Here is a 122,705-nt window from a genome sequence, read left to right as displayed (position 1 = left end):
CAGCCCTAGCCCCTCCTGCTGTGGGTATGAGGTTTGAGGAGAGGGTGTCTTTGAAATGCCAGCTCCCCCCCCCCCTCGCCCCTGCAGAGACTACCAGAGTTTCAGGAGAAAGTCAAGCCCATGTCACCCAACTGCTCAGACCGGTGCGGCCCGCACTGGAGGAGTGAGTGGTGATTCCCGGCACACCCTTGGCACCCTCAGAGGGCACCTCGTCCTCCCGGCACTGGATCATTCTTTGCCAATGGGGCGAATGCTTCTCTCCCTAGCCGGCCTTTGGGAGCCTCTTGTTACAGCCTTTATTCTAGGACCCTATCCCTGAGTGCATGAGAATAAAGAACCTGGTGGCATTAGCCTGGGGCCTGTGGTGTGAGTTTTGGGGGGCAGGGGGAGTCACAAGAGGGATTTCAGGTAGCAAAGAGGGAAGAGGGCGCTATAGCCAGCATGGATTGGTCCTGGGGGGAGAGAGGTGTCTCCCAGCCTCTGAGCTCTGAGATACTCCAGAGGGAAAGCCTGCATCTGGTCACATTTGTCTCTAAGATGTGGGGTTCAACCCACCCAGCTTCTTGGCCTAACACAGGGGCTCTCAACTTTGGAATCCTGTGGGAGCTTTAAAAGCTACAGATGTGCCCTGGCTGGTTTGGCTCAGTGGTTAGAGCATCGGCCCGGGGACTGAAGGGTCCCGGGTTCGATTCCAGCCAAGGGCACGTACCTCGGTTGCAGGCTTGATCCCTGGCCCTGAGGCGCATGTGGGAGGCAGCCAATGGGTGTGTCTCTCTCACACTGATGTTTCTCTCTCTCCCTTCCACTCTCTCTGAAAAAAATGGAAAAAATATCCTCAGATGAGGATTTAAAAAAATTAAAAGCTACAGACGCCCATGTTCCACACCCAGAGTTTCCCATCTGTCTGGGGTGAAGCCTGGGCCTTCAAAACTCCCCCAGATGACTTCAATATACCGCTGGAGCCAAGAACCCCCGACTTACTGGATTTGTGACCGAGCAAGTGACCTCCGTGCCTCATCTGTAAAATGGGACTTGAGAGATCTCACAGGGGTGCTGAGTTGCTAACCATGTATTGAGGTTGGTTGTGACGCAGATATCTGGAAGGGCTTTGCATGGCTCTCATCTAGACAACATTCCTGCGCGATAAGAGGGCCTCTTACATAATGAGCAAGAACACAAGCTCTGCAGTCAGAGCGCCTGGGTGTGAACCTGGCATAATTTATCAGCTGTGTGTTCTTGCGTACATCACCCAACCTCTCTGTTCTCCAGGTTTCTTCCCCTCTAATGTGGGGCAATAACGGTACTTACCACCCAGGGTGGTTGTGGTTACTGTGAGGATTAAACAAGGAATCCTGTCTCCGGGGAAATTTGGCATGTCCGGAGACATTTTTGGTTGAGAGAGAGAGAGCTGGCAAGAATGCTACTGGCGCTTAGTGCGTAGAGGTTGGGGATCCTGCTGAACATGCTACAGTGTGAACACTGCGGAACAATGATTCAGCCCGCCCTCACTGTGTAACCCTGAAATAAAGGCCTCAGCAAGCGCCTGGCACATAGTGCAGGCTCAGTACTCTCACCGACACTGGTTCTCTGCCTCTACATCACAAACGGTGGCCTGACCCAAGGCATGTACCCTGACACCAGGAGCTGAGCCTGGCCGTCTTGGGACAGTGCTCACTCGGGTGCCGGGTCCTACGCTGACAGCTTTACATGTCCTCTCCCACGACCCCTCAACAACCTATGAGGTGTTCTGCTGTAGTTAGTGCCATTCTAGAAGAAGAAACTGAGGTGCAGGGAGGTTCACATGTCACCAAGGTAGAAAGTGACTGTACTTAAATGTAGGTCTGTCTGCTCTTAAGGTACAGAACAGTGGCAGTGTTCAGGCTGCCATTTTTCAGAAAAAGTAGGGTGTGCGTGCTGGTTTATATATAAACTATCTATGGGAAATAAAGTGAACTGGCAGTAATGGTTGTCTCACCCTGGCGCTGTGGCTCAGTTGCCTGAGCGTCATCCCACGCACCGAGGTCACCAGTTGGATTCCTCATGGGGGGGGGGGAGGCAACTGATCAATGTCTCTCAATGTTTTTTTCTCTCTCCCCCTTCCTCTCCTTCTCGAAAGTCAATAAAAACATTTAAACAACAAAAACAACATCATTGTCTCTGGGGAGAACTGGGAACCTGGGAGGGAAACATTTCACCGTGTGTTTGGAATCATGTGAATATATTAACCATTCAAAATATGAATAAAGTTGAAATGAAAGAGACTTTTCTTAACTACCAGCGTTTCCCTAGGTTGCCTGGATTTAAGAGTCCCTGGAGTTAAAAATACAGAATCAGACACACCCAGGGGAGGGGCCCTGGGCTTCCGTACCTGCATTTTATGAGCCAATCTGGTGATTCTTGAGTTCAGGTAAGTTAAGGAAAGAAAACAGAAGACTGCAGTCAGAGGAATGATTCCAGCAGGATCCCAGGTCTCTGTAGAAGTGGGGAGGTGGAGCTCTTAGGAGGATGCATGGAAGGTGCCTTGGTCTTCTCTCAGGAGCAGTGGAAGGTATCAAATAGGGGCCCCTGGCCTGTCCTAATTGTCCTACTTGGTCCAGGCCATCCAGGGTGGGCCCTGGTACAAGTGGTGCAGGATGAAGGCAAGAAGCTGCCATAGGAAAAAGGACAGCTCCCGGCCCCCTCCTCAGCCCTCAAAGCTGCTGTTGGCCAAGTTCAAGTCTGCACAGGACAAGAACTTAAGGCTACACTTTCCCCCAACCAATTTTCACTTTAGCCAGAGGACTTTGGGCTACTCAAGTAGCATAGATGAAGCTAGCCTGGTGTGAGACAAGAGGGAGCAGTAGGGACTGTGGCAAACATGTCCTGAGGAAGAGGGTGGCTACAACTCAGCTCCTGCTCACTGTTGCTCTACAAGAGGGTGGGCCCAGTACTACTGCTGGATCTGCCTATTTCTTAAGCAAAGCCAGACTCTGTGCATGTGAATGCCCAGGCTCTGGGCCAGACTTCCCTGGTTCGAATTCTGGCCAATTACTTAACCTCTTGGGGCATCAGTTTTGTCATCCGCAAAATGGAGACAAATATTGCTGCCAAAACGCACAACTTGATTGTAACAACGACAAAATATCAGAGAAACCAGACTGAGGCAACATCTACAAACCACAGATCTGGACACTTCAAAAACATCAATGTCACAAGGACAAAGAGGCTGTTCCAACTCAGTGCAACGCCCTGATCCTGGATTGGAAAAACCACTGCCAGAAAGGACATGATTGAGACAAGAAGAAAAGCGAACACGAATGTTCTATTAGATAGTATTGTACCAACGTCAGATTTCCTGAATTGTGGTTATGTAAAATGTCTTTGGTTTTTGGAGGAAGTATTGAAGCATGAAGGGTCATGATATCCACAACTAATGCATAGGGCTCAGTGGCAAAAACACTGTTCATTCACGGTTTTTGTATTTGTGAATCTGTCTCCTTGCTGAGGTCAATAAGGAAACCCTCTGCCTTGTTTCAGCTCTCAGACTGTAAACAAGTATCCTTTCCACGGTCTACTTAGTGCCACATTTTTCATGTATTGTGCTTTTTGTTGATTTCGCCGCTTAAAAAGGTTCTCAAGCGCAGTGCTGAAGGTTGTACCCGAGGCGCAGGAAGGCTGTGATGTGCAGAGCGGAGAAAATGCCTGTCAGGCAGGTAAGCTTCATTCAGGCATGAGCGATATAGTTCTGTGGATCCTGGGTTCAATGCCCATAAATCAACTATATTAAATAAGGTGTCTTTAAATAGAAACATACATAAAACAAGGGTATGTACTGATCTGTTGACAGAAATATTGTGACCAGAGGCTTGCAGGAACCTAACCCCCTATTTCCCATAGGAGAGATGGTTCGGTGTCCACTCATTCAAGCATTCACAGTGATTTTATAGAACAGAACCGCCGCGAATGACAAGAATGAACTGTATATATAGGGTGTCCCCTAAAAAAGGTATACACAAACTTTGAATAATTATAAAGGCAGTATTTATTAAAATACACTTCATTTTCAAAATTGAGCTATCAGCTGTTAAAGTGTGTATTTTTGGGGGGGGACACCCTGTATATTTCAGCAGTTCCTGTTCATGCAACTTTTTTGTAGGTTTGAAATTTCAAAATGTTGGAAAAACAATCTACTTAGAGACTCACCTGATTGGGGCACCAGGACAAATAATACCAGGCAGCCCAGACCCAACAAACAGAGACACGAGAGGCATCCCTTACGAGTATATTTATGTGCTCACACTCACGCGCACACACTCGACGCTGACAGGGAGGGGGTCAAGACAGAAAGGACAGGAAGCATCCAGATGGCACTGGCATGGGCGAGGAGGAGGGACAAAGGGAGCATTTGTCCCGGCTCTGGCTCCCATTGGCGGCCTCCTAATGGGAGGTGAACCTAGAGCTGGAAGAACAGGAGGTGCTTATTCTCTTAAGAGGAAAGTTTCAAAGTGCAGTAATTTCTCCTTAAAAAAGAGCTTCTTCCCTCCACTTCTGTCCCCTGGCGAAAGCCCACACCCTGTGCAGGCTGTCCTGAGGCTGGGGCAGGACAAGCTTGTAGGGAAGGGTGTAAGGCCAAAGCTGGGAGGTGCCTGGGCCCAGGAGGGCTTAGGCGTAGTGGCTGCCGGGTGTCAGGGGGTGGTCTCCTCTGTGGTCCAGCTGGTCCTGCAAGCGGGCGAACTCAGCCAGCTCGTTGAGCTCCTGGAACTGTCGGTCCGTCTTATGGCTGACCAGGGAGCGGTAGAAGTGGACAGCAAAGACGATGAAGACCAGGCCAAAGGGGACCATGATGGTGGTAGAGGCGATGGCGGCGGCCTGGCCTGGGGTGATGCCGCCCGTGCTGACGTTGGAGACCACGCCGGGGGCCGGGGGCTTGCTGGTGGGCCGCGGCTGGCCCGGCTGCTTCTTGAGGGGCAAGAACTTGACCCAGCAGAGCAGCACGACCTCGGCCAGGAAAAGCAGCGTGCCGATGACAGTGGAGAAAGCCCAGGCCAGCTCGATGTGGCGATGCATGCGCTCATGGGGCGACTCCTTGACCGAGTTGAGGTTGTGCACGTTGCTCACCGCCTCAATGTTGGGCAGGATGCAGGTGCTAATCATGAGCGCAAACAAGTGCACGGCTACCAGCACCGTCGTGCAGGCACTGAAGGCGATGAGCAGCCCTGGCGGGTAGTCATGGTCGGCGTCCAGCTGCACCTCCACCATTGCCACCTGGGGATAAGCAGAGGGGGACTGAGCACCAGGATAGTCATGACTCACAGGCTTTCTTCCTGTCAAACTCTGTGACCCTGGGCAAGTCCCCTGGCCTCTCTGAGCCTCAGTTTCCACATCTGTATAATGGAGAGCATAAGACCCATCCACTTGGGACTGAGAAGCTGCAGAAAGTACTGGTTTAGCAAGTAGGCTTGGAGCCCAGGCTGCCTGGATTTGAATCTAGTTCTACTACTCAATAGCTACATGCCCTTGGGCAAGTCCCTGAACCTCTCTGAGCCTCCACTTTCTTACTTGTAAAATAGGAACATCCTATTAATTCATAGGATTATTTTAACAATTAAATGAGAGCTCCTGGCACGTGGCAAACACCTCCCAAATGGCAACCACTGCTCTTACCACCCAGCCAGGTATTGAAAACCTCTCACCACACAAGTGGTTAGAAAGGTTTTATGTGTATCTTACTATGATAAAAATTTTGCATTAAAGAAAAAGCAACCACCTGCCACCCTCCCTGGTGGCCCACATTCCCGTTCTCAAGCAGGCTGGTGAGGATGGAGACGAAGGCCCTCCCAGGTTATGCCCAGGCCCCTTCTCAGAATATAGTGCGCCAGCCCACAAGGAACTGCAGGAGGCTTCCCAGAAGAGATGGGCTCTAGCCGGATGCAGTGGGACATCCTGGGGCCATCTACTACTCCCCAGGCCCCAGCTCTGGGCTCAGTGCCCCAAGGCTGACGCACTGGCTGCTCCCCAGTTCCTGGAGACCTATGAATCCAGGGTCACCAGGGGCATGCTCTGGGCCCGCCACCCGCTGCTTCTCACTTGGGCCTTGCAAATCACCCCCATGTGAAGGAGCCAGCTCATCAGATCTGGGCAGGGAGCAACAGGCAGTGGGCACACTGCCAGGGCCCGCCTGCCGGGCCTGGAGCAGTGAGCACCAATGGCAATACCATTAGGGACAGTGACCCTTTGTGAAGTGACCACTACGTGTGTGCCAGGCTCAGACAGCAGGAATTCTAATGCTGAAATATGTTCACCAGCCCCACGTCACCCTGTCCTGACCTCCTTACTCCTGGGGATGGTGGTGGGCTCCTTCCTTCCCCACCAGCTCTCCCTCTATTTGTAATGCCTGGTCCAGTTAGCTTTCATTTCTTGTTCCTCTGAACCCTTCCCATGGCCTGGAGAGGCAGTGTGGGCCAGTGGTCAGAGGCATGGGCTCTGAAGCCAAGCAGCCTGGCTTTGAGCCCTGACCCCTCTGCCTTTTATTAGGCTGGGGCTCTGGCAGGATCCTCCAAGTTTCTGGGCCTCAGTTTAGAAACGTCATTCCCAAACCCATGGTCTCTATGTGAAATCCTCTAAGGTTTCTCTCCTCCGGCTGGGGACCACACAATCTAGAGTTGACTTGGGGTCTGACACTTTTGAGAATCTGGTGATTCTCAGGCCCAGGTTTATAGTCATAGGGCTTTTCAGACAAATTCAACGGGATTCACGGACCTTTACTCTGTAATTCCCATAACAGAGGATGGTATGAACTGTTCAGCCCAGGAGTTTACAAAATGTTTCAAGTTCACATAAAGTTGGAGCAGCACTATTAGGGCTTTGGGTGTTTTTAAGGCCACTGGTGGCCTAATGTCAACCCCAAGATTTTAGTACATGTGGTTGAGGGATATGGGGCATCAGGGCAGCCCACCAAGACGTGGCAAATTAAAGGCCACTTCTGGAGGCTCCATGGTCTCTGTCCCTAGGGTTGCCCACATAGAAAGAGGGGGTCACGCACCCTCCAGCAGGGGGTGCCTCCTGCCACCCCCAGCACTTCCTGTTTCGGCCTGCTGCCCCGGAACCTGAAACCAGAGAAGGGACAAGAGCTCACTGCTTGGCTGCCCCAGGTCCACTGGCTACTTACTCACTCACTGGAAATGTCCAGACCCATCAGGCCCTGAGCTGGACACTGGGAGCATATTGGGGGAGGGGCAGCATACACGGGTCACGCTCCCTTACCTGGTGTCTCCCCCTCTCTATAGCCGTTAAGAGTGAACTGGCTCCTTCACTCACCCTTAGAACAATAGCTGGCGTATAATGAGCTTAATAAAATGTCAATGGTTATTAGCAACATCATTACTCGTCTTTTATAAACGAAGGAATGGAGGCTCAGAAGGTGAGGTCAGAGGCCCAAGGATTACGCTACAGTTGAGGGAGGGATCTGAACTCAGGTCCTCTTGTCTCTAAGCACGTGGAAAAGGCGTAACAGGAGCATTTCCCTCCACGAGTATGCTGCTACAGACTGAATGTCTGTTCCATCCCCTCTAAACCCAGAAGTTGCAGCCCAACCCCACAGTGGGATGGTGTTAGGAGGTGGGGCGTTTGGGAGGTGACTGGGTCACGAAGGTGAAGCCCCCACAATGGGATTAGTGCCCTTATACGAGTGGCTTTGGAGATCCCCTCGCCTCCCACCAGGTGAGGACACAGTGAGATGGTGTCCATGAGCCACGAAGTCGGCCTTTACCAGACAGAGAAGCTACAGGTGCCTTGATCTTGGACTTACAGCCTCCAGAGCTGCGGGGAATAAATGGCTGCTGTTTACAAGCCACCCAGCCTGTGGTATTCTGTTATAACAGCCCAGAAGGACTAAGACAGTCGCAGAGGAGATTAAATGAGGTCTTGACGTGTAAATGTTTAACACAGGGCAGGCCCACAGGAGGTGTTCAATAAATCTTAGTTATAAAGAAAAACACAGGGTGTGAAGTGGAAGAGAAATAGCCCTTGGACGCCCTCAGCTCAGGCTGCAGAGAGCTAAACCCACATACCCATGTTCTACTCCTTGGGGTGAAAGAGGGGCTGGACCCCCACTCTGGGCCTTACTTACCCCAGCTACAATCTCTGGGCACAAGGAGAAAGGTGTCCCAAACCACCACATGACCACGTCAACAGGACAGAGACCACCCTTTGCACACCATTTGTCACAACCACAGGCCTCAGGGCCAGATGCAGCTGTTGGGACACACCTGGCCTAGGGACACCAGAACTGGCTGGCCCTCCCCCAGCTCTTGGGCCAGGGAGAGGCTGGGTGGCTCAGTCTGGGCCCTCGGAGGAAGAGGGGGGGGCCCGAGGCCCTGCTCCGGAAGAAACTCCATCACCCTCACTGGACCCTACAATTCCTGGAACTTTGACCACGCAGGCTGGCTGCATGTACCGTTCCCACATTGGGGATCAAGTTCCGTGCCATGGGGCTTTGTAAAGGAACGGTTGGCACAAATCATGGATCCTGATGAAAACTGTTCACAGGAATGAAACAACTGCAACACTTGGGAAATCTCCCAACATGAAGGGAGTGTAAAATCACTGGGGCCTCACCAACCTGACAGGCGACTCCCTGGGGCCCCGCTGATTGCGGGAGAGGTAGATCAGATTGCAAGCAGCTTCACAGAATAAATATAGCTGGAGCACTGGGCCCGTTAAACCAAAATAAACAGCTCCCATCCAGTCAAGGGCCTATTTGAACCTGGCCACAGGGGTTCAGCCCCACCTCACAGTGGTCCATGGGTTCCCCATACATGGGACACTGGGATGCCAATTTTTAAGCATGAGCCAAGAGGGTCATATGGTTCTGAGAGATAGGGCCTGCTTGGCTTTGCCAGGGTCTGCCCACTATGCCTGAATGCCAACCACCTCTCCTCACTCCTACTGGGCTCCACAGAGACCCTGGCCACCTGGCGCCTGGAAGTCCAGGCCCTTCTGAGGCAGCCCTCCTATGCCTGGTCCAACCCAGTGCCCACAGCTGGAAGACAGGACTCTTCTTTCCCAAGCCTGGGCTCCTCTTGCTCACTTTGAAGAGGGTGGGTGGCTGCAGCCTGGAACAGGACAGCCGCCAAGCCGCAGTCACCCAGGGTCACCCAGAGCTGTCTGAGCCTGCAGGTCCCACCTCAGATGCAAACCATCTATTAAGAGAGGGCTGAGGTGCAGGCCAGCAGTTTACAAACTCTTTTGACCACTAATTCCAGCACTCCAAATGTTTCTATAAATAGATGCACACACATCTATAACAGAAACGAAAGTTCCACCAAACAATACTAATCCTTAAAAGCACGAAGAAGGTCAATTCTTACAACACAGGATGCACGCTGCTACTTTCTATTTCTTTCCACTCGTATTCCATTAAAAAAAACCTGCAGGTTGCAACTCACTAAATTTATGTCGTAAACCTGCAGATTAGGGGAGGTGAAGGAGAGAAGAGGCCTAGACTTTATCTTCATCTGGCTAATTCCGACTCTTCGGGTTTTACCTTCCAAGTCACCCCCATTCCATGGTCCCCCATGGAGGGCAGAGCCATTCATTCATTCATTCATTCATTCATGGAAAATGTTCACTGAGAATCTATTATGTGCCTGGAGGGTCGCGTGGCTCTGCTGAAGGAAAAGCAGAAGATAGCCAAGTCCCCACCCAAGGGAGGAAGGCTGGCACTGAACATTCAGGCCAGTAAGTATTTTCAGGATGTACTAAGTGTCCTTCATCAGTGCAACTCTACCACCACACTTGACTGAGCATGTTCTGAAGATGTAATGACAAACCACGTTTCCTCCAGTCCACTCTGTGTTCCTCCAGCATCCAGCACTGGGCCTGGCCCTCTAAACAGAGGTAAGACCTGACCTTCAGGTATTTTAACCCAGGGCCTCTAAAGTGTCTGACAGACAAGCCTATGTGACCCCACTGGAATTCAGGAGACCGTATCAGAATTTCTAATGAACTTCTCATTTAGCTCATTCCTTTCAAATTTTCAATATTGTACTTTTATGTATGTTTTATCAGAACGCATTTCATACATAAGGTATAACACACATACATATATGTGTACATTTTTCGATATATAAGCATTCAAATATTGAGGCTAGTACTAACAATATTTGAGAGAAGTGTGCACCTAAAAGTTTGGAGACCATCATTGAGACCAGGGGCTGGCAAACTGTGGCCTACAATGTTTGTAAATAAAGTTTTATTGGCACACGGCCACGCCTACTTATTTACATACCAGTTAAGCTAAAATGGCCAAATTCAGTAGGTACCACTGAGATAGCATGGCCTACAAAGCCAAAAATATTTACTACCTGGCCCTTTACAGAAAAAGTTGGCCGATTCCTGGGTTAAACCAATGTTCCCAAAGAGGCCTGTCCAATCATAGTCCCAGGAGGTTCTCCTCTGAAAAAAAGTCTGTTCCTATTAGGTTGAGACATCCCTTCTGGGGAGCATATTAAAGGCCCCTGGAAGTCCCATCAGAGAGAAACCAGCTGGCTTTGGTTTAAACTTTCTCAGTTTTATGTCTCCAAGCCCCTTCCACCTCTGCACTGATTGCCACAGTGCCCCCTTGGAAAACCCTGGAGTCCTTCACCAGCCCAGGACCCTGGAACCAGAAGAGCTCAAACCAGATGCGGCCTGAAAATTCCAGAAATGTGCCACAGGCACTTATAAACTTTTACAAAAGGCTTCTTTCTCAGCTAAGCGTGGAGCATTGTCCCCTTGGGGCATTCAGCAAAACTCCATTTATACATAGCCCGGAGTACAGAACTGGACATCTGGGAGACTTCAAAGGCCCAGTTTGTCAGCCAGCTACAGGGGATGTAGAAAGGCTGTAGTTGAGTAGAAAAGGCTCCAAGTCAGAGCAGAGTTTGAATTTTACTAGCTGGGTGATCATAACCTCTATGAGCCTTAGTTTTCCTATCTATAGTACAGACATTTAAAGCTGTTCTGAGGGTTAAATAAGACCAAAAGAAAAACACAGCGCATGCCTGCTGTTCAACAAATAGCAACATCAACATTATTCTAGCATTCATCTTGTAACTCCTCTGCTCCCAAACCGTCCATGGCTCCCCATTGCCTGTACAAGAGTTCAAGCTCTCTAAATAGCCATTCTAGGCCCTGCATTGTCTTACCTGGACAGATTCATCTTTCTCTACTACTTCCTACATACCCTCAACTCCAGCCTTGCCCTGGGACCCTATAAATCTCATTTTTGTAACTGTTTCCAACACTTTCTCTGATCAGAGGGCTCTTCCTGGAGCTCTAACTCTACCGCCCTCAAGGTTTAGCTGGCTTCTCCTTCCAAATCGGTTAACCCTTATAAAAGCAGTCCCAACACCAGGCCAGGTATATCCTTAGTGCTTGCAAATACGGATGCTCCTCAACTTACAACAGGGTTACATCCCAATAAACCAATTGTAAGTTGAAAATATCACAAGTAAAAAATGCACTTAATACACCTAACCTATCGAACATCATAGCTTAGACTAGCCTACCCTACACCTGCTCAGAACACTTACCTTGGCCTACGGTTGGGCAAAAATCAATGCATACAAAGCCTATTTTATAATAAAGTGTTGAACACCACATGTAACTTATTATGTGTATCGGTTTTGCACCATCATAAAGTCAAAAAATCCATGAGAACCACTTTAAGTTGGGGACTGTCTGTACTAATTCAATGACTCCTCACCCCCAAATCCCATGATGTTGCTACTACTATTACCCCCAGTTTACAGATGAGTAAACTGAGGCCTAGAGACATTAAGTGACTTCCCCAGGATCTCACAGTTGTAAGTGGAACAGCTGGGATTTGAACCCAAGATGCCTGGCTCCAGAGTCCCTGTACTTACTTTGTTCGACCATACACGAGTCTCCCACCACTGTGATGCTTCCTCTCCTACAGTAATGGGGCTACATCACGGATGCAGGGTTCTGCAGCTTATCAGCCAGATGACCTCAGGCAAGCCTGGGTTCTCTAGTTTGTGTGAAGATCACAAGAGATGGTACAATTACAACACTTAGCACAAGGCCAGGCCTCTTGCAAGAGCCCAACCAACAACAGCAGCGATCACTATTAGTAACGAGCACTATGAGAAGTAAGAGTAATTTCTTCCTCATCTCCATGCCCCCTGGATTCTGAACATGTCACAGAGGCTCAATAATGTCTTATGATTTGAGTCTTCCCTTCCAACTCATTTTCACAGAAATTCCAAGCAACTTCTGAACCTGCTCTGGAACCTGGGAACAAAGGGTGCTGGCGGGCAGAGAACTTGAGGAGGCAGATAATCCAAAAATAATTGATCCCAGGTCCTGGAAAGCATTTTGTTTACCACAGCAGGCTGACCTTCCCAATTATCTTCTGCTTAGGCTAACGTTACAGCCTGCTTTCCCCAGCAAACCAAGATTGCCACATGTGCTCACCACAATCCTTTAGGTGACAGGGTCAGGCCAAGGCTGGCAGCCTTGCGCTGAGAGGTAAACTGAGGCAAGGATGGACTGAATCATAGCCCTCGAGGGTACCTTTGGCTTAAGAGCCACCTGCAGGATGCTGATCATGTGCTACATCCAAGGCCCCTTGTTCAGAGCCTGGATGCTGAGCCCAGACAAGGCCTGTTCTTTCTAGAAATGCCATCTGGAGAGGGAATCTCGTCTGCAGACTAGAGGGTCCAGCTAAGGTGTACATCACATCCTCAGATCCTGAGAATTCCTCATGGGCCCAACTGGGCCTTGTAATGAATCCTCAGACAAGTCCCTGGGAGAGGATATGTGCTCCCTCGGTACACACAAGAAAACTGGCCCCATAAAGCTGCTTGTCTGAGGTCCCACGGCCTATCTTCCCAGCACACGAGGACACTTGGGCAGGCCCTTCCACCCGTGGGGAGGGCGGGTGTCAGGGGTCTCTCTCAATCTCCTCCAGGCTCATGGGAGACCCTCAATCTCACCTGTTAACTCTTCTATCCCTGGAGATCAAAGGTCTCATTAACTCTTCTGGTTTTCCAGGTCTCTAGGAAGGAAGCCCTGGGGGGGGCAGGAAGTTGATAGTGCTGACTCACAGGACAAGGGAGAGTAGTCCAGGAAATTCACTCACTCTGTTTCCATGGTGCTAGGCTGTGTGGCACCCCTTTCCCTCAGAGACTCACTCACAAGGTTGGGTGTCGTTGGTGGGGGTGGGGCGCAGGCAGACTTGCCCTGAGTCCCTCTCCCCATCCCAATCCCATCTCTGCCATAGATTTCCAGGCACCTGGAAAAGGTACCCTCTTGTAACTGCTTCCCCAGAACGGAGGCTGTCATGGGATTCAGCCCTTCCCTGCTGGCAGAACTTTTGGGGATTCCATCTGCAGAGTCAGATTTACCACCCCGACGGGAAAATAAAGGTCCCCCAGAGACAGTCTGGGGGAGCCAAGGCCCACCCAATGCTACTGGCTGACCCTGCTTCCTGACTTCCCCCGCACTGTTTTTAGCAAGAGGAAGAGGGAGGTGACATTTGTTTAGAAGGCCTGCTTCTGTGAGCGGAAGAAAGGATTAGAGAAGGCAGGAGTGTCACCCATTGATCCTCACTTTTCCTGAAGTGGGAAGGGGCCTGGGCAACTGTGAATTTATGACCCCAAGAAAAGGGGAACAGGAATCTCACCATCTTCAGAGCACTGCTGTGAAAAGCTGACAATCACTGGTATCACCTCCCTTCCCCCAAACTGTAAAATTTTATTTTGCTTAAAAAAATTTTTTTTCTGGCTCTGGCCCAGTAGCTCAGTTGGTTAGAGCATAGTCCCAATATGCCAAGGCTGCAGGTTCAACCTCTGGTCAGGGCACATACAAGAGGTAACCAATGAATGCATAAGTGAGTGGAACAAAATCGATGCCTCTCTCTCTCTCTCTAAAATCAGTAAAAAAAACAACTTCAAAAAACACACACAATTTTCCTGCTCTAATTCTCTAAGAGCCTGGTCCTAACATGTCCCTGGCTGGGCACCGATCAGAGCTCCATACACGCAAATGACAAAAGTGCCCAGGAGAGTTCTGTACGTCCGGATGCCAGCCGACCTGGGTTCAATTCCCACTGCAGCAGACTAGATGCATGGCCTTGGGAAGTCCCATGACAGAGTCACCTCACAGAGTGGTTACGGAGTTAGTGTGGAAGACAGGGAACCCCACACAATGCCCCGTACAGAGTGAGCCCTTGGTAAATGTCAGCTCTTCTTAGAGATTCTTCAGGCAAAGGCACAGACTGGTTGGCCTCTTAGGAACTGGGGCTGATAAAAAAGAATTTCATCACATCAGCCTAAACTAAAAACTAGAGTGCCACTCCCTCATCCACACACTTTCTCTCTAATCTCCCTCCTCCCTCAATTTAATTCTTAAAGTCAGAGAAACTACATCGCTTCTCGGCCCTTTGGCGAAAATCAAGGGATGTCAGAGAAACGTCGGAGCGGCGCCTTCATGTAGGGATTTAGACATCAAGGCCCAGAGAGGGATACTATCTGAGATCGCACACAGGCAGCAAGCGACGGAGCTCAGAGAGCTCTTCCCACTCCCAATCACCCGGCCTTGGCACTGGGGCCCACTGTGTTCTGGGTTGGTTCAGGGCTTCTGAAAAGTTCAGGCTTCACCGTCCCGGGCCCCACTTTGTTTTGCAGATAGAACACAGGGAGAGAACCAGACACACTCCCTTCCCAAGAAAACACAAAGGGTGTAGCCGCTGCTCCCTGGGGGCTAAGGGCTGAGCTCACTCTCGGACCAGCAGCAGTGTGCTCTGGGCTACAGACCTGGCCCGGGGAGTGTGGAGGGCAGCAGACCCCATGCAAGCAGGCAGGTGGTGGAGAAATAAATTATGTGGCCCGGGGAGTGTGCAGGGCAGCAGACCCCATGCAAGCAGGCAGGTGATGGAGAAATAAATTATGTAGTGCCCTGCCCCTGGGAGACTCCAAGACCATGGCATCCCCCAGGGCCATGCTCTGCCCAACCGGCAGCCTCACCTACTCCACGCCCGTCTCGCCCCAGCTCGGGCCCTGCACCGGCAGAGGGAACTCTGCCTCCCTCCTAAGTCCAGCGAGAGCCCCTTTCGGCGGGAACGGTCCCCACCCCCGTCCCCCACGCTCAGTGACTCAGTGAGCAAGTTGCCGGGGAAGAAACGGAGGGTGGCGAGTGATTGTCAAACCCCCCGGGGATGAGAGGCTGTCGGAAAACGCGGGTGTCAGGAAATCCCCTCTACTGGGCGATAAGGGAACGTGGCCAATCCCTCCGGCCCGGGCTGGAAGGGGGCGGGAGGGCCAGCTCGGGGCTTCGTCTCACCCTCCCCACCTCCCGACGCCCGGTGCCCTTCCCGGCCCGGGACAGCGGAGGGACGGCGGGCTACGGACCCGCTCCGAGGGCCCTGGCCGCCCAAAGTTTGCCCATGTGCCGGCGCCCCCGCCCCCCAACCCTGGACCTCCGTAGGTCACCCCCAATCGCTCACGTGAGGTGTCACCTGTGGCCCACCGCCCCTCACGGCCACGGCCGCCTTCTCCCCGCTCCGCCCCTCCCCCCGCCCGCCTGGCCCGCGCGGCCCGCGGCCCCGTGCGCCCCGTCGGGGCTGCGGGCGGCAGCGGCCGGGCCAGGAGAGGGGGCAGGGCGGGGCGGGGCGGCCCGAGCTCACCATGGCGAAGCCGGAGAGCAGAGCCGAGGTCCGGCTGGAGGCTTTGAGCTTGGCGCGGCTCAGGTAGAGCTTCCGCCAGGACAGCGCCTGCATCGAGTGCTCGTTGAGGCTCATCACCTCCGAGTAACTCTGGCCGATCCAGTCCGGGTAGGTGACGGCGGGCGGCGCCGACGGCGACCCTGGGGGCTCCCCGTCCCCGCTGCGGCGGCCGCTCCGGTGGCTGCCGCTGGCGGTGCTGCAGCCGCCGAGGGGAAGCTCGGGACTGTTGTTGCTCGGGGGCGGGGCGGGCTCCGGATGCATGGAGCACGCTGCTGAGGCGCGGGCCGGCCCGGGCGCCGGCGCCGGCGGAGGCAGCGGCCCCCGCTCCCCGCCGCACCTCCGCCTCCGCCTCCGCCTGAGGCGACCGCCGCCCGTCCCTCGCGCGGGCCTGGCCGCCGAGGACGCCGGGGAGGTCGCGGAGCCGCCGCCGCCGCCGCTCGCAGGGGGAGCAGCGCCGCCAGCAACACCGCGGGCGGCAGCGACGCAGCCTGCGCGCGAGCCAGCGTCCCGGATCCCCCCGGCCCGGACCCTCGGCGCGCGCCGCGATTGGCCGCCGCCCGGGGTGATTTGCATGCGCCACGCCCACCCCTGACACCCCGCCCGGGACGGGGGGCGGTGCCGGTGCGAGTCATGTGACTCGTCCCCTCCGACGGCACCGCCCACAGTCCCCGGCGCGACGCTGCTGGCGTCCTCGCGTCTTCCTGGAAGTGCGGGGGGCCTCGGGCCCCGGCCGCGCTCCGGGCTGCGGCGCCTCCCGCCTCCTCCGCTGCTCCGATGGCCCTTCTCCAGGACTTCGGCCCCTTTGGTCGGGTCCCCTGAGGTCACCCCTGGCGGTTCCTGAGGCCCGTTTCCCCCTTGGCACGTGGCAGCTCCAGGTCTGCAGGGAAAAGCGGGCTGCGACCTCGAGCTCATTCATTCTGCACATAGTGAGCGGCTACCCGGCGCCAGCGCGCCTCTAGGCTTCCAGTGGGGGTGGGGTGAGGACCATGCGGACAGGATGCCCTGCCCTCCTGGAGCTTTCATTCTAGCTGGGGCGACATACCAAGAAGTAAATGATCATAGTTTAGAAGGTGATAAATGAGTAGAAAAAGTAAAGCAGGCCCGGCTGGTGTGGCTTCGTGCATGAGCATCAACCTCGGATCCAGGAGATCGAGGTTCTATTCGTGCTCAGGGCGCATGCGCAGGTTTCGGCTCGCCCCCAGGTGGGGGGCGTGCAGGAGGCAGCCGATCAATGACTCTCATCACTGGTGTTTCTATCTCTCTCCCTCTCCGTTACTCTTGTTTATATTATTTATAAAGACATTATAAGTAAATAAATGAATAAGTAAGTAAGTAAGTAAATAAATAAATAAAAATAAAGTGAATGAAAACATTTTTTTTAAAAAGTGTAGGACAGACGGGAATGAGTGAAGCTAACTAGCTCATCATGAGCCCAGAGTCAAATCCTAAGCCTGTGGCATTCCAGGTCAGCTGTGTGAAATGTAACCGTTGTCACCACTAGAGAGCGCCCCTCCACTCACCCACTTCATGGGATAAAGTTGAAGCACCCCCTCCCTCCCAAAAACGTCTATGGGATTTCCCCCCCAGAGGCCTTTCTCTGTTTTTAGGAACACTAGAGTAGAGAACGTGGACCGTGAAATCTCACCCCGATGGACTTGTTTCTCTGGTGGCCTTTGTACTTGTTACTCCCTCCACTTACCGTCTGTGTTTCCGTTCCAATGTCACCTCCAAAGAGAGACCTTCCCCATTTCATGTTCTGTCACCTCACCTGCTGCTTTATTTCCTTTATAGCTCTGATGGCTACAGTATCTGAAATCACCTAGTTTACATATTCACCAGTTTGGCCGTGCCCCCGCTCCCCTACAGATGAGTGTCCTGAGAGCAAAGTTCATGTCTATTCAAATTTTGCTACCACCCCAGGGCCTTTCACAGGGTCTGGCACACCGCAGACTCCCCGTAGCAAATGTTTAATGAGTAAAATAATAAAATGTTCTTGGTTCGAAGAAACCTCCAGCCCAGAATTGGGTGCACACAACATTTGGAGGCTGATGGGGCTTGAGGGAGGCCAGCAGGTCTAGAAGGGGAAGAGGCTGGAAGCTGGGAGGAGAGATTTGCTGATTAAGGAAAGCAAAAGGATCTTGGGAGGAGTGGCAGGAGGGGGCCAGGTTTCCTTTCTCAGGCTCCTATGTCATGCCCATCCCCCCTCCTAATTCACCGGGGTTTGAATCCTATCATCCGCACTGAGAAAATTAATAATAATAAAATTGCTATCCAGACTTGAGGTGCAGTTGTCTGAACAACCTGTTTCCCACCCTAGGGTCTTAGAGTCCTGAGAAACCTGTGTGGTTAGTAGCTTTTCCCCACCCTGTTAGACCCAGGTGGGACCATGAATGCCTGTTTAACAGATGGAGAAACTGAGATCTCAGAGAGAAAGCACTTATGAAAGGACACCAAAGAGCCAGCGAAAAATCATAATTGGAATCCAGGATGCCCATCCCCACAGTTCCTCCAAGAACCCCCTGTGACTCCCCCTAGTGGCCAGGGACATGTGCTCTCAGCCTTTTGGGGTTTATACCCAAAGAGACCAAATAGAAATTTTCAGTCAACTCTGTGCATGAGGGTGTAAAGATCCAACTGAAAGGGCTGTTGCAACCAGCTCGACCACTTTGACCAATGGGTATAGCCCAGGGCTGGTCAGAGATGGCATGACCATCCTTGGCAGGTAGCAAGCTCACCATCACATAGGGTGAAAGAAGTAGTTAACACTTAGGTAGTACTAACCAATGGCAGGAGCTATGCTAAGCCCTTTATTATTAAATAATTTATATATATAGTATAAAATATAATATATTTAAATATATTTAATAAGAATACCCACCTTCCATTCTTTTTGTTCTTCCACTTATTTTTTATTTATGCAATTCCTTGGTTGATTCCTTTTTTTTATAAGAATAATTTTATTTTTTTTAGAGAGAGAGTAAGGGAGAGGGAGAGAGAAACATCGATGTGATCAGCTGCCCCCTGCGCGACCCCACTGGGGATCTAGCCCAAAACCCATGCCTGGAATCGAACCAACAACCGCATGATGCATGTGACAGAACCCAGCCAACTGAGCCACACTGGACAGGGCTCAATGGTTGATTCTTGTATGTGCCCTGACTGGGGATCAAACCCGAAACCTTGATGTATGGGCACAACGCTCTAACCAACTAAGCTACTCATCCAGGGCTAAATAGAAGTATATATTAATTTTATATCCATGTTCTATATTAAATTATACTATTGTTTATTATTATTTTATTGTATTAAGTATATTACATTGAACTTGGAAATTCCTTACAACAGCCCATGGTATTACTGTCACCATATTATAGATGAGAAAACTGGACAGAGAGCCAGTAAATAGTAGTACGGGACATTAAACTCATCCAGATTTCGGCGCTTAACCACCACCAAAGTCACCTCTGCCACTTCATCAGAACCTCCAGAGGTTTTTGTTAAAATGCAAGTTACTAAAACCCACCCAAGCTGTTTATTTTTAGCAAGGTCTTGGGATAAAGTTTGAGAACCGAACTAGATGAGCTTGAATTTTAACTGCTTTTTGCCTTTTACAGTGATTAAGGTTGGCTGTCCCCTTGGCCACTCAGCTGCAGTGTGACCTTAACCTCTGTGAGCTCCAATCCTTTAAGCAAAGATGAAGATCTTACAAATATCTATTCATGGACCCTGAATTTGGACACCCAGTCACCCACCCCCAGGCAGATGTTTAGGAGGGTAAATCTGATGCCCGAGTGAAGAGGAACCACCCCTACCCCCCACTCCCCACTCCCACCCCTTCCTGCCCAGATAAGGCCTCAAAGAAATCATCACTTCCACTTCAGTTCAAAAAGAGAGCATTTTGCCAGAGCCCATCATTAATCGCTTGACTTGCCTGGGTTTACTCCCTTCCCCCATCCACGCCTCCCCTCTGACTTCTCTGAGTCTTGAATTCCCTAAATTAACAATAATAATTTTAAGCATGTCCCTTTATAGAACAAAACTCCCCAGTTCCTGGGCTCCTCAGGCTCACGCTTGCCCCTGGTCAGAGGCCATTGCTGGGTCTCTGGCTTTGTGCCTGTGCCTTTTATGGTTAGTGCGTGTTGTGTCCTGGCTAAGATATCTTTGCCAACCTGAAGGTCATGAAGATATTCACCTAAGTTTTAAAACTTTAAAACATAGATTTAAAAAAACAACTGTGGAGTTTTTGCTTGTATGTTCAGGTGTATGATCCCATCAACTGATTTTTGAATGAGGTAGGTTTCCCCATTGAAATGCATGGACGGTTTTGTCAAAAAGGAGGTGACTCAGTGCACAATGAATTTGGAAAACTTAGCACCAATAAAAAAGCATGTAACTTTTCTAAAAACTAAAATAAAATGTAGTGATTTTGTTTCTGGACTCTATTCTAGTCCTTTGCTCTATTTGTCTGTTCTCCTGCCAATGTACATTATCTTGATTACTCCAGCTTTAAAATAAGTCTTGAAGTCGAGTAGATTAAGTCATTGCATCTTTAAAGGGGTGGGGTGTCAGCAGAATTAAAATATCTTCCTGGAAGATCTAATCCTCCATTCGAGAAACAGGACCACTGGGTCACACCGTAGAGACTGAGCACCTGAGATCAGGGAGGGCTGTTGTGGGTTGGTGTCCCCCAAAAGATACGTTTAAGTCCTAACTCCCAGCACCTCAGAATGTGATCTTATTTGGAGACAGGGTCTTTAGAGTTCCCCAAGTTCAAATGAGGTCATTACGGCGAGCCCCAATCTGATATGACTAAGTGCTTATAAAAAGGGGAAATTTGGACACACAGACCTGCCCAGAGCGAAGACGGAGGAGGTGGCCATCGACAAGCCGAGGAATGCCTGCGGCTGCCAGAAGCTGGACGCGAGGCCTGCAACAGATGCTTTCATGGAGCCTAAAGAGGGAACGGGGTCCTGCTGATACCTGGATGTCAGACTTCTGGCCTCCAGGACTGTGGGACAGTGAATGTCTGGTGTTCTCGGCCACCCAGTTTGTGGCAGCCCGGGAGACTGACCCGAGTGTCCTGGAGAGTCGAGGTGGGATCTTCAGCCAGCCAAGGAAGCTGGGTTCTGCTGGGTTACTCAGGGCCTGTAAGTGTGTTCCGGATGTCAACAGAGATTAGACAAGGGCACGGACTTTGGAACTAGGCCCACCCTGACCCAAACCCCAGCTTTGTCCCTTTATAAGCGTGCCACTTTGGGCCAGCAACCCAACCTCTCTGAGCCCCACCTGCGAAATGGGAATAGTAGTGGGACTTGGCAGAAGGGGTTGTTAGGAGTGTCCCAGGAAAGGACGTTTGTCTGGCCGTTAGCACAACGCTCAGTACATGGTGAGTCCTGGTTTCCCTCTTGTGGAAACGATCCGTACGCAGCGAAGGCTCAGTGACAGTCCTGGGCTTGGAAGGGCAGGAGGAGGAGCTGCTTCTAGTACCCGGGAAGGACGGAGTCACCCGATGGAAGCTGGCCCCGCAGTGGGCCTGTCTGGGAGAAGTGGACACACAGGAAACTGGCTGCTGCTGGAGATACTGCCCAAGGAGAGAGGGGGGGAGATACCCCGCTTCTCCCTTCTTCCCGCCCCCAGGCTCCTGTCACCGCCCCCCCTAGTGGGTCTATGCAGGAAGCTAGTTGACTGGCAGCCTGCAGGGCTGGGCCTCCCCCTGATACAGAGCAAAGCAGAGGGCGGGCTCTGGGGGCAAACAAGGCCAGGCCCAACCCTGGGGAGCAGGGCTACGTTGAATCCCTCTGAGCCTCGGATTCCCCACCTGGAAAATGGGCCTATGGTATACAGGGCATCTGCTCACGAAAGGCCGAGCGCAAAGCCAACTGGCCCGCGCTGGCAGGTGGGAGGGAGCAGCCTGCACCGGTGAGTGAGGGGCCGGCGGCCGGTTGCTGCTCAGAGGATGAGCGGAGGGGGGAAGGCCTGGGAATACACTCGAGGCACAGGAGCAGGGCTGCCGCTGGTGATATTTTTATCTCGGAGACCTGCCCATCTGTCCTCTCTCTGCTCTGAGCTGGTGACTCCGTCAGTCTCCTTTTAGAAACCCTGAGTCAGAGCTGACCACACCGGAGCTCGGGGCAGTTGGGAATTTGGTCTTCGGGCTCCTTCCAAAGGATTTCAAATCCGCTGGATTTTTATTTAGTGTCTCTGCCTTCAACCGCTGCCAAACTTTCCTCTCTTCCTCCATCCCGGGGCTGAGCTGTCTCCAGACTCTCTCTTTGTATAATTAAAAAGAAAAATAGAACAGCCGATGTTGCCAAACATGTATTTAAAGTGACACCCTGGGTCCAGGGACTGCAAAATAAAAACGTTTAAGGTTTAGATTAAAAGTCTCCGTGCTCAGCTGTCTCCTGACCCTGGGCCGCCTTTAATCCGTTGCCCTGGTTTGTAAAAAGCCTTTTAACTGAGGGCATTTATTTTGCCGAGAACTGTTCCAGCTCAAATCACACAAAAATGCCCAGGCTCCTAGGAACAGCCTGGCAAGTGCAATGCAGTTCTATGAAGCCCCTGGGGAGGTGGGGAAATTGGGGTGCTGATCACCCTAAGAGCCACCCCTGAGACCTTGCTTTCCTTCACCCTGCCCTTCCGCTATCACACCTACTCCATCAGAAAACCCTGTCGACTATAGCCCTTAACATTTTCTTAAAATCTGTGCTCTTGTCTCCAGCATCATCTATCATCTTCCACCTTCTGCAGGTCACCATCATCAATTGCCCAGAAAAAAACCTGCTCCTGGCGTCTCTGCTTCTACCCCTTTATATATATATATCCCTTTATATATATACATATATATTCTACCCCTTTATATATATATATATTTTTTTTTATTATTATTATTCTTTTTAATTAAAAAAAATAATTTTCAGAGAGAGGAAGGGAGGAGAGGGAGATAGAAACGTCAATGGTAAGAGAGAGTCATTGATCAGCTGCCTCCTGCACGTCCCCTACTGGGGATGGAACCTGCAGCCTGGGCATGTGTCCTGACCAGGAATTGAACAGCAATCTCCTGGATCCTAGGTCGATGCTCAACCTCTGAGCCAGACCAGCCGGGCAAGGTGACCACACTGTTTAAAGCCCTCCAACAGCTTTGCATCTGAGTTAGAATAAAACCCAAGCTCCTTGCCTGCGATGGGAAGGCCTCATCTGATCTAGCTCCTTTCTCTCTCTCCTGCACATTCCCCACTCCCCTCAGCTTACTTACACTGGAGCTACTTAATCCTCCCTGTTCTTCCCACCGGCCAAGTCCTCAAGGACTCTTCACATGCTGTTCCCACGGTCCAAATGCTGTTCCCCCAGATCTTCACATGGCTGCTTCTCCCCTTCACTTAGCTCAGTGTCACCTTCTCAGAGAGGCCTTTCCCTGATGAATCCATCTCACCCACCACTCCCTGCTGCCTCTCAAATCACCACGGTTTCCTTAATGTCAACCTAAGCCCTTCACTTCACCTGTTTATTTGCTTTTTAAATGTATTTGCTTACTTAGTGTCTCTTTCCCCCACTGGAATGTGAACAAATGAGAGAACCCCTTCCTTGCTTTGTCCACAGCTGCACCCCCAGTGACTGGTGCACAGCAGACCCCTGTTAAATGCTGGTTGAATGGATGAACGGACAGGGGACTGTCTGGACCTTCGGTTTGGTCTCTGGGCTTCAGTGTCCAGGATTCAGGCCCGGGGTGGAGGCCGGTCAGAGAGGGAGCAGAGCGCGACACTTAATGAGCACTTCCTCTGCGCCAGGCCCTGCGCTGGTCCTTCCTTCATGAAGCTCAGCAGTCACTGAGCACCAGCTGTGTGCCAGGCCTGGCGCCAGTTCCTAATTCAACTCAAGGAGCACTTACTGAGTGCCTGCTGAATGCTAGGTAACGCACACTTGTTAAGCAGCTACTGGATGCCAGCTGTCTCGAATCAGCGCCTGTGTACACAGTAGTTCAATAAACGCCTGAAGGAGCGAACGCCCTCGCGGAACCCCCAGTCTTCCTTCTAAAATGGCCTGTAAATAAATAACTCTGGCACACCACGGTATGGACATAAGGTGGGTGTGTTCGGAGCGTGGAAGGGCCCTTATCACCTGGTGCTGCCAGGTGCCTTTCCCAGGGCCTTATCGCCGCACCTGTGACCAGCTCTCCGAAGGGCAGGTCAGCTTGCCCCTCGCTCACCCGCCCGTGCGTCCCCGGGGCACCCAGGAAGGCCTGGCCTGTAGCACCTGTTCCGCCGGTGCCTGTCGTCTGATTCCTGCCGCTTCTCTTCCTGGCGGTTGTTTGCCATCCCTACGCCAGGCAGGAGGGCAGCAGGCTGGTGCCAATCCTGGCGCCTTCCACAGGCCGCCCACCTTGGCCTTTGGCCTGCCTTTTCCAGCTGAAAAAGGACTTGATTCTCCCTCCTTGGTCCAGCCCTTTGCCTGGGCTTCTTGTAGAAATTCAGACAATGCCTAGAAATTGTTAAAGCCTTGCCCGGCCAGCGTGGCTCAGCAGTTGGGCATCAATTTATGATCTGGGAGATTTCGGTTCGATTCCTGGTCGGGCACAAGCCCGGGTCGCAGGCTTGGGCCCAGGTGGGAAGCGTGCGGGAGGCAGCCGATCAATGACTCTCATCATTGATGTTTCTCTCTCTCTCTCCCTCTCCCCTCCTCCCCGTGACATCATTAAAGATGTATTTTAAAAAAAAAGAAATTGTTAAAGCCTCAGATCCTTACCAGAGTCACAAGGCTCCGCCTGATCTGACACTTCCTTCCAGCCTTCCTTCCTCCTCCTGCTTCTATTTTAAATCTTGGTGAAATATACACATTTACCATTTCAACCATTTTAAAGTGAACCATTCAGCAGCATTAAGTACCTTCACATTGTTGGGTGACCATCCCCACCATCCTTCCCTTTCTTAATAATAATAATAGAAAATTCACTCCTTTGCTCCTTTGCTCTTTTAAGATCTTATTTTTAATCAGTTCATTTAGAACATTTATAAAGATAACTTTAAAAATATACCGATTATTTTGGTAAGAAATGGCTAACACTGTGAGCAACGTGTAAAAATAAAGAAGAATATTATGCAGTTCTAAGTTTTGAAAATAGGAAACAAGCATGTAAATGATTTTTAAAAAGTAATATATTATCATCACCATGCATTTAAGAAGCAAAACTTTGCCACCTTCATAGCAGCTTCATGCACCCTAACCGAAAGGTAGAGACAACCCAAATGTCCATGAGCAGATGAACGGAATAACTAAGGTGCCACATGCCTGCCGTGGGTGATCATTCAGTCCTAAGAGAGAGGGGAATTCTGACACGGGCTGCAATATGCGTGAACCCTGAAGGCATGATGCGAACCGAAACTGACCAGACACCACAGGACCAGTAACGGTGCGGTTCCACTTACTTGACGTACGTATGGAGTCAAATTTAGAGCTACAGAAAGTGGGATGGCGGTTGCCAGCGGCTGGGTGGAGGGAGCCTCTTGGGGAGGTATTGTTTGGGCCTGTTATGGGCTGAATGTTTGTGTTCTCTCCAAGCTCATGTGTTGAGGCCCTAGACCCCAATGTGATGATATTTAGAGGTAAAACCTTGGGGAGGTGATTGTTTAGATTAGGCCAGGTGGGTGGGACCCTCATGATGAGATTAGCGCCCTCGTAAGAAGAGGTAAATAACTTGACTCACCTTCTTTCCCTGCCTCTGTCCCCCTGTTCCTCACTTTAAAAAAATATATATGTTTTTATTGAGTTTTAGGGAGAGAAAGGTAGAAACATCCATCAGCTGCCTCCTGCACGCCCCCTGCTAGGGTTCGAGCCTGCAACCCGGACTTGGGCCCTGACCGCGAATGGAGCTGGTGACCTCTGGGTGCATGGGAACCATGCTCAGTCCACTGAGCCACACCGGCCAGGCGGGTTCCTCAGTCTTGCATCCCCACCCAGTAAAGTGCCACCTCACAAACTTCTGACTCAGACTCTGCTTTCTGAGCAACCCAAGGAAGACATACACTGTGCCCCGTCCGCTCTCCTGTTGGTGAAGGTTGGGGTTGCTTCAAGGTTGCTGAGATTGCACGCGGGGCGGCCGGGGTAACACCCACGCTCCGCTTCCGTGGGCACTCGGGTCTGTTTCTGAAGGATGTTCCTAGCAGGGGAACTGCTGGGTCATACGCCGCACGCTCCTTCAGCTGCACCAGGTACGGCCTGATTGATTCCCCCAGTGCCGATTTTTCCAGTTTATTTCACCCTAACCCCTGCCCTCAGCTCAGGGCACTCATTCGGGCCTTCTTTCAGTTCCTTTAGCACGTGTGCGCCTTCCCACTCACCCCATCATGAGGCTTCTGCATCTGCACTTTTTTCTGCTGAGAACACTCTCCCCACGCTCAGCCCGGCTAAGGCCTCCTCTTTCCCCAGAGCCCAGCGAGCTCAGGGCCTCGCTCCCTGACTTCCTCCGCAGCCCCAGACCAGGGCACCTCCTCCCCCTGCCCCTGTTATGTACCCCAGGGCCCCATACACCTCCCTGTCCCGACACACTTATTAGTAGCAATGTCTCGCCGATCTGTGCACCTATTGGAACGAGGTCTGTTAACTGCGCTGAGTGTCACTGGCCTAAGAGCAGTGACCTCCACGTTTGTTCAAGTTCACTGCCGAATCTCCGGCACCCAACACCGTGCCTGGCACAGAGCAGGCAGTTGATATTATTATTCTAACAGATATCCTGTGTTCTTGCTCATATTCGAGTTCCGTGTGCAATTTTTCCAGCGTGTTTGAACATGAATTAGCATCCCCCGGGAGCCAAGATCCTGCCAATGTAAATAAACAGTGTCTTTCCTTGAGGAACTCACAGATAAAGGTCAACAAACATGATTGAGCTGGCTGGACCCCAACATGTTTTAAGTGCTTAGCAACTGTTGAATTGACTCACAAGTTACCTCTAGTCTGAGTATTACCATAATGAGCAATGATGGGTATTGTTTATTGAGCACTTATTATGTGCCTGGCACTCTAACTGTGCTATATATACATTGACCATCTCATCCTATCCTCACATCCTGCCAGAGAGGTACTATTATTACATCCATTTTACAGATTAAGAAACTGAGCCTTAAGAATATGAAATCATTTGTTCCAAATCACGCAACTAATAGACAGCGCAGACGGGATTTCTCAGCCAGGGCTCCTGACCCCCTATCATGGTGCGAGTTTTCTCCCGCCCCAGTTACACTGCTTTCAGATTCCAGAGGCTGAGCTCTTAGTCACGATGGTAAATTAATGATATCTACCATTCTGGGGCACTTACTGGGTACTAATCATGTTGCATCCATCCATTCATTTATTCAACGAATATCTACTGAGAACCTACCACATGCCACGCTGAGTTTGAGGGACTGGGGACAGAGTGGTGAACAAAACAGACCAAATACCCATTTTGCGGAGTTAATATCCTAGTGCGATGAGACAAAAAATGAAATGACAGAGAAAATGAAAACAAAAATGGGAACTAGGGAGTGGGAAGACTGGGGTTTCCATGATCTCACGTGTCCTACCAACGAGCTACTGTTTTCCCCTTTGTTGATGAGATTCAGAGGTGAAGCGGCCTCCTCACGGGCACACAGCTCCTAGGCTGAGAAGTCAGGACCTCTGCCAGGACCCCCGTCCCATCCTGCCAGTCACTCTCTGTTGTGTGCCTACTGTGGGCCTAGTATTGTGGGAACAAAAGGAACATCAAACGTTTTTCCTAGAGGCTAAGATCTGACGGGCAGGTAAGTGGGCCCAGGTGAGTAGAAGGCTCATTCCGCCGGATGGAAGCATCCAGGCTGTGCCCGGGACAGACATTGAGCGCAATCGCCTATGGGAAGTGCTGAGGCTGGAGCCCAGGTGGGCAGATGGATTCCAGAGGCCAAGGGAGCAGAAGACTCAGCCTGCCTATGCCCTGGGGCAGTTGGTGGCTCACAGGCCCACCCGCCCCGCTCCGCCCCGAGGCCAGCTCCGTGCCCCGCCCCCTTCCGCCCTGGTCTCCAGCCCTCCAGGACATCAAGGGGGGAGAAAGTGGCTAGTGACCAAGTGCTAAGCTCCGGCCCCGCCCTGGGGAAAGCCATAGCACATGCAAATAGAGGCCTCCCCGCCTCCACCCGGCATCAACTGCTTGAGGGGCCTCCCAGATGGGGGGGGGTGTGTGCCTGGGGCCCCGACAGCTGGTCCCTTTGGCCCCAGGTGGCCCAGGACTCAGTTTCCGCCCAGCAGATAGCTTAAACCTGGAGGCAGTCTGGAACCCAGGGGAGGAGAGCCTGGGCTCTGGAGCTACAAAAGTGTTGAGCACCACCTCCCTCAGGCAGGCCACCTAGTTCTTTGCATTTCAAGAGGGTTTCTTAGAACATTTCAGAGAGGAACACTTTGAGGTTTCGTTGGTCAAGCTGAAAGTAGACATACCTTGGAGTTTGAGAAATTCACTCATTCAACAAACATTTGATGAGTATATTAGGCCCTAGGGGCTGAGGAGAGACAGTGAGCAAGACCAAGGTCTGGGATGGAAACCCGGACCCTTCAGTCCACAGGCCGGCGCACTAACCACTGAGCAAACCAGCTGGGATTGGCTAGGGCCAGACACATGCTTTTAGAGTAGGTGCTGGCACTGTGCTAGGTAGGAGACAGAGCAACGCACAAGACAGGCAGGGGCCCTGCCCCCCCAGGGCTCACAGCCCTAATCCACAACTAGTTAGGGTTATGAAGTCCCGGAGGTTGACTTCATTTTAATGAAGACGCATCATTTACCCACCTCCACGTTATAGAACATTGGCTCATTCGGTCCCCATACAACCCTTACATGGTTGGTAATAGGACGCCCATTTTACAGATGGGACAACCGAGACTGGGTGACTGGTCTGAGGTCACACAGCTTGCGATGTTTGGGAGTTTAAATGTGGCTTTATGTAAATGCCTCTGTTCTAGCCGTTCCTTTTACATGAGATAATGCATGTAAAAGCTTTTTTGTAATAGAGCCATGTAAACACGAGGACTGAAATTAATAAAATTTTCAGTCCGCAGCATTTGGGGAGCCCAGGAAGGGGCAATAATGAAAGTCAAAAGGCCCAAGGGCCTCTCTTAAAATTCCCCCGCATCTATTCTGGTTCCCTCGCTGGGGCACCTCCAGATATTATCTTCTGCCAAGTCGAGAGTTTGTTTCTCAGAAGTTGCAAGGCGTGGGAGTTTGAAAAAAATCAGCACCAACAACTACAAAAACCCCCGAAGCAGCCTGAACACAAAGAGTCTGAATTTTGAACAAAGGGCAGGGTGAGACCCAAAAGTAAATGCTGACACATCCTCTCTCCAGCTGTGAACCGGGGGTCTGAGGCTGCGGCAAAGGTCATCCGTCTCCACATCTTGGGGCAGGAAATGCAATTCAATCCTCTCGGTGACTGATGGCTCTGCAAGATTAATGGAATCGTCCCCAACCCTAGACTGTGTTCTGACAGCACAAAAAGCGAATCAAACCTCTCTCACCCCCTCTCCTCTTACTAAGCAAGGTCAGCTGATTCCTTATTTTAAAAGTTCAAAACTATTCTCCCGGGAATTCGTCCCCAGGTGTCCTTTCGCAGGGCGACACCCTGCCTTCTGGGGCGAGATTCTAAGGTGGCCCTTGAAGATCTGGGGATCGTTCTAGGCTTTTCCTCTGACCCTACTTCATCTCGCAAAATGAAAATTAATGTAAAGGGCATGAGGGTCCCTGAAGGGGTTAACTGACGGCCCTTCTGCCCGGCCCTTGGGGATTGGCAGCCAATGACCACGTAGCATGATGAAGTAATTCTTGGATTTTGATTTCCATTGGTTCACACACTTGCCCATCAAGCCAAAGATGCAAGTTTTGAAAGTGTCTTTGAACTTTTATGACTGCCTTCCTGGCCTTAACCCCTTACTAAGCTCACCTGTTATTTTCAAGTTTCCTCCCAGCGCTCACACAGGAAGAGAGATCAGCAAATGCAGAGCCCTAGACAGAAACTTCAGTCCTCCCCAGACGGCCCGCGCCGTGTGAGCCTGCTCTGTCCCACCCTGTGCTTCAGCCTACAAGGGACCGGGAAGGGAAAAACAAAGGTCTTTGGGAACTCCGGTCATTTGAACAGAAAGTGTGGTCTGTTGTTCCCCAAAGTATTTTTTTTTTAATTGCAAAAGTAATACAAGATAGGGCAAAACCCTAAAGTTTGGCAAAGCCAGGTACTGGATGCACAGGTCCTTGCTATATATATTTTTTGTTATACTTATTTTCTATCCCTTTCTGTAGGTTTGAACTATTTGATAAATTTAAAAGGGCACAATGGTTGTTTAAAATGCACATAATATTTTAGTCTATATAACCCCTTCAAAGATGTTCCCCTTTCCTCAGAAATGATCAGTGGTTTGCTGTTCCGTTTGAGTTTTTCTTTTTTTTTTTCTTTTTTAATATTTATACATTACCTAGATGTCGTTTGTTTTAATATAAATGGGATCATTTATATTGAAAGGTATTCTGACTTATGTTTTGTTTCTTTTTTAATCCTGGCCCAAGGACATGCTTTTATTGATTACAGAGAGAGGAAGGGAGAGGAAGGGAGGGAGGGGGAGAGAGAGAGAGAAACATGGATCGGCTGCCTCCTGTACACACCCTAACATGGGATTGAACATGCAACCGAGGCATGTTCCCTGACTGGGAATCGAACCTGAGACCTTTCCATGCACTCCGAGGAGGCACCAACCAACCCAGCCACACCTGCCAGGGCTTTTCTCCACTTTTTGACTATATCTTCCTAAAGAAAATTCGCTGCATAGAAAATATCTGTAGATATAGATATATCCCTTTGCTGAATATGAGTGGTCAGCACAGTGAAGTATTAGCATACTGCGCCTGGTTTTGTTCTAACGCTGCGAGGCCATTCCGTATCACTATGTAGAGCTACAGTATTCTCTTTAATGATTTAATAACATTTCATTGGGCACGCCAATGGTCCAGGAATGATTTAATCAGTTCCCCAACTTTTAGATCCTTCTCGATCTTTTTCTGCCTCCGACAGGGCTGCAATGGATTGCATCTTTGTGTGAGTCTCTCCGTGGGAAATACAGCAGGAAGTGGTTACTGGATCCGGAGGCTTCCTGCCCCATCACCACTTACCTGTCCTTGAAAAGTTTGTCAGATCCGGGCAGGTGGGACAACCTTGGGTCTAACTGGCATTGCCAGGTGCCTGCAGTGCCATGCTCTGGCAGGCACTCAGAGGGAGTGGTTAAGGGCTAGCACTGTACTTTCACATTTGTACCCGATGGCCCCTTCTGGGAAACGTTTGCAGATATCCCGGGCCCCTCCCCCCACCTCATCATTACAATACTTCATTATCTTCATTCATTCCACCCGTTATTTCCAGAAGGTTCACATGGGGACCCAGTTCCAAAGCTGACTGTGAGGTAGCCTGGTAGGTGAGTTATGACAAATTCTGGAAAACACTCGGTTCCACGGCCCAATAAGGTAGACACTAGTTACATATAACGATTTACATTTAATTACAATTAAATAAAATCGAACGTCCGGTTCCTTAATCCCACTACTCACGTTTCAAGTGCTCAGTAGCCACGCGTGGCTACAGACTCTGGTACTCCTGTATTAGTGCAGAAGTAAACATTTCCAAGGTGCCCCAGGGACAGCCCTGCAGGGGGGCATGGTGGTAAAGCCCGTGGGCTCTGGATTCCTACAAGCCCTGGGTTCAAATCCCGTCTTTGCTATTTCCCAGCTGTAAAATGTGGGCAAGTAGCCCGACCTCTCTTTGAGCCTCAGCTATAAAAGAGGGGGCATTGCAGACCCTCCCCAGAACTCCGATGAGTATTCGGAGATAGCAAAGGTGAGTGGCTTTGCTCGACGAAGATACAGTAAGCTCTTAAAAACCCCAGCGCTATTGAAACTATATGTACCTATGACGACAGCTTCCATTCCTAACAGTTTGAAAATCCTGAATTCTGAGGGTCCCACCCAGGTACCAGCCCACCCTAACTCCCTCCCCTGGGAAACTGCGGGTCCCCTCCGGGCCCGGCCTGAGTGCGTCCACGATCCCAGCTGGTTCCTCTGCACGCCCTGTCTTCAAGCACAGCGCTGCTCAATCAACCTTTGATGAATGAAGAAATGAATGAATGGGGCCAACGCAGGGTCTGACTAGGCCTTTTGTGAGAAGGAACGGGAGGGTCTGGGAAGTCATTATGATATGTTTCAAATACAACTGGCCTGGTCTTTTTTTTTCCCCCTGCAAGAAAAAAGTACCTCTTTTGGAGAATTACCTTAATCTCTCTCTCACCTACTGCCCAGTCCTCTGGGACAATTAGCCAACACCGGGAGCTCCAGGGTCTTGGCCCTTCCCCCTTTGCCCCAAAATAACCTCCTCCCCCACTTTGAGCAAATGCCTGGAATTCTTTCAACAGGACAAAGCCTTTCATCTGCCAATTACTGATAAAGGGAAAATGCAAATATCGCTGGGGAAGGTGATCCATCAAGGGCTCAGCATTTATTGAGTGACCACTTAGGACCAGGCTGCAGGGTAGGTTTTCTGGGGAAGTCAGAGGGGAACCCCCCCACCCCAGCTGGCCCAGGCTTCCCTCCAGTCTTCAGTTTCCTCACACTTTGTAAAGGGAGGGGATTACATTAGGTGACTACTCTACCCTTTCCCACTCTGACAGGCCAGGAACTCATCTGAGTGACATATGGACTTAAGTGTTTTACCTTAAGTTGCCTATCATTGGATCTTTTCCTGACACTAGATTTTGGGGACCACAAGGGGGGACGGGAGAGAAGGGTCTTTAGGAGAAAAGAGAGAATTAAGATCAAGCCTTCTACTTCAGTTTGCCTTTATCCCACTTAACTCACTTTCCCCGACCCTCCAGGCCATGCGTCCTCCTTTGAACATATTTCATCATGTGGCAGCAGTAAAGATGGTCAGTATCTGATGGTCAGTATGTGATGTCCGAGGCCCCGGTTTGAGCCCCAGCAACCCCACGAAGAAGCTGTGTGATCTTGGATGAGTGGCTTTGCCTTCCTGAGTCGAAAAAATAAGGCTATTTCCCTTAAAGCGTTCTTGTGAGTGAGAAGGAAATAGAAGGGTCCCTGGCCACTAAGTCAAGGTGAAACAATTTTTTGATGTTTGCCAGCTAGTGGAATTGGATTAAAACAAATGTCTCAGTAGTCCTTGGCGGAGGTGGGGGGAGAATACAGAAAGATAGGACAGGAAACCTTAAGGTGAGCGAGGGGGAAGCTGTCTCTCAGGGTGACCAATAGGAGCTGATTGTTCACATCCGATCTCTGGTGGCGAAGCCACTTCCTCTCCACAGGTCTGTCTGATTGCTGTGTTGACACAGGGATGACAGGAGGGCAGGGCAATCATCCAGAATCATAACTTCTCCGAGCCTCAGTTTCCCTATCTACAAAATGACCAGCTCCAACCATCACACAAGGTTAATGGCAGAAAAGATATAATATTATCTTTTTATATTATAAAAATATATAAGTATTATATTACACTTTTTACAGCGCCTGCTATGAGCATCTATAATGTCCCTTTATTTATTTCCCAGCCCCATGTCATCTGATTGTGATCTTTACCCCCAAGATCAGGCCTAGTTGGCCTAGAGGAATGCTTAGGGCCAGCTTCTCTCAGGACCAAAGTCGACCTGACTGTTCATCTAGGATTCCAGTTTTGGGGGTGGTCTCAGCGAACCAGGTATGCGCACAGGGAAGCACACCCAGACCTAATGCTACTCCATATATGCATAGAGGGTGCCCATACCTCGGCCAAGAAGCCCTATAGGATTAATCAGCGGGTGCCCAGAGCTCCCCGCGTCCCACCCCAGGGCGCCTTGCAGCTTTCCGCAGACTTTTCTCTTACAAATGGCCAATAAAGGCTTACCCTCTGCCTGTTTGCCAGCTGTGTTAGGAGGCGCCAGATCCAGTTCTCTCGGTATTTTCACTCCTGAGCCTCTATTTCCTCCTGTTGGCCAGCGCAGGGACCTTTAAAAACAATACCCACCAACTTCAGTTCCAGGGCTCATCGCCTAGCAAAGCAACGGGCTCCACAGACGCAGGCAGAATGAATGAATGAAAGGCAACATCTTCCGGTCAGCTCGGCGCTGAGCAGGCTCTGGTCCGGCTGTATTTCCTGTGCGTGTGTGTGTGTCTGTGTGTGTCTGTGCGCGCGCCCGCGCGCGCGTGTCTGTCCCTGTCTTTTGAGTCCGGGAGTTTAAAAGTTATGCAGTTCGTACAGGTACAGAGCTGCGCTAATTTCTTCCTGCGCCCCTAAATGCTTCCTCCTTAGGGTAGGTCCGCCTATAGGGGGTCTAGGAGGATGGTCCCTACCCAAAAAAGTGAAGATTTATAGCAGAAAAAAAAAAAAAAAATATATATATATATATATATATACACACATATATTAAAAATGTTTTGAATTTCGGTCGGCCCCGTAGGTAATAGGGCGCAGTGGCTGGCTGAAGCAAGAGGCAGAGGGGTAGGTAGCCCGTGGGCAAGGCGGGCAGGGGTTTGAGCTGGGGGGGTCCCCTTTTGGGGTGCCAAGCCCCAGGGGCTTTCACGCGGGCGAGCTCGGCTTGCATTTCCGCGCCTCCCGCTGAGGCCGGCCGTGCAAAGCTGCACCTCTCTCCCCACCCCACCCCCTCCTCCCCCGCGCCCCCTCCCCTCCCCGCCCCGCCATCTCCGGGATGCGCCCCGCGCCTGTAACCCGGCCCTCCAAAAGTCAGCTCTGCACACAACTCCCCGGCGGCGGCGGCGCCTGCGTGCAGAGGCGCACTCGTGACCCAACAACAAAACAGCGATGCCAGGGCGCTAACGGCGCCCGGTGCCGCCCGGGCGCGCTCCCCGCCCCGAGCCTCCTCGGGGCCGCCGCCCCCCGCCCCCCCGCGCGGTCCCGGGCGCAGGGCCACCCCCCAACCCTTAGCCGGGCCGCGGGCTCCGGGCGCGATCGGCAACAATGTTTACGTTCCGGGGATTATGACGTCGGCGCCTCCCCCCCCCCCAACTGCTGAAAATGGTTTCCTAGGACTTTGCAAACGGATCTGCTTAAGTGTTGGTGCAAAACTTTGTAGATCTCGGCTCTGGCTTGCGTCCTTTATTTATTTTCTGGCTCGTTTTCTTTGGTCTTCTCTCCTGTACCCCCTCGGCCAAAATGCAGGGGGCAGGAGTGTTGACAATTAATTGGTGAACTCTCCTAAAAAAATGGAGGCAGAGAAAGACTCTGGAAGAAGATTGGTGTGTAGCTTTTTTTTTTTTTTTTCCCTCTCCCCTTCTCCCCCCCCCATCTGTATCTGGTATCCGAGGATAGATCTATTTTTTTGTTGTTGTTGTTTCTCGCTGCCTTTTTTTTCTCTCCTTTTCTGTATTTTTGCAAGAGGACCGGGGGAAAAAAAAATAATAATAATAAATTGCATGCAAAAGGAAGCCAGCAGCTTACTCTTCCAGTCTCTTGTGAGGCTCAGAGTCGCAGACACTTCAGCGGCGAGGTGGGAGCGGGGGGGAAAGGCGTTGGAAGGGGAGCTGAGCGGGCTCGGGGTTCGCCCGGAATCTGGGGGGCTGCGGGGCCGGGCGCTCGGCGGCGGAGGGAGGAGGCAGAGGATGCGGGGAGTGGCGGGGGAGTCTCCTTAGGAAGTGAGTGTGCGCGCGCGCTCGTGGGGCGATGAGGCAGCTGCTGGTGCGTTTTGGGGTCTCGGATCGGAGCTTTGTGGCGGGCGGTCTGCCTCTCCCCCCCTACCCAAGCCCAGAGCGCGCCCCCCCCTTTCCTCCACCACCTCTTCTTCTGGCAGCCAAGGGCGGTCGGCGGGGGCGGCTGGGGTCTTCAGCCCTTTCATTTCAGCTTTCCAGCTTCCCCGGTAGGTCGGGGGCGGCTCCAGCCTTAGAAACGCCGCCGGCCCCCGGGGCTCCGGCTTCCCGGCCCTGGCGCCGCGGCCGCCGGGGCTGCTGTGAGCGCGGAGCCGGGCGGCGCGGCGGCTCCACCCGGGGCCTACAGATGCCCCGCCGGCCCGCGCGCCGAGCCCCCTTCGCGGGTTACATAACCGGGCTCCCGGCCGGGTGGGCAACACTCAGCCCCTCTCGGGGGTGGGGGGCAAGGGAGAGAGAACCTCCCCCCCCGCCAGGCGCCCCTCGCGTGGCCTCGGAAGATGCAGCAGGGGGGGATGGCCCCGCGCAGGGCGCAGCCGGGCGCTGCGGGTGCGGCCCCTCTCATCCCGATTTTCAGCATCTTTGGCACCGGCGCAAAGTTGCTCGGGTCGCAGGGGTGGGGTGCCGGGGGCGCGCGGCGTCTGCACCTGTTCGAGCCGGGCCCTGGGTCAGAGGCGACTCCCAGGCCCCCCCTCCCCCCAATAACGTCCCGGGCTCTCTGGCTTGGGTCCCCGCAGCGCCCGATCGACCGCCAGAGGTACGACGAGAACGAAGACGTGTCGGACGTGGAGGAGATCGTGAGCGCCCGCGGCTTCAGCCTGGAGGAGAAGCTGCGCAGCCAGCTGTACCAGGGCGACTTCGTGCTCGCCATGGAGGGCAAAGGTGAGGCGCGCGGCCGCCTCCGCGCCGCCCGCCGGGCGCACGTGGGGAGGGAGCTGCCGGTGCCTGGGTTCGTATTTCGCGCCCGCGTCCCCCATTCCAGGGGATCCGGTGACGAAACGAGGCCGAGCACTGGGGGTGGGGTGGGGTGGGGGGGCGGCGAGGGAGGAGGGCAGGCTGGAACCGGGGCCCGGCGTGGGCCTAGGCCCGGCCCGCGCCCACCGCCAGCCCCCAGGATGGGCAGAGCCAGGGGTCCGGCCGACAGAGGGACCTGGGGGCGCACGGACGGGCGGACGGAGGGAGGGAGGCAAGGCCGGTGCGCCGCGGGCTACCCCTCCCCGAGCCGGCCCAGCTCCTTGCGCGCTGCCCGGCTGGAGTCAGACAGCAGCGAGGGGCCCCCCCAAACCTGAAGCCTCCCTAACGCCGTGCGATTTCGGGCCCTGCCAGCTAGGAGCTGGCGCGGGGGGCGCCCAGGGATCCCCGAGTGACGGGCCTCCCTCAGGCCTGGGATCTGGGGAACCCATCACCTGGTGGGCTGCGCCCGCCTGGAGCAGGGCTCCCGTCAGCTCCAAGTCGTTGGTCCGGAGCCCCCCCTTAAGCCCGAGGCCTCTAGTCTTGCAGTCCTGACAGTTTGAAGAGGGGACTTGGGAGTAAAGGAGTCATTCCCGCCCCATCATGCTTAAGGCTGAGTTCCCTGTCCCCTGGCACTTCAAAGATGTGGGGCACCCCTCTGGGACACGGGGTTCCTTTCTGGGCCTGAGACCTTGGGAGCTCTGTCCCTCCTGAGGGCCTGTCACTTTAAAGCAGAAGTTGGGGAAGCCTCTAGGATTTTGGGGTGTGGCCCCAGCCTGGTACTGGGAAGGCATCTGGGGATGTTCTCTAGTCATTGGGGTGATGGGATGCTCTGGTTTGGGTCTGCGGCCTCCCCTGGTCCTGTGGACAGGGGGTTGGTATTTTGAAGATGCCCTTGCCCACCTAGGCATCTACCTCCCTTTACTCTCCGGGGTTTGTAAGCTCATCCCCCCAGATATTCGAGTTTCCTTTACATTCCTCCGTTTCCATTTTGTTTGTCACCCATCCCCCTTGGAAAACCCTTCCATCCTCAGCAAGCTGATAGCTGAGAAGCGCTCCCGCCCCCCAGGTTCTGCTTGAGTGGCTTGCCTGTGGGGTTAGCCTCCAGAGGAGACTGTCCAGGCTTTGCATTTTTGAAGTGTCTCTTTTGTGCCCACTGTTTCCTGGGGCGCCAGGCTTCCGTGGTAGGGGGCAGTTGTGGGGGGAGGGCAAAGAAAAGATTTCTTCCAGCCTGCCTGGTCTTTAAGAGCATCCTTTGCCCAGTCCTGGGGCCGTTCTCGGCTTCATTTAAATTTCCTTAGCACAAATGGGATTTTAATTCCTCTCCTTTCTTTGCTCCCCTTGGACTGAGGAGTTAGCGGATCCTACCCGGAAACAATATGCAAACTCTTACCTAGTGGCTCGGGAGGCATTCTCTGCCCAGGATCTCAGCTTTCTCATGCTCATTTGAGGAAGCTGAAGCCGGCTCTGGGGGTGGGCTTTGGGGGGGGGAGGAGGATGTTAGAGGGGCAAGGGTTCTAGCAAGGGAGATTCCTTAAATCTGCTGCCCAGGCTCCTTTCAAAGGAGCGGGCCCTGGGGTTTTGGTAGTTCATTCAGATCTGGCCTCAAAACTCGGGGGGAGGTGCTGAGAAACACAGGGTGCCCGTAGCCTCGATTCAAAATAGAAGCTTCTTAAACTTCTCTGCCTTTAAATCCTTAGGAATCCCCATTCACTGTGAGCCCCTGGGGATCTGAGCCGCTAAGGTCAGGGCTTTCCCCAGCTCCGGTTTTGTTCTCTCCCTGCCTGAGCTGAGCTGCCTGGGCCTCCTCCCCCTCCAAGCTGCCCGGGTGAACTGTTTCCCTGGGGCATGAGAGCTCTTCTGTCCCCCTTCCGACCGGCCAGGGAGGCCTTGCGCCCTCGTGGATTGCTTCCCTCACCTGAGGATTTGGGGAGGTGAGGGTTTATCTCAGCCCCCCCCCTCCAGAGTTAGGGTGAGGATTTTGGGGTCTGCATGAGACTAAGCCCCAGATGGAAAACTAGGCTGTGACTTTTCTTTGGGCCTCTCCGTGTCCCCTTGCACAGCCTTTGCCCGGGGCGGGGGGGGGGGGAGCATCTCTCTCGGTTACTCAGTTGGAGCAAGTATTGTGATGGCTGCCACAGAATTTCACTATTAAGACAACAAAGCTCTGCCCAGTTCCCCAGTTATTTTGGCACCAAATACACAGTTTCCAGGGAAACCGACTTTTCCCCCCCTCCCCTTCACCATACAGGATATTACAATAAGATCTTCCCTGATGCTCAGCTACAATGAGATCCCTCCTCCCAGCCTCCTCTCTGGGCCTTCAGATCCTCCCAGGTGGCATTCTTCAATTTTGCAGTCCCTTTACTCTCTGAGCTCAGCTTGGGATGCGTTTCTCTCTGTCCCTCTTTCTCAACTATCAACCAGCCGGGGCTCCCTTCTGTGTGGGGCTCTTTCACGAGTCTCCCTCCCCAACCCTCGCCAGCCTTGGGCTGTTCATTGACAAGTTCTGACCCGTGGGGCATGCCGGGAATGACTGAGTAGGCAGGGGAGCTGATAGTTGGCATGGCTTCTCTTGGGCTTTGCCTAATCCATTTGCCTGTCATTTTCCAGGGAGCTTTTTGCCCTCGAGCTGGAGCCTGCATCTCCTGTAACCCCTGCCCCTTCCTCCTTTCAGTTTTCTTCCCCTAACCAACCGATCGTGGTTCGTTTGCGCCTTCATGACTTCACCGGCTTGTTTTAATTCCAATATCCAAACAGATTTCAACTATGAGTACGTGCAGAGAGAAGCTCTCAGGGTTCCCCTGATCTTTCGAGAAAAAGATGGACTGGGAATTAAGTAAGTTGCTGAAACTGATGGCTTTCCCCCCGTCTCCCTCCCTGACACGGTTTATAGTGTGGGATGGATTTCTTATAGCCACTGCCCCACCTCTCATCACTGGGAAGGCCCTTTCTTCATCATCTGGGCGCTGTAGTGTCTTCTTGTTCAAAACATGACAAAGGGAAAAAAACTCACCCAAGATTGGTCTTTTTCAGAGAATCTGGGCAAAGAGGATATTAAACAGTGCTGAACCCCCCCCCCATCCATCCCAGTTAACCTGCGGTGACTTCCTAAAGAGACAGCGTCCCCCCAAATTAGGAAACTGATGCAGGGCCTGGGCCTGGAAGGGATTGGCCAGCCTCTAGGTCCCGAGGCAGGGCACCTGGATACACATTTCTACTCAGACTCAGACTGTGTGGGATTGTCTTTTTCTGTGGAGGGTGTGTTTCCTAGGATGCTAGGCCCCTGTCTCCCCTCTCCGAGCCTGCCCCAGCACCTGCCTCCTCACTGGGTCTTGTTTGGTTTATTTCTCTTAGAGACCTCAGAGCTCCAGGTGGGCAGACATCTGGGAGGCAGGCTGGAAGAACAGGTTTCTGCCCCTTGGGCAGGGGTGGGAGAAGGCTGAGGGCGTCCTCGCAGCCTGCTGCCCTCTGCAGCATCTGTGGCTGCCAGACTTGCTCAAGAGTCTCATTCCTATGGGTAGAAATGAAACCCGCGGCATCATCGTTAATTAATCGTGAATGTCACCATAATCGTTAGAGCCACGTTACCATCTCCCTGGAGTTGGTATGGTGATGAGTGTGGCTGTTTTTCCCCCTCTCTCGACTTAGGAGGGTCCCTCCCACCTTCCATTAAACTCATTAAGCAGAGTATTTTCTGGAGGGAGATACACAGAGAGGGGTGAGGGGTGCTCATCCTAAAAGGAACAGGTGTTTGAATGCCCAGCTGCGGCTCTTCCCCTCCACACCACACTCAGTCTTCCCTGGAAAAGTGGGGGGACCGTGGATGTCCCCTCTCCTTTCTGTAGCATTGAGTTCAGGTGTAGGGAGAGAGTGCGAGTTTGGTTCTCCCACTGGGTTGGGGAAAGGGCTCAGCAGTGACCCTCCCTTGAGGCACCAGCTGGTCAATCAGCGTCCTTCTGGGTTATCTCAGTTTGGGTTCTCAAACTGAGAGCACGAGAACCCTCTTGGAAAAATGCTCCCCTGGCCCCCGGAGTTGGGTCTGACTCTTACGGTTTCTGGCTTCTCACCAAAGTCTGCTTGTTTTCCAGGATGCCCGACCCTGACTTCACAGTCCGAGATGTCAAACTCCTCGTGGGTAAGTTGCTTGCTGTGTGTGGCACAGAGATGCCAAAATGGGGGGGGATGGAAGGAGGCCTGGCCACCTGCCTGCTTAGGTTGTAACTGCCTCTGACAACAAAGTCCCCTTGGGAGGAGGCAGGAGCAGGTGTGCACCGCAGCTGTGTCACTGTGGGGAACGGGTCAGGTTGCAGAGTCCTAGGAAGCTGGATCAGGGGGTGTTTGCCGGTGTGCAGTGTGACGCCGCCGATTTGGACCCCAGCCCCCGGCTTGGGTGTCAGCGACGCGATCTTAGGTCTCTCCTTTGCGTTTGCTTGCGAGTTGCAGGGTGAACACTGCGTGCTCTGTGACCCCTGGAAGACTCCCCGACTTTGGAGGGGAGGATCTCTCGTTCTTTCCTGCTTTCTCGGGGCTCCAGGCAGGTCTGGGGCGGGGCTGGCCGCTGAGTGCCCAGCAAATGCTGCTTAATGCCCCGAGCACCTGCAGAGCGGCTGCTCCCTCAGAGCCCCGGGCTCACCACCAGGTAGCAGGCCCAATTTCAGATTTCACGGGAAGTCGTTCGAGAGACCCATTCTTTCCATACGTGTTTCTCAAGTAGCTGCTACATGGCAGGCGAGTTCAGAGCTGTGACCATGACAGACGAGATCGCTGCCCTCTTGGTTTGGGTGACAGGCAACAAAGAAGCCAACAGTTTTTTAAAACACATATATTTTTGAAGAGCGATAAAGGCTATGACGAAGTAAAGCCGGGTAATGGGATGGAGTGTGGTGGTGTTTTATTTATTTATTTTTACTTCTTGTATTTTTTTCATTTTAGAGAGAGGAAGGGAGGGAGAGAGGCATCGATTTGTTGTTCCACTTATTTATGCATTTATTGGTTGAGTCTTGTATGTGCCCTGGCCTGGGATTGAACCCACAACCTTGGTGTATCGGATGGACACTAACTAATTGAGCTGCCCAGCTGGGGCCTACGTGACGGTTTTTTAGATCGGGGTGCTCGAGGAGGGCCTGGGGGGTGGCATGAGGGCGTTTGGACAGATACCTGACTGAAGAGAAGCAGCTGTGGGCAAGAACATTCTGGATGATGGGATGAGCAAAGGCAAAGGTCAGGAGGTCGGGGAGGAACAATGAAGGAGGGGGAAGGGAGCAGGAGCAGGGAGCGATAACAGGGCCAGGTTCCTGTACGGGTTACAGGCCCCCATTCATATACCCTAAAATTCACCATTTAGCCATTTCGGGGGGTACAGTCCAGTGGGTGTTAGCACGTTCGCGATGCTGTGCGACTGTCACCGAAACCTTACTCCAGAACATTTCCGTCGCCCCCCCAATACTCCCTGGACCTCGCACTTCCCCTGTGCCTCTGTGCCCTGCCAGCCGCTGCTCTGCTTTTTGCCTCTACGGGTTCATCTGTTCTGGACGTTTCCTGTGAGTGGGCCGCACGGCATGTTCTCGGTTATGTCTGGCTTCTCGCGCTGGGCCTCACGCGGGCCCGGGGCATCCTCGTGTCTCCTGTGGGCCTTCGTTCCTTTTCAGGGCCGGATAGTATTCCGTTGTGTGGACGGGCCACGCGGTCATCCACTCTGCAGCCCACGGACTTTTCGGTGGCTTCCAGCGCTGAGCTATTACGAGTGATGCTGCGAATGTTCGCGGGCAGGCCTCCTGTGCTGGGCGTGCTGGGCCTGCTGGGCCTGCGTGTTTGTTCCCCTGGGGTGTGTACCTAGGAATGGAATTGCTGGGTCATTCAGCAGCTATATTTAACCTCCTGGGAAGCTGCCAGGCCGCTCTAAACAGCTGCGCCATCTTAACATGCCCATTAGCGGCGGACCAGGGCTCCAGTTTCTCCGCATCGTCGCCAGCACTTGTCATTGTCTGTCTTCTTGATGAGAGCCATCCTAGCGGGTGTGAAGTGCTGTGATCCGACTGAAGTTTGGTAAAGGCCGACTCGGGCGGCCGCGTGAGGGGGAAGACAGCTGACCAGCGGGTGTGTCAGATAATCCAGCGTGAATAATTGACCCAAAAGTGTGTCAGCCGATACTCAGAAGGGAGGACGGGTCGGCTGCACAGAGGTGGCGCCGATGACCGAAGGATCTCAGGTCATCGGTGAGGGCGTGCTCCAGAGAGAAGTTTTTATAGGGGGGGATGAATGTTGGTGGAAAAAAATAAACAACAACAAAAAAGCGGGATTCCAGAAGCGCCGAAGGAAGTGAAGATCAGAGCGGAAGGGGGCAAACTTTCCAACGGTGGGCCCATGGGGCGATGGGCGCCCGAGATCAGCCTTGCCCCGGCTTTTGCTGTCAGATAACCTTGGTTTTGAGGCCCCGCTGTGCTAGCTGACAGGTGATTTGGGGCAAGCTGCTTAACCTCCCTAAGCCTCAATTCCCCCACCTGCAAAGTGGAGCTAATCGCAGAACCTGCCTCAAAGAAGGACCCAATATGAGAATGAATGAAAGCTTAGAATTATACTGGGTGATGGGCACTCGGTAAATGGTCCCCGTTATTATTTATTATAAATGCAGGACACGGGGCTGATGAGACTCTCTTTACAAGCAAGGATTAAAGCCAGATTCTCAAATCGGGCGTTCAGGCAACGTCAGTCACAGTCTTACTAACGCTGCTCATTGATCGGCTGCCTCCTGCACGTCCCCTACTGGAGACTGAGCCCCAAAACCCGGCACAGGCCCTGAGCAGGAATCGAACCTGGACTTCCCGGTTCATAGGTTGATACTCAACCACTGAGCCACGCCAGCCGGGAAACCGCTCACAGGTGGACTGAGTGTCTGTTGTGTCTGGTTAAGGTGACTCCTGAGACCTGGGCTCTGCCCTTGACCGGCTGGCTGTGCTTAGGAAAAAGGCGAAATCCTCACTTCTTAGAAATCAAAGGCAGCTGACTTGTCCCCAGATTTTTTTTTAAGTTTAAACTCTGAAAGAGTTCTTAGAACTAGTCTAGTACTTCTTTCCCATTTCACAGGTGGGAAAAACTGAGGCCTGGAGAGCAGTGAGTTGCAGGCTGCCCAGACAGTAGGTGGCACATCAGATTCAAATGTAGGTTTACATTTCAGCGATTGGGAGAAGATGATGCTTGTAACAGGACCCCAGAGGAAAAGAAGACGTGGGGGGGGTGGTGCACATCGCCCGTAGATGAGTTCACCTCTGGCCACTTTGAATTTGAGCTCAGGAGAGAATTCGAGGTTGGACAGACAGGTGGGGGAGGCATCCGATTGGCAGAGCAGATAGAAATGCAAGGAGGGAAAGGCGGGGGGAAGTCTGGAGAGCTGAGGCCGTGAGCCCCGAGGGAGGAGGGGTTCGGTTATGTTCTCAGGTGTTCTCTTTAAGATAAACGCCCACATCGCCGATTTGTTTCCTTTTTCCTAGAAAGCTGGTGCTCTAAAATCAGAATCCTGATCATGCTAAGGGCTATGGGGCGGAATACAGATCACTCCACTGTGGGGTGGCTCCTTAGAATATAGATAATATTAGCTATTGTTCACTGAGATCTTCCTATGAGCCAGAAACCTTGCCTATATTATTTTGTCTGACCCACATAAAACCCTATATATCACTATTCCCATTTTATAGATGGCAAAACTGAGGCTCAGGGTGACTTGTCCACAGTCAAATAGCAAGTGTGTGGAAGAGCTGAGGTTCGTGCCCATTTCTGTCCAACTGTAGAGCAGCAGCTGGCTCTCAGCATCTCCTAATCCAGAGTGTTTGCTGTAATTTCTTCGAGTGTCTTTTCAGAGCTTCTTGTCCGATTGGGCTCTGCCCCGAATTGTTCGCCTGGGTTTGTATCTCATGCCCTTCTGTCTATGAGGGTCAGAGTCTTGATCCCAGGGCACAGACGACAGCCTGGCACTGACCTGTCCTGGGGATCATTTTAAGAGGTGCAGAGTTGAGGAGCCAGAAGATACCAGTGCTTTGGGTAGGCACAAGCACCTTTGCAAGCATCCTCTAATTTCCCAATGAAGGAAACTGAGGCCTCCGCCTAGGAAGAGATTTGTCCCCTGTTCGGTTTGGGACAGTCTTTAACGGGTCCCTGCTTTTGTGTTTACAAAGTGCTCTCAGTAATTGTGTCAGGTCACTAGGGCAGGTCTTCTTATCCCCACTTTCCAGATGAGGAAACTGAGGCCCAGCAAGGTTCAGGGAGATACCCCCGGCCTCAGAGTGGGATTTGACCCGTGGCCTGTGCTCTTGCGCCTGTGAGGTGGATGAGAGAAGACTCCCAGGGAGAGAATTAAAAACACACAACCGGTTCAGAAACTTGAAGATGATAGAGAAGGTTCCGGAATGACGTTGCTGGCCAGTAGTGTGCACTCTCTGAAAAGCGGGCTTGGGGGAGGGGCTTGGGGTCAGGGCCCATGTATGCTTCATATTAGTGTTCAAGGTCACCTTGGGCAGCCTCTCCTCGGCTCCCAGCCCCTGACTCTCAGAGCTGACGGATGGAGCCTTCAAAGCAGGGGCCATGGGGCCACGGATTAATTTCTGCAGCTGGAATTTGTTGGATGGGTGTGTAGCCTGTGAGCCCAGAGAACCAATGAGACTGGGAGGGAGGGGAAGGGGGAGGAGAGAGAGAGACGGGGGCGCTGAGCTGCTGGCCTACTTAGGCCCCGCAGCTCCCTAGTGGAAAATTTCTCCTGTAACCCACTGCCTTTGGGGGCCGGAGAGGTCCAGCACCGTGGGTGCCTCGCAGGCTCCAAAGGGCAGCTTGCCCCTGTCACCTGCTCCAGGGGTGGTGGCTCCCCAAAGCTTGGAGGGCCACATTCCATCTTAGCACTGATCTGTCCCTTCTGTCCCTACGGGCATTTGCTGGGCTTCCTGCTCAGAGACGGGGCACTTGTACCCAGCTCTCCTTTGCCACCCGTGGCAGAGCTGACTGGGAACCTGAGAAGCCGGAACGCCGATTCTTAATCCCCCAGCTCAGACCGAAAGAGACTGGCAGGCCCCAGGTGTCCCCAGTGACCCCTCTGGGTCTCTTCTGCCTCTTACCCCTGCCCCCATTTCGCACGTAAGGGATTTGATCTGAGGCTTTAGGAACTAGGCTAAAAGTCAGCGCGGGGGCTGGGAGAGGACCGGCAAATGACCCAACCCGGCGGCTTTCAAAGGGAAATCCTCAGAATCGGGGTGTGCGTTCTGAGCACCCGCCTCCTACCCACTTCAGCCCTTGTTTTTTTGATGCATTTGGCTGTCCTCAGAGCTTCTGTTTGAAGAGTTTTGTGGCAACCAAAAAAAAACCAGTATAAAAGGTCAACTACTTCCTGTCTTCACACACTAGGCCGGGGACACCTAGAGCCGGGTCGGTCGGGGTGGCTGGGACTGGGTCTCGGTGCAGGGCTCTTGGCACCATCCCAGGTGCCCTTGACGCCCCCACCGCTCATTCCGTGGGCCCCCCGTGGGCTGTCGCTAACCCAGGAACAAGTTAGGCACCTGTGCCTCCCACATGGTTCTCCAAGTAAGAATAAAAGAGCTGGGGTAGGGCTGAGGCTTCAGGGTTAAAATCAGGGAGCCGGAGGAGTCCACATACAGGGACTCCCTTTCCCTTTCTCTCTGATGGGGACCCCCCCTCGCTTGGTGTCCAGAGCCTCATGGCTCTTTCCACCGCCCCAGACCTGCTCAGAGGCTAGTGGCTGAGTGCGTTGCAGACCTTACCATGTGCCAGACATCATGTTAGATTCTCTTGTACTAATGGCAGCCAGGAAGGGGTGAGTGCCCTGAGCCACGGAGCTAGTAACAGAGCTTGGGATTTATAAAAATGCTTTTTATTGGAGAGAATTTTAAAAAGTAACAAGAGTATACAGTATACTGAACTCCCATGGACCCATCGCCCATCTCAACACCCATCGTCTGTGGTCCTTCCCCTTTTATTCCCCCCCCCCCGTGGAACCCACTTCCCTTCCTCCTCCCTCCACGCTCACTCCGACCCCCCCGCAGATTGGCATCCAGGGCACCTGGACCGAGCTCTACACACACCAAGGAAGCTAGTCTTAGAACCAAGTGCCCAGCCGTCCAGTCTGGATACAGGGGCTCGGCCTCTCCCGCTCGGGGGCTTCTCCCCTGCACATCTCTCCCCCCACCAGCCCCAGCTGCTCCTCGCTGCTCTCACCCCTCCAAGTCCTGACTTCCCTTTTCATCGGAGGCCGGAGCAGGCTGTGGTGGGGTCAGCTGGGGTCCTGCACCTGGCCAAGAGCAGAGGGAAGAGGGGGATCATCAGGAGTCCCAGGAATTGTGAAAGAGGGGGGCAGGGGAGCTCAGGGTGCACTCAAAAAGGTAAAAACAGGCCTCTTCAACCCACATCCTTCTGTGTTCAGTGATGGTTGTTGTCCCAGGGCTGGGGCTTCTGACTGCCCAGGAGTCCAGATGTTTTCCAGGTTGGTTGAGCACTTGTGTTCCCTAATGTGGTGGATGTTTTTCATTGATTCTAGAGAGAGAGGAAGGCGGGGGAGAAACATTGATGTGAGAGAGAAACATCAATTGGCTCCCTCTCGAATGCGCCCCGACCAGGGATTGAACCCACAACCTGGGTCTGTGCCCTGACCCGGAATTGTGGATGGCATTGGCTGATTGCTGTGCCTACCTGCATGCAGGCACTTCTCAGAAGTGGTTCATGTGCGTTATCTCATTTCAGCCCCAGGGCAACCTCATGGGCTGCCCACCATTTTTGCCTCCGCGTTACTGATGGGGAAACGGATTCTCAGAGGTGCTCAGAGGCCCCGCCGGGGTTTGAACCCACGAAGTCTTTGCTTAGTCACTGCATTGTGTTGATAGCGGCAGCCGAGCCCCGGGGCCTTCATTACTGACTTGTACGAACCTCTAGGGCCATGATTCCCTTCATCTACCTGCCAGCAAACCCCTTTCCACAGGGGGCTTCGCAGAGGTGACCTTGAGCAAGGTTAGGGAGAAGAGGCCGGGAGGTGGGAGGCTGGCAGAGGGGCAAGGGTTTGGGGGCCTGTTCTGCCCCCACCTCCTAGACTCTTTAGCAGCAGGCCCTCTGCCAGGTGGGCTTACCAGAGAAGCCCAGCAGAGCCCACCCGTTCCAGGAGCCGGAGTAAGGAGCCAGCATGGCCAAGAGAGCGCCAGAATTTCCAGCAAAGTTCAGGGATGCCCCCTGGTGGAGCTGCACTCCCAGTGCAGAAATAAAGCTTCTCCCGGCCTTCCCCGGATCCCCGGGGGCCTGGAGCCAGCCGCTGGAGAAGGCCCGGTGGTCTTTCAACCCTAGCACACGATCAGGATTCCGCGTGGCCTAGATGCAGGGGTGGGGGATGAGTACCTGGGCTCTGGCGTTAGCTAGAATTGGCTTCAAATTTCACCTCCGCTGCTCACCAGATGGGCATTTTGGGGCAAGTTAGTTGTCCGAGCTTCAGTTTCTCATCCATGAAATGGGTATAATTGAAGGTCCACCTCACAGAACTCTTACCGCCGTTCACTTAAGATAACTTGTGTAGAGAGCTCACCTGTGCCGACGTGCTAAGTAAACATTAACTACTGTATTCTAATTGGTAGACAGAGTATGTTCTGGGGGACTTTTGCCAGTGAGATCTGTCTCCAGATGTTGGTTCCCTCATTAGTAAGACAGGAACAGTCCTACTTAGCTTCTGGATTGGCTGTGGAAATTAGATACCGAATGCAAAAGATAGTAACACCCAAGTTCTCTTATGCACTTAAGGCATTGCTTTTACTATGCAGTTCCAACCAAGTGAAAGTTGTGTTTACTCCACAAATATTGATGGTGCGCCAGACTTTGTGCGCAGAGCTGTGCTTGCAGCAGGGCACGGTGGGAGTGCTGCCCACGTCCTCGCCTAAGCTCCGTGAGGGTTTTGTCGCATTCAAGGGCCTGCAGGCTTCCTCTGTAAAGAGTCGGAGTAAATATTTCAGGCATTGCCGGCCATTCAGTCTCCATCAGTTACCCTGCTCGGCCGTTGCAGCTTGGAAGCAGCCGGAGATGTGTGAATCTATGAGTGGGCCTGTGTGCCCATAAAACTTCGTCTGTGGGCCTGGAAGTTTGAATTTCATGGTCTTAATTCTTGGGGCAGCTTTGAACAGGGGCTCGCCTGCTTCTGGTCTTTTCCTTCTTTCTAGTGGACACATTTCTAAGTGTCCATAGACTATGTATTTGTCACTGAGCTAACGGTGGGCTTCTCATTCCAGTCCTAACAGACAGGGTGAGCGAGCTCTTATCCTAAAGCCACATGGATTTGGCAGTCTGCTCTGGGCCTTTTTCCCCCTTGGAAGCATGTCTACTTAGCTTCAGTTGTTCCTTCCGCCTGGGCTCGGGTTCCAGAGCTATTGTGATTCCCATTTTACAGATGGGGAAGCAGAGTCCCCGGAAGGGTCATGGTTTCCTTGAGGGTCTGTGGTCAGGGGTGGCCCCTGTCTCCTAGTTCAGAGCTTGTCCCCTTCCCTCATGGAGCTCGCTGCTGAGATGCAGGCTGGACTTTCCTGAGGAGGGATGCACACCCTTTGTGGTCCCGTCATGCATATGAGAAGTCGTGTAATCACCGTCTGGTTGAATCCTCACAGCTGGCCTATGAGAAGCGATGGCAAGATGAACACATGGCTGTTCAGAGAAGTCAAGTAACTTTCATGGCCTCACAGACTAGGAGGGGGGCCACTAAACAGCTAGTCATCTATAGAGATAAATCCTATCCTAGGGCTGCAAAAAGACACAAAGGCCTTGAGTGCCGTGCAAAGGATTCTTTGGTTGGCAGTGGGGAGCCATCGATGGTTTTCAGGAAAGTGAGGCGTGTCCATGGTCAGGTCTGTCTTAGAAAGCTCCTGCTGGCCGCAGCATGGAGGGTGGGGAAGAGGTGTAGTTGGAAAGCCCCTTGGAGGAAAAGAGCAGTAACGGGACTGGGCTAGAGCGGAGGCCGTGGTGATGCAGGAATCAGATGGGTTGGAGAGATTCGCTAAGGAGAATTGACAGGACCCGGTAACAGAGTGGGCATGGCGCAGTAGTGAGGCGTGTGGGGGAACCCTGGAGGAGGGGGAGGTTTGGTTTTATGGGGCCTCCCAGGTAGGATCCGAATCCCCGGGCCTCAGGAGCTCCCGGCGTGTGGATTCCGCCCCCAGGTAGCCGGCGGCTGGTGGATGTGATGGACGTGAACACTCAGAAGGGCGCGGAGATGAGCATGTCCCAGTTCGTGCGCTACTACGAGACGCCCGAGGCGCAGCGGGACAAGCTGTACAACGTCATCAGCCTGGAATTCAGCCACACCAAGCTGGAACACTTGGTCAAGCGTCCCACTGTGGTAGGCCCCTGGCCTGGGGTTCCCTCCTGGCCTCACCCTGCGCCCCCTGCAGGCCTGGGGGAGGCGGGGCGGGAGCCCCCCCAGAGCCACAGAAGCCAGCAGGTGCTGACGGGGCCTGGCTTTCAGGTAGACCTGGTGGACTGGGTGGACAACATGTGGCCGCAGCACTTGAAGGAGAAGCAGATGGAAGCCACAAACGCCATTGCGGAGATGAAGTACCCGAAAGTGAAGAAGTAAGGCGGGCGCGGGCGCGGGAGGGGCAGGAGGGGCCCTTGCTCTGGGCAGGTCGGCGTCTTGCTTCCCTGGAAGTCAGGGCTCCGTGTTCTGCTCTGGGCTGCAGTCTCCTTCCAGGTGGCCCCTTGGCCTCGATGCCAGCTGTCCTCAGGGTGTGACCTGAGGAGCGGGAAGGGGAAATGGGAGCTGTCCCTGTGTGCATGCGTATGTGCACCTGTGTGCACTCACATGTATGTGTTTGCACATTTGTCAAACCTTTGTCAACTCAGAGCGGGCATTTTCAGGGAGACCCCCCCCCGGGGACACTACTTTTGCAGAGGGTTGGGAGGATCCTAGTGTCCGTTTGGTTCTCGTTGAGACCCAGGGGCCCTGATCCAGAAGAACCTTTCCCAAAGCAAGCCCAGGGGCCACTTCCTCATGAGATGTCCCGCAGACATTCCTCAAAGTGGGAGGTTGGCACTGACCTGGGGAGATGGCCACATCCAATCCCAGGGATATAACTGCATGCACTGTGACCAGCAAGTCATGAGACAGATTGCTTTTCACGGGCAGAGGCCCCCGTGAGCCCCTTGGTTCAAGAATTTGAGTAACGGGCCCTTGGGAGGTGGAAGTCACCCTGGGCCTTCCAAAATGGGAAGGAGAGGCTGGCTGGCCCAGGCAGGACCATTGCTCTGGGCTTCCTAGAAAGGTTGGCTTTGGCCAACCTTTAGCATCCATTAGCATCTTTTTAGCATCTCATTAGCAACCTTTAGCATCTCTCCGCTCTGTTCGGTTCCACTGCCAGGAGTGCCCCCAGGAGCTCAGAGGCTGTGGACTTTTCACTCATTCCGCCCTCCGTTCAGGGTGCACACTGCAGGTGGACTCTGTGCCAGGCTTTGTAAGGGAGGCCAGCAGGCTAGCCCCGGGCTTCTCAAGGTTTTGCTTTCAAGCTCTCTCTCGCTCTCTCTTTTTTAAAATATGTCTTTATTGACTTCAGAGAAAGGAAGGGAGAGGAGAGAGAGATAGAAACATCAATGACGAGAGAGTCATGCATTGGCTGCCTCCTGCACGCCCCCGACTGGGGATCAAGCCCGCAACCTGGGCCTGTGTCCTGACGGGGAATTGAGCCACAATCTCCTGGATCCTAGGTCGACGCTCAACCGCTGAGCCACGCTGGGTGGGGCTCCCTCTCTTTCTTTAATTATCTCTCAGGCACTTTTTTCTCCCCTCAAAGCTGAAGCTGGGTGCACTCCTTGGATCTGGGCTCCATCAAAGGCATGTGGGCTCAATGTGCCCCGGGACAGGAAAGTAGAAAGACAGCAGGACTGAAACCTCTGCCCCTGGGGAACATGCTGCTCCTCCCCGCAGAGGGAAACCCCTGGGGAACATGCGGCTCCTCCCCACAGAGGGAAACATTCCCAGAAGGAATCCTTTTTGGCTGGTGGCCCTCGGAGGTCCTCTCAGAGGGGACATTCCACCTGGGCTTTAAGGGACAGAGGAGGTGGGGAGGTGCCAAAGGCCCTGAAGGAATCATGAGGGTGGAACCTGAGGAAACAGTGCAGGACTGAGGGATTAGTTACAGGCAGATCCCTGCTCTCATCGATCGATTGATTGATCGATCGATCATTCTTTCAGCCTGTGTACCCAACATCTAATTGGTGCTGGGCACTGGGAATACAGCGGGGAGAAAACGGGTGAGCTCCCTGCCCGCTCGGAGCTTGCAGTGTATCTGGAGACGGACATTAATCCAATAACCAGAGAAACAGACGGAAACTTGCAGCGCCATGAGGCCACAAGGCAGAGGCCACTGTGCTACAGGAGCACGAAGCAGGGGCTCACCTGGTTGGGGAGGTCAGGGAGGCCAGGGCAGGCAGGCAGGCACCCCGAGCTGGGGTCCGAAGGGAGGGGGTTACTTAGGTGAAGAGGCCTGGGAGGAGCTCCCCTGGCTGTGCAGAGAGCCGGGTGGCAGGGGCAGAGGAGGACCTGTGGGAGGACGGCCGTGGGGCTGGAGATCGGGGGCGGGGCGGGGCGGGGAACCCCAGGAAGGGTGGCAGTGGGGCTGGAAATCCGGGGTGTGGGGACCTGAGGAAGGATGGAGGGGGGATGGCAGGAGGGCTGGAAATGGGGTGCAGGATGGTGGTGGTGGTTGGGGGTGCACCAGGGTGAACAGGGCCTTTTGTGCCCCAGCATTCTGCAAGTTCGCCTGCTGCTGTGTGAGTTGAAGGAGTGGGGATGGAAGGCCCTGGGGAACCCCTGCCTCGTCCGGGCGAGGGCAAGGGTGGGCCAGGGCAGAGGGCAGACTGGACAGGTAGGAAGGTAAAAGACAGACGTACATGGTGGGGCAGAGGTAGGCTTATAGTTGTGAGCATGCGAAACACAGACTTTATTCTCTTATTGTTATTTATTAATTATTGTATTATTTATTTGTATCACAACTGTAAACCTACTTTTGCCCACCCCTTTATATTTCAGTGAATTTATGTCTGCCTTGCCTCCCTGAGATGTTAAGGGAAGAATTTAACTTTCAGATTCCTCTCTCCATAGTAAGCTCTGTTAATACCTTGAGAATCCTATCTAATTACCAAAAAAAAGGCTCACACAGTTTTCTGGGACCACATGTCTTCAACATATTGGTTAGATTTCGTGCCAGATAGATTTACAAACTCTGTCGGTGGCTGCAGAAACTTGTTAGAGGATTTGAACCTTGTTAGGAAGGAAATTGTCACCTTGGAACGAGTCCATTTGTTCGTCTGCAAAGAATGCTGATTTCCGTTAATAAGCAAGGTAAAATCCCACGACGGTGAAGTCCTCTGGGGCCGGAGAATGGTTCTGTGGAATTTAATTAAAATGACACCGTTTCTGGAAATCACAGAGCCTGGAGAGTGGAGACAGCTGACGGGCCACCTGAACCGAGGATTTGCAGGAGGGGAGACGGGAGTGTTACAAACCATTAGTGCCGCCTCCCTGGCTCCAGATTTACGCTGCTCGGTGGTGAGGGGTTAGGAATTTTAATGGGTTTTGGTTGAGATACTTAAGGCGAGGGGTGGTGACAGTTGTCGAGGGGGTAGTTCCAAGTGTGTGGGAGACAGGAGATTTGTACAGAGAATGTTCGTCGATTTGTTCTCTGTTGCTGCATTTATTGAGTGTCTATTATGTTCAAGACAATATTCCAGGTTGGTGGATTCCCTGTTCTCATGGAGCTTATAGTCTGGTGGGGAGGAGAGATAGGCAAGCAAAGTGAATAATTTAGGTGACAAGTGTCATGAAGGGACCCTGGCTGGGGTTGGCTCAGTAGTTAGAGCACGGCCCCACGCACCGAAGGGTCCTGGGTTCCATGCCCGGTTAAGGGCATGTACCTGGGTTGCAGGTTCGATCCCCAGCCCCAGTCCCGGTGAATTCAGGGGGCAACCAATCAATGTGTGTCTCTCACGTTGGTGTTTCTCTCTCTCCCCCCAGCCCCTCAGTTCCACTGTCTCTGAAAATTAATGGAAAAAATATCCTCCAGTGGGGATTAAAGTAAATTTAAAAAAGGGACATAAAAGGAAGGAGGATGACCACTGTTTGCTGTATAGAATTGTCTAGCAAAATTCCTTATGATCATATAAACAGTGATGCTTATTTGGGAGTATCCCTGAACTGGCTGTTTATCGCTGCATAGCAGATTACCCCCCAGATTCACAACTGAAACAAAAAAAACCTTAGCAGCTTAAAACAACAAACATTACTTCACAGTCTACTCAGGTCAGGAATCCGGGAGTGGCTCCGTGGTGTGGTTCTGGCTCAGATCGCTCTTGAGCTTGTGTCGAGACAGGCCTGGGCTGCCATCATCCAAAGGCTTGACTGGGGCTGGAGGACCCGCTTCTAAGTTTGTGCCCTCCCATGGCTGTTGGCAGGAGGCCTCAGCTCCTCGCCACGTGGGCCTCTCCACAGAGATGCTTGAGTGTCCTGGTGACATGGCAGCTGGTCCCCTAGAGTGAGGGGTTCAAGGGAGCAAGAAGGATGCCAGAGTGCCTTGTAAGGCCTAATTTTGGAAGTTGCATACTGTTTACTTCTGCATATTCTATTAATTAAAAGTGAGTCACTGCATCTGGCCCACACTCAAGGGGAGGGGAATTTGGCTCTGCCTCTGGAAGGGAGGAGTATCAGAGAATTTGTGGGCATGTTTTAAAGGCCCCGCCATCTCCTAGGTCAGTGATTTCCGACCTTTTTCATCTCATGGCACATAAACTAATTACTAAAATTCTGCGGCACACCAAAAAATATATTTCTTGATCTGACCAAAAAAAAAAAATAGGTATAGTTTTATTTGTTCACACGGGATGGCTGTTGTGTTGCCTGTTGTTATTTTTTTATATGACAGTCTAAGGGAAAAGAGGTCAGTGCCGCCCCTGACTAAATAGTCAGGTATTGCATGTTTTAAGAATTCTCGTGGTACACTGGTTGAAAATCGCTGTCCTAGATGTATGACACGGGCATATACCTTTTTCACTTCAGATTTCTGCGTATTATAATGCATTCCAGAAGCAAGTCTCTCCCACCCTCACCTGCTCTGGGAGCACGCAGGGCTGGCAAAAATGAGGTTTGCCTGTGTAATGGAGATGGGACGTGGTGGACTGAACTCAAAAGACCAGCAAAACGGGAGCTCACAGAAAGCATGCCTGGGTCCCGAATAACTGAGAGTTGACCGTGTTTTTCTCCCCGTGTACTTTCTGGGGGCAGCAGGAAGAACTGGGGGAATTTGGGAGTACAAAGCTGAAACAGGATGAGCCAGTTTCAGGGGCTCCTCTGCCACTCTGGTGGCCACGGCACGTCTTTTATCTTCTCTTAGAGACTCAGTTTACCCTTCTGTGAAGTGGGAATCCTGTTGAAGTGGGGATCCTGTAGCCCCTGCCCCCATCCCCCCATGGGGAAGACGGAGCCTGCAGTGGGTGTGAGATGTGGATGGGGCTAGATGCTCCTGCATGTGGCTTCGGGTAGTCACACAGGGCTCCCTCGGCCACTGGAATTCCTCTGCTTTTCAGTCTCTCCCCCACATTTGTGTAGGGCTTTTTTTTTTTTAATTTAAATTTTTAATCCTCAGTGGAGAATGTTTTTATTGATTTTAGAGGAAGGGGGAGGGAGAGAGAGAGAGAAACATTGATCAATTGTCCTGACAGGGGACTGCACTGGCAACCTTTGGGTGCACAGGATGACGCTCTGCCACCTCAGCCACTCCGGCCAGACTCTCTGACCTGATTTGACCCATGAGGACCACTAGAGGTCCCCTGACTAGTTCAACAAATGGGGTTGCCAAGTCCCAGAATGGGGAAAGATTGAGTCCAGTGTCACACAGCTGATCAGAATAATTAATTACAGGCCTGGTGCCGGGCGCTGCTCTTACACAGGTGAATCTGATATGGTTCCTGCCATCAAGGAGCTGAGGCTTTGGTGACTAAAAACGTGATGATAATTCTCCCACGTGGACTGTTCATTTAACTCCACTTCTGTTTTGTGTGTGGCAAAGCCCTTGCTGAAGAACACCCACTCAGTGACAGCTCAACTCCAAGGTGGGGGGTAGTTCTTGTAATTATTACTTTTTCTTTTAAATAGGCAAAACCTATATATTGTGAAAAAATTCAGCTAGTTCCAAAGGGTTCACAGTCTAGCCTCTTGGCAGGAAGCAACACCCTGGCCCAAGGCATTGACCACTTTTTTTTTTTTTAATCCTGTATTGATATCAGAGAGAGGAAGGGAGAGGGGGAGAGATAGAAACATCAATGATGAGAGAGTCATTGATCGGCTGCCTTCTGCACGCCCCCAACTGGGGATCGAGCCCACAACCCCGGCACGTGCCCTGTCCGGGAATCGAACCGTGATCTCCTGGATCCTAGGTCGATGCTCAACTGCTGAGCCGTGCCGGCCGGGCAATATTGACCACTTTGAAATGGTTTCAATGTTTGCTTCCCTAAAATGGGGTTGTTTTAACGGTGAAAGGATATTATGCATGTAAATAGCTAATATTAGCACTTCACAATTGGACTTGATAATTAATATTGGTGGGTTAATTAGCACTTGATAATTAATATTGGTGGGTAGCCCCAGTGGTTGGGGTTTGGTCAAAGAATGGAGAAGCTTGATTTCTGCCCTTGGTCACTTGCCCCCTTGTGAGGGTTTGGGGGAGGGATGTGGGGACAGGATGGGAGGAGGGCTGTGGTCCTGATGAGGTGCCCTGGAGGGTGGGACTTCTGATTTGAGATGGACCAGCTCCCGCAGCCGGAAGTCAGTGGTGGAGGTTTGGCTGTAACTGCAGTCAGCTTCTTGAGAGTCATGGGACTGGCCAGGTAGACCCCTGGAGGACTAAGGAACTCCCAGGCAGGCTCTTTGGTAAGCACTACCACCGGCTAGGGTAGTGACCAGAGCCAGTCGCTACCTCCGAGCCTCTGCTTTCTCATCTGTAAAATGGGGACAATCCTGCGAGTGACCTCATAGGGCTGTTGTGAAAACTGTAATAAATAACCAAAGTATCATAGTGCCAGGTATGCGTTAACATGTATTTATCTCAGTGGGTTCCCACAATAATTCTACGATGGAAGGTTACAGAGAGCGAGCTGCTTAGGTTAGGGGGAGGGGTAGCATCTTCGAATGGAGAGTTGAACTTCAGGTCACCTTCCTGCCGTTAGCAGGAGGAAATGGCTCAGAGAGGGGAAGTAAGTTGGCCAAGGTCACACAGCCTGTCGGTCGGTCTTAGGGCCAAAGACGGAAATCCCTGGTCTCTGGGCTGCCGTACCCTGGACCTGACACTGGTTATTTCGCTGGCTGTGCCCACGTCCAAGGAAATGTGGCTTTGCTGGGTCAGTTCCTCCAGCCCCAGGACGGAGTCCACGCTGCCGGAAACACGGGGGTGCGGGGGTTCCCGCGGACCGGGGAGGGCAGAGCTGCGCCCGCGCCCCCCGCCGCCGGCGTCCCGCGGCGCTGGCCCGCGCCGCGCTGTCAGCCCGCGGCCTCCCTCCGCCTCCCCGGCGGCCCCGCGCGCGGGTGTTCAGTTTCAGCGCGGGGATGGGCGCAGCCCGCGCCCGGCTTCCCGGGGAAGGAAGGAAGCGAGCGGGGGCTCCGCGGTCCTCCGCCGGGGGCCGGGCAGCGCCGGGGAGGGGGCTCGGCTCGCGTCGCCAGGGCCGGGCGCGCGTCGAGCCTGCGCCACCGATGGGGACGCCCCGGAGCTGCGCCGCCGCCGCCTCCGCCCAGGGTAACCGCGGGCGCGCCGGGCGGGGCCGGGCGGGGCCGGGCGGCTGTCCCTGCGCGGTTCCCAGCCAGCCTGGGGCTGCCCGGGCGTCCCGGGGAGGGGGTGGCGGCGGCGGGGGCGGCCTCCCGCCCGCGGGCTGCGCGGTGGCGTCGGAGCGGCTCTTTGTGTCTCCGTGCGCTGCGCGTAAGTGCGGTGTGTGCGCGCGTCGGCGCCTCCAGCCCCGGCCCCCTGGTGCCAGCCTTCCAGGCCCCCCACCCCCGCGCCAGACCTTTGCCCGAGGGGACGCTTCCTGGGCTGCAGGGGGAGTTTGGTGAAGTTTGGAGGGAAATGAGCGAGCTGGGGCTGCCCCGCCTCCCCGGACCCCAGACAGCACCCCAAAGTTGGTGCGGCAGGTGCAGCTCCCCCTCCGCCAAGCTCCTCCCCAGCCAGCCAGCCAGCCAGCCCCAGGAGGCGGGAACCCTTTCGAGGTTTAGCTCTGGGGGCTCCTGGTTTTCAGCCCCCCTCCCCCCCCCGCCTCCAACTCCGAGGGTGCCCGGTGTGACACAGGCGCCACCGGGCTGGGCGGGCGGAGGGGGGTGCCGAGGGGCGCGGCTTCGCGGGCTGGGGCGGCCGAGGCGGAAGCCGGGCCGGCCGGCCAGCCGCAGGGAGAGCTCGGCCGCCGTGGCACCGAGCCGCGCGCCCATGTGACTGCGGTGTGCTCGGGGGAGCGAGCTGCAGAGGTCAGTGCAAAGACGTCACGCGGGCGGGCGCGGGCGCGGGCGCGGGGGCGGGGGCCCGGCGGGCAGGCCGGGCGGGCGGGCGGGGTGGCCGGGACAAAGCCGCCCTGTCACCGCCACCCTGGCCTCCCGAACGCGCGCAGTGGCCGGGCGGGAGGGGCGGTGCAGGCCCGGCGGCCAGGAAACGGGGGACGGGGGAGGAGGGGCCTCTCCAGGACGGGCGCGTCTGGAAGCAGGGGGGCCCCCTCCCCTCCCCCGAGCTCCCAGGGGCCTCGGAGGATGTTGCGGGGTGACAGGGAGGGGGCAGATCAGACACCAACTCAACTTGGAGAACTTTTCTCTGCACACAGCGGCCGCAGCAGCTCGCGGGGATTCCGTTTTCTACACGTGCTGGCGAAGGGAGGTGGGGTGGGGTGGTGAGTTGGGGCCTGGAGCTCTCCCTCCCCCCCAAAAAAACCCAGAGAGACTGCCTTTTCCTCTCCTCTGTGGGCACCCGGGTGGGTATCCAGCCGCAGACTGAAGGAGGTGTATCTCTTTACTCCACCCCACAAACACTTACATTGTTTTCCTTAGACTGTGCTCTGCTGAGGCTCCGAGGGGGTGGAAGCCAAGGTTAGATTAAAAAAAGAAAATAAAAATTAAAAAACAAAACACCAAACCGAGAGGAAGAGATGGTTTTAGGAAAATGACTGATATTTGGAAGCGGTGCTTAGAGAGAAGAGAGGCCGGTGTGGCCCATGGGGTGCTGTGTGGGGATGGTTAGGGCTTCAGATGCCCGGTCCTTTGGGAGACAGTAGGATCACCCAGGCCTTGGGAGTGGGGACATGGCTGGGGCTGGGCAGAGAGGGGCGGGGGGTGTGTGGAGCTGGAGTCCCAAGCTGGGACTGGAACAACCCCAGCGCCAGCCCCGCAGCGGGCGCCCGCGTTCCTGAAGGGCTGCGTCCTGTGCTGTCCACTGCACCCCTCCGATGGGGTTGCTAGGCAGCCGGGCTCTGATGTGCAGGGAAGGCCTTCTGATTTGCCAGCCTCCTGCAGGCACATGCTTAAGGCTCCTCCAGCCTATCCCGATGAGGGACGCCGCCTGCCGCCCGCATGCTGCCAGCCGAGCGGGGCCCAGGGTCCACCTGAATGTGAGGTGCACAAGGCAGCCAAGAGGGGAGGGCACCCGGAGCCCTCCAGCCTCCTGACCAGCTCAGCCCTGCCCTTTATTATCTCCGCTTGGCTCTGTGCTGGCTCCTCCCTGCCCGTTCCTCCTCTCTTCCCCAAACCGTGGAAGAGCAAAGTGCTGGGGGGGTGGGGGGGAAGAGGTCAGTGGGGTGAGCATGTGTGTGAGGGCCTCTGGAGGTACCTAGATGCTTGAGCAGGAGCCCTGGGGAGGCTGCCGAGGGGTGGCTCTTGTGGGAAGGGGTGGGTGGCAGGGAGGGGACCCTGGCACCCCTGTCTGCCAGGCCCGGACTTGGAGGCCTGCTCCGTTCTCCCTCCGCCTTAAGCACTGCCTCCCCCTAGGAGGGCAGCTTGGTCAGGAAGGAGGGGGGAGGCTGGTGAGTTCCTGTAAGGAAGGGCTCAGAAGGGGGCTGCTGGCTGGTTCCTTTCCCCCCCAATGCACTCACCCAGCCCAAGCCTCTAAAGCCCAGACACTCCCTCCTTTCCTCCCCCTCTGCCTGTCCACCCCACCCCACCCCCAGGGTCTTCTCTTAATCCCTTTACCTTTTTATAGCAGCTTTATTGAGATATAATTCACACACCAGTCATCCATTTAAAGTGTACGGTTCAGTGGCTTTTAGTTACGTTTACGGAGTTGTGCAACCACAGGCAGTTTGGGAACATTTTTTTCACCCCCAAATGGAACCCTGTACCCTTTAGCAGTCACCCCCAGCCCCCGGCCACCACTAATCTACCCCGTCTCTGTATATTGGCTTACTCTGGACATTTCACGTACGTGGAATCACACGCGGTGTGGTCTTCTGTGGCTGGCACCCCTGAACTGTTAGCTGCTTTGCTTTCTTCGCAGTCAGTTGCAGTTGGTCTTGCCATTTAACTTTCCCTGCTCAGTGCTCCAAGAGTGTCCCATCCTTAAGGGCAGGGAGGGGTCTTTTGCATTTATCTGAGTGCCATTGCCTAGCTCTGGGCTGGAGCGCTGGTTGGCCCTCAGTAAATGATTGTTGAATGAATGTGGAGTTGAATGGGGACCGGTAATTGGCAAGCTGTGCAGGTGGTTTACGACGGAATTCCAGGGGGCCCAGCTGCTGCAGAGGGGGCTGGCAGCTCCGGAGAGCTGTAGACAGAAAAGCTTCAAAGGAGCAGAAAGGGAGACTCTTACTCGGGTAGGAGCGTGGGCGAGGCAAGAGTAGAAACCCCGAGAGGAAGGACCCAAGTGGCCTGTGGGTTGCCAGCTCTCCTGTGGGAACCCAAAAACAAAAATGCCTCCCCCAGCCTTGGGGGGGGGGGCAGGTGGCCAATGCTTGAGATTGGCCACCTGATTACAGGGGCTTCCCCCACGGGGAACTCCAATTCGATTTGGGTTTTAAAAAAAATAGAAAAGAAAATTCCCCAGCATCAGCGTTTATAAAAGGGCAGCAGGTCAAGCATCTCTGAAGCTGTTTTCTCACCTCCTGGGATCCCGGCGTTGAATCGTTTTTTCTGCTCCCCTGCTTCTGCGCTGCAGGTACTGTCTGATGAGTGTGAAAGGTTGTTTCACTGACTTCCACATCGACTTCGGAGGCACTTCCGTGTGGTACCATGTTTTCCGGGGTGGGAAGGTGAGTCGGGTTGAATCTCTTCACCTCTGTGCACATCTCCGGGTGTTTGTCCATGGCGGGGCTCGGTCACCTTTCCCCTGCCTTCTGCACCCCTACCCTGCAGCCAGCCCCCTGCTCTGTGAGTACTTTCAGGGCCTCTTTGTCCCCCTGGGGCAACCTCCTCACTCTGGTCTTCTTTTGAAGGAAAAGATTAAGGTCACCTCTTTATTTATTTTTTATTTATTTTTTATTGATTCTAGAGAGAGGAAGGGAGAGGGAGAGAGAGAGAAACATCAATGATGAGAGCCATTGACTGGCTGCCTCCTGCACGCCCCCTACCGGGGATCGAGCCCCCAACCCCGGCCTGTGCCCTGACTGGGAATCCAACCGCGATCTCCTGGGTCATAGGTTGGTGCTCAACCCCTGAGCCACATCCTGTCCCCCGTTCACACTTGCTCACTCAGTCCAGCGGTCTGAGCACGTTAGGCCAGATCAGAGCCCTAGATTTGGCTCCCAAGGACCTCCGACATTCATTTCCCTCGGCTGTAGTTCAGCTCCAGCACTGAGACTCCTTCACTTAAAACTCGAGTTGCCAGTATCACCTTGCACATCGGGGACAGACATCACCCAGGGAAAGGACGTGTGGGGCGTGCACGCAGGACGCTCCCGCAGCGTGTGCTCCTCTGAGCGTCCACGCGGGGACGGAGGCATCCCTGCAGGGACGGGAGCACTCCCCGAGAACACGCGTGAGCCGCCCTGCTGGTCTGGGGGTCTGCGTGCGCTAGTTTTAACCAAAGTTGCTGGAAGAAATCCTGGTTAGGAAGTCATCCCGCCTGGTTCCAGATGTTCTTCCTCCCGAGTGAGCATAAGCTGGGTTTATATTTATTGGGCCGTTTTATCATACGGCTTCGGAAATTGCCCTTCTCTCCTTCCCCCACCTTCCCGACAAGCCTGTGGCTCAGGAGAATGTTCCACAAGTCCACGAAGTCTTCCCACCCTGGTGTTGCATCTGCAACAGAGATTCCCTAAAGGCGTATCAAGGACACCCCAGACGGGCTGCACAGCCCTCCCGCCACCCCGGAGGCCCTTGGGGCCCGGTCCTCCTCCCATGCTCCCCAATCCCGGGCAGGTGAGGCTGCCTCCTTGGGCTGTGGCGGAGCCTGGAGGAAATCAGACTTGGCCCTGATCTTCAGCTGACTGCCACCTTTTCCTCCCAAGATCTTTTGGCTGATTCCTCCAACCCTGCACAACTTGGCACTGTACGAGGAGTGGGTGCTGTCAGGCAAACAGAGCGACATCTTCCTGGGAGACCGCGTGGAGCGCTGCCAAAGGATCGAGCTGAAACAGGGCTACACCTTTTTCATCCCTTCCGGTAGGTTCCTGCGAGGCTGCTGCGAAGCTGAGCCCGCGTGTCCCTGTGGCCCTGTGTCCCTGTGGCCTCAGCCAGGGGTTTTAGGCCAAGCGACGGGGTTTCTTTCTCTGGGCCTCCTGGCCATTGGCAGGCCCTGAGAGGAGCGGCTTCAGGCTGCAGGGACCAAACAGCCCTGTTCCCCTCTCACGTCTAACCCGCATCTCTCCACCTGTGGGCCAGAATTCTCTCCTTCGAGGATGCCTAGGCCTCTCCCTCAGGGGTGGTTTGAACGCTTTCCCCAGGACTTCCCGCATGATGGAGATTTCTGGGCGATAGGATCGTCCTGTGGGGAGGGGAGGGGTAGGCGTTACCCTGAGGACTCTCTGAGGCAGGCCCTGGGCAGGGGCAGACCCTGGGGGCTGGGGGTGTTACAGGGGTGCCTCAAAGCCTGGCTTTTCAGGGAAGGACCCAGAGTGGCCACCTCCTTCCCGCAGAACTAGGTAAAGTGTAATTGGCATCAGTAGTGGCTCTCACACTCGGACTCCCTGCTCCAAAACCAAAATTAACTCCATAGCTACAGCAGAGGGTAGTAATTAAGAGCACCAGCCCTGGAGCCAGACTGTACGGCCTTGGTTCAAATTTCGGCTCTGCTGCTCACAAGCTGTGGCTTCACAGAAGTGACTGACCCTCTCTGTGGCTCAGTGTTCTTATCGGTAAAATGGAACTAAGACACTCTGGGGTGGTTGTGAAGACTGAGTGAAGACGTACTTGCCTACAGCTATTTGGAGATGGACTGGTGGATGTGGCAGATGACCTAGGAGTCTGGGAGTGCGATGCGGTCCTAGGCTGCATTAATAGAAGTATTTTACCCAGGATGAGGGAGGTGACAATCCCACTGTGTAGAATGAGGGCGCCAGGCCACATGTAGGAGAGTGTGTTCCTCTTGCTTTGGAGGGTAAGTTGACCTGGAGGGGAGTCTGGATACCAATCAGACAAGATGAATCTGAAGGAGGAATTGGGTTGTTTTACCCAGGAAAGCGAAGGTGTGTGGTAACGCCGTCAGCCAGTTGAAGGATCATTTCCTGGATGGAGAGATATAGCCAAGTGGTATTAGAATGACTGGTTATGCTGGGTAGTGACCTCCCTCCCCCCCGTTTTTTCAAAAAAGAAAGTTCCTGAGGCCCAGAGAGGTGAACAAACTTGCCCAAGGTCACACAGTTAATAAGTGACAGACAGGCCAGGTGTGTGTGGTTTCAGAGCCCACCCGGTTCCCCGGTGGCCTGGGAGTCGGCAGAGCTGAGATGTGGTCCCTCTTCTCAGCTGTGTGACTTTGGGAGAATTAAATTATTTGCTCGTTTGACAGACTTTTGTTGTTGTTGTTGTTAATCTTCATCCGAGGATATTTTTTTTCTGTTGATTTTTTTTTTTTTTTAGAGAGTAGAAGAGGGAGGGAGGGAGGTGGGGGGAGAGAGAGAGAAACACTGATGTGAGAGAAACACGGCAATTGGTTGCCTCTCACACTCTCCCCCGAGTCCTGTGACCTTGGGCTTTACCTCTGCAGCAGCCACAAAGACAAATTTGTGTGTGTGTGTGGGGAAGGGGGGGTTGGATTCCGAACTAACCAGTGGGCAAGACTCCGTGTGCCCCTGCTGTCCTCCTGGGCTCCCTCAGGTCCCAGAGAACACCAGTTAGTAGGGTTTGTGGGTCTCCTGCCTTCCTTCCACGACTGGATCTGTCCTTGTCGCTTGGCCTTAAGAGCCTCTGTTGCTGCCTTCATGTTGTCGGTGATTCTGGCCGGGAGCAGGAGGCAGGTCCCAGCTCCCCAGCCCAGCCGTCAGCCCGGGACACCTGCTCCCTCCTGCTTCCTGGGGTGCGGCCAACGAGACGCCATGGGGGGGGTGGGTAGGGATGGGGCTTACGAACGATATTATTTCCCCTCACTGGTTCTTCTGGAGGTAATCGTTTAAGTAATGAAGCAGACGTGGGGAGAGAGGGCTGGAGGGAGGGACTGAGCAGTGACTTTAATCCAGGGAAGGCTGCCTGACCCACCTTTGAGGCCCTGGCTTCCGGAGGAAAGGAGAGCGGGTAGAAGGTTCTAGAATACCCCTAGTGGGGGTGTTACTGGGAGCACAGGTTCCCTGCTTCCCTACTTGCAGCAGCACCTCTCCTGTTGCCCTGTTGCTCACACAGCAGGGCAGCAGGTGTAAGTCAGGTGTGTCTTCAGGGCCACCTGCCAGGAGAGGAGGGAGAGGCGGGGCTGGTCAGTGCAGGTCACGTGGGACCGTGCTTTCCAGAGCCCGCAGTGGGTGACGTCGCCGTGGTTGCCGTGGACAGTTGCTCACATGGAGTGAGTTCTTGCTCACCAAGTTGCCCACACGGAGGCGGTGGCCACAAGAGGGACAGTCACATGCCCCACGTCACGGGATGAGTCAGCACTGGGGACAGTCTCAAATTCAGGCCCCCGGACCTGGCCCTTCTGTAGGGCAGGAGGTGGGCCCTCGAGGTGCATAGGATCGGGCCCAGGAATCCTTGTCCACGCTCAGGCTTCACCCCGCCACGTGTATCCACAGGAACCCAGTCGGCCTAGGCCCGGTTGTAGGAAATTTTGCTAAAACAGTGCTGATGGCGGTAATAACAGCAACGATAATAGCGTAGCTCCTGTCGGTAGAAACATAAAAATGTTGTGGCTGGTGCAGCTCAGTGGTTGAGCTCCGCCGCAGGAACCAGGAGGCCAGGCTCGATTCCAGGTCAGGGCACATGCCGGGGTTGGCGCTCGATCCCCAGTCGGGGGCGTGCAGGAGGCAGCGGATCGATGCCTCTGATTATTCATGTTTCTGTCCCGCTCTCCCCTCCCTCTCCCTTTCTCTCTCTGCAGTCAATAAAAACATTTCAGAATTTTTTTAAAATGTTGAGAAAATCAGGTGGTGCACAGCTGAGGCGAAGAGGCAGGTGGCAAACTGAGACTTTAAAGGCACCCGAACGGAGGGGGTAAAGGGGTTGGGGTCAGAAGCCCAGGTGACTCGACAAGGGCACACCTGTGGGCACAGCGGCTCCCTGTGCCTCCCCGGGGCCAGAGAAGCGGGGAGCTGCCGGCACAGCCAGGTTACATAAAGGCTTCCTTCCCTGCCCTCCCCCCACGACCGCCAGCTCTGTCCCACTGCCAGAAGTGGCCTTGTTGTCTTCGAGCTCTCCCCCCAGTGGCGCCTTTGCCCCATCAGCCTGGCCTCCCGGTGGCCCCGTGACTCCAAGCTGTCATGCGTCCCCTGCGGGAGCAGAGAGACCGCAACAGCTCGGTGGGTGGCAGGAGAGGGAACCGTGGAATCTGGCTGGGGATCTCGGCTTGTCCCTGCGTGTCCCCGACCCCTCTGCTTATCCTGTGTCTTTCACCATGAGTCTCCGCCCCGCCTGTCCTCTCTGCCTCAGCGTCTGGTTTGTCGCCGCGTTTCTCTCCCTCCGTGTTTGCAGGTCTGCCCCCTGGGGCTCGCAGGCCCGCGCTCAGCCTTTGATGCGGTGACAGTGCAGGGTATCGGTTAGAAATGGAGGTGCTGTCGCTTATCAGCTGTGACTTCATTCCGCAGTCGTCTCAGCATCCGTAAATGGGAGTGGATCTCGCTGTTACCTGTCTCCCAGCTCTCTGCTGTCCCCTACGGTAGCCGGGAGCCACACGGAGGTGCAGTGAGCCCTTGAAATCTGGCCACTCTAGGACCTGGGTGGCCTGCTTCATCCCTGGCCTTTAGGACCAAGCAGAGGCTGACTCCCTGGGTTCCAGCCCTGATCAGTGACTTGCCTTTTCTCTGCCTCAGTCTCCTCATTTGTAAATCGGGGATGAACATAACGTACACTTTCCCGGGATTTTGCGAGAATTAAATGCGTTAAGCCCTGTTAATCCCTTAGACCGGTGCCTGGCCCAGGGTAGCACCCGATGAGCATTTTCATGTTCACTGTGCCAGGCTTTGGGCTAGGAGCTCAGGGGGATGAAAAAGCCCCAAGGTGCCCCAAGCCGTTAAGAAGCTGCAGGCAGCAGGAGAGAGACCGTCAGCACCTCGTGGCCTGCAGGGCAGGGCTGATGTGGGGGTACCGGTGCTGTGGGGCTGAAGAGACTGAAAACGGGCCTTTGAGGGTTTTGATGGCGTCTTGCAGCCCTGGCAAGGTGTCACTTCTTAGTTGTGGCCCCGAGCAACTCTTTGTGACCCATCCTGAGACTGGCAGTCCCTGGGATGTCCAGGCAAAGACTTAAGGACGTCTGAGCAGCCCGAATGAGGGCCATCCAGCTGCCCAGCCAGCAGGGAGGGAACAGGGCCTGCGTCTCTGGTGGCTGCTGCGGCCAGGTCGAAAACAGCACAAGGAAGGCTTCGTCATCAAGGTCCTCAGCAGGCAGGGCCTGGTCTGCAGCTGCCCCCCGCCCAGGCTGAGCTAGCCAGCGTCACTGCCTGCAGCGGTCCCGTGGCTGCCGGCCGGAGTCCTCTGGGCCAGCCAGAGCCTCGGCTTTGGGCATCGGGCAGCTCTGAGCATCCCCTGCCCCAGCCCTGGATGCTCACCTGGGCCTTCTGCGCCCTCCTGCGGGCTGGCGTAGGTGGGGCCCGAGGCTGACCTTGTCTCTCCGTCCCCACCCCAGGCTGGATCCATGCAGTCTACACCCCCGTAGACTCTCTGGTATTTGGCGGAAACATCCTGCACAGCTTTAACGTGCCCATGCAGCTGCGGATTTATGAGATCGAGGACAGAACGCGGGTAAGGTGGCTCCCTTCTCTCTGGGTGGGCGTGCCCAGCCCCTGAACTCGGCCTCGATCAACCGGGGTGTGTGGAAAAGTCACTCCCGAGTCCTCTGCAGTGCCCCCTCCCTCCTACTCCCTGCCTCAAGTCGGGCCTTGGTCCCGGTTCTTTGGGGCAGGGGGTGCCCACAGCAGCCTCCCCCTGAGCCCCTGGGAGTTTCTGTTCACCTCTAGGCTGGTGGCAGCCAAAAGCCCCTGGCCGAAGAGGAAGTGTCTCTTTTTTGAGAAAGCACCGTGACATGTCAGGCACCCTGCCTCCCCCTCCTCACGTGGAGAAGGGGTTGGAGGGAGTTGGGGGAATTTTTTGGTGGTTGTTGCTGCGGTTTTCAAAGGGTCTGGACCTTGGAAAGAAGTTCAAGTCTTGGCCATGGGTCCTTCAGGGACCCCAGGTGTGACAAAGAGCCCGAGGAAGCCAGTGTCTGTGATTCCCCCAGGTGCTGCCTCTGAGCTCTGTCTCCGTGTCTGCTGGGGGTGTGTCCCTAGCTCCCCTTAATACTGATGGTGATGGTTTCTCAGACATTGAGTTTCTCCCCCCCCCACCCCCAGGACCTGACCTGTGCCCTCTGCTCCACTCCATGAGTATCCCCCGAAAAGCACTGGCTACTTGGAACTTCCCTGAGCTCGAACTTGACTGAGTGTCCCCAGGCATTTGGGACAGGTTGGAGGGTGGGAAACTGGGGCAAAAAGGCTCATTTCTTCTTCTTTTTTATAGTTTTCAACTATTTCTGTTCTTTATTTTCTTGAGAGAATTCACGTATAGTTAATTTTATCATTTAAAGTGCACAATTCAGCGGCATTTTGCACATTCACAGTGTTGTGCAGCCATCACCTGTGTCTGGTTCCGGGACATTCATCACCCCAAAAAGAAACCCGGCGCCCATTGGCAGTCTTTCCCCGTTGCCCCTCCCCCAGCCCCTGGCAACCACTAATCTGCTTTCTGTCTCTGTGGACTCACCTGTTCTGGACATTTCCTATAAATGGAATCATAATGTCGCCCTTTTGTGTCTGGTGTCTTTCACTCGGCATGACGACTTTAAGCTTCATCTATGTTGCAGCAGGTGTCAGTGCTTCATTCCTTTTCATGGCTGAGTAATAGTCCACTGGATGGACAGACCACACCATGTCTTCTTGCGCTTTGCCACAGAAATGACTTTTTTTTTTTTTTTTTTCCCCCCAAAGAAGTGTTGCTGTGCTTGGATCCTAAAGAAATGTCTTGTGGAGGCGGGAGTCCTAGGCCCGGGATCCCCGCCTTTCTTGGTTTTGCTTTCTGGCCTCAGTCTGCATGGAGTCCCATAGATGAGCCTTGGGCACTATGTGTGTATCTGGCCTTTTTAGCAGTCCTGGCATTGAAGGACCCTGCCCAGAGGTGTCCCAGGGACCACGTTAGCCACATTGATCAGCCAGGCGCACAAAAGGGACACTGCCCATCTTCAGATGGTAGGCTTGCTGCCTGGGAGGCCCAGATCTGCATAGACTGGGTCTCATTTGTGGACGTTCGTGTCTTTTTCTCTGCCGCCTACCCAGCACCCCTTTCCCAGTCTGGGGGACGCCATCCCAGCCCTGGGCTGGAGGTTATCATCCTATGGTAAAGGCTCCGCTTGGGTGGGAGTGGTCATTTCAGAGTCTGGACCAAGCGCTGTCTGGGGCTCTGGCCAGCTGTTCTTTGGCTGGTCCCAAAGAATGTGCCAGTTTGTTTGCGAGCAGACTGGGAAGCGCGGGATGGAAAAATCTAGAAAGAGAAGTCAGGGCCTTGACTTTTGAGCCAATTCCTGAAAGCCAGAGTCAGGCTGGGATTTCAAACGCTTCAGCCGCCTCGCCCCCCAGGAATCCGCCTCATACGGCTCAGTGGGTTTGGGCCCCATCATTCCAGGAGGAGCCCAGCTCCCCTTCCCCCTCAGCAGGAGGCGGGGGGGGGGGGCGGTGAGAGGGAAGGTAATGGAATTGAACCCTGAGCTCCTGTGTAATATCACACCCACATCCAGATGAGTGAGGCAGGGTCCCCTCCCCAAGGCCCACTGTCCCTAGCATCTGATGTCCCTGTTGTGTGAGTGGACATCCATCTGTTTTCAGGTTGACAGGCGGTGGGGCTGGTGGGCAGGCAGGGCTGGAACCAGAGGCAGGTTGTCCAGTCTGCTTTGATTTCTGGTCCTTGGTGAGGGCTTGTCTACGAGGCCCAATTTTTCATGTCTTGGGAGCCAAGGGAGACAAAAGATGCTGGGGAGAGAGCACCGGATGCCAGAAAAAGTGCCAGGGCTCCTTGTCAGCTCGCTACAGCTTAATTCTGCCCGTCCCCGTGAGCTGCTGAAGAAGGTTGTGGCCATTTAAAAATAGTGTTTCAAGAGCCCGAAAACATGGATTTGCTTGGAAATCAAGCTCACGGGGTGGGACGGAGGACATCATCAGTCTCTAAGCCTCATGGTGCGAGTTTGTCTTAGAAAAATAATTTGCCTTTTGCAGCCCAAGGTGGGGGACCTGCCCCCATCCAGACCAGGGGAACCCCGTGGTTCTCCTAGGTTTAGGAAGCCATGCCTTGCTCTCAGGATTTTAATTTTTCGGGGCCGGATGATAGGTGATTTTACATGCTACCCCAAAGATGAGCACAGACAGGCGTTCTGGGACTAGTGGGTGCTCCCTTTGGAGATTAAATATTTCCCCGCTCATTCTAAAAATACCCAGAGAGGTGGAAGACCCACACCAAAGAGTGGATGTGCTGCATGTTTATTATTTGAAGATAACGTCTCAGCGACGATCTCGACATATTTTTAACTCCAGTCTGGTTGGTAAGGGGTAGGGATGGTTTACACGATCCTTAAACTGCCGTCTCTCCTTTATTTACCCTTTTAAAATTTTTTTCCCCCCCTAATGGTTCTAGTGAAAACAGCCTTCTCAGGAAAGGTAATGCCTGTATGCCCCATTTCCTCTCAGCCAGTGAATCTATTTAGAAATTGCAAATAATTTACCCTTCCTCTCACTTTTCTCCTACCATTGGATTTTTTTTTTCCCCAGGAGAAAAGTAAAATTTTAAGCTGCTTCCACCCACCCTCATATTGTAGTTTTCCGAGTCCTGAGACCCGGGAGTTCTAGATGCCCTGAAATAGAAATTGGTTCTGATCTCCCGCGGTCACTCTGCTGTAAGAGGAAGGGCTAAGGCCAGGTGCCACTCGAATGGGCCTTTGGGAACTCAAACTGACCCCCAGAGACCGGCCGACCCGTGGATGACCCCCCCACGCAGGGAGCATCGTGTGCTTTCTGACCGCCTTGCCTTTCGGTGAACACAACTCGATTTGATGAAGCTCCAATTTTTGTCAACAAATAATGTTGAGCAATCGTGTGTTTGATGTTCCCAGGCATGTGGCTGAAACCTTTTGAAGGCGAAGGGTGGAAGGCGACAACCCGTTTGTAAGTCAATTCTTTGCCAATTTTGTTTCCTGCGGTGCTCTCTTGGAAAAAAAATAATAAAAAAAAAAATGAAAAGAAATTTTAATTCCTCCGTCAGCATTTGTTTTCACCCACCTGGTTTCCCTTGGGCTCAGCAACGATGAGGGGAGACTTGTCTTCCACTCTAGAAATACAGCCAAAAAAAAAAAACCAACCCCCCCATCTACAAAGATTCTCGGGCGCCATGCTGCCCATCGATGCAGAGTGGCTCAGATGCTCTCCCCAAATTTGAAAAGTCGAAAGCAACTTCAGAGTTTTACCGATGGAGCCAAAAAGTCATGAGATGCGAGGGTCCGAGAGGAGGCAGGTCTGTCCTCGGCTTGCTCTAGGTATTGGCAGTTTGTTTCCAAATCGCTTGGCCTTTGTTCTGGGGTAGGGATGGGCCTGAGATCCCTAAACCTTCCTTCTAAAAGGGAGGTTAAGGGTCTGCCTCAGGCTAAAGAGCCTCTCTCCTTTTTAAACTTCGGAGGGACTTTTAAAAAGTCATTATTACTATACTATCCAGGCAATAAAACTGGCGTTCTTGGGAAAGTAGCTGGAGCCCAGGAAACCACTAGATGATGTTCCCAACTCCATGCATCCTCTCTGAGGAGCCCCAAAGCATGCAGCGGCCAAGATCTCGTTCCAAAGCATACCGTCCACCAGAGGCAGGGAGGTCAAATGGACCCAATACGTAGATGGGAGAAGTGAGGCCCCCAACGTGGGAAATGGGCCTTGTAGCCGGAAACTGAGTCAGCGGAGCCTGGACAGGGAAGCTGGGATGCTCAAATAGGGCGAGGCTGGGGCCTTGTCCAGGTGGGCACTGTGGGAGAGGCTGGAAAAGAGTTATTTGAGCGCACAGGGTGGACCTGGGTCTGCTTGTATGTGTTTTCATCCTACGTGCAGAAGGTTGCCTTTTGGTTGTCAGCAGAGAGAGTGTGCTTGGCTTCCTGTCCGGCTCCCTGATTTCCTGGGGGACAGAAGAGGTGGAGAGGGGTCTCTGGCCCCTGCAGAGGTCCCTCTAGGCGGGCACAGCCTTGGTGAGAGGGCAGGCGAGCAGGTCAGGAGTGAGTGTGGACGTGCAGGGTCTCTATGCAGCCGTGGAAAAGGGGGCCCAGCGGTGGGAGAGGGACCCCCCTCCCAACACTGCTCAGGGTAAAGTTTCCGGAAGGTTCGTCTGTGCCAGGGCCGTCGGTGGTGTTGCTTCCTTCCCATCTTTCGCTGTCATCTCACCCATGTAGACCCCGCTTGCTGCCACCCATCGGAGTCCCCCCCGGGGCCCAGGCCTTTTCTCAGTTGTGATCCACAAAGCTATCAGCACCTATACTTCCTCCCCCATAAGAAACAGCCCAAGGGGGATCTGTGTCTGGACTCCTGCTCCAGACCTGGGGGTGTGTCCCTTGGTGTTAGGGTTCCACCAGGGACTTGTGTTCAAGGGAGTCCCCTGGGAATGCAGGCTGGGCAGTGCCAGGTGGCAAAGGAGCAGGAGGTGGGCCCCTTGCGGCCCCGCCCCCAGAGGAGAGGCCACACCCCTCCACCCGCATTGGTCCGCCTGGTGTGGCCTCCCCCCAGGGTGCAGGAGATGGTGCGAGCTTGTCTGCTGTCTGCCCATGGACGTGCCTAAGGTTTGGGCATTGACTTCTGTTTTCCAAGGGGGAGGGAGGGGTGGCAGGATCTGTGCGAGAATTTTTGAGAACGACCGGGAGCCCATTCCTGTTGTAGCTAAAATCAGGCGGTGGCTTGCATTCGTGGGGCCCCGCACCCTCCGTCAGCAGGTCAGGGGACAGCCCCGTTTCTCCAAGCGCAGAGTGGACCCCCTCTGCTTTCTGCTGGTGTGCAGCTCAGGGAACCTGGACTCTCACCTAGGCCCTTCCTCCCCTGTACCCCTCATTCATGCATGCTACTGGCATCTGCCCCCCTCCAGCGCCTCCCCCTTGCCCTGCAGCCTGCCCCCCCACCCCCTTTTTCCTTCACACCATTTGTGCTCTTGCTAAGATGATAAAATAACTCCCACCCCCAGGCACCTCCACCCCCTCAATTCTCTGCCTCCTTTTTTCCCCTTTGCCCTCTGGAAACTGACCTCCGCCCCTGGGTCTTTGCTTTCAGGTGCAGCCGAAATTCCGATACCCCTTCTACTATGAGATGTGCTGGTATGTCTTGGAGAGATACGCGTACTGTGTGACCCAGCGGTCCTACCTCACTCAGGAGTACCAGAGGGAATCGATGCTGATTGGTGAGTGCACAGCCGGGCTGGCCGCCTCAACGGCCCCTCGGGTGGAAACCATTCGATGGGCCCTGGGTGCCAGGAAATCTTTTGAGCCAGAGTTTCAGGCAGATTCCTAGAGGCCCCTTAGCTGGGAAGCCGTCCTTGTCAGCTTCCCACTTGGGATACAGAGTCCGAGACAACGAAATCATCACCCGGACAGAGTGACGGTGGTGGTTGGTGGCCTCCAGGTCTCACCGGTGACTGTGCAGATGGGGGATTGCTGAAGCAGGGTCCCCACGGAGCAAAGCATCCTGGCTTTTTTACTCCTCAGTAGCCACCAGCTGATCTTGTCCCCCCACCCCGTGCCCTGGGGGCTGGGTTTTGTCTGTATAAGAGCCGGCCCGTGAGGTGCAGCCAGTCCCCCACATCCCAGGCCAGCTTTGAGGCAGCCGGGGCTGGAGGTACAAGCTTGGCAGAGCAGGGGGTGTTCTCAGCCGCAGCTGCAGCGCCCTGCCCCGCTGATGTGACTTAAAGGGACATCTTCCCCCCAGAATGCTCAGCCCTTGCATCCTGACTCCCAGACGCCCCCCCCAAATTGCCTCTAGTTGCAGCAGCCCCGCTCCTTGCCCGCTGCCTCCTGAGCTATCGCTGCTGCAGGGTTTTCCTGGGCGCGGAGTCCGCTGTGCCTCAATTAGTTAATCTTTCTCATCACGGGATAGAAAAGAGCGATCTGTCCACACGATTTCCCCCATAATCTCCAGGATGTTTAGGTTCTTTCTTTTTTTCTTCCTTCCCTTGACTGCCATCCTTAGTGACTGTAGGGGTTGGTTTCAGGCGGGCATATGATAGGGGACAAATGTTTCTGCCGGGATTTTATTGGGAAGTCTCATTCGCCGCCTCCTGGAGACTCAGTTTTGTCGGGCGGGGAGGGGAGGGGTCTGTTGTGAGTCCCATTCCTGTCCGATGCTGCGATACTAAGGTGTGAAAAACACCGAAACCCACAACCCGCTCTCCTGAAGCCTCCAGGCAGGTAGGAGATGCTGTGATTGCAGTCGTCACACGTTCCTGAGGGGCTCGGAGGCTTGATTTTGCCAGGACTGAGACTCCCGGCTCTCGTTTGGATATTTAGGGCTGTGGAAGGACATACCTGATTCTGAGAGGCACTCTTGAGCCAGTCTTTGGGTCATCGGCACCCACTTTTTTCTTAAATTTTCTTGCCACTGTTTCCCTCGCCTCTCTAGTCCATCTGCCAAAGAGAAGGGGGTAAGTTAGGGAGACACTTCATTGATCAAATGCTAGCTGTGTGCCAAGAGCCGGGCTTGGGGGGCCTTATTTAGTCCTTACAACAGCGGAGGAAATGGTGTTTGCCATATATATATATATATATATATTTGCTTTTATTAATTTTAGAGAGAGAAGGAGGGAGAGAGAGAAACATCGATGAGAAAGAAACACTAATCATCAGCCTCCTGCACACCCCCTCCTGGGCATCGACCCTGCAACTCAGGCATGTGCCCTGACCAGGAATCGAACCAGTGACCTCTTGGTTCATAGGTCGATGCTCAGCCACTGAGCTACACTGGCCAGGCTCTTTTGTCTTATTTTTATATGTTGAAAAAGTAAAATGCCAGGTGTGTTCAGAGAGGTGAAGCAACTTGTCTGGGTACACACAGCCGGAGGAAGCTGAGCTGGGGTTTGAACCTGTGTCTGACGGACGTCAGTCTTTCTAGAAGTGAGGGGGGCCTGGGCCATTAGAACTATCCAGAGAAGCTCGATCTTCAGAGGAAAGGGGAGGCCCAGTGAGTGGAGGTCCCGGGGACTTCCAGCAGGGCGTTTGGGTCTTCATCTCAGTCTTTTTTGTGATCCCTTCATCCCCACCCCCTGTAGATGCCCCAAGAAAGCCCAGTGTAGACGGCTTCTCCTCGGATTCCTGGCTGGAGATGGAGGAGGAGTCTTGTGAGCAGCAGCCCCAGGAGGAGGAAGAGGAGGGTGCAGATAAGGGGCCCAAGCCGCCTGCCGATGGCCCTGCCTCGCCCACCAGCACCCCCTCTGAGGACCAGGAGCCCCCCGGGAAGAAGCCCAAAGCACCTGCCCTGCGGTTCCTCAAAAGGACTTTGTCTAACGAGTCGGAGGAAAGCGTCAAGTCCACGACGACGCCCGTAGACTACCCCAAGACGCCCACCGGCTCGCCCACCACGGAGGCCTCTGCCAAATGGACCCACCTCACCGAGTTTGAACTGAAGGGCCTGAAAGCTCTGGTGGAGAAACTTGAATCCCTCCCGGAAAACAAGAAGTGTGTCCCCGAGGGCATCGAGGACCCCCAGGCACTCCTGGAGGGCGTGAAGGTGGGCAGGGAGCTGTGCCTGGGGTGGGCAGCTGAGGGCTGGGGGGTTCTGCTCAAAGCGTCGCTTTCCAAGGGCAGCTCAGCGCAGGGTGGCTGGGTGCGGACTGTCCTTGGAGCTTGTCCACGAGTGGAGAGGTCCAAGCAAGCTCATCCAGGGTGTCCAAGTGGAGGTGTCCACCAAGAGGTCACTGTTTTGATTCCCGGTCAGGGCACATGCCTGGGTTTCAGGCTCTATCCCTGGTAGGGGGTGTGCAGGAGGCAGCCGATCAATGTTTCTGTCTCCTCTCTTCCTCTCTAAAAATCAATAAAAACATTTAAAAAAAACACCTTTCCTGGGTCTCCAGAGACTGTGAGGGACTGGTGGTCTGGCCAGGCAGGAACTCCCCTACTCCAGAAGGCAGCATCGGTCCACCTGACCTATTCAGTCTCCTGGCCACACAGCATTTAGCGATGATAGTAGAAGCTCTCATTTTCCTGGGGCTTTAGGAGACCTGTTCACCCAGTTTACAAACTCTTTAGCCTACAAAGAGCCTCCTCAGGCAAGGCTCAAGACCGTAAATATCTCTAAAGATTGTCAAATTCAACAAATGAGCTAAGTGACTAGATTATATGAAAAAGGGATATGCCAGCTTAGTGGAAAACACACACTCGGAGAGGTGGTAGGGAGTGGTGGGGACTGGGGTGTGTGAAGTCAGCTGCTACTCGCTTCCCACTGATTGCAACCAGTCAGGAACATGGGCCAGGATAGGCAGGACATTTTCTATGACTCTCCTGACTTTTTAATATTGGGAACTAATTACAAAAAAATGTTTAATATCATGCAGGGCAACCGCAATTGTTGGGAGGTTTAAATGAGTGTATATGTGGAAGAAGTCTACAATAGCATGTAGTAATTGAGATGTATTATGACACATTGTTGACTGGTCAGGCATTTTGTAAAAAGTCCCTCTTTGGGGATTGTGTGGCTTTATTTATTTGTTTTAAGTTATTTACTGGAAGCTTACTATAGGTTAGTCATTGTGTGAGGCTTTGGGGATATAGCAGTGAATCAAGACATTTGTAAACAACCTTTATAAGTCAGGGGCATGGACTCAGTTTCTTATGAGTGTGTGCGGGGTGGGGTGGAGTGGTGGATTTTGTGGAGGGCTCGCAGGGTTTTTCTTGCTGACTTAGGTCTGGCCTCCAGCCCCCTTCAGAGACCTCCCCCCACTACCCTGGGCTAATATGGCTCCTTTCTCTGGCCACAGAATGTCCTGAAGGAGCACGCAGATGATGACCCCAGTCTGGCCATCACTGGGGTCCCAGTAGTCACTTGGCCAAAGAAGACTCCAAAGGTAAGTCGCAGGTTGCCCGCAGCTGGGGCACGGTTTTCACGGCCTTTCACATCCCCCTGCGAGGTGAACGTCGGCACCTTTTCTGGGGGCACTCCTGGGAGAAGGCACCCCAGCTAAGATGGTTTTCGTGATTTGTTTGTTGCAAGTTATTTGGATTTGGAAAGGGGGCCAGTTTCCCTCTGGTGGGAACTGCAGGCAGTGCCCCCTGGTGGTCATCCGGGAAACTGTGGGGAAGTGATGCCTCACCTTTCCCAGGGATTAGGGGGATTTTCTTCCCCTTCCCGGTTTCCTTTCTGCCCCCACCCCGGGTTTCTTCCCTCCCTGTCTTTTTTCCCATCATCGGCTTCATGTGCTGTTTTCTCCTGTTTTGAAAGTGATTTTTTTCTTTTTGTGAAATTGATGCTCACCTTAAAACAGTCCAAAATGGTAGCCACTAAGCCCCAGGTGGGTCCGCTGGGGAAACGGGCACCCATTCCTTGTGGGTGTTGGGTTCTGATGCTCTCTGAAGCTCAGTGGGAGTCGAGGTGGCAATGGGAATGGAAAAGGTTTCGCCTCCTGTCTTCTGCCTTTAGTTCCACGGCCCGTGGAAGCTTTTGGGGTTTTTAAGTTGGCATTTCCCCGACCCAGGCAATAAATAGAAATGCCATGTATCAGACCACAAACTGTTCTTGCAGATGTAGCACCTTGAAACAACCAGCCAGGCCCCACGGCTGCGCTGAAGCTGAAGAGGAAACCGTGGCTTTGCCTCACTGCCTCCCGGGGAGGGATTAGGGTTTGCAGAGTGTGGGCTTTTAAAGACACAAACTCACCACTACCTGCTGTCATCTCAGAATCCAGGGAGAGGTCCAGGTGAGCCTCTAGGGGGACATCACTTCAGGACTGCAGACGTGCCCTGTCTTCCGTGCCTGAGACCCTCGGCCCCCTCCTCAGGGCCTTACAGGCATTAAAACACACACACAAAAAAAACCCTAAACTTCTGTCCCCCTTTTCTCCAACGCCCTGGAAACAGGAAGCTGGCTTCTGGGGGGAGCAGCCCTTACCTAAGATTCCCGAGGAGGAGCGGTTATAAGCACCCAAGTTTGGCCTGGGCTCGTATCAACACCAGTGGGAAATATTGGAGCCCGTGGGAAAGAGTGAGTGGGAAGGAGAGGGAAAAACTTTGGACATTTAGCAACATTTACGGGGTACCGGTCTTTTTTTTTAAAAAACACCTTATAATAAAACAAATATAATCTGCACACCATATACAGTTCTGCCACTTAAAGTGCACAATTAGATGTTTTTAGTCTATTGAAAATATTGAAAGAGTTGTATGGCTATCACCACAATCTAATTTTAGAACATTTTCATATCCCCAAAAAGAATCGGGGGTCATTCCATCTTCCCCTGAGCTTTCTCTCCTTCTGGACATTTCCTAGAAATGGAATCATATAGTATGTGGCCTTTTGTGATTGGCTTCTTTCACTTAGCACAATATATTTTTTTAAAATATGCTTTTATTGATTTTTTAGAGAGGAAGGGAGAGGGAGAGGGAGATAGAAACATCAATCAGCTGCCTCCTGCACGCCCCCTACTGGGGATAGAACCCACAACCTGGGCTCGTGCCCTGACCGGGAATCAAACCGGTGACCTCTTGGTTCATGAGCCAACACTCAACCCCTGAGCCACACCAGCCAGGCCACTTAGCACACTATTTTTAAGCTTCGTCTACGTTTAGCATGTGTCAGGACTTCATTCCTTTGCATGGCTGAGTAATATTCTGCTGTAGGCCTACATGTCACGCTCTGTATCCACTCACCTGTTGATGGGCACTTGAGCTGTTCCTACTTTCCGGCGACTGTGAACAGCGCTGCTGTGAAGGTTTGTGTCCAGGTTTTTATGTGAGCACGTGTCTTCATTTCTCTTGGGTAGATACCCAGGAGTATAACTTGACCGGTCAGATGGTACCTCTATGTTTAACTTTTTGAGGACCTGCCAGGCGGTTGTCCACAGCGGCTGCCCCGTTTTCCATTCCCACCAGCTGTGGACGAGGGCCCCAGCTTCTCTACACCCCCACCAGCTCTTACTGTCTTTTTGATGAGCCGTGCTAGCTCAGTCTCTTTTGTTTTAATTTAGTTTATGTTTTCTATCATTTCCTTGAAGTTTATTGTATGGGTTTGCAAGGGCTACCCTAACAACGGATCACAGACTGCCTGGCTTAAACCACAGAAGTTCATTTCCTCACCGTGCTGGGGGCCGAGGTCTGAGATCAAGGTGTCAGCTGGCAGGATATATTTCTTCCCAGGGCTGTTTTTGGTGTGGAGATGGCCGTTGTCTCTGTGTCTTCACATGCTCCTCCCTTTATGTGTCTGTCCCCTAATCTCCTCTACTTACAGTGACACAGTCATACTGAATTAGGGCTCCACCCTAACAACCCGCTTTTAACTTAGTTACCTCTCTAAAGACCTGTTTCCAAATACAGGCACATTTGGAGGTGTGGGGGGGGTTAGGACTTCAACATAGGATCTGTGGGGGGGCCACAGTTCAACCCACAGCATTTATTATAAATTATTTCAGTCACCAGAACATATAAATAATATGATAATGAATACCATGTCCCCTCCCTACCCCCTCAGTTCTAGAAATAAATTCTTGCCAGTACAGCCCCAATGCCCTGGATGTTCCTCAGTGTATATACCAGTTTTTATGTCTTTTTTAAAAAAATGTATGTCTTTATTGGTTTCGGAGGGAGGAGGTGGGGAGAGGAGATAGAAACCTCAGTGGTGAGGGAGGCCTCATTGATCTGCTGCCTCCTGCTGGGAATGGAGCCCACAGGCTGGGAATCCGGCCGAGATCTCCTGGATCCTAGGTCAGTGCTGAACCGCTGAGCCACGCCTGGGCGGCCAGTTTTTAGGTCTTATTTAACCCTTACAAGGAGGCTAGGCGGTGGATGGTCTCATCCCCTTGGTGCCGTGGAAACTGGAGACTCAGAGAGGTACCCTGGCACACTTGGGGCCACACAGCGTGTGTGCAGGAAGGAGTTTTTGTCCCCAGATGTGTTCCTCTGCTCTGAGGAGCTCAGTGAAATGTGGCAAGGGGGAGGGGGAGGGGAGGGAGGCCCGGTGCTATATTTATGCGTTTCCTGGCCCGCGAGGTTAAAAAGCAACAGGAACGGAAGGAGTAAATGACCCAGTGCCCGGGCCGCCGGGGTCTCTGTGTTCCCAGGTCTGCAGCCGGCCTCGCAATTTCATGCAGGTTGGGCTGAAAGATCAAGGGTGCCATTGAGGCTGTCAGGACGCGAGGCGGCAGCGGAGCTGGGTCTGGGTCTGGGTCGGGTTACTTAACAAGTAATTAATGAGAAATGATGATTAGCCAGAAGCGCTTTGATCCGGCTCCCGCAGCACGATGCCCTTTTCTGGAAGTGATTAGGTGCTCTGGGGTCATCTCTGATGTGGCGTCTCTCAAATCGGAGATGCGACGGAATCACTGTCCGTCACCACGCACTCCACTGGCCGCTTCCACCCGTCGTGATGGATTTGTTTGATCCGTCTACACTCTGGCCGCTTCCTTTTATGACCAGGTGGCGGGATTTGGGGGGAGGGGGGGGAGCCGTCTGTGACCTTGGAACCAAGCCGAGGGGATTGAGCTTATTTAAAGCCCGACCTCTGAACTCAGGAGCCAGTCGACCTGCTCGCCAGCCAGACACAGCTACCTGGCCGGCTCGTCTGGTCATTCCCGGGGAGGAAACTGAGGAAGAGGGGAGGCCCAGCCTCGGCTGCCTGGAGAAAGCCAGGCTGTTGGAGCACACTGCTTCTTTTTTATAAAAAATGTCTTTATTGATTTCAGAGAGAGGAAGGGAGAGGGAGAGAGAAGCACCAATGATGACAGAGTCATTAATTGGCTGCCTCCTGCATGCCCCCCACTGGGGATCGAGCCCGCAACCCGGGCCTGTGCCCTGACCGGGAATCGAACCCCGATCTCCTGGATCCTAGGTCGATGCTCAACCTCTGAGCCAGGCCGGCCGGCACGCCCTGCTTCTTAATCCATTATCTCTAGTGGCCAACTCAGGCTGCCACTTGAATTTCAATTATTGGCAGTTTCTTTGGAGTGTAGGAGCAGAGAGGCCAGCGTGCGCATGAACAAGCGCAGTGACGGGACGTGGGGACAGTCCTCTTCAGCGGTCACTGGATCGGCTTCCTCACGAGGAGGGGAGGGGGCCCCACAGGAAAGTGACACACACACACCTGATGTGTGTGTCACCCCCGGCTCGGCTGCGTTTCTCTTCCCCTCGTGCCGCATTGGTCACTTAGACGTGGGAGGCGACAAGGCCGGGTGTCTCCGGAGTGACACAGCCCTTCCCGGAAGGAGAGGCCCGCAGTTCGTTCCGAGAGGCCCCCGTGTACTTCCTGTTCCTACTCGGCTCCCGAGTCCTGTCACCCCGAGTCATTCAGTCGGCGGTGTGCAGTGGAGGTGGAGGAAGCCGGCGACAAGCGTGACTGCTGTTCGTGTCTTCTGCTCAGGGCCAGGCAGTGCGGTCCAGTGAGGACCAGTCCTCAGGCATCAGCTTTACCTGGGGAACATGTTGGAAAAAAATACAGCTTCCACCTTGGCTGAGTGATCAGAGCATCGGCCCACGAACTGCAGGGTCCCGGGTTCAGTTCCAGCCAAGGGCATGTACCTGGGTTGCAGGCTCGATCCCCGGCCTTGGTCGGGGTGTGTGCAGGAGGCAACCAACGGATGTGTCTCGCTCACGTCGATGTTTCTCTCTCTCTCTCTTCCACTCTTTCTGAGAAAGCAATGGAAAAAAATATTCTCGGTTGAGCATTAATACAAACGAAAGATGGTCTGCTCATTCTGAACAAAGCTGATCACATCAACAACAGAAGAATCCACCCCTAGCCCACCCGCCAAAGGGGGGCGCAACAGCTTCTCGCTGTCTCCAGGCCTCGTTGGTGTCTCGGACCCCTCTGTAAATTGAGCCTCAGTCAAACTCTTCTCTGTGACCTGGTGGGAGGGAGCCTCCGCCAGCTTCTTGAGACCGGAGCGTGCCTGTTAATTTTCTCCGTATCTAGGTTTGCACCCTTTCTTGCACGATTGATCCCAGAGAGCAAGGGCCCAGGAAATGTCTGTTGAATGAATGAACTTGATAGCGAGGCCTTCCCAGAGCTTCTAGAAGATGAAGTTGTGTTCAATCGCTTTCAGTCACGTTGCTCTCCAAGTGCCTCCGAGTCCTCTCTTTTATGAAAATAAGGTCCTCTCCTATCTTTAACTTTTGTGTCCCAGTTCCGCTAAGAGGGGCCCCGTTGGCCCTGGAATTTAGGCACCTTCCTTTATCCCGCTGGCCTAGAAAGCTCCTGTCCCCCCCCTGGAATTTTTTGGCCATCACCTGTGTCATTGTACAACCGCTTTATTTATTGGAGCTTTAAGGCAGCGTTCCGTCAAAATAACCTATAATTAAAGTCTGCAGCCCAGGATTTCTTTCTTCGGCTGATAACCTGCTCAGCTGTCTGTGTTAATAATGCCAGCGACAAGTTCTTGGAAAGCAGTTGTGGCGTTGAGGGCTCCTGCCTTCGGTGGAGTAATTAGAAAGCCAGGCCCCCGCTGGAAATGATTGGGTGCCATTGTCACGGTTATATTTCTGGAACAATGGCCTATCCTTCAGTCTTTTCCCTTTTTGTCAAATGTCATCGTGTATTTTCCCGTTTTGAAAGGAAGACACTTGATTGCCGGCGCTGGGAGTAAGGTGTCCTGTTCTTTTTTTGCCCCCTTGTCCATAACTTGGCTTTGTTAGGAAGATGGATGGGTGTGCTACCAAATGATGTTCAGGTCGCCTCGCTCCAAACTCAGGTGCTCTGGAGGAAAAGGCACGAGGAGGGGAATGCAGGTGAAATTTTACGTTGCTTAAGTTTGCTTCCTGTTGCAAAGGTGGGAAGGGCAAGTGTATTTGTTGGGACAAAGACAGGAGGTGGGTACACCTGAAACTAATACAAAATAGTATTGAATATAAAGTGTAATTGAAAAATAAAATTAAAGAGCAGCGGGAGGTGAAAGCTATAGTAAAGCCTGCTCTCACCTCCTGACCCACCAATGAATGAAAATGTCTCGATAGCAAAGCGCTTTGCAGGAGTTTGGAGATAATTTTACTTATAAAGGTGATTTTTTGGGGGGGGCGGGGACTCCTGAGATTCATTTCTCTCTCTGTTAATGTTTGTGGGACAGAAGGGTTCCAGTTTCTCCACATCTTCACCAGCACTTATTTGCTGTGGGTTTGTTTTTAAAAATAGCCATCATGACGGGTGTTGCTTCTTAACTCACTTTATTATTTCTTGTTAATGCTCACCGAGGATATTTTTTCCATCGATTTTTAGAGAGAGCGGAAGGGGGGGGAGAGAGAGCGAGAGAGAGAGAAACATTGACGTGAGAGAGACACATCAATTGGTTGCCTCCCGACCCGGGGCTGGGGATTGAACCTGCAACCCAGGTACGTGCCCTTGACCGGGAATTGAACCCACAACCCTTTGGTCCCACAGGCCGATGCTCTAACCACTAAGCAACCCCAGCCGGGGCTAACTCACTTTATTTTTTATGCTCAAGTATTGTTTAGAAAATTCACAGACATCATGAGGAGTCTACGTCTGTCTTTCCTCCATAGAATAATCTGGAAGGGCTGCGTTGGGTTGGCTCCTTGCTTCCCGGCACCGTCGCTGCTTGTGCCGACACCGGTTGGTCGCGCTCTCCCGTGTGCGTAGCTTCGGGAGGTGCGGAGTGAAGCGCGTCATCCGTCCCGTGGGAGTTGGTGGTGCGTTGGCCACCACGACCTCCAGCCCAGGGCCGGCCCTCGTCCCTCGGGGTCGCCCTTCACTCGCCATCCTCCCGAGGCGGCGCGAGCTGGCTTAGCCTTGCCCTTTGAAGACCAGTTTTCAAAGCGAGGAGTCCGTTTAGCGACAGCTTCCAAGAGTGACAGATGAGCCTCGTCAGGCTTTTTCTATTCGGCGTGTCATAAACTCGTGGATTTCCATAGATCCAGGGGGATTTCAAAGGCAAATTGGCCTGCTGGAGATAGGCCATTTTTAAAGAAAAGCAAGAACGGTGTATGAAGAGAGGACCATGGCAGTTCTGTGTGTGTGTGTGTGTGTCCATTACTCCCTCCCAGCCACACCAGAGCATTTGCATTTGCCAGGTGTGTGTGTGTATGTGTCCCCATTCCTCTCCCAGCCACACCAGAGCATTTGCACTTGCCAGGTGTGTGTGTGTATGTGTCCCCATTCCTCTCCCAGCCACACCAGAGCATTTGCATTTGCCAGGTGTGTGTGTGTGTGTGTGTGTGTGTGTGTGTCCCCATTCCTCTCCCAGCCACACCAGAGCATTTGCATGTGCAGGTGTATGTGTGTGTGTGTGTCTATGTTCCCCCATCCCTCCCCCGCAGCCACACAGGAACATTTGCATTTGCCAGGTGTATGTGTGTGCATATGCGGACACACGCGTGTGCATGCATGGGTGAGTGCGTGTGTTTCTACCCCCCACCCCCAGCCACACGGGAGCATTTGCATTTGCATTGACCAGGCCCGCATCCATCCCTAAGTGAAAGGCATTGAAGTTTTGTCAGCCCAACGGTGGCTGTTAGCACCTCATTGAAGAGGCGATTCAACTCTCTCCTTGATTTGATTAGTTTCAACGTGCCCCGGGCTTTAGGGCCCACATTCCCAACCGGGTTACCTTTTAGGTATAGGGACTAAGATAACTCTTAATACACTTCTTTCTTTAGGTGAAATTCACCTAACATAAAAATAACCATTTTAGCTCTGGCAGGTGTGGCTCAGTTGGTCAGAACATCATTGAGTGCACCAAAATGTTGTGGGTTCGATCCCCGGTCAGGGCATTTACGGGAGGCAACTCGAGGTTTCTCTCTCTCTCTCTCTCAAAACCAATAAAAAAGTAACCATTTTAAAGTGAACAGTTCAGTGGCACTTAGTACATTCATGATGTTGTGCAATCACCACCTCTGTCTAAATTCCAAGATAATTCCACTGCTCCAAAAAGAAACCCTGTACCCATTAGCTGTCACTCCCCACTCCTCAAACACCCCATACCCCTGGCAACCACCACTCTGCTTTCTGTCTTTCTGGATTTCCCTCTTCTGGATGTATCGTATGGATGGAGTCATGCAGTCTGTGGCCTTTTGTGTGCAGCTCTTGCACTTAGCATCCTGTTTCCAAGGTTTATCCACATGGTGGCTGTGTGTCAGTGCTTCGTCCCTTTTGGTGGCCGCATAATATTCCATTGGGTGGAAAGACCATATTTTGTTTCCTCACTCGGTATTGGATGGAATTTGGGTTGACTCCACCTTCTGCCATTGTGAACAGAGATGCTGTCAATGGTGAGCATGATTTTTGTCCTTGCCTGTCTGCTTTATTGTCCCGTTTTGCATCATCTCTGGATTCGGTTTTTTCTTTCGAGTCTAAGTTCCACACACACAGACATTTCTCCAACGTCTTTCTTTGGAGGATGGTGGCCCTGGTGTCAGGAAACCAAGGGGGGTGTGTGTGGATATTTGGCCTTGTTATGAAAAATATTTTTAAAAGACAGAAGTCTTGGTTGTAGGCTGGAATTATGCACTTTTAGCTCCTGGAGATGGTGGGGAGGGCAGTCTGTCAAATCAACCCATTTGTTCGTCTGAATTGTCTGAGCGCTCAGCCTCAGCCTGGATATTTGTGGGGAAATAAATAGAGAAGGGAAATAACTCACTAAGGTCAGCAAATGAATCGGAAATGCGGCGGAGGGTGGAAAAACATTTCTCAGATCAGTGCCATTCACCTGTTAAACTTTAAGTTAGTTTCTTAAAAATCCTATGCACAGTCACACATCTCCCAGTGGATGTGAATATTTATTGGTTGATTTTGGTAATGTAAGGAGACATTATTAGGAGAAGGAGCCCCATTTAACAGGAAGCTCTGTCTGTCGAGAGGGCCTATATGACAAATAGACTTGGTTTTTAAATGCCTGTGGAATGACTCTCCAAGGGGGAAATAAAAAGTAACTAAACAACATCAGTAATTTCCTTAACAGGAATCACGGAAGCCTTTTTGTCACTGGGGCACTCTTTGGACTGTAGTTTTATTCAGGCAACCCTGCAATCAGTCCTAAGTTGCTATGTGACACTATGCAAAAATTCCTATTTATATTTTATTAGAAAAATAACTTGTCCAAAGCCCTCCTTTTGCCGTCAAGGGGGAAAACCTATTGAAGAACAGAGAGAGAGACATGTGGTGAAATGATAGTAAGATAACTGAAGCATGCATTCTCTATTGCTTGTGAAGCATAAATTATTACTTGCCTTAGGAAGCGACCCCTTGCATGCCCACTTCGACATTTTTGTTCCCTCCTTAGGGGCACATTGGCAAATGGTGTCCCTTGGTTCACGAGAGTACTGGACACAGAGAATCCATTCTCTCGCCTGCCCCTAGCCTCTAGAAGATAATGTTCCCAAGCTGTAGAGGTGGGCACAGGGAAAGGGGCCACATGCAGGAGAGACCCTTGCCCTTGGAGAGCCCAGAGTCCAGGGGACACTTGCCCAGTCTGCCCTTTTCCCTTCCAGTTCCCAGAAGTGGGGGTGGAGAGGATGCATTCCTGCCACCTTGTTACCTAAGCTTCCCTGCCTGTCCCCACCCTGGATCAGCCTGCAGCACCCATAGGTGGCTAAGTCTCGGCAAAATCTCTTGGCAAAAGGATTCGTTCCTGGTGTCTCAGGATCCCATAGGCGGACCAGAAAATTAAATGACACTCAGAGAGAAAGCGGGGAAGTGGGTGACGACTGTGACCCAGGCGGACTTGGCATCCATCTGTTTTTATTTCTTCACCACTTGGTGAAAGTTCTGGATCCTCCTGGCTCGGGGCAAGCGCCAACTGCCCGGTGGCATCAGCTTTGGCGAGCGCTTTCTAAGAATGTCAGCCTGGGCCGAGCGGAGCCGGGAGAGGGCTCAGTTCTTAGGGTCGCTCAAAGATGCGATCGAGCCCTGGCCTGGTGGCTCAGTTGATTAGAGTGTCATTCCCTACATCGAAAGGTTGCAGGTTTGATTCCCGGTCAGGGCAGATACCTAGGTTGCGGGTTCAATCCCCGGTTGGGGTACACAGGGGAGCAACCAATTGTTTCTCTCTCCCATCGATGTTTCTCTCTCCCCCCTCCCTCTCTCTTCCTCTACCTCCTTCCCTTTCATTCTTTAAAAATCAATGGAAAAAAATATCCTCAGGTAAGGATTAACAAAACAAAATATATCCTTGGGTGAAAATTAAAGAGGAAAAAAAAAGATGAGATCCAGAGGGAGAGAGAAATGAGCCTAAGGCACAAAGTAAATGCTAAATTTTAAGGTGGGAGGGGCTGGTGCAATGTATTTTATATCCAGTCCAGGAGGCCACTATTAATACAAAGCAGATGTTGGATAATTGTGTGCACCAGTTAGCTAAAGGGAAACAGAGAAGTGAGAAGCTCTTTGCAAGTGCCAGAAGACGAATCTTTAGCGGTGTTAGGATAGTGGCTGGTGTTTAGGGAGAGAGCACATTTTTTACATGTTAGTCCTGCTTGATGTATTGTTATTCGGGAACCTCTGTACCTTTGTGTTTTTGACCAATTACAATGACGTGAAAGCATGAATAGCATTTATGAGCCCCTCCCCTTTCTTTCAAGGGTTTCCTCCCTGGTGGATGCCCCCCTAAGACTGCATCAGATTCAGGCTTCAGTCCAGATAAGACCTTTGGGGGCAGCGTGAGGTGTGTGTGTGTGTGGGGGGGGTTCTTTTGCTTGTTTTTCTGTTGTTAACCTTGAGTGGATTGTGAAAAAAATCTAAGCTACTCAGAACGGACATATTTCAGTAAAGAGCAAGTCCGCTGGGACTTTTTCCCCCCTTATAGTGTCAATGGCTGTTTCCATTCCAGACAGACTTTAAAATCCACTCTGTGCCACTGGCACATCCCCGTTAATTCACTCGGGCTGACTCCCTGCTAGAAGCCGCCTGGGTTTTGTTTACAAGTTCTCTCCCGCCCGCCTGTTCTGCCTGCCTGGAAAGACCAGGCCACGACCTGCCCGTGGGTCCCTTCTGTTCTCACCGTGGGTTTCGTGGCCAGTGGCCTCAGCATGAGTAACAGTTGGATGACGCCACAGAGTTGACCCCCCAGGTTTCACAGCGGACGGGCTTTGTCTTGGGAAGGCCTCTGATGGCCTTACCGAAGGTCCCCCGGCCCTCTGTGGGGCAAGCCTGCCGGTGTCACAGGTGAAGAATCTGGGCAGGTACAGGTATGCGTGCGTGGGGTCCCGTTGGGCAGGGCATTCCTCGTCGGGTGCTGAGGGTGCCAGCTGCTGGGCGAGGTCTTGCAGCCTCAGCCTGAGTTGACCGATGGTTTCTGGACGCTTCCAGCAGCCTTGGCCGCTACAGGTGAAGGTCGGAGTTCCTTCTTCGGAGGAAGGGCTGCTGGCCTAAGTGCCCTATCGACTTTATTATTTTTTAATGAATTTACAGTAACAATTTTCTGCAGGAGTGGGCTCCCTTTGGGGTCAATACTAGGAACCTTTACAGTTCATAAGGATTTAGAAACCCACACCCTCTGGGCCAGCCTGGGGCGGGGGGTCCTGCCAGTCTCCCAGGCGAACTGGGGGCGCCCACCTGGGACCGAGGGCTTTCAGGGCTTCCCTCCGGGAGCCTCCCCGTCTGGGGCTCCATCTGAACTCCCACCTGCCCCCCCCCCCCCCCCCCCGTTCAGCGCTCATTCCCTCTCGACCTGGAAAAGCAAACCTGGGGGCACAGAGGGCGGCGTCAGGGCACCGGCCCAACCCAAGTGCCCCGGTCTGGGAGAACCAGGCCCCCGGGCCGAACCCGGGCCCGCGGGCCTGCAAAGCGCTGGGCGCGGGATTCTCGGGTCCGCGGGCATCCTCAGGTGCTGGTCCCGGAGCTCGTGCAAACCCGGGAGCCCGGGCGCCGCCTCCGGGGCCGCGGGGACCGTGCGCGGCGTCGCGCGCTGGGGCGCCCCCCACGGCCCGCGCGCCCCGCGCGCCCGCACAAAAGACCCCACCCCGGCCGGCCGTGCATTTCCTGTGTGTCCCGCGGCGCGCGGGCCGGGCGGGGCACGGGCACGCCCCCACGCAGCCCCGGTCCCCGCGCGCCGGCCGCGAGGGGCCGCCCTCCGCGGGCCCGCCCCCGGGTCCCCGCGGCCCCGGCTCCCTTTGTGTGCGGCCCGAGAGCCGCCGCCGCGCCATTGGCCCGCCCGCCCGGGGGGCCAGCCCCTTCCTGGCTCGCCTCATGCATATGCATGAGCGCCCGGCCCGCCGCCGGCCCCGCCCCCGCCGGCCCCGCCCCGCCCCCTCCCGCGCGGGCGTGCGAGGCGCGCGGCGCGGCTCCCTCCTCGCGGCGGCGGGAGCCCGAGCCCGAGCCCGAGCCCGAGCCCGGGCGAGCCGAGCCTGCTGCGGGCGGGCGGCGGCGGCGGCGCTGCTCCAGCCATGTCCGCGCGCGCGAGCCTGGGCCCACCATGAGCCATGGCCATGTCCGTGAGCGCCGAGGACGACGACTATGAATCGGAGCCGGACCAGGTCGGGGGCCCGGGGTGGGGCTGAGGGAGGGACCCGCCGCCCGCCGCCCGCCCGGCCGGCCTCCGGAGCGACCGACTGACTGACGCGCCCGGGGCGGCCGCGACGCCACCCCGCCGCGATGAGGAGAAAGTTTTGCAGCCGCCGCCGGCGGTGCCGCCAGGGCCGGGCCCGAGCGGGGCACCGGGGAGCGCGGCAGGCCGGCGGGCGCCCCGGGCCCCGCAGCCGGGCCGGGCAGGGGGCGTGTGCGGGCGGCGGGGCGGCGGGGACAATGTGGGCCTCGGCGTCGCCGTCGGGCGGGCCCTGCCGGGCGCCGGCCCGGGCCCCGCGGGGCAAGTTGCGGGCGCCGGCGCGCGGGCGGCCGGGGCGCGCCTCGCCCTCCCCTCGCGCCCTCGCCCCGCGGCCCACGCGCGCCCCGGGACCGCGGGCGCCGGCGCCCCCCGTCCTTTTTCCGTTCGCGAAGTTGCCCCCGGGACCCTCGGCCTCTGCGCCGGAGGACGCCGCGGCCCGGAGGGTGGGCGGCCCCGGGCCCGTGGGCCCGACGGCCCGAGCTTTTGTCTGGGCGCCGCGCGCCCGCCGTGGGCCGCCGAGGCAGGAGGGAGACAGGAAGGGGCGCGAGCCGCGGCCGGCGCGGGGAATCCGGAACCGGCGAGCGCGCCCGGCGGCGGCGGCGGCGGCGGCGGCCGTGACCCCAGATGGCAGCGTTTGGCCTCCGTGGGGCTGAGCAGGGGAAGCAGCCTCTCTCGGGAGCAGGCGGGGGGGCGAGAGGTCTGCGTGTAAAACAAAGCCCTGGGTGTGTTGACGGCGTGGATGGACTCCGGGGAGATTCTCGTGCAGGAAGCGGGAGGAGGAGAGTGGATGGTGCGCGGAGCGTCCTCTGCACGGCGTCGGAACCAGGGCACGGGCGCGGGGCAGTCGGCGTCGGGCGGGGGAGGCGTCCTGGGGGCCCGGGACTGGGGGAGCGAGACGCTTGCTGGCAGCCCCGGGGGGGTGTTTCCAACACGGGGTGAAGGTGTTTGGGGACGTGCAGGCCTCGGTGTGGGTTTTATCCTGACGTTCGCGGCGCGATTGAGGAAGTGCTGTCTAGGCTGCACTCGAGTCGTATCGCACGTTATTAAGTGGCTTTCTTGCACCGAGAGGGAGTTAAATTGTATTGTTTTTCTCAGTTTGGCTGGATATTTTTCAGGCGCACGTACCTTGTGAGCTGTTCCCGAATCGGACTGGTCTTATGCATTGGATTAAGCCAGAGACAACCCAAGTGATTTGGTTTGGTGTGTGTGTGTGTGTGTGTGTGTGTGCTTGGAACTTTTACCAAGGCAGGAGCGCTGTCGAGGAATGGTTCTCACGTCCTCAGGGCTCAGTCCGCACCTGCACGCTAGGTATGTCAGTTCCGTTTGGGTCTACCCCCATTTCAAGGGCATCTGGTCATTCTTAAGGCACGTCTTCTAGACAGGGTACTTGCCCTTGGGTGTTTCAGGAGCCAGGTTCCTGTTACCTGTTTTGTTTTCTGTTTTTTTAATTTGGCCACACCCTATGGCCTACGGGAGCTGTAATCTTTTGACACTGCGTGAGACGAGACTTAGTACGTCTCTGGATTTAAAAACACATTTTCAGGTCCTGCCCCTCCGGAGAGAAGCGTCCCTCCATCGGGAGAGGACCCGTACTCCCTGTAGTTCAATTTTGTTGGCTGCCGTCTCCGTCAGTTCAGTGCAGCACTTGGAGTTGTTAGCCACGCAAGTTCTTGAGGTTGGGATGTTCACTTGAAGGTGATTTTTCCCCCACTCAGATGCACGGAGGGAGATGACCTCTGGGCAACAGGTTTTTCTTGTAGTAGTCGCAACAGAGAAGACAGTTGTCAGCTAAGATAAGTAGCGATGGGAACACTCCAGGCTGTGGCTCGCCTGCCACTAGCCTCCCCTGCTTCCTTGCCAGTTTTGTTTGTTTTTTTTTTAAATTTTTTAAAAAATTGATTTCAGAGAGAGGAAGGGAGAGACAGAAACATCAATGATGAGAGTCATTGATCAGCTGCCTCCTGCACGCCCCCTACTGGGGATCGAGCCCGAAACCCTGGCACGGGCCCTGACCTGGAATGGAACCCTGAACTCCTAGTTCATGGGTCGTTGCTCAACCACTGAGCTACGCCGGCTGGGCCCTCACCAGTTTTTTGTTTTTTTTTCCAGTCCTGGGATTTCTTGGGCCTGCGTAGAAGAGCTGCTTCCTCCAAGGACCTCAAAGGCAGTTGTTTCCCAACGAAAAGCCAGAGTCTCCAGGTCGCAGGCTCAAAACCCCACTCTTTAAGTAAGTCTCCTTCACGGAGGGCTACTCCACCCCACTCTGCCAGAATGGGTTGGCACCACCGGAGAGGCCCTTCAGGAGGAGGCGTGGGAGGCCTGGCGTGGGCATGCAGGTGTTCTTGCCCACCTGCTGCGCGGAAGGACCCACTGGAGGCCCTGCTGGGAGGTTCCTTTGCCCTGTCCAGCCATCCCTGCAGCTTTGCCTAGCCCCTCGCCCCCACCCCTCATCAGAATTTTGCCTGCTGCACAGGTAAAAGTCTGTGTATGTCTCTCACCCCCACCTGAGGCCGGTGTCCAGTTCTGAGCTTCATCAGGCATCCTTAGGCCTATTCTGCTGGGCTGGCCTGTCTGTCCTGTGCCTTTCTCCAGCAGCCTGGCTTTTCCCTGCTCCTAATGTCAGGCCTGTGGGACCGAGCAAGGAGGTAATGGTGGATGTGAGGAAACCCCTCCCACGCTTTTCACCAATGCTCACCTTAGCCTGAGCCTTCTCCCATTGACTTCATTTGCTTTTCCAATGCAGAATGTGTCTGAAAATTCTTCAGCTCTGTTTTTCAGGAGATGCCCCTTAAAAAAGGGCTTGCTAGTGAGAAGACTTCATTCCAGCTTTTAAAAAATTTTTTAAACTCCTGAAGTGAAAATAGTTTTATGCCTTTTTTAAAAAATTTAAAAATTATTGCTTGTTTAAAATAATGAATAATAGGAAATTATGAAGAAGAGAATATTTCAGGAATGTATGTGGCCCCTAATCACTGTTACACATTATAGCTTCTTAAAGAGTAACGTTTTAAGACAGGGGTCCTTGAATCTTCCTGAAATTATATGCAAAAGTTTTGAGACTTTTCCTGGGGAAAACGCTCTTAGCTTTCCTCAGACTCTCCAGAAACCCACCCCCTAGGTTCTGGTCCCTCTTGTAGGTTTTGTTTATTTCTCTCTTGCTCCTTCCCCTCAGCCTGTAAACAAACCGTAGCCTTCCCTGGGGTCTACAGGTGTGTGTTAAGTGCCGGTGGCGCTACTGAGATCCAATTTTCCTGGCATGTCCATTATGCTAGAAGATCTGAGAGCAGATATGATGTTGACCTAAGTCTGTTATGCCTTAGAATGCAAAGTTAGCATGGCAAAGGAATTCCGCTGTTCAGGGGGCCTGTGGCTACGTGGCAGTGCGCTGCTGTTAGGGGTAGCTTGGTGGGAAACCGTCTTAATTGTGAAAACATCCACCCAGGTTTTACTGTTTTTCTCACTGACTCCGCTTGACAGGTGAAACACTGGCCAGCTCTCTTCTTGAAACGAACTCTTCCCTGGCTTGGGGATGCCACACCTCCTGCTGTGTGGACCTTTCCTCAGCAGGTTGCTCTTTGTCACCCTGCCCTTGGATGTTTTTAGTCTTGAAGGTACTGTCCAGGACCCTCCACCCATTCTGCTTGGACAACCTCACAGACTTCACTAGGTTAACACTGTTGCCGATTCCCAGGGGTGTATCTCAGCTCCAGTCCCTCCTGCCTGCTGGCCACCTTCCTCTGATGCCCCGTGGGCTCCTCACATTCCACGGTGGAGCTTTTGTTCTGTGTTCTAAGCCCCTTGTTCTGTTGCTCAAGCCAGAAACCTCCAAGTTTTTCGGGACCCTGCCTGCTTATGTACCCCATGCTCACTCAGCCTCCTGGGTCTTCTAACACTGGATCAGCTTCTAAAATATCTCCTGAGTCATCCCCTCCTCTCATCCCTTCTGTGGCTCCTAGTCATGCCTTCATAATCTTCAGCTGGACTGCTGTAGGATCCTCAACTTATCTCCCTGCCTTTCATCTCGCCCACTGCCCAATAAATACTCCCCACATTGTAGCCAGAGTCTGATCCTGGTGCTCTTGCATATAAAAAATCCTTTGACTACCCTTCCAGGGGCCACCATTTCCCTCTAGACCACGAGTCCCTGCAGGGTTAGGCTCCTGCCACCTCAGGGCTATTTGTCAGCAGCCATATCAAGCCATTCCTTGACTGTGTCGCTTCGTTTCTCATCTCTATCTTCCTCTTCCTTCTGCCTAGAATATCCACTCCCTAACCCCACCCCTACCCCGGCCTGCAGAATTCTAGTCCCCCTCTAAGACTCTCTATAGTCACCACCTCCTGTATCTGTGACACATATCCCAAACTCCCTTCCCAGTGAGACGAGGCATTTCTCCTGGAATCAGCACACCGGGTCCAGGCTTTCGGAGCCACTGTCTGGGTTCCTATCTCGGCTTCTCATTTATCTGGTGCTGCGACATTGGGGAAATTACTTAACTGTGTTGTTCCTCAGTTTCCTCATTGCTAAATGGAAACAATGGTTCCCACCTCATTGATTATTGATACAAATGTTGAAAAGAGTAATTACTTCAGTAAATGTTAGTTTTTGATATTATCATCATGTTGCATTGCGTTTGTGTGGTTAGTCTACCTCCCCGCACCTCCCATGGGAGAAGGGAACAGCTCTTCCTCATCTCTGAAGTTCCAACACCTGGTCTTGAGTGTGGTACTTAATTCACAGCCAGAAAACACCTGGGCGGGTAGGCGGGTGAATGTGTGAGTGAGGGGGTTAATGAACGAGTCTCACCTGCACATCACGTACTCTGTTGACTATCGATGTTGAACATCTTTTCATGTGCTTATGGCCCACTTGTTTATCTGTTTTGGAGAACTCAATCCTTCGTCCATTTTTAAATTGGGATTTTTATTTTATTTTATTGCTGAGTTGAAGTTTGAAGTCCATTTTATCTTTTCTGTTTTGTTGCTGTGCCTTTGCATCATCCAAAAAACCTTTGCCTAATCCAAGGCCATGAAGATTTATCCTCAGGCTTTGTTTGAAGAGGTTTATAGTTTTATCTCTTAGGTTTAGGTCTTCAATCCATTTTTGAGTTAACTTTTATATATAGTGTGAGGTAGGGGTCCAACTTGATTCTTTTGCTTGTGGATATCCATTTGTTGAAAAGACTGCCCCCCCCCCCCACAATTTTCTTGACATCTTTGTTGAAATCAGTTGGTCATAAATATTGTGAGGATTTAGTCCCCAACTCTCAGTTCTAGTCTATTGGTCTGTCCTAATGCCAGTACCACACTGGTTTGTTTATTGTAGTTTTGTAGTAAGTTTTGAAGCCAGGAATTGTGAGTGCTCCAACTTTGTTCTTCATTTTCAAGATTGTTTTGGCTACTCCAGGCCCCTTGGGCTTCCATGTGAATTTTAGGGTCCAGCTTGTCAGTTTCTGCCAAAAAGCCAGCTGGGATTTTGATTGTATTGAATCTACCGATCACTTTGGGGGGTATTGCCATCTTAACAATATTTCTTTTCAATCCATGAGCATGGGATGTCTTTTCATTAATTTGGGTTAATCCAAGTAATTTTAATCCCAATGTTTTAGAAATGAGGGATTGAAGAGGTTCTGCCCGTGAAGATTCTGGAGAAGAGGATCTGATAGGAGGTACTCAGTTAATATATGTGGATGGAATGAATGAATGGAAGAACTACCTTAAAATAGTATTCCTTCTAAGGACAATGCTTATGAGTTACTGATGGAAAAAAGGTGTTGGGATACTAAGATTTGTGTGTGTGGGCCTGTAGACTCTAGATTTTCCTAACCAGGTAAAGCTGAGGATATGGATCCTGGGTTGATAAGATCAACAGGTGGCCTCAGGGTTGGGGAGGCTCGTTTGGAAGTGGATACTGTCATTGCCTTTTCTGAGAAGAGCATTTCATGCTGAAATTAACAGACATTCTGGGTTACTTGAACAAATAAAGGCAAAGGTTTGCGAGAGTGGAATTTAGTATTGCTTTGTGAACCTTTAGATGTCACCCAAAAGAGATTAGGTCAGAAGCTTCATGCCAAAATAAGAGGCTTGTTCATCTCCTTAATAGAAACCCTCGGATGTCTTTCTTTTAACCCCCAAAGATTTTTTGAGAGAGGGACGGAGAGAAACACTGATGTGAGAGCAAAACATCAATGAGCTGCCTCCTGCACACCCCCTACAGGGGATCCAGCCTGCAAACTAGACACGTGCTCTGTACAGGAATTGAACTGGCAACCCCCAGGTGCACAGGGTGATGCCCAGCTAACTGAGTCACACTGGTCAGGGCCCAATGTCTTTTCTTGTCGATTTTCTCAGTGGTCTTTATTAGGATCCTGCATTTCAGGTGTTGCGCAGTTGACTCCCAACAAGCCAGCTGGTGCCCATTTCCTACACAGGCTGGCCCAAGAGGCTGTGGGCAGCTGCAGCTTTTCCAACTTGATTTGGCAAGCGGCTAGAGGAGGTCGGAATTAAGGTCCTTGGGAACGGCGGCTCCTTGTGCCTCTTCTTTCGAGGCGTTATCTGTCATTTGCTTTGTCATTTTCTGAGATGTCTCAGCCACCATCGAGATCTAGCTGGGCTTGTTTTTTCCATAGATTAGAGAAGCGCTTCTCGCAATGGGAATGTGCTTTGGGAAGCATGGGAAGGTGGGCTTATTTCAGTCATGTAGGAGCTTTGTGACTCTGGCTAGACTGGCCCAACTTTTTTACTTCCGAGAGAGACGTCCTTGTGGCCAGCGAGGCCAGAGGCCTGGCTCAGTGGCTGTGTGTACCTGCCATTCCTGAGTGGGAGGGGAGAGGCCTATTTGGGCTCCTGGAATTTTTGTTTCTTTTTCCCCCCAGTTCTTCCCCAAATAAGCTAGTCCTCTGAGGTGCACCCTTCACCTCTGGTTTTATCCTTGGAGATTGGCCCCTGCGCTGCCCTCTTTGTACCTGAGTTGAGGCTCTGAGTCAGCCTCCTGGTGGCTCATGTGATGATTTTTTAAAAAATTTATCTTTATTATTGAAAGTATTACAGTATTACATCCCCCATTCATGTTGTGATGATTTGAAGAGTAAGTTGTTGCCCAGCTGGTGTGGCTCAGTGGTTGAGCTTCGACCTACGAACCAGTAGGTCGCTGGTTTGATTTCCGGTCAGGGCACATGCCTGGATTTCGGGCTTCATCCCCAGTAGGGGGCGTGCAGGAGGCAGCTGATCGGTGACTCTCATCGATGTTTCTATCTCTGTCTCTCCCTTCCTCTCTCTAAAATTAATACAAACATTTAAAAAATAAAACAGCAAAGAGTGGATTGTTAACAGGCGGTGTATTCTGCATCAGCATGTCTTCTGGGCAGTGAAGAGAGGGAGAAACCATCCTGTTTTCCATTCCCTGGAAGTACATGTGTTTCACTGCACTTCTGGTTGGTGCCTGTCATAGGGTGTCGAGGCACTAGCTGTGAACCTCTCCCGGGGGCGTGTGGACTTGAGGGGGCTCTCACCCTTCTTTGCCTGCACATCTGCTGTAATCGTAGTGTTCAGAGCACAGCTTGAGGGTAGGCCCACCCTCGGCTGGCTCTCTGACCTTGGGCAAGTCACTCTCCAGCTCTGGTTTCCTCATCTGAACAACAGCATCTCATTGGGTGATTATTGGGAAAATTAGGTAATATCAAATGTAAAATATGAGCACAGTAGTGTGCACTCAGCAGAGAGCCGCCTTCTCTGCTGCACCGTCCTGTCCTCGCTCAGTTTTCAGGTCCATGGTCCCTATGTTCCGTTCTCAAATCCAGAGGCTCTGAAAACTGATCTTTTTTCTTTTTTTAACTGCTCTTCTGGCAGCAAGACCTGACCTGAGTAACATGTAGGCCGATTTGGCGTTATCTCTGCAGGATGTGCAACTCGGGGGCGCCTAGGCCTTCCTGGGGTGTTGTGTAAGGACAGTGCAGGGAGGCCCGCGAGTCCCTTCGCTGCTCGAAGGGGGAGTAACTGGTGTTGGGGCAGCTACCCAGAGGTGGGTGGGCATGACAGCCTGGCGTGGCTTTGTGGGAGATGAGGACCCAGGGGCCAGTGGAGCCGGGTCTAGTGGCCCCCTTCCCCTTGTGAGTTCAGAGCAAGTTGAGCCTGATTAAGATCAGAGCAGCAGGGCCTTGTGGAGTGGGCCCCACAGCTGTTGGAGGCCTTGCCTTCTCCTCAAATGCTGCAGGCTGCTGGGAAAATAAACCTGAGGGAAGGATCCACTCAGGTGTCAGTACCCAAAGGTGCGTGTGGGTTGGGGCACGTGAGATTTTCAGCTCTCTGCAGGGGCCACTAAGAGCGGAAGAAAATAGGTGAGGGTGAGGTTTTCTTCACAGAGCGAGGACTGTTTTTCTTCCTGATGTGATTGTACGTTTCTAGGAAGCCCCCGTGGTGTTGGAGTTGTCGTGTGTGTTGTGGGAGGGTAAGGAGGACCCCAGCACCTTTGTGGTACAGTATAGCCATGCCTCTGGGCCGGGAGCTAACAAGAAGCTGGGATTTTGTTTAGGGATCCAAGTGTGACAAGCAATTAACATGCAAAGGTTGGGCCTGGACTGAAGCTTGGTGAGTTGGCTGAGAAGGGGCTTTGCACATCTCCTGCCATTTAGATCAGATAGTTTTGGGATGAGTCTTGGTCTCCCTGACAGAGGGATGAACCATTTTCCAGCAAACTCGTGCCACTCGATAAGATACTCCACCATCCTGGGACTTCCCTCTTCCAGGTGGGCAGGGGACCTCAGCAGACAATCCCCCAGGGGCTGACCAGGAGCTCCAGTATGGCTTGTCATTTGCAGGAGGCTCGGGCTGGTGGCCAGGGCGTGAGGACCTCCAAGTGGGACCTGTCGCCCGGCTTGCTTACTGTTTAGTATTTAATCTCCCCATCTCTGTTTCCTTCCGAGTCATGGGGTAGGAAGGATTTGGGGCCCATTTAGAGAAGGTCTCAGGAATCAAGGTTCCTTCAGGTTACTGTCTTCTTCTGGAGTCGGTTTGGCTTATTGAGTGTGTCCCGTGTGCCCATTGTCTTGTCGAAGGACAGTGGTGACAAGACAGCCTTGATAACTGCCTTCCTGAGCCCCTGTCTGAAGGGAAGGCCTGCAGTTACGATAAGTGCCTGCCATGAGGGGGCCCGGGCAGGGCAGTCCGGGGAGGGGCTGCCGGAAGAAAGCAGTGTGTGAGCTGGGCCTGCAGGATGAGTAGGCGTTAGCCCCGTGGAGCGGGGAGGGTGTGCCTGGCACAGGGAACAGGCTGCGTGTGTGGCCCTGCGTGGCCTCTCTGGGGAAGCGCCGTCGCGGGGCCACCGGAGGGTCCTGAGCCAGGGCATGCTGCCCTCAGAAGCTGGAGTGGCCTGTGTTAGGTTCCTGGGGCTGCCCTATGAAGTACCACAAACTGGGTGGCTTAAAGGACACACAGTTTAATTCTTTCTCAGCTCTGGAGACCTGAAGTCCGATATCAAGGTGTGGACAGGGCTCTGCTTGCTCGGAAGGCCTCAGGGGAGGCTCCTTCCTGCCTCTTCCAGCCTCTGGCTCTGATTGCCATTTTTTGGCTCCTGGAGGCATCACTCCAGTCTTCTCTCTGTGTCTTCACATAGGATCTCTCTGTGCCTGTGTCCAAATTTTCCCCCTTTCGTGAGGACACCGGTCATGTTGGGTTAGGGCCCATCCCATGACTTGGCTTTAACTGGGTTACCTCTGTAAAGACCCTGTTTGCAAGTAAGGTCCCCTTCTGAGGTCAATGCTAACGTACCTTTTGGAGGGAGGTGGGTACAAGTCAACCTGCGATCGACGCCGTCTGCTGGGGCCCGGCCGACGCTCTCTGCTGGGGCCCGGCCGGCCGGCAGCCTCGCTCACCAGTCCCATGTGTCGTCCTGCAGAACCGAGCCATAGGGAGGCCCAAGGGGAAGCTGGGCCCCGCCTCCGCGGTGAAGTTGGCCGCCAACCGGACCACGGCGGGAGCTCGCCGGCGCCGGACGCGATGCCGCAAGTGCGAGGCCTGCCTGCGGACCGAGTGCGGAGAGTGCCACTTCTGCAAGGACATGAAGAAGTTCGGGGGCCCCGGGCGGATGAAGCAGAGCTGCATCATGCGGCAGTGCATCGCGGTGAGTGGGCAGGGGCTCCCCGCGCTCCAGCCCCCGCCGGCGTGGAGGTGGCGCCCTCTCTTTCTCCAGGCCCCGGCCCCCTCTGCAATAGATCCCACCTCCCTCTGGGCCAGGCCTGTTTGTTCCTCTGCCTGCTGGTCTGCCCGGTCTCTCAGCTTAAAGAGCACGTTCCCGCAGCAGAAACTCCTGTGCAAAGAAGGGGGCTCAGATGGGTGCTGTTTTCAAATTCCACGGGGCAGGACTTCCTGCCCTGGGCTCAGGCTCCTTGAGCTTCATCGTCTGATGCTCTTACAGCTCCTTCCTTCCCCAGATGACCCGGTGCTTTGAAGTTCCTGCCATTAAAGAGGGACTATCCTGTCTGTGACCCTGTGGCCAGCATTTATGATCCTGTTGGTGCTGGCCCTCCCTCCCTTCCTTCCTGTCCTACCTTCAAAGTCAGGGGTCTGGGTGGAAGGTCAGGGCTCCTCCTGGAGGGGCTGGTTCGGATAAAGAGGACTGATTTATGGTGCTCGGGAGCTGGGCTGCTGCACGGCCTGGCAGGCCCCTCCAAACTTCCTGCATCCCCTTGCCCCGGGCCTTGCGGGAAGACAGGTCAGTGGGCCAGGACTGTGACAACTTGGGGTGTCCTGCAGTCTGCCTGTGCATGCTGCACACAGCCACAAACTCTGCTTTCCCTGGGGTGCTCCGGGGCCCTCCGTGTGGGGGCAGTGATCTCCTGCCCGCTCCTGTGGGAAAGCAGCCTCCGGAGGGACAGGATCCAGGGCGTGCTCCTCCCAAGGCATCCTTGAGCGTTTCTCCGAGGCTCCTGGGCCCTCCAGGCCCAGGGGCACCTTCCCCTTCTCCGTTCACACATACACACTGTTCGTGTTTTGTGTGGGGTTTTTTTGTTTCTTTTATTGTTAAAAAATACATCACAAAGTTTATCATTTTAACTTGTTTTTCGGCAAAATATATTTTTGTACTATATTTGATTACGGATGTATAAAAGAGGTATTTTTTGCATAAGAAACATTTTATTCATACTAAAAGTTGATAAGTTTCAATAATTTGTCAATATATTTTCACTTTTTAAATTTTATTTTATTGTTAATCGTGCTTATTTCCTAAACAAGCAAAAAGCCACTCCCCAGTCCACACAACCAAATAAACAGATGTCTCAGTTTCAGTGCACAAATAAAACATTTTTCTTGTGATCGAACAGATGGTTTTTGTTGTTCATCAATTTTTTTTTGTTTTTCATTTTTACCTAATTTTTTATTAAAAAGGTTTTTTTGGGGGGGATGGATTTCTTTTTACAGTTGACATTCAATATTATTTTGTATTGGTTTCAGGTGTACAGCACAGTGGTTAGACAGCTGTATACTTTACAAAGTGTTCCTCCTGGTATTTCCAGTACCCACCTGGCCCCGTACATAGTTACCACAATATCATTGACTCCACTCCCTCTGCTGTCCTTCACATCCGTGTCATTTTAACCATTTTTAAGTGTACAGTGAAGTCATATTACCTTATGGCCATTGTCGTGAAAGTGATCTCTGGGACTTTTTCATCTCGCCAAATGGAAACTCTGTATTCGTTAAACCACAGCTCCCCTTTCCCCCTCCCCACCCTCCAGCCCCTGGCAGCCACCTTTCTACTTTGTTTCCCAGAGGAACTGCTTCAGAGGTGTGAGTGGAATCAGGCAGGGTTTCTCCTGTGGCTGGCTGTTCTCACTCCGCACAGTCCTCTCTAGGGTCGCCCACGGAGTAGCCTGTAATAGCATTTCCGTCTTTGTAAGGGCTGCCTGATGTTCCATAATGTGTCACCTATGGCGTGTTCGCCATCCTTTCACCTGTCCAAGGACATTTAAGTTGCTTCCACCTCTTGGCTATTGTGAATGCTGATTGGATAAGCATGGGTGTGCCAGGATCTCTTCAAAGGGCCTGTTTTGCATTCTTTTGGATATATTCCCAGAAGTGGGATTGCTGGGTCCCATGTGATTCTGTTTTTAAGTTTTTGAGGAACCAGGACCATCTCTCCCTCTTTAGCCTTGTTTCCTCTCCCACCCCCTCCCTCCAGCCCAGTGTCCCAGGCCCAGTTAAAGGAACCTGTCTCCGTGGTCGCCGATTCTGTGCGGTTCTGGTGCTGGCCCGGTACCTGGCACAGTCAGTGCAGGGTGGTGAAGGAAACCTCACTTATGTATGTCTCCCCCTCTCTACCCTGATGTGGCTTCTGGAACTGATGGGAAACACAGACTCAGCCTGATTGGGGGGATGGGGGTGCTTCTTACTCTTTTTCCAGCCTTTTGACTTTGCTGGGATGTCTTACCCACCTCTCTTCCTTCCTAGGCCCTTTTCTCTCTTAATGAGCCAGAGCCTCCCTCTTCCTGTAGCAGCCTTCCCTTTGCCCCTTCTCCCTGAGGCTTCCCCCCTAGACTTGATCCCTTCCCACCATCCAGCCCCATCTCCAGCCCCTGGTTCCCCTGCCGGATCTGTGCAGCAGCTTCCCTACCTCTCATCACCTCTTCCACAGTCAGCCGCCCATTCTAGACCAGCGCCCCCAGTCTATCTCACTGCCCTCCCCTCCCCTCCCCTCCCCTCCCCTCCCCTCCCCTCCCCTCCCCTCCCCTCCCCTCCCCTCCCCTCCCCTCCCCTCCCCTCCCCTCCCCTCCCCTCATCTCTCCTCTCTGAGCCCAAGTTCCCCCCAGCCCTGCATGTCCCCCAGCACCCGCCTCAGCTGCTTCCTGTAACCCTTGCTCACGACTTATCCCCGTTTCCCTAGGATTTCAGCGTGATCTGTCTTCATCTCCCCAAACACCTCGAGGAGCAGCTGTCTCCCTCATCACTGCTCCCCTCTCAGCCACTTGCTTCAGGCTTTAGCAGATGTTCGTTAAGTATTTGTTGAACGAATGATGACTCTCTCACCTTTGGTGCTCTGTTTATTTGAATTCCAATGTTTGTGCTATTTTGTAGACTTGGTTACTGGGATGTACAGTAGAGTATCTATCCCCGTTTATCCGAAGCTCCTCTAACTCAGTTCAGTAAAGACTGCCCTGTGTGTTTCCTCTGCATCCCCGGGGTACCAGGTTCTGGGAGCCGGGCGTGTACAGGGGTAGAGTAGGGGGGTTACAGCCTTTAGAAAAAAACCTGGATTTTCATATCTGTTTCAATACTCGTTCTGTTGCGATGTATAAGGAATATCTGGCCTCACTCAGATACGTAGTTGGAAAAGGGAGAAGTGTTTCAATAGTTATTTCGGATCGTCTTGGGTATTTTTTTTCTGGTACTCCTCCAGAACTCAACGGGTGGCAGTTTCTTAACGCTGAATTGTAATGTGGACTCTGAAACTGTATCCGTGAACTCTCGTAGTTACATTAAATTTCATTTGTCTTTCTGGCCCCTGGAATAGCTCATTTGCTCATGGATGATGTTGTAACATCACACATTAGCCATTTGGAAAATACTGGCTCACTGAATTAGTGGTGCAAAGCATTATACTATGTTTTAAAAACAACCACCACCAAACCACATTTGCTAACACCACTTTTCTCATGAGGAACGTCTTTGAGTATTGGTCTTCCGAGTAAGATGATGTTCTGGAGAAGGCAGCCAGTTGAGCCCTCAGTTGGTCACGTGAGCGCTTCTGCTTCAGATAACCATTGCTGGGCAGGCGGCAGAAGCACTTTGCATATTTCCTGCTTTGTCACACAGAATGGTGACAGGATCAAGGGTCAAGGATCAAGGGTCAACATTTTAATAAAATTAATCATTTTTACTGCTTTATGAAAGACACTCTTAAATGAACCTGGTGATCTTTTTAATGAGTGCGTGGCCAGGGGTAGCTCAGTGAGTGCCCTAGGATCCCTGGCCCAAACTAGTGCCACCACCCAGCAGCACAAACGTCAGCGCTGTGAAAAAGGCAGATAGTGTCTCAGTTTTGTTCTGAAAGGAGTTTTGACCTACCTCCCAGACCTCCTCGTGAAGGTCTCAGGGACCCTGGAGTCCATGGCCCAGGCTTTGATACCTGCGGGTGAGACGCAGCCTCAGCCCCCACAGGTCTGGACTCACGCCCCACTGCCTTCAGGTCTTTCCTCAAATGTGAGGCCCTGGCCTCCCCGTTTTAGATCAGCCCACCTCTCACCCTCGCCCCGGCCCCGGCCCCGCTGACCTCTGCTCTCCCCGGCTCCAGCCAGTGCTGCCCCACACGGCCGTGTGCCTCGTGTGCGGCGAGGCGGGGAAGGAGGACACCGTGGAGGAAGAAGAAGGCAAGTTTAACCTCATGCTCATGGAGTGCTCCATCTGCAACGAAATCATCCACCCTGGATGCCTTAAGGTGAGGGCCCCTGCGGCGATCGGGCGGTGCTGACGCTCGGAGGGGCAGGGCCAGCGTGGCTTCCTCCCACGGAGGACCCGGGTCCAGGGGACAGGGTGATTGTGTGCGTTAGATGATGGGCTGAGGGCAGCAAGGGTCCGGAGTAGCCCAGACGCGCGCCTCTCAGAACTCCAGAGCGTTCCCAGAGCCTCACTCCTGGCCAGAGGGAGACTCTGGGGGGGTGCTCAGGCTGCTCGCCAGAACCCTGGCCAGGTGCGGGCAGGTCCCGTAACAGCGGGGTTGTGCTCCCAAGTGCTGGAGCCTGCCCTTGGAGTTAAGGGCAGGGCTGCCTCCTGGCACCCGCCATGCTGTACCTGCCCGTCTTGGGCAGCAGGTTCTTCCTTTGAAAGGAAGAGGCCTCTCTGGGCTGGCACACAGCTTCTGTTCCAAGAGAATGTCAACACACCTGGCACCTCCTGTCAGCCCAGGTGTCAGCCGGTGTGGATCTGTGTTTTGAAGAGATCAGGGAGGTCCTGCCCCGGATGGTACCTCAGCCCCGAGTGTCCCCTTTCCTTGGGTGGCTGTAGCAGGGTCTGTTTTGACACTCACCCGCCCCCCCCCACACACCCACACTCCCTGTTCTGAAGGGGATGCTGTGGTATTCCCCTGGCTTTGGAAGTCAGACCTGCCACCTCTTAATTGTCTGGTTACTTCTCTCTCCCCCGGATCAGAAGTCCACCAGGGCAGGGACTTGCTCACACCCAGCACCACCCATACAGGTGCTACCGGGTGACTGAATTCAGAGTCACCTGTCTTACCCACTCTTGTTTTCTTTTGGCCAAAGATGGGGTGCAGGTGGCATTTGGGGTGGGGGGAGGGGGTGTGAATGCTCCTGGCAGGGGCGGCCTCTCCCACGCCCTCCCTGCTTGCTGACTGGCCTGTCCCTCGCAGATTAAGGAGTCAGAGGGCGTAGTCAACGACGAGCTTCCAAACTGCTGGGAGTGTCCAAAGTGTAACCACGCTGGCAAGACCGGGAAAGTGAGTGTCGGGCTCCCAGTCCCAGGGGTCAGCCCGGGAGGGACGGACCTTGGCCTTGCCAGTGCGCCCTGTGCCCACACGGTGGGGCGCTCAGGGCTCAGGGAGGGGGCCCTCGTCCAAAGATATACAGTTCGCTTGTACCTTCTCTCTTTTTGGCCTACAAGCAAAAGCGTGGCCCGGGCTTTAAGTACGCCTCCAACCTGCCCGGCTCCCTGCTCAAGGAGCAGAAGATGAACCGCGACAACAAGGACGGCCAGGAGTCGGCCAAGCGGAGGAGCGAGTGCGAGGAGGCCCCGCGGCGCAGGTCGGACGAGCACCCCAAGAAGGTGCCCCCGGAGAGCATCCTGCGCCGAAAGTCGGACGATGTGCACCTGAGGAGGAAGCGGAAATACGAGAAGCCCCAAGAGCCGAGCGGACGCAAGCGAGTACGCGTGGGAGGCCGTGGGAGGCCGTGGGAGGGGCGGGCCCTCTGCCTGGCGCGCGGCCCGCGGATGTGCGGCACGGGCGCGCGGCGCCGGCTCGCGGCGCAGCGGGGAGACCTGGGACCCTGGCCTCTGGCTGCCCTGCGCAGGTCACCTAAGTCCTGAGAGCCCCGCCCGGCAGGAGGGAGGGGACCAGCCAGTCACTGTCTTCCCACCCCTTTAGGCCTCCACGCTGCAGACGTCCCCTGGTTCCTCCTCTCACCTCTCGCCAAGGCCGCCCCTGGGCAGCAGCCTCAGCTCCTGGTGGAGATCCAGTCTCACTTACTTCCAGCAGCAGGTGCTCCCACGGCGCCCCACCCTCCCCTCCCGGAGCCCTGGGGACTTGCGAGCCCCAGGCCACCCCCACCCCCGCCCCCCTGGTTCCCCAGCCCATTGCCAGGGCTCCCAAGCGCCTGCCCCCCCAGCTTCCCGGGCCTCAGCCCCAGATCGCTGGCCCTCTCGCGGTCCTGGCGCGGGGCCTGGGAAGCCCTGCGGGTCTGGGGAGCCTCGGAGGATCTGCTCCGCCCACCGGCCCTTCCAGCAGCAGCCACGAGGTGGCGGCCGGTCGCCTTCTCCCCGCTCTGGCCATTAAGGCTCTGCGGGCAGCCCCACGGGCCCTGCCTGCCTCCAGGACTGGCGCCCAGGGCCAAGTCCCACCTGGACCTGAACGGGCCACTGCCTATCTCCGGGTCTGTCCGAGGGTGGGAGGCCCCTTGGGCGGGAACCATTGGGCCACACTCCTCTACGACCACCTGCCTCCTCAAAACCGGCAGGCAGGGCCCTCCCATCTGTTGGAGCGGGTTTGTGGGGACGGTGCCCCGCCAGCCCCTACTCTAGAGACCGTGGACTGGTGGTGGGGTTGGGTGTAGAGGGAACCAAATCCCTCGAGCCCCGGGAGCAAGCTCTGCATGCTTTCTTCCCTGTGACAGCTAAAACCTGGCAAAGAAGATAAGCTTTTCAGGAAAAAGGTACCACCTGCCCCCCCTCCCCTCCCCTCCCCTCGCCTCCCTTCCCCTCCGGCCTGGGGCAGGGTCCCGGGAGGAAGGTGGGGCTGGGTGGGCTGAGCGCAGCCCTGTGACCGCCCCCGCCCGCTCCGTCCATCCTCAGCGGCGGTCCTGGAAGAATGCGGAGGACCGGATGGCTCTAGCCAACAAGCCACTGCGGCGCTTCAAGCAGGAACCGGAGGACGACCTGCCCGAGGCGCCCCCCAAGAGCAGGGAGAGCGACCACTCCCGCTCCAGCTCCCCCACAGCCGGACCCAGCACCGAGGGCGCCGAGGGCCCCGACGAGAAGAAGAGGGTGAAGGTGCGGCGGAAACGGCGGCTCCCCAACAAGGAGCTGAGCAAGGAGCTGAGCAAGGAGCTGAACCAGGAGATCCAGAAGACGGAGAGCAGCCTGGCCAGCGAGAACCACCAGCCCATCAAGTCGGAGCCCGAGAGTGAGAACGAGGAGCCCAAGCGGCCCCCGGGCCTCTGCGAGCGCCCCCACCGCTTCAGCAAGGGGCTCAATGGCACGACCCGGGAGCTGCGCCACCAGCTGGGGCCGGGCCTGCGCAGCCCCCCACGAGTCATCTCCCGCCCCCCTCCCTCCGTGTCCCCGCCCAAGTGCATCCAGATGGAGCGACACGTGATCCGGCCGCCGCCCATCAGCCCCCCACCGGACTCGCTGCCCCTGGATGACGGGGCGGCCCACGTCATGCACAGGGAGGTGTGGATGGCCGTCTTCAGCTACCTCAGCCACCAAGACCTATGCGTCTGCATGCGGGTCTGCAGGACCTGGAACCGCTGGTGAGGGGGCACTGGCCCAGCTGGGGCCAGGAGTCCGGTGCCCGGCCCTGGGCTAAGTTTTAGGCTAGACCAGGGATGGCGGGTGGGTGGGCACGCCGGCCTCATTTGAGTCACACTGGTCTTGCGCCCCTAAGCCCAGTCCAGCTTAGTTACCCTCAAAGAGCTCAGGCAGCCACAGCCATCCTATATATAGGCCTGGACTTTTCAAAAGAGGTGAAACCTATTTGGTTTCCTGATTTAGCTCCTTGGAACAGGAACTCAGGACCAGGTCCCTGTCCTTAAAAGTGTGAGCCCGGCCCTGACTGGTGTGGCTCAGTGGTTAGAGTGTTTGCCTGCACACCAGGGGGTCATTGGGTTTGATTCCTGGTCAAGGGTATGTACCTGGGCTGCAGGTTTTCCCTCCCCTCCGGGCCTCTGCAGGAGGCATCCAGTCCATGAATCTCTCTCACATCGATGTTTCTCTTTCTCCCCCTTCCTCCCTCTCTTCTACTCTCTCTGGAAACCAATGGAAAAAAATATCCTCATGTAAAGATTAATGATAACAAAAAAGTGTTAACCCAGGTTATTAAGAGCAAGGGTACCAGTTACTGACCTTAATCCCAACTTTGGTATTTCCTAGCTTTCTGGCCCAGTTACTGACCTTCATTGAGGATGGGTGTGGGTATGATTGATGCCTGGTGCCTGGGCTTGTTGAGAAATAGTGTGTAGAGGGTCCATAATTCCTGCATTAAGTACTTCATGGATAATAGGTGCCAGCACCTTCCAGGGAGCCCCTGTGGCAGTCACAGCAGAGGTGCCCAGGTACAGGGAGAGAAGGGTCCAGAGGGTAGAGTAAGGAGCGTATCCCTAAGCTTGGAATGTGGGGAGTCACCACGACCATGCTGAGGGCTCCACAAGTGAGCCCCCGATGCTGACCGCACCCACTCTGCTGGGTCCCGCCTCTAGGTGCTGTGATAAGCGGTTATGGACCCGCATTGACCTGAACCACTGCAAGTCCATCACGCCCTTGATGCTGAGTGGCATCATCCGGCGACAGCCTGTCTCCCTGGACCTCAGCTGGACCAATATCTCCAAGAAACAGCTGAGTTGGCTCATCAATCGGTTGCCTGGTGAGTGCTTGGCCAGGGACCCCCAATGTGCAGGTGCGGGGCAGGGGCTGGGGTACATCACCTGACCTGCCACCCCTTCTCTGTCCCCCAGGGCTCCGAGACTTGGTGCTGTCGGGCTGCTCGTGGATCGCGGTCTCAGCCCTCTGTAGCTCCAGCTGTCCATTGCTCCGGACCCTGGATGTCCAGTGGGTAGAAGGGCTAAAGGATGCCCAGATGCGGGATCTCCTGTCTCCGCCCACGGATAACCGGCCAGGTGAGCGGCCAGGCCCAGGGCCTGCCCAGGGAGGGCACATGGAGGTGGTGTGACCAAGCTGTGCCGTTGGATCTAGATGTGTAAAGTTTGATGTGGAATCTTCTGATTCTTAAATGTTGGAATTGATTGTGGATTTTATATTTTTTTGGAAAATGCTTGATGGTGAACTGAAACCACTGGTGGTCTCCTAGTGTCCCGTCAGGGTGCTACACTGCCTCTCCCCCCGCCTCCTCAGGTCAGATGGACAATCGGAGCAAGCTCCGGAACATTGTGGAGCTGCGGCTCGCGGGCCTGGACATCACGGACGCCTCCCTGCGCCTCATCATCCGCCACATGCCCCTGCTCTCCAAGCTCCACCTTAGTTACTGTAACCACGTGACCGACCAGTCCATCAACCTGCTCACTGCCGTGGGCACCACCACCCGGGACTCCTTAACTGAAATCAACTTGTCAGGTCAGTTGGGGACACCCATCAAGGACTGCTCAGCACCCCACGGGGCAAGCTAGGAATTTCACATCTGAGTGCCTGCTATTGTAGGGGCCGCATGTTAGATGCTAGGACATACCAGTGATTGAGACAGATATACAGCCTGGTTTAGAGGGGAAACATGTTACAGAAGTTATTACTGGATTTGTCATAATTGCTACCAAAAAAGTACAATTGGTAGCTGAAACCAGGCCCCATTGGAGGAGAGCTTGGTGAGCAAGCACAGCCTTCCTTAGGGCACCAGGGGCTGTGCGCTCTCCGTTGCTGAGCGCCGGGTGTTTGGGGCCGCTTTCGTTCTGGCTCCATGCTCCCTCCACCTCACAGTGTCCCCTCTTCCCTGCAGACTGCAATAAGGTTACTGACCAGTGCCTGTCCTTCTTCAAACGCTGTGGCAACATCTGTCACATTGACCTGAGGTACTGCAAGCAAGTCACCAAGGAGGGCTGTGAGCAGTTCATAGCAGAAATGTCTGTGAGTGTCCAGTTTGGGCAGGTGGAAGAAAAACTCCTGCAAAAACTGAGTTAGTCCAAGGACTGGTGTGTAAATATGGGGTGGCTGCGGGGGAGGGGGGTCTGGGGCCAGGGGAGGGTAAAAGACTTTACAGAAACTAGGGCTTTTATTTTCAACTCGGAACTTTGGAACACAGACCACAGAACATTTTGCAAGTCTTGCCAAGGGCAAAGCCGTTCCACCGCCCGTTGTGGGCATGAGCGAGCCGGACACGTTCCTTTGGTCTTTCTGAATTGTAGCTGCACTGCTTTCTGGACCATGTCTAAGGCGGCCTTAGAAGACATTCCTGTTGGAGAGGGGGATGAACTTTGGAGAAAATTCTCTCACTGAAGCATGAGCTTAGGAGTTTTTCTTGTGTTTTTTTTTTTTTTGGTGGTGGTGTTTTGTTTGGGACACCTCGTTCCTTGCAACTCCAGGGTTTTTGGTGTCAACATGAAGTGGACCACACATCACAGCCGCCGTCTTGATGTATTTTGTTTGGTTTTGTTACATCTTACATTATGCAGAATTATTTTTGTACAAATTGTTTAAAAGTTATTTATGCGAGGTTTGAATGCATACCAGTGTTTTTATTGTTTTATGATTGCCAACTTTCCTGGTTTCCTTAAGGTAGGAGAGAAGTTAACCTGTACTTCATCTACACAAACAATCCATTTACACATATGCCCAAGATCTGGCAAAGCGGGCTGAGACCTCCCAGTTAAGAGCATGTTTACCTGGAAGCTGAGAGCCTGCTTTGTACGTTAAGAAGTTACATAAGCATGTTGTGCATATATGTAAATTAGTCAAAGTAAGACACTTTGCCAAGTTTCCTCTGTATAGAATTCACCTTTTTCTCAAAAAAATTTTAAAGTTCAGACTTCAGCCTTTGCACTCAGGAGGGTTTTGTTCCCAGCATGAGCTCTTGTACTCTACATAGATCTAATTTATACAGTGAGTCAAGAAGTAGAATAAATGACCCAACATAGCCTTTCTTTTTACCTTTTCTCTCTCCTCTGAAGTGTGCATTGAGTTCCCGTTTCAGATTTATAACACGGCTGTTTCCCAGTTGTAAAGTTATGCATTCATAAGTGCCATTGTTGTAAGGTGTTGTTTTCCTAGACCTTCCCTGACGCGGTTTTACCTTTGTTGAATTTGTATAAACAATTGTACAAAAAACCCTGGCTCTTGGACTTTGAGGGTTTCTGTTCTAGGAGTGGGCTAGACATTTGATTGGAAAGCCCAAGGGCACTGATCTCAACACTATATACATTGTTTTGAAGCCAAACAAGCTATAATTTCTTACTCGTCTGAGAAATTGCAGTGACCCCTTAGTACGTGATTTCCCTCCGCATCTTTGGAAAGAGACCTTACAGTTTATTGTTAATAAATGATGGTGAGCAAGAACTGCTACACCAGTGGCCACTTGGTGTTTCCACTGCCAAAGGTGGGGGGCTGTGGAGTCCATTTCCTCAACCTCCCATCGGAGACAACTCGGCCCACATCCTGTGCTTAGTAGCCTTGGGCCAGGGTGGCTGGAGATGTCTGGTTATGAGGTAGCTTACCCAGGTGGCTGGCAGAAACTAGTGGGAAGTAATTTTACATCGCAGAATTGTTTTTGCCGACAGGGCCCTGCAACCTTGTACGCAAATGCAAAACTGCTCTAGTGAATCTGAAAATGGAGAACCCAACTTCCTGCTTCCGTGATCAGTAGCAACATAAGACTTGGGTCCCCTGGGACAAGCCTTTTCTGCTAATGGTAGTTTTCATATTGCCTGTCCCTCCTCTTTTTATGTGTCACGGCAAAATGGTTTTAGATCCCATCTAGGTTCACGCTTCCTGTTAATCTAAATCCAAAGATCCTTTCTGACTCAAACTGGAGACATCTGAAGCTGTTGCACCCGTTTAGCTCAGGAGATGCACTTAACAGAGGCAAGACTAGTTTAGCGCCCGATGGCTTATTTATAAAACGTGGCTTACCTTTCCGGGCCTGATCATTCATCATGGAGCACTCCACCCCGTAAGAGGCCAAGTTTTGGTTTTCTCGACAGCCTGAGTTCTTTGACTTCCAAGTAAGAGTTACCCTGATGTCCAGTAGCAGCACCCTCTTCCTTGGGAATTGTTTTAAGGGTCATACTGGTTTCCAGGTGAACAGTCCTTGGTCTTAGAAGCCCCCGATTGTCCTGTAACATTTCTGAGAGCATGTAGGTTTGCCAAGAGGAGGTGAAGGAGGAGCTGACAGAGCTGGGAAGCCATCACTACCATAGGGACACACCAGAGCCAAGACCCAGCGTCTTGCCAGGATTGAGGCAGGTAACAGGTGAGTTCTCCCTAAGTATACTGAGAAATCCAGCACAGTCTCTGCATAGACCTGTTATTTAGAAGTGAGCTTTAGATAAGGCCAGGTTAAGCTAGATGCTTGCAAATAGCTGCTCTGAGCCCAGAAAACACCTGATGATGTAATGAAAGTACCATAAACCAGGGGTGATGCTTCCTGTGTTGGATCGCAGCTTCTTAACCCAGGAAAGAGGAGAAGCTCCATCCCTCCTTCCTCCAGGGAACCTGGTGTTTACAGAGGACGACACCAAGACACCTCCACAGCATCAAATGACTTCCTTCTATATTGCGAGGACAGGGAAGAGGAGATGTCATTGTATTCCATTTTGGACTTGCAGGATTTTATCCATGATATTATGTATTCAGAAAATTAACTTAAAAGAGGCATGGCATGCTAGCTACAAAATGCAGATTCCAGGCAGAAATGTTTGCCCTCTGCCAAGCAAGTTAGTACCTTGTAATCCAGTTATTCCAAGTGTTAAGCAGTAAGCCATTTTAAGATAAGACTATGTACAAATAAACCTCAATTTTCTAATTTAACTTTAGACAAACCAGCACCTACTGCTCAGCTCCTAAATGTGCTCACTGTCCTGGATTTGAAGACTTCCCAGTTTGTGGGGAAGGCTGGATTTCTGGAGTTCACTGTCTCACAAGCAGCACAGACAAGGTAAGGGCTCCCACAGCTTCCCCATGGGCTGAGTTTACTGCCTCTGTGGGGAGGTAACAATCTGCTCAGGCTGGTTAGTGGGAACCATGGCTGACACCCATCCTGGAATCTCGTGAAGAAGGAAGCTGGACCAGGCGCAGACACCCATTCATGCTGTACCCAAGTGAATGAGGAACTGGGTAGGGCAATGTAAATAAAAGCATTTTTGAAAATCTAATTTTATTCCTAAAGTTCAAATTAGCTAGCGATAGCACTGAAAATACACTTTCACTATACAAAACAGTGTAAACCAATTACACATTAATAAAGAATTTAACACACATTTCTCTAGTGAAGCAGCTGGATGCGGCCCTTGCTATAAAAAGCTGTACCTGAACATAAATGGTCATGTTTAGTCTAAGGCCCTGGCAGTTGACTATATAGAATGTCAGTTGTTTCCAATTAAGTTTAAATGCAGAAAGAGCAACGATGTGGAAACTTACATTCATCAAATAGTAGCATTTAAAATATACATGACTAATAGCAGTGGCACCTCTGAATGTTCACTCTCAGCAAGTACCATGTCGGTCAGTTGTGGACAGTGATCTCATCCAAAAAGAACAGAAGCTGCAAACATCTGAGTAGTTTAAGGTACAAACGGGAGTAAGGAGAAAGAAGAGAACAGGGTAATGTCCTCCCAGAGGAGGAGCTGACGCCATAAGCAGTCTGACTTCAGCAGTTAACGATCACAGATGTGTGATGCCGGCTGAACCTGGGAAACTGTCCACAGGCTGGCAGGCCATAACTTAGGGTGACACTCTGTTCCCAGTTAGTAGTGAAAATAATTTTTAAAAATAACTTCAACTTTTGAACAGTAAGTTTCCAGTCCCTTCTGTGCACTGAAATGTCTGGGATCAAGCTTGGGGGCGAGTGTGTCCCGCTGGGGAGAGCGTCTGCTTCAGGACTTGAACACGTGCACAGCGCGCACCACATACTGCCGGCAGATGGGACACTCGCTCATGCGCTTGCCGCACTTGGTGCAGGTGACCATGTGCCCACACTCGAGCAGGACGCAGTCGATGACGGCATCCATGCAGATACGGCACAGGCTGTCATCTTCCTCGTCCTGCAGCTGCAGCCGTTCGCCATCTGAAAGGCAACAGAGAGCTGGAGCTGCCAACAAGGCCACCTGATAGGCTGAGCAGCCACCTGCTGAGTGACGACAGGTGCAGCATGACCCTGCTGTAAGAGAAATAATCCCAACTCTGCATGGAATTCCCTCCACTAGAAATGGCAATACCAATGCCTACACCTGGTAGTTTTGTGAAGAATGAATGAAAAATGCTTAGCTCAGAGCCAGGTATGAAGTACCCAACAAATGTGAGCTATTTAATTCTACTTTAATCTATGTAATTCAAGGTTTTTGTGAGGAAAAAGTTGTACATCAAGTAGCTTGTAGTTGGAGGAAGCCCCCCACTCCAGCCTTGGGAGCCTCTCAAGAGCTACCCGTGTTTCTGGCCACCCTGGTATTGCTGAACTTTAACTCAGAAGAGGTGGGTGATCCTGGCTCTATGGACCAGATTAGGTTTTAAGAAAATCCAGACTCTGAATAAAAAAGGTGCCAAATGAATTTGAAAAGTTCATAGCCTGCCCTGGCCGGTGTGGCTCCACTGGCTGGAGCATCATCCCGTATACTAAAAGGCAGGCCGCAGAACAAGAACTTGAGATAACCAAAGTACTGGCCCACCCATGGGGTTAGTAAGAAAACGTTTTATAAATATAAGGAATTTCATTCGAGTTCTAACAAATTATGGCATGAAGAACCAGACTGAGCAAATGATCGCCTAACTCACTTGGCACTGGTGGTCTCAGAACCAACACTGCATAATGAACAACTTCTTAACAGGCTCATGTAACTAATTCACACTCAGTAAACGGACACATAATTTTCTCAGAAATAAATGTGACTTGTAACAGGAACAGTGCAGTTTCTGAAGCCCAAGGAAGGGCACCAAAGGGGAAAAAGAAAAAATAACCCTACGTGGCTTCTGGCTCTCTGCACTCTCCTTGTAGAGCCGGCTCACTCTCTCCACCAGTTCCCACTTTTCACAGCAGCCAGAGTAGCTGACAAAATTCCGAGCCAGGATTTCCTTCAGCTGGCGCACACTCATCGCTTCCACCTCTTCAAGGCTTGACAGGTCAGACAGCGATGCTCTCAGTCTCTTCTTAGAGAGGCCAGGCGCCTGTAATCAGAGTGCCTCCATTATCTATGTTCCGGTGAATCCCGACCGCGCCCAGCAAAGAAAGCACCATGCTCCCCTCACCCACCAGTCATCACTGGCCCTGACGGTCGTCCCAGATTTCCTGTCAGTACTTAAAGAGTTTTATATATTGTGCTACCTTCAAACCAGAAGAAGTAGCCCGTGCTGCTCTAGCAAAAGTGTACATTTTCCTGCCTGCCAGGTTGAAATGTCTGAACACCAAATTTTACAGATCTCACCCGTTCCTCCATGTTTTCTTCATCATCATCGTCGTCGTCATCATCATCATCGTCACCGTCATCATCATCTTCTGTGTTTGCTGAAGCTATTTCACTCTGTTCCTGTACACATAATGGGTCTGGTCATGTCAGGAGTCAAATCACATTTTCCTAAAGGTTACCTCAAAAGCCAAATTCCCAGGTGAATGTGAATTTATAAAAACCTAACCAGAAGCCCTGAGGAAGGCCCCATCATGGGATGCCAAAGCTGCAAGTGTATGGAAAGGACCTGCATGTGGCTGGTTTAACTGGAGCCTCTGACACAGATAGAAACTGAAGCGCTAAGATCAGCACAAGTGTCAGGAGTACTTGATTTGAAAGACCTCAATACTACAAAGAATGGTTCCTAGACTTCTACGTTCACAAGCGCCACATGGTAGTGTCCACAGACCCATACCTCCCAAGTGGTGGTGTAAACCCAAAAGTGTCACAAAAGTCAGATGTGTCTTATGTTTGCCTAATAGTTATGCCAGCTCTCATTTGGGAAATGATAAAACTCCTAGCTTGAACTTGTCTAATTTGATTTATGACTATTTAGAAGACAACTATACCAAATTTCCCTCTACTTCTAACTCCTTTATTCAGGAAAGAAAATTAAATGTGGAGAGAGCTGTTAAAAATAATTCATTCAGCATTTTGGAATCATTCACACATACAAATTGATATTAATTACAAGCCTCTGCATGCTACTCAATCAGGATGCCCAAGGACCTCACTGGGAGAGTGCTCTGAACCAGTACTTCTTTGAAATTGACAGATAACCACATTCTTTCACTAATTCACATGGTTCTTTCCCATTACCTAAATTAGAACAATTTCACTGTAATAAGGTAACTGGGCATTAGGCTACCTTACACTACTGTTTCCATGGTCACTGACACACAAATAGTCCTACAAATGTTTATATACTACTTTTTACAGTCATTTTACTAGTATTGTAAGATAGGGAAACTGAGGTAACTAAGGTCAAGAACCCGATGAGCTACTTAGGGCCCTTCAGATAGCTGACTTTGGCGCCACCTAACACCTAAGCTTGGAAACTCACATCAGGAGGCTTGTAAGCGCAAAGTTCAGGAGCTTGTGGAACCTCTGCTCCCACAGGGAGACGTCAACCCCTAAAGATCCCCACCACATACGGCCGAGAGTACACATGCTAGGCCCTCAGGGTAGTTACCCTGCGTACCTGTGCCAGTGTTCCAGATCCTAAGGTCCCGTCTCTACCCATTAGCTCTCCCTGAAATGAAGACACGGTAGCAGAGGGGGCCGTATAGCTTGAAAAAAATGAATGTGTAAAAAAGCCAGAATTCTGGGACCTTAAGGAATTCAGACTGCTGGTGTCCAGGTCGTCCTCAGAGCTCAGCCCATGGTGGCATAGTACTAGATCTACCAAGTCTTCTTTCTCTCGACAGGTATCAATTGGTATGTTTCTAAGAATGAGATACTGCCGCAGATCCTTCACTTTCAGTCGCATTAACTGAGGGCGCTGGAAGGCTGTCTCTTGTAGTAAGTGACAGGTGGAACATCTACGAAGATTCTCTTGTAAGACTGAACAAACGGAGCAAAAATCCTTCTTGCAGTCACAACATATGTGCTGAAGAGAAAAGAGAGAAAAGCAGCATTTAATGATAGATATAAGCAGTTGTGAAAGAACTATTAAAACTTTTAGCCTACTACTGAAATTCAAGTCTAAAGTCCTTTGTGATACCAGACTACTCTCACAGGCATTTTTATGTTCCAAAAGCCATGAAAATCAAAACAGTCACTGCCAAAGCAGTCTGGATTCACAGTTCAAATACAGCCCTTTAAGAAAAACATACACTCTTGTGTTAATGAATTAAAACCTTTCCACCCCTTGGTGCAAACATGTAATTAGCAGAACAGAGCTGACTTGAACCACATAGAGCAGAAAGCACAACCACACACTCTTCCTGCTCTTTTTCTATGTGAACAATTTCTCCATTTAAAGAGAAGGGGGGGGAATATATCACACAAGGAAAGAGAAAGGCAACTGATCTCTCAAGGTCAATCCAAGCAGAGGACCCCAATAATGCATAATCTATACCCTACACAGCCTTATTCAAAGACTGTCAATGGCCTACCAATATGATGGTTCTCAGAACAACCTGAACCCTTGTTTTATATTGAACCTCTAAACAGTAATACTTACATTCATTTTTTCACTTAAGATACATTTTTTGAAACTTGAGATCAGAGTTTACAGTAAATAATCTCTGAAAAAAACTGGACATTAAATCTCTTGCTTCAGAACATAAGCATCATCAGGAAGAATCAAGGTCAGTTCAGGAGAAAGGATGCCTGAGCAACAGGACAAGTAATGTCTAGTCAGAAAACTCAAACAGTAATTCAGTCCCTTCAACTGAGTACTTTCCTAAGTCAGAAATGGTTAATAGGACTAACTTTCTGGTATTTTAATAAAAAGAAATGAAGATTCATTAGTATTCAAAATTATAAGAATTCTGATATGTCTTATATGTAACATTTCCTCTCACCTTCTTTCTAAAGACTGAAAATGAAAGTCCACAGGCTTTGCAAACTATATTAGGCCCTTCTGTAGGTGCTGGTGGGTAAGTAGTGGAAAAATCAGAGTTTGGTGTAAATCTGAACGGACCAGTGCCTCCTGCAAATCCTGCCTGCTGGCCCCTGACAGCTCCGGTTCCCATGACTTCATTCAGCAGCCCACAGCACGAAGCCCACATAGACGTGGCACCCGCCTGAAAAGGAACACAAGAGACCAGATTAAAGCTAAGTGGTACCTGGGCTCTCTGAAATCCTCAGGGAATGCCATTCTGGAGAGGTATGTTTGTCCTAAATAACTTTGAGATAATCAAAATTTTAAGCTATTTGGAAAAAGATAACTTTCTGGTATTTGCAAAAGAATATCTGGCATTGGAGATACTCAAATATTGTTAAACAAAACTACATTTTTTTCTATGCACTGAGGCAGATTTCCCCAGCTATCATTTAGCAGAAAGACTATAAATTCAAATTACTTAATTTCATTAAACTTGTTCTCATTTGTAGCTGGGTATAATTAGATAATTTTTTTACTTTTAAAAAATGACTGGGAAAACATCAAAATGCCAACTGAAGCTCTCTTAAGGTTTTAATATATCTTGTAGAATTTATTTTCTTTATTTTTTTCTCTACTTCTCAAAATCTTTAAAAATCATGTGTTAATTTGACATTAAGGAAAATATTTTTAAAAAAACAGCTATTCTACCTTTTCAAAGGGAAAATCTTGAACACAATTTCTGATGACTTAATAATCATAATGATCTCCAAAGTATAGGGGCTATCTGCCACTCCACTAAATGGTCTGAAACTAATGTATTACCTTTCATGTTTTTTTCATCTCTTCCCTTTCGGTGAACCACCACTGCTATCACTACACCCACCTAGCAACCTGTCTCCTTTTTTACTGCAGACTCAGAAACCTGATAACCGAGCTTGCTAGAAATATATATATATACACACATATATATTTTTTCAGTGAAGGCTCAAGGTGTTTTCCTATGCTTAAAGTGGAAAAGCTATCGCGTTTGGAATCCATGTTTGCCCCTTGTCCTAATTCTTAAGCATAACGCAGGCTCTAGATAATGTGACAGGTAACAGAAGTCCAGTTAGGTGAGGGCTTATGAGTTAAAATGGTAGCACATGACATGGCATAGTTCGTTTAATTATCTAACTCTGTCAAATTCTTTAAACTCTGTCCAAGTTCTTTAAAATTTTTTAACAACTTTAAAAGGCTATTTGGGATGCTACAGAAGGATCATGCTATTCTTGCTACTACCCAGAAGTAATATGTTATATTAAATATAGGGAAAGGAAAAGGTAAAGCACTAAGAAACCACAATACAAGGTTCAAACAGTCTTAAGTATCAGGGTCACTGACTTAAGTATTATATAGCTTCACACCCTATAATTCTCAAGAAATAGTGATGCCTTTAAAAGTCATGTTAAATTATAGCTAATAGTTCATACCTTTAAATATATACCTCAGACTCTAGAGTCATGGTTGTTTAAACATAAAAGGGTGAAAATCCAGATTTACTAATAGTTCATTTAAAGTGAGTATTCTTTTTTTTAAATTTGATTTTACAGAGAGGAAGGGAGAGAGGGAGATTTTTAATTCGCACATAACATTTTGAGGGAGTTATACATAATTCAACTGTAGAACGTACCACTGGGATAAACTTTTCTTCATTCCAGGAGTTTAAAGAAGTCAAGTTTTTGAGAAGCTTCAGCTTCCTGCTGACCCAGCTACTAAACAATTAAACAGCTGTGTTAGCTTTTATCCATGTTCTGATTCCTAGGGGATACTGTCTCCCCAATGCCAGTAAAAGTTCCTTGTGGACAGAACTACCTTTCCCACTGCATCTAGTTCTACCATCAAGACTGATAAGTAAATAGCTGTGTAAAAAGTTTCTTTACATTACCTCGTGAAAGGCAATGTAACATTATTTAAAATTTTCTTCCTACCTAAAAAGTTCAAATTGTCTTAATGAGAAAGAATAATAAAGGTAAAGAAAGATTCTGACCTAAGCAGGCGAAAAATCTCAAATCATTCTCCCTTTTAAAAGCAGCTGCCACACATTTTATTCTTTCAGAAATCCGTTTTACAATGAGTTAACAGAATAGGTCCCAGACCATGATCATTAAAATTCTAGGCTGAAAACATTCACAGTTCTGGTGAAGAGAATAGAAGGGTTTCTTTCAGGAAAGCAGGTGGAATCTATGTAGACATCAATATTGGAGGTTAACAATTTCATTCCATTCCTCATGTTTCTATAAAGGGGTTGGAATTTCCTCTTCATTCCCCAGAAGGGAAAATAATGAGAAGAACACTTCTATTGGCCAATTCATCATAAAATAAAAAACACAGACCAAGCCAGCCCCCAAAGTGTTATCCCAGGCAAAAAAATATGTCCCTTGACCAAGAATGTAACTCAAAACAACCAAGAATATAATTCAATTCAAAGAAGGCAACTACCTATGCCTGGCACAAAACTTCTGGCTCAAGAATTTAGCTATGTTGGAGTTTATTTTCTAGTCATCAAGGACTACTGAAAATAAATGGTTTTTCTTTGATAATCCCTTTCCTACACACCTCCTTAGGCCAAAACTGTTCCTGGATAGATTAGCCTTGGGACCTTGGCCTGGCTTATATCCGTTAAGAACCAGGTATCATATTAAAAACTTACATGGGCCTAGTAAGAGATTAAATTCCAACGCCTCCTGTCTGCACTGCCACAGACACCTAGATCTCATGCCATTCTGACACCCAATCTAATTTTTGTGTTTTTTTCTTTTTTTTAACAAAGCCATCGCACCAAGATTTTTGAGGGCCAATAACACTACCTTCTTCTCACTCTCAATTTGGAACTAATTAAGAAATAAGACAAACAGAAATTTAAATGTTTGCTTGTTTACTAATAACACCAATTGGAGAACATGACTTTAGCTCTGCAGCCAGTTGGTCTTGATAATGTGATACCCCAGCTGACCAACAGCAGCTTACCATCTAGTTGACGAGACCACCATCCCTGCCATGGGAAGACAGATCTGGCAGGTCCCAGAAAGTACTGATCCAAAGCATGTTTTAGCTCATTTGCTAAAACTCACCAACCTAAAACTTGCTTTTTTTCCTCTGGTAGTAGAAAGGCTGAAAGTGTACCTCCTATAGTGTTCCTTCCTAGAGAATGAATTAGAAATGTCCTCCCCTCGGTAGGAGTATAAAGGAGGTGAGTAGTGGGGAGTGTTATCCACAAACTTCAACAATTTACACGAGAGGGGGGACTGACGGTTTCCAGGGCTGTGACATTGATTTCCACAACAATAATAGACTACCAATTTTATAAGCACTCTCTCAGGTTCCTCAGTCAGATTCACACAATATAAGCTCATTCTGAATCATCTTTTCAGTCAACAAAGCAAGAGGAAATGTGCCGTTTCTCTGCAAGAGCAGCAGCCCATTCTTCTTTTCTGACAGTGCCAGTTTTCAAATGGCCTCAAGGTTCAGCTGTCTTTGATTGTGTGTTTATAATCTAATATGCTTTTAGAACCCCTGGGGGGGATACTTCCAACATTTAAGGAATTAACAAAAAGTTTACTACAAATTTTAATTAACTACATTAGGATATTATCCCTTTTAATGACTCTACCAAATATAACAGTAACCAGGCAAACTAGAATGAAGAGTAAGAAAGGCTGCCCTGGCAAGGTAGCTCAGTTGGTTAGAGCATTGTCCCGATACACCAAGGTTGCAGGTTCGATCCCCAGTCAGGGCACATGCAAGAATCAACCAATGAATACATGAACAAGCGGAGCAACAAGTCAATCTTTCTCTCAAGGGAAAAATAAATAAATAAAAGCTATGGCACTTTCCATGAAGATTAAATGACAGCCAAATAGAGAGGGTTAATGAGTTTGAAAACAGCAGAAAACGAAATAATTATGTGGTAGGGCGTTAGAAAGACATGAGGAGAGCAAAGACAATGGGCCAGGTACAGAAGGGCACCAAGGCAGTAAGCCATGGGTTCCTAACTACGTGCAAACTGAGAAAACAATGACCTGGCCCCCAGGGTGACCTTTCCTCCCCTAGCACATCACTGGTCATGTGGTTTAGACCCCGACCTTTCATATCGTTGGTCATGAGGTTTGCATCCTCCCCTGGCATGTCCACAGTCATGCAGTAGACCCCCTTGAAGGAGGAACAAGGTGCGGAACAAAGAGTGGCCTCTAATGCGGGCCCTTGCACAACCACTCCCTTAAGCGTTAACCCGTAGGGATAACATCTAAGCCTCAGTTGTTTCAGCTCCAGGCCCAGAAAAGCTGCAAAACCTGACAAGCGATGTCATGGCTGACGTCAGGACCAGCTGCATTGACTCGACCCACTACTCTGGTACATACCAATCAGTGAAGACCATGACCTGAAAGGGCACACCTGGAAAGCTGATGCATATTCTATTGCGACCTCTTCTAAGATCCCAGCCTTTAGAGAGGGAATAACCCCCTCCCCCCCACCCCTTTCCCTCAGGCATATTTTCCTTGGCTCTCTTTCTAAGCTCCAAGGGCTCTGCTTTTTGCCTCTTTAACTTATTTCCTGAGCCCATTTCTTCTACAGCTCACTTCTACCTCTGTAACTCTCTAAATAAACTTTCTTAGCCAGAACTCAAGTGCAAAGATTCAGTTCTTCCACCAATAAAAGCTTCCTCAGAGAAATCAACTACAACAGGCTTTGTTTTAAACTCCAAACCACCTTCAGTTTGCTAAAATTCAATGTCCTTGTGCTAAACTATAAACTTTACTATAGAACTAGAGCAAAACAGAAGAAACACAGTTGAGATGATAAGCGAAAATCTTGACACTAGAGAAAAATACACTCCTTAAAAATGTGAAAGGGTTTCTTACTGAAACTGCTGCTTCAAATGAAAAACAGTATGCAAGGAACTCTGCTCCGTTTATGACCAAGTATCAGACCGCACACCACCACCAAGGAGGAAATTCTACCTACATCCTAAATTATTTCTTCATACCATTTGGACATTAAGCAGGATGCAAAAACAGATGCTGATCTTAAAAATGTAATATTTTCAGGCAAGACATTTGGTCAGGTTGATAGTTTTAGAATAATGTGTGCTGGAAATCATACCTTCCTCATGTTTGGGTTTTGTTTTCTTTTTCTAAAACAGTGTACTTGATCCTTAGCACCACTCCCCCACCTTTCAAAGAAAAAAAGGAAAGAAAATTATAGTCAACGTATTACCTTCTCCTTGATATCTCATTTTGAGCTTGGAAGAATTAACATGATTAATACAATTAAGGTGAGATCAATATGAATATGGAAAACCATCAAGGAGCATTAAATCAAATTAACATAGGACGCCAATTTTGTTGCGTGTTTTTTAATCCCTTATAAGGAGTTAGACACTACTCTAAGGTTAAACAGTTACTTGAGTCTTGAGACGTAAAAAAACTATTTCGAAACACATCAGTTCCTAAACAAAGGCAGAAAGTAAATACCCATTGCACACATATACTAAAAATCACCGCTCCGGGGTTGGGAGTGAGGATGTACTTTATCTGATTGCTCAGCTTTCAAAATAATTTTAATCCCACTGAAAATACCTGCTTAAATGCACATTCAAAAGTTAGAACTTCGTGACATCAGCGACCACCGACCCTGCTTGGAAACCCACAGATAAGCACAGCCCGCAATTAAGCAATTCCAATGTAAAAACCAAGTTAAACGACAAACAGCCCAAATCCGAAATTCTGTGAGTCCAGTTTTCACAGAAACATGAGCGGGAACCACTGTTTCAAAAGTTACCTATTGCAAAACTCTTCCTAGCCTCCGGCGGCCAGAAAATGCCTTTCCTGCTCCTGGAGGTTTCACAGCCTCATTCTCATCATGCGGTTACTGGAGAATGTCTCTCTCCTGCGGCTGGCAAACCCCTGAAGGCTGGGGCTGTAGTCTGAATCATTCCTACTCTCAAAATCTCCCTCTGGGCTGACACACAG

At 52.4% G+C, this 122,705-nt stretch overlaps 3 protein-coding genes across 5 annotated transcripts; 1 reads left to right on the top strand and 2 right to left on the bottom strand.

Annotated features, from left to right (window-relative positions):
• Positions 1-4,003: 4,003 nt before the first annotated feature.
• On the bottom strand, positions 4,004-15,967 carry LOC107529588 (calcium release-activated calcium channel protein 1). Its single transcript, XM_087828750.1, has 2 exons — positions 15,668-15,967; positions 4,004-5,244 (listed from the first exon to the last, which is right to left on the bottom strand). The coding sequence occupies exons 1-2, from the start codon at positions 15,965-15,967 to the stop codon at positions 4,642-4,644; spliced, it is 903 nt and encodes a 300-aa protein (XP_087684876.1). The 3' UTR covers positions 4,004-4,641.
• Positions 15,968-34,858: 18,891 nt separating this feature from the next.
• Positions 34,859-109,826, top strand: KDM2B (lysine demethylase 2B). Of its 3 annotated transcripts, XM_087828448.1 has the most exons (23): positions 34,859-34,970; positions 36,113-36,257; positions 39,087-39,165; positions 40,418-40,464; positions 49,505-49,683; positions 49,810-49,916; positions 60,497-60,590; positions 61,788-61,941; positions 66,536-66,651; positions 72,216-72,342; positions 74,203-74,660; positions 75,907-75,993; positions 98,504-98,728; positions 102,896-103,039; positions 103,970-104,056; positions 104,221-104,481; positions 104,702-104,815; positions 105,447-105,485; positions 105,625-106,304; positions 107,250-107,413; positions 107,505-107,666; positions 107,902-108,120; positions 108,497-109,826. In XM_087828448.1, exons 1-23 carry the CDS (start codon positions 34,938-34,940, stop codon positions 108,676-108,678), a joined length of 3,903 nt encoding a protein of 1,300 aa, XP_087684574.1. In that variant the 5' UTR covers positions 34,859-34,937; the 3' UTR covers positions 108,679-109,826. The 3 variants fall into 3 exon arrangements, with proteins under 3 accessions (XP_087684574.1, XP_087684575.1, XP_087684576.1); XM_087828449.1 differs by lacking the exons at positions 34,859-34,970; positions 36,113-36,257; positions 39,087-39,165; positions 49,505-49,683; positions 49,810-49,916 and having other exon boundaries at positions 40,427-40,464; XM_087828450.1 differs by lacking the exons at positions 34,859-34,970; positions 36,113-36,257; positions 39,087-39,165; ... (7 more) ...; positions 74,203-74,660; positions 75,907-75,993 and adding an exon at positions 88,412-88,546.
• A 2,020-nt stretch (positions 109,827-111,846) lies between these two features.
• On the bottom strand, positions 111,847-122,660 carry RNF34 (ring finger protein 34). The gene is made up of 6 exons (XM_016203053.2): positions 121,837-122,660; positions 116,675-116,896; positions 115,348-115,755; positions 114,126-114,227; positions 113,667-113,868; positions 111,847-112,774 (listed from the first exon to the last, which is right to left on the bottom strand). The coding sequence occupies exons 1-6, from the start codon at positions 121,843-121,845 to the stop codon at positions 112,584-112,586; spliced, it is 1,134 nt and encodes a 377-aa protein (XP_016058539.2). The 5' UTR covers positions 121,846-122,660; the 3' UTR covers positions 111,847-112,583.
• Positions 122,661-122,705: the final 45 nt, after the last annotated feature.

Source organism: Miniopterus natalensis, chromosome 20 (assembly GCF_054644295.1).
Source record: "Miniopterus natalensis isolate mMinNat1 chromosome 20, mMinNat1.hap1, whole genome shotgun sequence".
NCBI lineage: Eukaryota > Metazoa > Chordata > Mammalia > Chiroptera > Miniopteridae > Miniopterus > Miniopterus natalensis.
This window is presented reverse-complemented; position numbering and strand designations above follow the sequence as displayed.

Bases quoted from the DNA above. Each gene is read 5' to 3' on its own strand.
- LOC107529588 (XM_087828750.1), bottom strand. From the start codon at position 15,967: ATGCATCCGGAGCCCGCCCCGCCCCCGAGCAACAACAGTCCCGAGCTT. The intron at 5,245-15,667 runs GTGAGCTCGGGC...GCTTATCCCCAG, and splicing joins TGCTCTCCGGCTTCGCCATG to GTGGCAATGGTGGAGGTGCA.
- KDM2B (XM_087828448.1), top strand. From the start codon at position 34,938: ATGGAGGCAGAGAAAGACTCTGGAAGAAGATTG. The intron at 49,684-49,809 runs GTAGGCCCCTGG...CCTGGCTTTCAG, and splicing joins TGGTCAAGCGTCCCACTGTG to GTAGACCTGGTGGACTGGGT. The intron at 104,057-104,220 runs GTGAGTGTCGGG...TTGGCCTACAAG, and splicing joins ACGCTGGCAAGACCGGGAAA to CAAAAGCGTGGCCCGGGCTT.
- RNF34 (XM_016203053.2), bottom strand. The intron at 115,756-116,674 runs GTGAGAGGAAAT...TTTTCTCTTCAG, and splicing joins TTTCAGTCTTTAGAAAGAAG to CACATATGTTGTGACTGCAA. The intron at 114,228-115,347 runs GTACGCAGGGTA...TTATGTGTACAG, and splicing joins GATCTGGAACACTGGCACAG to GAACAGAGTGAAATAGCTTC.